Source organism: Gymnoscopelus braueri (assembly GCF_963280865.1).
Source record: "Gymnoscopelus braueri genome assembly, chromosome: 22".
NCBI lineage: Eukaryota > Metazoa > Chordata > Actinopteri > Myctophiformes > Myctophidae > Gymnoscopelus > Gymnoscopelus braueri.
The window spans coordinates 8,863,897-9,008,075 of NC_137624.1; the positions used below are offsets into that span (position 1 = coordinate 8,863,897).

General features: G+C 41.9%; 7 protein-coding genes across 13 annotated transcripts; 3 read left to right on the forward strand and 4 right to left on the reverse strand.

Annotated features, from left to right (window-relative positions):
* Nucleotides 1–3,905: 3,905 nt before the first annotated feature.
* Nucleotides 3,906–21,257, forward strand: LOC308077971 (MAM domain-containing protein 2-like). 2 transcript variants are annotated; one of them, XM_080418995.1, is made up of 16 exons: nt 3,906–4,281; nt 4,491–4,601; nt 7,246–7,406; nt 7,854–7,970; nt 9,188–9,272; nt 10,849–10,986; nt 11,446–11,723; nt 13,169–13,262; nt 13,648–13,794; nt 14,478–14,597; nt 15,701–15,846; nt 17,889–17,985; nt 18,400–18,555; nt 19,364–19,617; nt 19,915–19,999; nt 20,507–21,257. In XM_080418995.1, the coding sequence occupies exons 1-16, from the start codon at nt 4,251–4,253 to the stop codon at nt 20,557–20,559; spliced, it is 2,073 nt and encodes a 690-aa protein (XP_080275121.1). In that variant the 5' UTR covers nt 3,906–4,250; the 3' UTR covers nt 20,560–21,257. The 2 variants fall into 2 exon arrangements, with proteins under 2 accessions (XP_080275121.1, XP_080275122.1); XM_080418996.1 differs by lacking the exons at nt 3,906–4,281; nt 4,491–4,601 and adding an exon at nt 6,952–7,071.
* A 3,508-nt stretch (nt 21,258–24,765) lies between these two features.
* Nucleotides 24,766–29,175, forward strand: LOC308078804 (THO complex subunit 2-like; the record flags this gene model as incomplete). Its single annotated transcript, XM_080420153.1, has 1 exon — nt 24,766–29,175. The coding sequence occupies exon 1, from the start codon at nt 24,769–24,771 to the stop codon at nt 29,173–29,175; it is 4,407 nt and encodes a 1,468-aa protein (XP_080276279.1). The 5' UTR covers nt 24,766–24,768.
* Nucleotides 29,176–38,909: 9,734 nt separating this feature from the next.
* Nucleotides 38,910–52,707, reverse strand: slc30a5 (solute carrier family 30 member 5). The gene is made up of 16 exons (XM_080420088.1): nt 52,132–52,707; nt 50,667–50,789; nt 50,421–50,487; nt 49,784–49,869; nt 49,332–49,419; nt 48,745–48,832; nt 48,006–48,082; nt 47,378–47,548; nt 46,191–46,479; nt 44,801–45,009; nt 43,944–44,101; nt 42,378–42,507; nt 41,596–41,812; nt 40,998–41,224; nt 40,256–40,384; nt 38,910–39,191 (listed from the first exon to the last, which is right to left on the reverse strand). Exons 1-16 carry the CDS (start codon nt 52,200–52,202, stop codon nt 39,021–39,023), a joined length of 2,301 nt encoding a protein of 766 aa, XP_080276214.1. The 5' UTR covers nt 52,203–52,707; the 3' UTR covers nt 38,910–39,020.
* A 1,292-nt stretch (nt 52,708–53,999) lies between these two features.
* LOC308077899 (annexin A1-like) lies at nt 54,000–84,325 on the reverse strand. Of its 5 annotated transcripts, none has more exons than XM_080418887.1 (12): nt 84,172–84,189; nt 75,239–75,320; nt 74,064–74,169; nt 73,747–73,841; nt 73,133–73,246; nt 72,673–72,763; nt 72,023–72,159; nt 71,833–71,926; nt 70,947–71,042; nt 69,821–69,879; nt 69,291–69,413; nt 54,000–54,206 (listed from the first exon to the last, which is right to left on the reverse strand). In XM_080418887.1, exons 2-12 carry the CDS (start codon nt 75,308–75,310, stop codon nt 54,150–54,152), a joined length of 1,044 nt encoding a protein of 347 aa, XP_080275013.1. In that variant the 5' UTR covers nt 75,311–75,320; nt 84,172–84,189; the 3' UTR covers nt 54,000–54,149. The 5 variants fall into 5 exon arrangements, with proteins under 5 accessions (XP_080275013.1, XP_080275010.1, XP_080275012.1 ...); XM_080418884.1 differs by lacking the exon at nt 84,172–84,189 and adding an exon at nt 75,524–75,662 and having other exon boundaries at nt 75,239–75,367; XM_080418886.1 differs by lacking the exon at nt 84,172–84,189 and adding an exon at nt 75,524–75,559.
* A 3,266-nt stretch (nt 84,326–87,591) lies between these two features.
* Nucleotides 87,592–108,028, reverse strand: tmc2a (transmembrane channel-like 2a; the record flags this gene model as incomplete). Its single annotated transcript, XM_080420154.1, has 20 exons — nt 87,592–88,414; nt 89,701–89,821; nt 90,200–90,278; nt 90,916–91,041; nt 91,893–92,132; nt 93,317–93,384; nt 93,848–93,976; nt 94,910–95,068; nt 95,703–95,882; nt 97,165–97,353; nt 98,439–98,586; nt 99,618–99,760; nt 101,389–101,487; nt 102,236–102,342; nt 102,442–102,523; nt 102,621–102,711; nt 104,179–104,334; nt 106,921–107,338; nt 107,711–107,749; nt 108,007–108,028. The coding sequence occupies 20 exons, from the start codon at nt 108,026–108,028 to the stop codon at nt 88,215–88,217; spliced, it is 2,796 nt and encodes a 931-aa protein (XP_080276280.1). The 3' UTR covers nt 87,592–88,214.
* A 6,691-nt stretch (nt 108,029–114,719) lies between these two features.
* On the reverse strand, nt 114,720–125,591 carry zfand5b (zinc finger, AN1-type domain 5b). The gene is made up of 6 exons (XM_080418737.1): nt 125,346–125,591; nt 121,885–122,082; nt 119,261–119,444; nt 117,933–118,018; nt 117,697–117,822; nt 114,720–117,123 (listed from the first exon to the last, which is right to left on the reverse strand). The coding sequence occupies exons 2-6, from the start codon at nt 122,036–122,038 to the stop codon at nt 116,975–116,977; spliced, it is 699 nt and encodes a 232-aa protein (XP_080274863.1). The 5' UTR covers nt 122,039–122,082; nt 125,346–125,591; the 3' UTR covers nt 114,720–116,974.
* A 1,677-nt stretch (nt 125,592–127,268) lies between these two features.
* ccnb1 (cyclin B1) lies at nt 127,269–131,405 on the forward strand. Of its 2 annotated transcripts, none has more exons than XM_080418827.1 (9): nt 127,269–127,385; nt 127,672–127,806; nt 127,900–128,001; nt 128,916–129,116; nt 129,505–129,663; nt 129,907–130,143; nt 130,371–130,511; nt 130,921–131,031; nt 131,134–131,405. In XM_080418827.1, exons 1-9 carry the CDS (start codon nt 127,365–127,367, stop codon nt 131,236–131,238), a joined length of 1,212 nt encoding a protein of 403 aa, XP_080274953.1. In that variant the 5' UTR covers nt 127,269–127,364; the 3' UTR covers nt 131,239–131,405. The 2 variants fall into 2 exon arrangements, with proteins under 2 accessions (XP_080274953.1, XP_080274954.1); XM_080418828.1 differs by having other exon boundaries at nt 127,903–128,001.
* Nucleotides 131,406–144,179: the final 12,774 nt, after the last annotated feature.

Genomic DNA, 144,179 nt, shown 5'->3' on the forward strand with positions numbered 1-144,179 from the left:
TACTTTGTCGCACAACGGTGTCCTGCAAAAATAGTCCAAATGGCAGTTCTACAAGCTCACAATTCATCACATTGCAACATGTTGTGAGCTTGTAGGTCGGCTATTTTGGTCCAGGGTAGCCCATGTATAAATCCAGCTGTGCTCAAGTGTCAAGTAAGGTGGTAGTACAGTATGCCGACTCAGCAGACAACTTGGCTTGGTAGAGGTGAAGATTTATTCACAATGCTCGCCGTTTTACAGGTGCCTCAGCCAAAGTAACAATAATAAAAAAGAACTCAAACTGGACCATCAGCTGCACACAGCTATACGCCAAAGCCAAAAACGAAACAAGACGGCACACAGTGGCACACATCTACACACTGAAGTCCAACTCAACATGTAATAAATTAAACAAACAAAAGGCACATGTGTGTCTCAACATGGTCTCACGGTCACCTCTCCCTCTTAAACTTCTTTTATTTCTTGTTTTACAGCGGTTAAGGTCTTCTTATTCTTTTAGTTAGTTTGGCAGGTTAAAACCATTGAGGAGCATACTGCTACTGCAGTGGCTCTCAAACTTTTTCATGTCAAGGACCCCCAAAATTATATGTATTTGGCCCCCGGACCCCCATGTCAAAATATTTTTCCAGGGAACAGCCCCGAAGCAAAGATTTGAGTTAAAATTTTTCGCTTTAAAAAATTGAAAGATTTGCACACATTTTCAAAAAAATATATATATATAGCAGATCTACAAGCTCATAGTGCGGCACTCGGTGCCGCGCTATGAGCTTGTAGATCTGCTAGGGAACCCTGCGAGGAACCCTGAGGGTCCCTGCACCCCACTTTGAGAACCGCTGATCTAGATCTTCTCTACTTATGTCCACATCAAGAATCTACTGGCTGCATCCAGCACCATCTTAATTCTTTCCGACTTCCGCTCTATTTCCAAACAGTTCCACAGTTTATAACCATACCAATGAATGCCAGAAATCGTCTTGCTTCTATGCAGATTATTTTGCTCAGTTCCATTCCTTTTTAGCTCTATTTTCTGTTGAAGGCCTACTACAACCTTTCATTTTTCCCCCTACAGTCTCTTCAAAGTCCCCTTTCTAATCTAATCCTGTTCATATTCACCTCCTTTATTCTTTCATGACATTGTGCTAATCCTGCATAGTCATTTCCTTCACAATGCAGACATTTTGCTTGGTCTTCCTCTTCTTTACACTCTTGAATCGTGTCAATCCTCTCGCTTCGATGACTCGGCCTCATGCAGCTGACATTGGCAGACCCCTTGTTACTCCCATAACTCCCTTTCTTCTTTTGCTCCAAGTGGGAAGCAAGCAGTGGTGGAAAGTATCTCAGTACATTTACTTAAGTACTGTACTTAAGTACAATTTTGAGGTATTTGTACTTTACTTGAGTATTTCCAATTTCCAATACTTTTACTTCTACTCCACTACATCTCAGAGGCAAATATTGTACTTTTACTCCAGTACAATTATTTGAACACTTTAGTTACTAGTTACTTTGCAGGTATACATTATTACAATATAAAACATAGGGTAACCACTTTAGCCCTATTTTGTACCCAGGCTATTTGAAAATAGCCGATCTACAAGCTCACAACGCGTTGTGAGCTTGTAGATCTGCTATTTTTAAACATTTTAGTACTTTTACTTTTGGTTTACATTTGGATACCAATACTTTTGTACTTTTACTCAAGTACATTTTTAATTCAGGACTTTTTCTTGTAACAGAGTACTTCTACATTGCAGTATTTATACTTTTACTTAAGTGAAACATTTGAGTACTTTTTCCACCACTGGTGATTGATGTCCTCAACATCAGGACAGGATGTCCTGATGTTGAGGACTTTATCCCTCTGAGTCTTGCATTCAATAATGATCACTCCACTCGCAGTAGTCCTAATCGACTATTTATCTCCAACTTTTCTTCCATCAAACTTCCCAAACACATGTGTATCATTAGAAATACTATTTATTTTCCTTATTGACAGAGTGGAATCACTTTTTTCTTCCCTTTCCTTTTATTATCATATCCACTCGCGACCTCCTCAATTAGAATTTCACACTCTTATTATTCCTCCAATGCCATAACGCCCCTTAAGATCAAAACCAAACTGACTCAACTCCATCGAGGACCCCTCGATGGAGTTGGGTCATGCATGTGAGTATATGAACAAATGAGCAAACAATTGAACAGTTCAAGTTGTTGCAAGTTCAAACCTGCAACAAAATAAAAAAAAGCCAACTTAAACAAACGTATGGTTGCGTTTCTGCTTTGACCTACCAATGTGCTTTGATTTACACTGTAACATAAAACTAACACAACGCCAGGATGATAATGAAGCACTGTAATGAACACAGTCAGTATGGTGTAATGTAGTGTGTACGATGATGACCATGTAAGGAGCCAAAGTGGTGAGTACGGAAGATAGTTATCACCCACTTTGTCAAATTATGTCACACAAGACAATTGACTGCATATGTGCACACACACACACACACACACGCACACACATGCACACACACACGCACACCATGCGAGCACTTTTGTACTGTGACACACGCAGTGCACATTTTGGGTGTTTTTAACACATCATTTCTTGAATGTTATTCGGTGCTGATGTTGGATCGGAGTTCTACTGTGGTCAGTATTCCTTTTTGGAGAGTCATGGATATGCCTGCTGCCAAGGTGCTGCTAAAGATTTCAGCCTGGAAGAAAGGCAATTCGCTAATCCATCTAATTCTAATTTATTGAGCAAAATCTTTTTTTTCCTTCTTTTGTTTATGATTTTTGGAGCAGATTTTCCCCCCTCTCCTTTTGCTTTTCATTTAGATAGGATAGTAGCGAGACAGGAAATCAAGGGCAGAGACACACTATCCAGTCTGCCCCCGGCATGTACCAGTGAATCTTCTATTGCACTGCTATATAAAATTGAATTGTACAAAAGCCTCTCTTCACTTCTCCTTTCATTTCTTTTTACCTCTCATCTCCTCTTCTCTCCCCTCCCATCTTTTCAAATAAAGCCTGTCCTGTGTTTTCAAAATACTCTCCTCTCCACTTCCCTCCTCTCTTCAAATCCTCTCCTCTACACTTCTCTCTAGCTGTTTTCAGGCCTCTTTTCTCCTTTTCCACGTTCTCTCTGTCCTTCTCTCCAGCCCCACCTCTCTGTCCCCCCCCCCCCCCTCCCCACACACACACACACACACACACACATCCCTCTACAGTGCCTCTACCCCTGCCGTTCATCCTGTGTTCAGACGCCTGCAGAAGTCTCCATCCTGATCGCCATCTGGTGAAGTCTGGTGAAGTCATTGCTTTTCGTCATTTAGTGTCACTTATTTTCTTTGAACTCTTTTTTTCTATTGTCAGTTGTGTCACATGCATCACATGAATGCATAATTTGCATAGTTGCAAAATATTTTTAAACCAAAACAAATTGTCACTTTTACAGCCTGCCTCAAGAATTGCCCCTCAGGGATAATATTTTTTTTTTGTATTGAATATTTCTCTACTTCCCTATCATGCTCTCCTCCATACAGCTCCTCCTCCTCCTTTCTCTCTCTCTCTCTCTCTCTCTCTCTCTCTCTCTCTCTCTCTCTCTCTCTCTCTCTCTCTCTCTCTCTCCGTCCCTCCTTGCCACATTCACCCAGTCCCTCCTTCCCCATAACTTCCTCCCCATCCCTCACTTGCTCTCTCTTCTCCTTCCTCCCCTTCACTGTGTCCTTTCTCTGATTCCATCTATCAATCCTTTCCTACTCTCCCTGCTCTCCCTCCCACCCTCTCTCCTCCTTACAGCTCTCTGTCGTTCTCTCCTCCTCCTCCTCCTCCTCCTCCTCCTCCTCCTCCCAGCTCTGTAGAGCACACAGTCTCCCATGCAACAATCTTCAGTGTGCTGCCAGTCTGCCTGCTGGAGAGACACTCAGAGACACTGGCACAGAGGGATTTTACTCTGGGATACCACAAACACTGAAAGGTTCTTTTTTCGGGGAGTTTCTTTTTCTGCTGAGGAAGCACGCACGCACGTGCACACACACACACACAAACAAACACGCACACACACATGCATGCATGCACACACACACACACACACACACACACACACACACACACACACACACACACACACACACACACACACACACACACACACACACACACTCACACTCTACCTTGAAGTACAGTAGTACTGTGAGGATCCTGAAAGTCTGTCAAGGTAGGCCTATTTGCTGCACAAAAGCTCTGCAATGCTTCCACTCTACCTCTTGACTTTAGCTGGTGAGTATACTCTGCAAAGATGGAACTGTTACAGTGTACAGTGGCACTGCTTTTAACTTTGGGTGATGTTTATTTGCCACTTGGTATGATTCATACTAACCATTCCCTCTCTCTCTCTCTCTCTCTCTCTCTCTCTCTCTCTCTCTCTCTCTCTCTCTCTCTCTCTCTCTCTCTCTCTCTCTCCCCCCCTCCCCTCTCTCTTTTCTAAGTCACCGTCCAAGCCCACAACCAGCTTTTGCCAGGGTCCTGTAACTTTGAGTCCAGCACCTGTGGATACACGTCAGACCCAGAGTTAACGAGCTGGACCCTGAATGACGATGGTACTGGGAGACTTTATGATGCCACCCACTGTCTTTTGTAACCATAACATAGAAAACACCATATAGCTCCAACACTAGTACAGGCAAAAATCTGATTTAGCATCTGTCCTGGGTGTCTTTATATTAGAACAGTATTTAGGCAGGTACTGTGCAGTGGTGGAAAGTAACTAAGTACATTTACTTAAGTACTGTACTTAAATACATTTTGGAGGTATTTGCACTTTACTTAAGTATTTCCAATTTCCAATACTTTCACTTCTACTCCATTACATCTCAGAGGACAAATATTGTACTTTTACTCCACTACGCTTATTTGAAAACCTTAGTTACAAGTTACTTTGCAGATAAAAATGATTATATTGTAAAACATACATTAGCACTTCAGCCCTATTTTATACCTAGGCTATTTGAAAATAGCAGATCTACAAGCTCACAACGTGTCACATCGCGACGCGTTGTGAGCTTGTAGTTCGGCTATTTTCAAACATTTTAGTACTTTTACTTTTGGAACTTTAAGTACATTTTGATACCAATACTTTTGTACCTTTATTCAAGTACATTTTGAATTCCGGACTTTCACTTGTAACAGAGTATTTCTACAATGCAGTATTGATACTTTTACTTAAGTAAGAAATGTGAGTACTTTTTCCATGTGTATCCGTGTAGTTGCTGTTGTTGAGCGAAACAGAGGCTGTCTTGCGTGGCTATGTTGCAGTTGCACTTTACGTGCTATCACTTGATGTGGTTTTTCACCACACTGCACCATAATAATCCATCTGGACTCCATTGATTCCAGAATCCAGCAACAACATCTGGAGACAGTGAAATAACACATTGAGGCATCTGTGTGCATGCTGTAACTGGGCTGGTACCATGTTATCACAGACAAGACAGCCCTCACTTGTCTGGGGTGATCAAAGCAGATGAGCTGGAAATAGATTTTTGATGTATACCATATTAAACTAATACGTGTTCCCCCCGGAGGTATGATGACAGACGCTGTCGTCGTTGCCATAGCAGTTTTATGGAAGGACTTATGTTGTCACTGTTTAATAGCCCCAATTAACCATATGAACCCTACAGAGGTCTGCCACGGAATTCTGGATCAGTCATTAATTGATGAGGCAAGAGGAGTCGGAGACAGTATTCTAGGTGGTGATGGATACCGTCTCTGTCAGGTGGAAACCTCATTATGTATCCTGAAAACTGTTACTTTTCAGGATCCAAACTCAAAAACAGCAAAAGTGGCAGATCTGCAAGCGTGTTGAGCTTGCAGATCTGCTAGTGTACCTTTGATGCTTTTGTGTGACGCTGCAGTATGATCAAGTAGGGCGTTCATTTACGAAGAAACACAAACAGTTAAAATATGGAGATAGGAGGTTTCTGCCCGACAGCAGCTACTGTATACAGTATGCTTTAATGTACATGATATCATTGGGAGAAGTACTTTAATGCTCATGTCGGTGGTACGGTAGATCTGCTGCCAACAAACACAGGGATCAGACCATAGTTATACCAGCTGCTATAAGGACAAGCTGAACCATAACAAGATAGGCTCTTTTCCAAAACAATGGCTATCAGGCAGCTTAAATTCTTCCTCAAGTCCCTATTCTCACATCATCACATGGCCCGGCCATTAGCATCCCTGTTCTGGGGCTAACATTGGGCAATCTACAAGCTCACAACACGTTGCAACGCATTGAGAGGACATTCGGTGTACAGGGAAAAAAGGAGTGGACCCTGTATAGAGCCCTGGGGGACCCCAGTCATGTAGAATTTATATTTTGAAGGCACAAAAAACCTCCTTGTTTGGATGTTTTTTTTTGTCCTTGTTTTTCGCTGAGGCGACATTCCTACTGACTGTTTTTATTTCCTCTGGAATACGTCAACTGTCCCTGGTTTCCTGTTTCCATCGGTAGTGCTTTGCACACAGGGCTCTTGTTATAAAGGTCAACCTGGTAGGTTAATTGAACGCCCCTTGATTGTGTCTTTCCTCCTCCACGTCTCTCTGGAAACGGCAGAGAGAGAGAGAGTGAAGTCATAATGGTCGAATGCATCGCTAAAGCAGTTAGGCATAGTGGTTTTCTGGGTAATAGTTGATAATAATGCATAAACAGAGAACTGACAATTTGAGTCTAGAGTTGAGTTTGTGCGTGTGTGCGTGTGCGTGTGCGTGTGCGTGTGCGTGTGCGTGTGTGCATGTGTATGTGTGTGTGTGTGTGTGTGTGTGTGTGTGTGTGTGTGTGTGTGTGTGTGTGTGTGTGTGTGTGTGTGTGTGTGTGTGTGTGTGTGTGTGTGTGTGTGTGTGTGTGTGTGTGTGTGTGAATGGATGCCCGCACTTGTGTATGGATGTGCATGAGAGTTTAATAATAGGAACAAATAATACATGAAGGACTAGCAACAGGAGGTCGAAGGAATGAAAGGAATGGTAACTGAGCTGCAGGGACAATAAGCTGCCCATAAATCACAGGTAAAATGCAAGGCTATACGTTTTCTCTTGTAATGGCTGTTATCTCCAGAATTAGACTTTTTTGGGGGGAATACAAGTTCATATTTCTTTTGTCAAATATTTATTTTAATCACAACTTTTCACTTGATTTTTGAACGGGAATTGAAAATGTCTTTCGCATTTCTTTCCATTCAGGCCGTTTTGTTTCACTGGAGCCATCGCTGAATAACCACCAGGAGGGTGAAGTCCAGGCTCAGAGAGACAACAGAGGGATTCTGCAGAGTCCACGTCTGGAGCAGGATGACTGGAGCTGCCTGACGCTGGTCTACCAGATCACTGAGGCAGGATTCCTGCAGGTCCGTGGGGGAAGAAGCGCTCCCATTTGTTACTTTTTAACCCATTTATACCGGGAAAGCATCTGACTGTGTCATTTTTAGATTTCTTTGGCTATTCAAAAATAGCAGATATACAGCTATGAGCTTGTAGATCTACTATTTTTTGATAAATCGTGAAAATGTGTGCAAATCTTTGAATATATATATATTTTCAAGCGAACAAATCTTTGCTTCTGGGGATCCCTGGAACAAAATATCTTACAAATGTTTTAAGAATATATATTCAAAGATTTGCACACATTATCAAAAATATTATTCAAAACAAGCTCATGAGATATCTTAAAATGACAGAGATGCGTTCCCGAATTGAATGGATCAAGTAAAAGTAACAATACCGCAACGTATAGAAAATACTCGAGTAAAGTAAAGGTACCTCAAAAATCATACTTGTAAATGTCACCGCGGCAGGTCCACAGGCGCCTGGAGGCTAAGAGCTTCGACAGGCCCATGTGGAGCAGCCAGACCCCTTCAGACAGCTGGGTAATCGCCACCATGGACCTGAAGAATACCGAGGAGCCTTACAGGGTAGAAAAAGATACATACTGTGTATACTTATTTTCTATGTAGCTTTTATTTAACCCAGGAGGCCCAGATTAAAATACTTTAAACAGTTTCTTTCTTTCTTTCTTTCTTTCTTTCTTTCTTTCTTTCTTTCTTTCTTTCTTTCTTTCTTTCTTTCTTTCTTTCTTTCTTTCTTTCTTTCTTCTGGCTGTCTGTCTGTTTGGCTGTGTGTTCAAGGAACAGAGGGAGGATGTGCACATCCCCACAGTCCTCGAAACAACCGTAGCGCTGCACCAAAAAAAACAAAGTAAACAAAGGAAATGTCCGCACACAGGGTAACACTCTCCCCGTGCTTTATTCAACAAATACACGCAACATTGTGTATCTCTCGAATAAGCACACAGGAGAGCATTATGCCGTGCGCGGACAATTCCAGTCTTAACCGCGTGTGTTTAGGGGACCATGTCTTAACACTGTGTTGGATCCCCATAGTGTTTATACTTCCTTATAGTGCAGTCCAAATGCGGTGTCGAGATTTCTATGATGACAGAGCATGTCTCTGCTATGTGATAGAGGGCCCCTAATAGCATAAACACTGCAGTGCAGGCATGGGCTGACCTCAATAGGCCATAGTTAACAATACTGAGGGCTAAAATAAGCCTGTCATTTAACTCTGTGTTCCTTCAGACTGATCTGGGTCTAAACACGCGTGTACGCATGCACCGTGTAGCTGGGTGCAATGCATGCTGCACACTGCACAGTGCACACATAAGCATACAGTTACAGCACATAATCTCTGACCTCATATCGTATAGCAGTGGTTCTCAAAGTGGGGTCCCCAAGGGCAAGGGGGTCCTTGAGGTTGTTCCAGGGGGGCCCCATTCCAAATGATTGATAGTTAGGAAGCAAATGGAACCTTTAGGGGTCTGTAACTCTGAGAGTTATGGGGGTTCATGGCTCTTAATGCATACCAAACTGAGGCTGGTATGGGTTGGTTCCATTTGAGAACCTCTGACCTACAGAAATATTAGTGACATGTTTGACGTTTGTTGCAAGCGAACCAAAGATATTTTAATTGACTTGATAAATAATGACGTGCAAATACCCATGCCGCTTCAGGCGTGCACTCAGACTGAACTTCCATGCGTCATCATCTCACAGTCCTCTGTACGTGCTTTAATGTTATTCCTCTGTCACTCCACGATATGGATATATATAACTGAACATGTGCTGTTCATTAGCTGGTCATTGAAGGCAGACCTGGTGAAAGACCTGGGAGCAGTGTGGCGGTCTTCCAGATCCACATCAGCCCCGGATACTGCTTGGGTCAGTGGCCTCATAAATGCATCATTCTCACGTATTTTAAGAAGTGAAAATATGTTTTAATATATAGCACATGCATGTCGGCATGCATCTGTTCTCTCTCTCTCTCACTCTGTCCGTCTTTAACTCTAGGTTTTTAACCGCTCTCTCTCTTTCTCACAAACACACACGCACACGCACACGCACACGCACAGGTGCGCACGCACACACACACACACACACACACACACACACAATGAGCTTTAAAACCTAGCTTGTTGAACTCTTTAGGTATTTCAATACTATTTAATTAAGATCGAATTATAATAAATGGACACATAAAATAAGTTTCTTTAACGTATCAATATTACAAGCACCTAAAGGCAAGGAGTACAAGTATCAGACATAATAGTACTTAGGTTCACAAGGTTATTTGTCAATAATCTTGTGTTTCTAGAATATCAGATTAAGGGTAACTGACAGTGTTTGCAAAGTCCATTCTAAACACACATAGCCTAACTGCCAGTTAACAATAGCTAGCTACAGTACATAAACCAGTTACATTTTCTGCCATGAATTAGCATCAGGGCAAAACAATATATAATAAGCCAGAGGTTCTCAAAGTAGGGTCCAGGGACCCTCTGGGTTCTTTGAGGGGGTTCCAAATGGACCCTTACAGGATCTGTAACTCTGAGAGTTAAGGGTCCATTTGGTTCCATTTGTACACTCTCAGAGTTATGGAGGTCCTTGAAGTTAAAAACATTTGCGAACCAATGATATAACATTGTGGATTTTTTTATTTATTTTTTATCCCACAATTTTGTAACCCTATTTTTTACACCCAGTGCCAATTGTCTATGTAATCCTGGGCACTACCTTCCCTCTGCCAACCTAGGGAGGCCAGGGCCGAGCTCATGCCTCCTTCAATGCATGAGAGCCAACTGACCTTCTTGTCACCTGACAGGGGAGAGTTTCCCTGGTTGGACGTAGCGCGTGGAAGGAACACGTTATTCCAACCAGTTCCCTTCCCCTCCATCAGGCGCCCCGGCTGACCAGGGGGAGGCAGTATAGTGACCAGGATTACTGCATGTTTTTGTGAGGGTACCTACCCTAGGAGACACGGGGAGAACATGCAAACTCCACACAGTTTGTTTTTCATTTTGAAATCTAGGCCCTAGGAGACATTTGTCAGGACTGAACGTCCTTGTACGTTTCCAATAAAAACAGGGGTGGAGCTAGCATTTGACCAGATCCGGGGCTTAGCCCAAAGCTCTACAGGGATGCGTTCAGGACGATTAGTTTGGGTGGTTCCTACTGTTTTGCCTAGAACACTTTATGTTCTTAAATGTAATGTAATTGTACTGCATTCATTGTATGCAAGGACACATACAATGCAAACATTACATTTCATTTGAATTTTTATTTCTAAATGCATTTCACAGCAACACTCATATCCACTAATATAAGAGAAGAAATAAATATACAACAAAAAACTAAGATGTAAGGACTCCCAAATTGAGAGTAGCAGGCCAAAGACCACTATTTGAAAAGATCTTGTGCCATGGACATGTTGCTGATTTCTCTTACTCTCTTACTCTAGAATGTGACTTTGAGGCGTCCCACCTGTGTGGATACAGTAACCAGTGGAATACCAATGTTAACTGGTATGTGGGGGGTGGTATGTCCCATGCCCCACGAGGCAATCTGCCAGTTGACCACACATACAACAACAGAACAGGTCTGTCACATTCACGCAATTTCTTGATAAGTTATATGATATCTGACGACCCTGTCTACAAGCCACATTTTCATTATATAAGGCATTACTATCATAAAATCAGTTAATTTGAAAAAGAAAATGGGACATACGTACGTTTTTTTAAATTGTTTGTGAAGTAAGTTTAAATTTGTTTTAGATCTATTTGATTGAATTTCCAATATTTATGTTATCTTTAGTTTTTATCCCGTTCGATGCTTTTAGTTGTTGTGCAGTTTCTGCCATTCAATTCAGTTAATTTAGTTCATGTGTTTCCTTTGATGTAATTTTTTATATATTTTTTTATAAGCCTTTCAAGTTAGTTATGTTGTCTTATATATCAGCTGTGCCATGTTAAATAATTTCATATTTCATATGTCATTGGATTAATATTCCAAAATATCTTTTGGCATAATAACTAATCTTTAAACTGTGCTTCAGGCCACTACATGTACGTGGACTCCACCTACGCCAAGACCTTCAAGGAAGTGGCCAAACTGATGTCTCCAATGACCATAGTGCCAATGTCCGGATGTCTGAGCTTCCAGTACCAGCGAGGAGAGGAGAGAGGGTACCTGTTCTCCATTTTCTCCAGGGACCAGATGGGTCAGTACCAGGAGCTTTGGAAAGCAAGCCCAGAGAATCAGAGCATCTGGACCGTGACCCCGGGCCAGTGGATCCCTGTGCAAGTGGATCTCAAGGCCCCGTATCCCCTACAGGTTAGTGTATGAAAAATGGCCTTGGAGAGTAAAATGCTTACTTAACCAGTTAAATCCTATATCGTTGCTGTCGTGCAGAAACCTCTTATCTCCATATTTTAAGTTTTTTCCATAAATGAATGCCCTACTTGGTCATACTACAGTGTCACTCAAAAGTAGCAGATCTACAAGCTCGAAATGTTGTGCGAAGGGACATGTTTTGAGCTTGTTGAACTGCTACTTTTGCAATTTTTTTATTTTACTCCTGAAAAGTAACAGTTTTGGACATATGAGGTTTCCACCCGACAGAGACGATAAACTTCACCAGAGTCCCTCTCTTATGAGAGATTGCAGGCACTAGGACTTGTCAACCAGTGCCCTTTAGAAAGCATTCCTTCCTGTCTCCTTAAAGAAGTTTTCCATTCTGTTGAGCTAAGTATTTTATTACTGGTTAATACCTGCCTCAGCTCAGGATGTGTTCCAGCTGCTTTTAAACACGCTGCGGTCCAGCCCTTAATCAAAATGAATAATTTTGACCCGTCCATTGTCTCTAATTTTAGGCCCATCTCCCAGCTGCTGTCTTTGTAGAGTAGTCTATCTTCAGCTACAGTCGTTTTTTGGCCAATTATGGCATTCATGAAAAGTTTCAGTCGGGCTTTAAACCAAGCCACAGTACTCTTCTGAGAGTTTTTAATGACCTAACTTTAACTGCCGACTCAAGTAGCTCTGCTGTTCTGGTGCTCCTAGATCTGACAGTTGTGTTTCTATGCGTTGTGAGCTTGTACTCTAGATCGGCAGTTTTTTGCAAAGTACAGAGCCAAACCCAGTTTAATTAGGTTTACAGGGCTTAAGGACAACAGATGTCCAGTACATCAGAAGGCTGCACTGTCCTTCTAGTTTTGTTCTAATGTATCTCTACATTTATAGTTGTTGTGAGGAGTTTGAGAGAGGCCGGCCAACGAAAGAAGGGAAAATAATTTTCCCCTCTTACAGTGGACACATACAGTAGAGAAATCTGGACTTCCAATAAACACTTTCAGGAAGAGTTACATACACTGCAGATTGCAGGAATGCCCAAGCCGAGAGCTAAGGCATTGGCTAAATTCTGTTCAGCGTCTGTGATAATTAGCAGTCGCCACATATGGAGGAGACTATGCTTCCTGTATCCGTGATCTGTACCCTGAAACACTTGTTGTTGAGTTTCCCAAGCTTGTGCGTCTATTATTGTTTTGTGTTCAATAATTTCTTGTTAAATGTGAATGCAAATAATGTTAAATGAGTGTGTGTCTGTGTGTGTCTGTGTGTGTGTGTGTGTGCGTGCGTGCGTGCGTGCGTGCGTGCGTGCGTGCGTGCGTGCGTGCGTGCGTGCGTGCGTGCGTGCGTGCGTGCGTGCGTGCGTGCGTGCGTGCGTGCGTGCGTGTGTGTGCGTGTCAAAAACACACATACGTATGTTTATGTGTCTACAGGTGGTCTTTGAAGTGGCCTTTAACAGTCCCAGAGGCGGTCATGTTGCCATTGATGACATCTCCTTCTCTCCTGAGTTCTGTAGTGAGGACACAGGTGGGCTAATAGGCTGTTCAGTTTGCTCTGGGTGATAAAATGTATACGTCACCAGTGGCACTCTGTCTGCTATTTATTATTATTGTATATCCCTGGAGGGCACAGTATTGTTTTTTTCTGCTGCTGCTCCTCCTGGTTGTGTGTGTGCGTGTGTGCGTGCGTGCGTGCGTGCGTGCGTGCGTGCGTGCGTGCGCAGCTAATCCTGCAAATTACTAGGCCAAACAACGTCATATTTCATGTGCAAAGTGTTAGGGTTACACAAACATTTGTTCTTGCAAAGTAATGTTGTTCTTATTGGTCAAGATTATAAAGATAACACACTGACTCAGTGTGCTGTATTTTTGTAAAACATGCTCTGGCTGATTTTACCCATTTTATTCCACAGAACCGACCTTTGACCCCTCCATTGCCAACTGTGACTTTGAATGGGGTTTCTGCCGCTACACTCAGGACCACATGTTGGGTTCAACATGGAAACGACTCTCTGTCAAACCCAACATATTCAGGAATGGAGATCACACCACAGGGGCAGGTTGGAATTAAACAGTGGTGTAAAGTAACCAAGCACATTTACTCAAGTACTGTACTTAAGTACAATTATGAACTTTAAGAGGTACATTTACTTTAGTGGAGTATTTCAATTAAAGAAAAATACTATATACAGTATAATTCTACTCCACTACATTTCAGAGGTAAATATTCTACTAATTTGAAAACATTAGTTATTATTATTAACTTTGCAGATATTTTTTTCATTAATACAAAACCTATTCTACACTTAAGCTATTCTAAAATAGCCGATCTACAAGCTCACAACGCGCCGTCACATCACAAAGCTTGACGATCTGCTATCTTTGGAAAAAGAATCTTCCAAAAATGTGTACTTCTATACTTTAAGCACACTTTTCCGCCATTACTTTTGTACTTTTACTCCTGTATTCAAACTGTTTGAATACAGGACATTTACTTGTAGCAGGGTATTTCTACAGTGTGGTATTACTTTTACAAAAAAATTAGCAGTCTATGTATCATTTGTAATCTTAAACTGTGTCTCACCAACTGAATAAAAACAAGAGAGATTTCAGTGAAATTCAGATGAAACGGAGATCAAAGCCAGGTGCAGTGTGAGAGAGAGAGAACATTCCGTGACCAGCAGGCTGAGAGGAAGCGACAGTTTTGCAAGAAAATAAGAAAAGGCTCTTCTTTCCCCCCCAGGATCTTTCCTTTTGGCTCACTTGCGCCTGAGCCCGCGCTCCGGCTACGTCAGCCGACTGACCGGGCCAGTTCTCGCTGGCAACATGAAGTACTGTCTGAGATTCCACTTCTCTCTGAGGGGTGAGTGGCAAGCAAAAACTCCACAGGCCTAAAAACACATGCAAATATGTACACCCGATTCACTCAACAGGCAGGCAGGCAGGCAGGCAGGCAGGCAGGCAGGCAGGCAGGCAGGCAGGCAGGCAGGCAGGCAGGCAGGCAGGCAGGCAGGCAGGCAGGCAGGCAGGCAGGCAGGCAGGCAGGCAGACAGACAGACAGACAGACAGACAGACAGACAGACAGACAGACAGACAGACAGACAGACAGACAGACAGACAGACAGACAGACAGACAGACAGACAGACAGACAGACAGACAGACAGACAGACAGACAGACAGACTGACTGACTGACTGGCATACAGGACAGACAGACAGAGACAGACAAACAGACAGACAGACATATTGTACTAATTGATTAAGTCAGACTGATAACGTGGATTCACTCTCACGTTCCTCCCCGGTATCAGTCTGGACTTCGGCCCATCGGGAGCGAGTATGAGAAATCAGACAATGATTTTGATGCTTTTCACTGTACGGACAGCAGTTGAAACGCAGTCACTGATTGGCCCGATCATTTTCTGATTTCTCATACTCGCCCACTATGGGCCGAAGTCCAGATTGATACCGGGTAGGAACGTGAGAGTGAATCCACGTTATCAGTCTGGCCAATGCCAGGCTAGTAGCCTACACTAGTGGTTCTCAAACATTTTCATGTCAAGGACCCCTAAATTGATAAATATTTGGCCGCGGACCCCATCTGAAAATAATGTTGTGCCAGGGACCCCCAGAAGCAAAGATTTGTGCTAAAAATGTTCACTAATGTTCAAGATTTTTGAAAAATAGCAGATATACAAGCTCATAGCGTGGCACCAAGTGCCGCTCTATGATCTTGTATATCTGCTATTTTTGAATAGCCAAAGTATAAAAGGTTAAAGTGGTTAAAATGAAATGATTGTGATGCTACATTAACTACTTTTGCTGGGGACCTCGTAGAACGCACCCCCAAAGGACCCCTGGGGTTCCCCGGACCCCACTTTGAGAACTAATGGCCTACACTGTTTATAGTACACAACACTGTATATTAGAGATGATCTTTTCTCATGTACTCTGACCACAACTCCAGGTTTCAACCAGACGGGCCGGGCCCTGGCCGTGTATCTGCAGCACCACCAGTCCAACAGGCAGGAGAAGATCTGGACTCAGGGGGAAAAGTCCACCGGCATCTGGTTTGCAGGAGACGTCACCTTCCAGACGTCACAGCCAGCCATGGTGAACGGAACTACATTCACAATGTTACAATGTCAGGGACTCAGAAAAAACTGCCTGGCTTTTTCTAGTTAACGATAGATAGACGGACGAATGAGCATTGTTGGATGGATTATCAAAATTAAGACTTAACACTTACTGTAGATATTTTAAAGGGATAGTTCACCCCAAAAATGACTTATTTTCTATCAATTACACAGCCCATGAAGCCTTGAATTCATGGAGATTTGTTTGTTTTTGTCGCATTCTTGAGACAATAATTTGATGACTGGATCATCGGAGAATCATCTTAGACTCTTTGAGTCTCCGCCGGTCATCAAATTATTGGCTTAGAAATGCGGCAAAAACAATCTCCATTAATTCAAGGCTTCATGGGGTGTGTAATTAATTTTTTGGGTGAACTATATACTTTGTTGACTGCGGTCCCCTAGGAGTGTTTTTTCCCACCGAATCTCTTTGCCAAACATAGATCGGTTATTTTAACCGAATGTTCACCCCGGAATAGGGACGTTAGGGTTCAAGTGGTTAAAGGACCACACTGGTGTTTTTTTTTGGTGCATGTTTTGCCTGTGCAAGTCATGTATTCTTTACATTTCTGCCAACCAAATTAATGCAAACCAATGGCTACCTGGAAGTTACTGTAGGAAAAACGCATCTGAAAATCTATGGCAGTGGTTCTCAAACATATTTGGCTCAGGGCACCCCTGTAAATAATGTTTTTTATCCACGGAACCCATGAATTGCATTGATACTTTATAGCACTTTATAACATACGGTACGTAAATATGTAAGTCTTTCCCCCTAAGATACAGTATGTCATGAGAGAAACGTACAGAATATCTGTTTCCATTAGGACAGATTGAAAATAACTGTATACTTGACATTTAACCACTTGAACATTCCTATTCTGGGGGGAACATTCAGCAAAAATGTTGTGAGCTTGTAGATCAGCAATTTTTGGCAAAGAGATTTGGTGTTGATAGAAATTCCAAATATTATCAAAGCATTCTGCGGCACCCCTGCACTTGCGTCACGGCACCGACTTTGAGAAACCCTGATCTATGTGATTTTTATTTTTTTAATTATGGAAAGTATAAATATTAAAGCTCAGACTATAGCAAAAACACATCTATTTAGTCCAGATAAATGCATTGATTACCTCTCCTGCTATGTCTGATGCATTATTTTATATAAGGAGGATCCATCTGTATCTGTGCTAGCATGCACGCCTTTGATCTTATGGAGCACTGATTTCTCACATGCCTCATCTTCTTTGTTCTCTGTAATCTTTGGTTTGAGTCCAGCTTATTAGATAACAGCTGTTGGAGGACACGGTTTCATGTCCACCCACATGCCAAAGTACTCAAAGTTTATCTTCCTCGACAGGCTTTTTTCCCTCCTAGGTAACAATGTCAAACATGGTTTTAATATCTTCCGCCATCGCAAATCATTGTCATCTGAATTATGGCGTATTGGTCCCCACAAGGAGTTTCTATGGTACAAGTATTTAAACAAAAACAAGACAAACATGCACCTAATGAATAATACAACATGGCCCTAACACTATTGATCACTTCAACAACACACATACCTACAATCATGACATAATCAAACTGTTTGAATTAGTCTCACGTAGCCAGACAATCAGACATTTTCACCTATTGATACATCTATTGGGACAATTCATGTAATATTCCCATTCTGTGTGGAGGTGCTCATGACACAAACAGCAGCGTAAATGAATGTGAATTATTCTAATCTCACCAAATAAATCACACTCCCGGTGTGTAAGGATCTTAAGCACTTGAACGCCAGCATGCCTATTCTGGGGAGAACATTCAGCAAAAATATCCGATCTACAAGCCGATATAATCGCGTTTTTTATTTTTGGCGAAGAGATAATGGTATGTAGACGGAAAAAGCGGTTTGAGTATAGTTGTATAACTCAAGTCCGTTTCACAAGATTAGAGGGGTTAAGTGATTAAGTCTGAACTATCAAAGCCAATGAGGTCATGATGTGAGTGTTTCTTGTCCTTTCTGTCCAGGTGGTGTTTGTAAGTACATGTGTAAGCTTCTGGGACTGTGGTTCTGTTGCTCTGGATGACATCAGAGTAAGCCTCGGAGACTGTGAGATGACAGCAGGTAATTATGAGCTCTTTAGAAGCTTTGTGGCTGTGCATAACTGTTGTCCCAGGTTTTCAGAAGGTGGCATACCCATTTCCTGTTCCGGTTCATTTTCCCATATAGCTTCATTTGAGTGATTCACAAACACATATAATACACCCTCATATGATAATCAAACCTTTATTGTATTGCTGCTTATTGTACTGAGTCACAATGCGACGGGTTCTGAGGTTGTAGATTGGCTATTTCGATTTTTTTAAATCGTAGAGAATTGAGACTTTTTTTTTGAAAAAAAAAAAAGTTTGAAAGATTTTCAACGATTATCACATGCCCGAAATAGGGACGCCCGGTTGAAAGTACTTTAAATGAACAATGTTACTGTGTATTGTTCTTCCAGGCTCAGTGTGGCCATCCCTTGTTTTGCATTGACAGGATTGCAGCTGTCTGTCCCAGGACACTGCGACTTTGAGGCAGGTCACTGTGGCTACACTCAGGACAAACACAAGGATGCTGGTGACTGGGAACAGAGGAGAGGACAGACCCCCACCTCGTACACTGGACCCAGAGGGGATCACACCACAGGGCTAGGTGAGGGTTCCGTCCTCATAGTAACGTTTTAGTATCCATGCTTTATCCATGTTTAGAAATCTAGTCCTGATGTTGGAATCTATACCCGACCACTTCTATTGTGAAGCATATTTATGACTTAGTAATGGGATTTAACCAGATGTTTGGTGTTCTAAAAATCAGATGTGCCCTAGTACCATATGGTACTGGGCAAAATGCATAGCATAACATCATTGCCTTTTTCTGTGATGATGTAACTCAGTAATGACATGTTTTCGAACATTCGTAAACTTGAGTTGGACCCGCCTCACGGGTCCAATTGGTTCCATTTGTACATTGTCAAAATAAGTGTTAAATAGCACTGTATTTCTGATAGTAATCATTGCTATAGAGTTTGACAGTTTGTTCAACAACAGGGGTCTTCCAATAAACGGAAAATACCGGAAAAAACGAGAATTTCAGGACGGGAAACCATATTCATCTGATCAGGAGAGAGAACTCATACAGGATGAACAAGTGAAACTGGAAGTGATAAAACAACAAAAATGAACAGACAACATTGGAATTGGAACACTATAACATTTAAGCTCATAAATGGATTCTCTCTCCTGATTGGATCAAATTGGTGACCTGCCTGAAAATGTATTTTGTGTTTACTAAAGAGCTGGAGAGACATGGAGATCACTGTTACTGAACAAACACTCAGTGGCTATACTATATCAGAATATCAGAATATAGAGCTTTTTAACAAACAAACAGAAATTATAATTTAAATTTACATTAACACTGGGGATTTTACTTTTCTGAATGTCAATGCATTGATTGACAGGATACTACATGCACATCGAGGCATCGGCCATGGTATCCGGTCAGAACGCCCGGCTACTCTCCCAGCCACTGAGGGGATCTAAGGGGTCCCAGTGTCTGTCCTTCTACTACCACATGTACGGCTCAGGAATCGGCCAGCTCAGGGTTTACCTGGACAAGGCTGGAGAGGATGTGTTACTATGGCAACGCAGTGGCGAGCAGAGCATCACCTGGCTGAGGGCCACTGTGGAGTACCAGACTGACCAGCAACACCAGGCAAGAACTGCAGGGAAAATAGAATGTGTTAAAAGAAAGTGTACCTTTTTGATAAAAACAAATATTTAGAGTTTCAACTTTAGTTATGAGTTTTACACTTGGGTGAAAGTCTTCACGAAAAGGGCAAAGAACTGAGAAATAATGAAACAAGGAAAATAAGTCAGATATGTCTTATTTTCTGGTCAATGCCAGGTTGAAACTGGTTAGTTGACCACTATGTAAAGAAAATATTTTATGTTACCCCATGTGCCACACCCTGTATTATGCTAATTAGTGCTTATTCCCACCTCTTTCCAGATTGTGTTTGACGCCACCAGAGGTTCATCGGTAAGGAGTGACATCGCCATTGATGACATTATATTTGAGAGTGGACCATGCCCAGGTAAACATACAGATCATATTGTCGCTGTTGGATGGAAACCTTGTATGTCCAAAAGCGTTACCTTTCAGGGAATATTCAAAAGAACCTGTGTTCCAATGGATCCACTAGTTTATTATTTAGTCTATTTAAGCTGTTGTACTTTTCATTGGTTAAATATCTATAAAACCATCAGACACACTTAACCACTTTCACTTTTCACTTAAAAACAATTGCAAAAATAGTTAGATAGTTTAGATTATCGCGACGCGTTGTGAGCTTGTAATTTGGCTACTTTTGTGTGACACTGTCGTATGACAAGGTAGGGCATACATTTTTTGGGGGCGAATGTGTTTAATTTACATTTAAATGTGAAAATGAGGAATAAAGATACAAGGTTTCTGTACAACAGCAACAAATATTTATTGACCATCATACTGACATACATGAGTCTCTGCTGCAGATAAATATTTTGTTACAGTTACTCTTTCCTGATTGACGTACTTTTTTGTTTGTTTGTTTCCGCTACAGAAACTGAGATCAGAGCCACCCCATCCTCTGCAGTCTCAAATGAGATTGAATAGAATGGACGGAGCAGGATGTGGAATCCATCTTTTTTATTTTTTTATACATCAATACAGATGTTACAGTGCTGTTTGTCACATGTCGTTGCTGTCGGGCAGAAACCTCATATCTCCATATTTCAGCTTCCTATGTTCCTTTGTAAATTAATGCCTTACTTCATCATACTTTTGTGTTGCACAAAATGAAAATAGCAGATCTACAAGTGACGCGTTGTGAGCTTGTAGATCGGCTATTTTCACTGTTTTAAATATATATTTTTATATAAATAAAAAAGGAACGGTTTTGGACATACAAGGTTTCCACCCGACAGCAACGATGTACTGTATAACACTTAACCACTTAAACCCTTGATACTTAGTTAAATGGACCTGAGTTGCAACTGTACACGCTCTTTTTGCACTTGCGTTGTGAGCTTGTAGATGTGCAATTCTTTTGGCAAATGTTCACCCCAGAATAGTTGGGGTTCAAGTGGTTAAGTATATGGGTAAAACAAAAGCCATTCATATAAACATTCTAGTACCGTTTCATGAAGTAATACATATCATTGGGGTAATGTTGCTCTTATTGCGTAGTGTTGTAGTCACTATTCAACATCTCTGTCTGTATTGTAAGGGGGTGTTAAAATTGTGTTGTTTCTTCACATGTATATGCATTAGATTAATGCTCATCGCTCAAATAAAGGAAAACGGCTATTCGACATCACTGTTATTATTACTTTATTTTAATGTAGAGTGTACACTAATGAAGCTAGAGATGTCTGACTGAAATGGACGAATACAAGAACGCTTGCCCCAAAGCACGCTAGCCCCGGGACAAATCCGGCGACCTCAGAACGGTGGGACCCATGTAGTTCTGGCCACCAAAGTCCACTCGCCCCAGTCAAATCACCTCGAAAAGGTCGGACCCACAAATCCGGCCACCTCGGAACAGTCGGACCCACAAATCCGGCGACCTCGCAACAGCCGGACCCACGAATCCGACGACCTCAACGAATGGTCGGACCCACCAGGTATCTCTAGCCACCAGAACCTACTCGGCCACGTTTGATGTCTCGGGGGGTACCGAGACTAGGGAGGGGGCGGATGATTAACGATTCTGTCCCTATTGGGAAGTAACTCGAACGGAGCTGAATCGGCTGAAGTGGACTTAACCACGTTCGGCACGGCGACTCGCTCACCTGAGCTCGCTCGGCGGTGCCTGTCGTGGCTCAAGTTTGCTTCAGAATGAACATCATTGTAACAGCTTTTTGCCTTACTAGCCTACTTCCTAATTAGGGGGTGTAGTCTGTTCTCACTAAGCGGGCCAAGTGGTCTTCCTTGCTGGGGGGCGAGTGTTCCGACCCAAATGGGGCGAGTGGTCCCTTGCTAGGGGCGAGTGTTCCGACCCAAACGTGGAGAGTGTTCTGCCGCTGGGGGGCGAGTGGTCCGCAAAAGAAATGGGGGTGAGTGTGTTTTGGGGCAAGCGTTCCGGTTACATAAAGGACAGTCTGTCAGGAAAATCATTAACTTCATGTAGACACACGGCCTGCCCAAATCATCAATGTATCTCCATATTTCAACTTTTTACTTTTTATGTTTTTTCGTAAATCAATGCCCTTTTTTTATAATAGTAAAAAAGGAATGGCTTTTGGAAATAAGGTTTTAAAGGTTTTTAACTGATACAAAATGATGATACAGGAACATGTATGTGTAGTATCTCTGCTTTGTCACAAGATGGGGCACTTTCCCAACATTCCATGTGGTCTCAGTAGTATGTCAGATGAAACATATCAGTGGTTGGGTCAAGGGGGGTCCTCAGCTAAATGTGTTTCATTGACTGCCAGAATTATTTCAGATTTTTTGCAGTTTATTGCCAGGGGTTTTTACATTGAACAAAAAAAAGTACTCAGGAGCCGAAATACAAAATGTTTAAGTTTTAAGTTAACAAGGAAGTGGATAGGAGTCTAAATCTTTGAAAAATCATATCTCCTTGGTCTTTGGGTCAAATTATTATTTTTTTTACTAAAAACGAGTTAACTCGATCTTGGCAATCAAGTGATGGATTCTAAAAACGACTTAACTCGATCTTGGCAATCAATATAGTATCAAAAGCACTTTTAACCACCATAACCCTAAATGTTTTACATTTGAAAACAGCAGATCTGCAAGCTCACAATGCGTCACATTGTGGCGCGTTGTGAGCTTGCAGATCTGCTGTTTTCAAAATATCTTGGGGAAAAAAGTGAAAATGGATAATATTTTTTTTTACATTTTAACAAGATAATCTTGTATGGGGGTCCCTGGAACAAAATATGTTCAGATGGGGGTCGGTGGCTAAATGCCTATTAATTAATTAATTTAGTAGGCACTTAATAGTATTCTGAAATAGCTTTCTGTGTAGTTTGTTCCCAGACATTTTGATACGGCATTATATGTGGTTTCTAATTGCAGCAACTTGGGTGAGATTGGGTGTACAGAGAATAAAGGAGGGGACCAAGTAAAGACATTTGGGGGACCCTGCCTGGGCAACTAAGTATAAGTGAATATTAATTAAGTGAATATTATTTAGTGATGTGCTTTTATTTGATATAGACTTCTTTTTGCAGTGTCACAATTGCCCCATCACGGGGCAATTGTAACACTCTGACTTATTGCATTAAAAGTAATATTTTAGTCTCGTCCTTACTAGTGAAATCTTATACATTATTAATTAGGGCACATATAAATGTTTCTTATATAAAAATATGATTAGTATATTTCAATGAAAATGTAAATTGCGTTACTTTTGACCCCAGTCTCCCTACAAACAAAGTCCAATCAATATTCAGTTCTTTTGAAGTGCCGCACATTAATGCTGCAACAAGAACGTAGGCTACCAGTTAAATAGTCTCTCCTGGATCTTTGTAGCCCAGTTTCCTTTGAATCCCATCACTCTGTCTGTATTTTCTAGTTGCTTTGTCTGTCGTCTGTTTCTCTGTCTGCTACCTGGTAGCAGACAGAGAACAGTGTGCTCCCTTCACCATATGCCCTTCACTCTGTGCCCACAGTGGGCCCCACACTGTGCTTCCTATATGCATGTCAATCAATAAAATGCCCGCCACCCAGTGTCTAGACATAATATAGCAAATTAACCAAAATAACATGCCAACATCAAAACATAAAGAATAGCTCCAACACTTGTATTCCACTAAAATTCAGAATAATAGCCCAATCACAATTTTAAAAACAGTACCTCCAATAAACAACAGAATACAATGTTCTCCCTACTGAAAAAAGCACCTTATATGGTTGCTGGTTTAGCTGGTTTACCAGGCTGGTCAAACTGGCCAGGGTGGTTTTGCTGGTTTGTCAGTATAGTTGGTCAGCTGGTCACCCAGTCAGGCTATGCTGGATTCTGCTGGTCAATGGGCATATCGGTCAGATCAGCGGTTCTGTTCTGGACAACTGACTATCCGACCGACTCGATGCCGGGCACCACACTGCCTCATTGGGCACCGGCCTAGTTGGGAACAATGCAAGTCTGGAACTTTGCAAGTTGGAAATGCATGCCCCAGCCACCCAGTCATGTATCCGTTGTACCCGTCTGTCTGTCTATCTGTCTGTCTGTCTGTCTGTCTGTCTGTCTGTCTATGTCCCTTTTATGTCCATATATGGATATTTCTGTATCTGTCTCTTTTAAGCCTATATATGGGCACAGACCTATGTGTCGTGCATGCCCAAATATGGAGTCCAGGCCAGTCTATGATGACATATTGATTGGGAACCACTGATCTACTGTATGACGTTATGACATATGACTCCATATTTAGGCTGAAACCTCTGACATTATATTGATGATGATGCCCAAATATGGAGAGGCATTGTGTTTCTTCAATTTCTTATTAATCCAAACTGTGCTGCAGCATAAGCACAATGTGATGCGGAGTGCCATTCGCCTGTCACTAACTGTCACTAACTCACAATGCCAGAGCTTCATTTGAGCATGGCTAGGAAGGCTGTATTGTGGTTTGAGCACGGCTGCAGAGCCTATTTAGATCAATCAAAATACTTGGCCGGAACAACTCTGCCAAAACTGCCAAATAAGGAGACACCTGCACAAATTGGCGTTGTTAGGCAACGGCTTGTGTTGTGTATGTGACTTAAGATCTCGACCGCTTCTACTAAGACTCATAGACACATACAGCCATTTGAGTCCTACAACAAAATAGACTTCCTGGCTGTGTGGGGAAGATGGCAACACTTATCCTCCCTGGTGACTCGATCAAAAACTGGGAAACATCAGGAAGGCATGACTTTGTCCAGCTGTGCAAGGGTCTCACAGAGAAGACTAATTATGACAGTACTAATCTCACAGAGAAACAAAGTCATGACAGTACTATCCAAGACATACAATCTGCCTTGTATGAACTCTGCTGGCAAGTTGTACAGGGGAACCTGAAGTTGGATCTTGCTGTCAGTGTCCTTGGTGACGTGAAGGAATTCAGAGATGACATGCCATCCATTTTAGTAGATGTTTTCTGTATACTTGATATAGAAACGAGTGCACTGGAAGAAAGAAACAAACGTGATCATTACACACAGTTGGTGGGAGCATGTTTGTTTTTTGTGCCAGAGTCTATTCTGAAAGAGAGGTTGGATCCAGAAATGCTAGAGTCTCTTGGACTTGTAAAGCAAGCCCATCAGTTCAACCAGAAGCTTGTAAAAATCAAGACAAAACTCTTCTACAAGCAACAGAAGTTTAACATGCTGAGGGAAGAGAATGAAGGCTATGCCAAGCTTATCACTGAGCTGGGTCAAGACCTATCTAATATCACCAGCCACGTTGTCCTCGAAAGCATCAAATCCCTCATAGGTTGTTTCAATTTGGACCCCAATCGTGTTTTGGATATCATCCTGGAGGTCTATAAGGATCGGACGGACCAAGATGAGTTCTTCTTGTCCCTTATCAAGTCTTATATGTGTGAGCCCGTCAGCCTTTGCCACATCCTGGGCTTCAAGTTCAAATTCTACCAGGGGCCCAATGAGGAAACACCTAAATCACTTCATCACATTGCTGCTGCCCTGCTTCACCACAACCTGATAGAGCTGGAAGACCTATATGCGCATCTCATGCCACTGGATACCACCATTGTAGAGGAACACAAACGAGAAATTTCAGAGGCCAAACAGTTCGCTCGCAAGCTAGCTAACCATGTACCTTCTGAGAAGAGTGACGACAAGGAGAAAGAGAAGGAGAAGGAGAAGGAGAAAGAGGAGGAAGAAGAGAACAATAAGCCACCTGATAACCAGAAGCTCGGTTTGTTGGAAGCACTGCTCACAATTGGAAACTGGTGCGATTCCCAGACTATCATGGACCAGATGCCCTCCTTTTATGCCACTTCTCATAAGGCTATTGCCCAGGCTCTCTGCCAGCTGGTGCACCTGACTGTGGAGCCAGTTTACTTTACTGTGGAGCCAGTGTCCCGAAGAGATGGGGTACCCAAAGGGGCGAAGGGATGTAAGCTGTGTCCGCTGAGAAACGAGAGCGTCCCTCTGCCAGCAGAGAGCTTTGAGGACCTGCGGAGGGACACGTTCAGCATGCTGGGATACCTGGGCCCCCACCTTTTCCATGACCCTGACCTCTTTGCCAAGATAGTGCGTCTGGGCAAGGGCTTCATGAAAGAGTACCAAAGTGATGCCAGAGCTGACAAAGACAAAATGGAGATATTGCTTAGTTGCTTCCTAAGCATTGCAGACCAGGTGCTGCTGCCATCTCTGTCTCTGATGGACTGCAATACTGGTATGTCTGAAGAACTTTGGGTGCTGTTCAAACGCTTCCCCTACCAGCACAGGTACCGCTTATATGGGCAGTGGAAGAATGAGACATACTCCTGTCACCCACTGTTGGTCAAGGTCAAAGTTCAGACTTTGGACAGGGCCAGATACATTATGAAGAGATTGACCAAAGATAGTGTGAAACCATCGGGAAAGCAAATTGGCAAACTGAGCCATAGCAACCCCACCATCCTTTTTGACTACATCCTGTCTCAGATCCAATGGTTCGACAACCTCATTGGTCCTGTGGTGGACTCCCTGAAATACCTCACATCGCTCAACTATGACATTTTGGCCTATTGCATCATCGAGGCTGTGGCCAACCAAGAGAAGGAGAAAATGAAGCACAATGATACTTGCATCTCTTCTTGGCTTCAGAACCTGGCAAGTATGTGTGGAGCCGTATTCAGTAGATACACCATCGAATTGGCCGGGCTTCTTCAGTACGTGACCAATCAGCTGAAAGCAGGGAAGAGCTTTGATCTGATCATCCTGAAGGAGGTTGTGCAGAAAATGGCCGGGATTGAGATCGATGATGAGATTACATCAGCGCAGTTGGAGGCAATGACTGGAGGAGAGCAACTCAAAGCTGAGGGTGGCTACTTTGACCAGATTAGGAACACTAAGAAGTCATCTCAGCGTCTTAAGGATGTCCTGTTGGACCATGAACTGGCCTTGCCGCTGTGCCTCCTAATGGCTAAGCAACGTAATGGGGTGGTTTTCAAAGAAGGAGTAGAGAAACACCCCAAACTTGTGGGCAAGCTCTATGACCAGTGTCACAACACACTGGTGCAGTTTTGTGGATTCCTGGCATCCAACTTGAGCACAGAGGATTACATCACACTTGTACCCTGCATTGACATCCTGTGTAACCAGTTCCACACTCCGCACGAGGCCGCCTTCTTCCTGTCTCGGCCCATGTATGCCCACCAGATTCAGTCCAAATATGATGAGCTGCAGAAAGAAGAACACGATGGGCAGCAGCAGATGGTCCACAAGTACGTGGCAGCATGCGAACAGGTGATGGCGCCAGTGCATGGGGCAGTTGTGTCCCTCTATCCGCCCGGTGTCTGGGATGACCTCCGCCCACAGTTTTACGCCACCTTCTGGACCCTGACCATGTATGACCTGGCCGTGCCCCATGCCGCTTATGAGCGCGAGGTCAACAAGTTCAAGGCGCAGATGAAGTCCATCGAGGAGAATTCAGAGATACCCATGCAAAAGAAGAAGAAGGAGAAGGAACATTACACAGCCCTGCAGGACAAGCTGCAGGAGGAGGAGAAGAAGCAAATGGAGCATGTCCAGAGGGTCCTGCACCGACTCAAACAGGAGAAAGACAACTGGCTGTTGGCTAAGTCCACAAAAAACGAGACCATCACCAAGTTCCTGCAGCTCTGCATCTTCCCACGTTGCATCTTCTCTGCCATCGATGCTGTGTACTGTGCTCGCTTTGTGGAGCTTGTGCACCAACAGAAGACACCCAATTTCTGCACTCTCCAGTGTTACGACAGGGTCTTTTCTGTGATCATTTACACGGTCGCCAGCTGTACAGAGAACGAGTCGCAGTGCTATGGACGCTTCCTCTGCTGCATGCTGGAGACAGTGACACGCTGGCGCAACGATTGCGCCCTCTACGAGAAAGAGTGCAGCAATTACCCGGGATTCATGACTATCTTCAGAGCCACGGGCTCCAACGGAGAGAACAAAGCTGACCAGCTGGACTACGAGAACTTCAGGCACGTGGTGCATAAGTGGCATTACATGCTGACTGAAGCTTCAGTCCACTGCCTGGAGACTGGGGAGTACATCCACATGCGGAACATTCTGATTGTTCTCACTAAGCTCTTGCCCTTCTACCCCAAGGTGCTAAACCTCGGCCAGGCACTGGAGTGCCGCATCCACAAGATCTGTCTGGAGGAGAAGGAGAAGAGGCCCGACCTCTATGCCTTGGCCATGGGTTATTCAGGTAAGTTGAAAAGCCAGCGGGTGCACATGGTCCCAGAGAGTGAGTTTCATCACAAGGAGCAGCCTGTGTGTAGCGCCACTTCTGCCGGCCAACAAAATGGCCCTGGCAGCATGGACAAGCCCCTCAAGTCACCAGAGTCTACTGAGTATGAGAGGGATCACAAACGGCGAAAGCTTGACAGCCACTCCTCACCCTCGCACTCCTTTTCTGCAAAGGACAATGGCAGCAAACCCAAGGATTCTGCATCTAAGCACCACACCAACTACAATTCAGTTGTTCGATCCAACAGCAAGGAGAAGGGAGACAGGAACACTGTAGCTGGGTCCCTCAAGTCCCCAGTTCCCAGCTCAGAGTCTGTTGAGTCTGAGAGGGATTACAAGCGGCGAAGGCTTGACAGTCACTCTTCACCATCACACTCATCATCTGGCAATGAACCAAAGGATTCTGCATTCAAGCACCACACCAACTACAGAGCTGCACAATCCAAGAGCAGAGAGAAGGAAATGGACAAGAAAGAATATGAGAACACACGACAAGGCCGATCCAGGGATCGGAACGAGAGGAAAAGATTCCACATTGTCAGTGACCGGGATTCAGTGACCCAAGACCCGAAACGTAGAAAAGGTGAGAATGGCACCAATTCTTCCAAAAGAAGCAAGAGTACCAGTCCTTCCTCAGACTCTGCGCTTTCAGCTGAAAGAGCTAAACCTGAGAGAACCTCCTCTGGAAGTAAAAAAGACTCTCGGTATGATAAAGAGAAGAAATCTGACAAGAAAGACAGGAGGGGCCGTAGTTTTGGGAAAGAAGAGAAGAAACAATGTGTCTCATTCAGGAAACGTCCATACCATCAGATTTGATACTAAAGCACTCATGGAGTGTTTCCAGGAGCACATTCTTCATTCATGTTCTTAGCCGAGTTTGCTTGTTGGTAAACACAAAGCTCACATCAGAATCAGTGTCAGCTTTATTGTCACATCACAGGTTTACAGGGGTAAAGAAGCAGGTGCATTTTTGGAATTATATTTCCAATTATAAGTCACACCCACATTTACATTAGCATATAGACATGTATGTACATGAGGTAAAAAAAATACCAGTATGAGGTTAACATGTGCACATGTTAACCTCATACTGGTATTTTTTTTTTTTTACATGTGCACATGTTAACCTCATGCTAGTTAGGGGAAGGCACTTATGCCTTACTCTTTATGCAAAATAAATTACAGTAATAATGTTTCAATGTGTTTTAAGTAATGATGCATAATTGGGCAGATAGACATGAGGAAAATTCAAACCAATTGTCATTTGTTTTTTAATTGAATCATTGAGCCACGTACCTCAACGTGCCATTTCTTTCCAGTGTGGCCGCAATTTGACTAAGTGTTTGCAATATCATGTCTTAATTTTGCAGGACAGCAGCAGACTTCTTTTTGTAATCCTTTGTTGCATTCCAGCTTCATATCAAACAATTATTTTAATTTTCTTTTTTTTTTAAACCTCAGCAATGGTGCGTTTGTTGGGATATCTTTCTTTCTTTTTCCTTTATTTATTCAGGGGAGCCCACTGAGAGCAAGCTCTCTTTTTCAGGGACGCCCTAATAACAGCATATAACACATATAAAATACATACATAATGAAGAACAATAACAAACATTTGAATGTTACAATCATCACAGATGCAAATAAACAGTGTTACATGAAACAGGTGCAGTTACTATGAAATGAAATATACCGAGCAATCAAACTATGGTCATGACCCACACTTCATCGCGGATACAAGGAGCCGAAATGAGTTTCTGTCTCAGTTGGAACTGTTACCCTGCTACCCGATTCCGGATATTGAAGAAGGATGGATATACATGTCTTTTCATCTCACCATTGAGCGACTGAGCGAGCGAAGCTGACAAGCGCTGTCAGCTTGTAGATCAGTTGTAGATCAGTTTCCCACAATTAAATGAACATGAACGTCCGATTATTGACATTGGTTTGTATTCACTTACTGTAAGTAAGTGAATACAAACTGTATCTTCAAGTCTGCAAATATTTGTTAATTACCACGTTTAGTTCTGGCTCTGGGGACAGAAAGCAGACCAAGTTAATTTAATTGTATTTGCACATTCCATGCAGGTGCATACTGAAAACTCAATGTGCTTCATATTAAAATAGGGTTATTTGTAATAAAGTCTATCCTCTATTGTTAGGTTTTTGTTGCATTCGTTTGTTTCTATCCTAGAAACATTTAGTAGTTCAAGATATAGCATTTTATTTCATAGAATCTATATTTGAAGGTAAAGTTTGTATTCACATACTTAAAGTATGTGAATACAAACCTTAAAGTCTGCAAAGATGTGTTTGCATACTGAAAACTCAATGTTGCTTCATATTAAAATAAGGTTTTAAGACTATCCTCTATATTGTTAGGTTTTTGTTGCATTAATTAATTAATTAATTAGTTAGTTTATTTCTATCCTAGAAATATTTTGTTTTGCTCTTCAAAACTGTATACCCAGCTGACCAAGGCCAGTGGAAATAAATCAGACAGAAATTCTAACCAATAAACAAGCATCCTCACCATCAACAGGAAATGGCATGACGGAACAAGAAAACAGCACAAGCAGTAACAGTGAAGATGCTCGGGATCATCCATTCCACCTTGACTATCTTCCCCCAGTGCAGCTACAGAAGGGAGAGTAATACCTTAGGATGAACATGAGGGAAACCATACCCCCACTTAATTATCCATCTCCTGTTTAACAACCTTGAAGACTTGTTAAACAGGAGATGGATAATTAAGTCCAAATTCCAGTCCCATCGTGTGTTACTTGGACAATAACCCGGCTGATTCAGAGTTAAACTGATGCTGAAAAAATGTGAGATTTTAAAAAACTAGGTGATTCCTGGGAAGGTTTGTTACTAAGGACGATCATACACCATGGATCCTGCAGGCGTTGCCCCAGTCCAGGCTTTAAAACAAAGGAACCCCACCACTATTGGGGAGGTGAGTTGTTAGGATTCATTCCAAAGTATTATTGAAACTGTATATCCAAAACCTTTCATGCATAGCGAAGTCTCTATGACCTCCCCTCTACAGAGAAGGCTGTGAAAAGGAAAGGACAAAGAAAATTTGACAAAAGAACACAAAACAAAGGGGGACAGTTTCCGTCTGAACTCCAATGGCGTATCGGTCAAGGACTAACTGCCCTTGAAAAAAATGTACATTCAGTCACAAAGGTTTGGGTCTCCTGCCCTGAACTGGGCCACCATATGTGAGAAGTTTAGGGACTAGCCCTACTATTCACCCCATTCATAGCCTACAGACAACAATCCACTCACATAACTTATTGCATGCACCCACAGGTGGGTAGTTGAACTCGTTGACTACCACTTCTCCATCAAATATCAACCTGGTAGGGCTAACTGGGATGCTGATGCCCTTGAATATAGAACAGTGCATGCAAAAGTGCAAATTATTCTGATGCTGTCGTGAGGGGTGGGGGGGGGCTTCGTAACAGACACGATTATGTCAGAGGGTGAGCCTGATGCCGGCGTGTAGGGGTTAGGGTGGGTGTTGTAACAGATGATTGAGTCAGAGAATGATTCTGATACCGTTGTGGGGGCCGTATAGAGAGTGAGGTGGGTGTTGTAACTGATGATTGTGTCAGAGGACGATTGTGATGCTGTCGTGGGGGTCGTGTAGGGAGTGCTGAGGATTTTTGTGTCAAAGGATGATTCTGATTCCTTTGCGTATGGGTGGACGATTGTGTCAGAGGATTATTGTGATGCTGTCGTGTGGTGGGAGGAGGAGGTGGTGGGCGATGGTGGAACTGGAGTTGTCTACTCTTTCCAGCCCCTATATCTTTTTCTAGAAGATGTTGTCCAGCTGTGCCCTGTCGCTCCTCATCCCACTTGTTCTGCAACCTGAAGCAAAGATTGTCTTCGATTCTCAGGTCATCCTGGGTCGTGTGTTTTAGATGGTACTCGGGCTTCCCCACCACACCTACTCTGTGGAAAACGTTCACCAGGCGATCCCGCTTATGACGCCACCAACTTTTGCCGAGGTGGTACTGGAGTTGTTGTCTGGTGTGTTCAGCACCCATTTTATGGCCTGTAACGAGGTGTCCAACAAGCTCCTGCCGCTCCTTCTCACGTCGATCCTTTTCCAATTTCTTCTGCAACACGAGGCAAAGATCTTCTTTTGTTCTCAGTTCGTTCTCGGTGCGTTTCAGGTAATAATTGAGTTCTCTGTTCCTCTCAGCCCCTATCTCCCTTTCTTGAGACAGTTGTCCAAGTAGCGCCTGTCGCTCCTCCTCCCAATTGTTCTGCAATATGAAGCAAAGATTCTCTTTGGTTCTCAGTTCTTCCTGGGTGTATTTCAGGTGGTACTGGAGTTGTCTAATCTTCTCAGCCCCTACCTCCTTCTCTTGAACTAGTTGTCCAACTAGATCCTTTCGCTCCTCGTACCATTTCTTCTGCAACATGAAGCAAAGATTCTCTTTGCTTCTCAGTTGCTCCTGGGTGTGTTTCAATTGGAAAGAGAGTTGTTTAATCTTATCACCCTCTCCCCGATTTAGTTGAGCCAGTTGTCCAACTAGCTCCTGTCGCTCCATGTCCCATTTTGTCTCCAACATCAAGCACAGATTCTCTTTTGTTCTCAGTTCATCCTGGGCACGTTTCAGGTGGTACTGGAGTTCTCGAATCTTTTCAGCCCCCGTGTCCTTTTCCTGAACCAGTTGTCCAACTAGGTCCTGCCGCTCCACGTACCATTTCTTCTGCAACAGGAAGCGAAGATTCTCCTTGGCTCTCAATTCGTTCTGGGCGTGTTTGAGGTAGTACTGGAGTTGTCTCTCTCTCTTGGGATTTTCTCTCTTTTCACCCCGTGAATTATTTTCTTGAACAGGTCGTCCAACTGACTCTCGTTGCTCTCTCACTGGATTCTCTCCGCTTTCAACCCATGCATTTTCATGAACCAGTTGTCCAACTGACTCCTGTTGCTCTCTCTCGGGATTCTCTATCTTTTCAGCCCATGAATTATTTTCATAAACCAGTTGTCCAACTGACTGCTGTTGCTGCTCTCTCTCGGGACTCTCTCTGTCTTCAGCCCATGAACTATATTCTTGAACCAGTTGTCCAACTGACTCCTGTTGCTGCTCTCTCTCAGGATTCTCTCCGTCTTCTACCCATGAATATTCTTGAACCAGTTGTCCAACTGACTGCTGTTGCTGCTCTCTCTCTGGATTCTCTCTATCTTCAGCCAATGAACGATCTACTTGAGCCAGCTGTCCAACTGACTCCTGTTGCTCCTCATCACTTTTCATCTCCATCTTAATAGACTGGAGGGAGTCCATTAATTCTAATAAGCAGAAAGCCAAATCTATCAGCCAGAAAGCCAGGTCATTTGACTCTGCGTTCTGCTTCACAGACTTTATAGGCTGACCAGAGCTCTGATCTGACGTCACGCAGAGCACACACCATTGCCCAGATGTACTGTGAAAATGTTGGCCGATGGTTCAAGGCTCCAAAAAGTAACCCGGTCCATCAATGCAGGTTTTTGTATTTTATTTACCTCCAAACGTGCAGGATTATTCACTGTGCAGGCCCCAAACTTAAACTAGAAAAACAGGTCTCCGCCAGGTCAGGTAGGTTATTGTGGCCTCCTGGTGGTGCTATAATAGGCCAATGTGAAAAGGGTGCCATTTCTTCTTAGGCCTTTCAATCGGACTGCATTCACGATTTGAGGCATTTTGTTCCAAAAATGTGTTTTGCTAAATTAGACCTGCTAGTGGCGCTATAACAGGACAATGTGAAAAGGGTGCCATTTCTTCCTCGGCCTAGTGGGAAGGTATGCGCAAAATTTCACGGAAATCGCATGCTGCGTTGATGATGATTCAAATTCATTTTGTTCAAAATGAACCAATCCTGCAAACTTTAGAAGCCAATCTTAGCCAATCAGGATAGAATATGGAAAATCGGACAGATCCGTGTTGATCACATTACTATAGAGATACTGTGTACTGATTTGCGTGAGGTTTGGACAAAATCTGTAGGAGTTATATCCAAAAATGTGTTTTGCACAAATCGGTTTTGCAAAACATACTCTCGCCATGCCTTTCGGCCTGGCGGAGACAATAACACTGGCCAAAATAAAGCTCCGAACAGCTAAGAAAACAACAAACCAAGAACTTAAAGGTTTCATGACGTTCAGTTTTACCACACGTTAAAAGTCTTTGTCATGGTCCTTCAAACGTGTATAGAAAGTTTTAACAAAAAAATCCACTCCATTGATCCATGGCAGGTGTTTTTCTCTCACATTTCTAAAGCCTTTTCAACTGCAATGAAAAAATAAATCTTTGCCTGCGGGTGTCGCTAGTGAGGGATTTTGCCTGTCAATCATCGCCTCAGCTCCGCCCCCCCCAAAGGAAAGGATAGGGGAGGGGAGGGGCAAGGAGGAGAGTGGGCGGGATTAATCGGCTGTGACCTCACTGTCGAAGGGCCAAGCTCAGATTACTTTTCAGCCTAATTATTCAGAAAACCCCAGATCACAGAAAATCCACTGAATGTTCAAAGTTCAGATTTTTTGGGTGTAATTGAGGTCATAAAACCCCCCAAAAAACATTAAAAAAAAAAAAAAGTGAAAATGAATGTCATAGAACCTTTAAGATACTGTGACAGGCTAAAACCTTCCACGAAGGCCCTGGCAGGCTGGCAGCTCTCCCCTGGATTTTATCGCTGGCTAGCCTCAAGCCAATCTGCCTTCACCTATCCTGTAGCATGCTGTAACCCATTGAGACCTGTTGCTACCTATACGTTGTTATACCTTTCAATCCGGATGCCACCTCTTTGTCTCATTAGTTGTTGCTATAATATAGTAACATCATTTTTTATTTTATTTTTAGTAAGAATTTGAACGTTTTCAGAAAACTATGGTTAGGTTTTAGAAGGCGTTTTTAGAATCGGCCTCAGGTCTAAATGAGACAATCCATCACATAATTAGTAATTGGTTACTCTGTTTACTCAAACACCTAACTAATGCCCATGAGTTATCTTACGCAATTACATAATACAGGAATTTACAAACAAGTTCAACAATGTTTCCCAAGCGCCAATTCATTCAAAGATTATTATAATAAGACAAAACATGAACAAACACACCTCCTCCTCTACAGTGCTTTGCACCTTCCCAATCAACAGGGTTGCCAGCACTGCAGAGTGTCAATAGATAAACCTGTTTAAAATTGCAGTCTTTTGCTACAAATGTCAGATATACACATGTAAAGGAAACATGCAACAAAACACTACTAACACATGATTGCTATTGGAAGCAGCTGTGTAGTGTGCTCATGCAAAGTTCCTCATTACCGTGACATGGACGGCCACTCAGCAAAATACCAAAAGTCCAAGGGCCGCAAGCTAAAAATGTCGGTCCTATTTTGGATTTTTTGATTTTGTAACACACTACTACACATTGTTATTGTTATAAGAAAATGTACATTTTGATATCATATTCTTTTCACTGTACCTGTTTATTTTGTGTGTATGTCCAGTGGCGTCAGTTCAGCAAAAGCTAAGGTATGGCAAGGTTAGGGTTGCCAACTCCCAGAGATTGAAATAAGGGACACATATCCTGGGCGTGCGGCACCGAGTACCGGAGGACGTGCCCAGTGTGAAGTCGGTTGGATTGGCAGTTATTAGAAGTATTTATTTTGTACCGGTAAGAAAGTAGTAGTAGTCGGCAAGAAAACTATCAAGTATTTAGTAAAAAGATAAATATAGTCAAATGACAAATGGTACGGAATATGTGTTTGTTTGTATGTTGTATACTTCCAGATATTTGCTATGTTTCCCTTTTTTGGTGTAACATAGGGTTAAAAATGAATTATTTCATTATTTCAGTCTGGTACTTGGCAGAATCTTAAAATACACACTTCAAGGATTAAGAAAAACCAGGTGTCGAAAAAAAAATCACCTTATGCGCATGGACCCCACTTTCCATCTAGACTAACTGTATAGGAGGATTCTCTACTCTACTAATGTAGGCTGTAGTCAGGGCTGCCAATCCTCCTGGTCCCTGCAGGAGTCTCCTGGATTTCGACCACATCTCCTTCTGGACTCCTGGATTGTCATTTTCACCAGAACACAGGAAATTCTATTTTCTGATGGAGATGGAAATCTATGTTAAAAATAATTCGGGGTGAGGAGTGGACCCCCAAACCCCCCGCTTGGGGGGTGTGGTCAGTGTATGCAATCATACAGACATATTCACTTTTAAGTAATAAGGTGAGGCTACAGTTCATTGACTATCAAATGATGGTAACATTGTACCTCTAAGAGAAACTCTAGGGGGTTTGAACTTCAGTGATTTTTAATATTATCCTCTATAAACACATTCTAGAGCGTTGGACTCTGCAAAATGTTGACTAATTACTTGACAAATTACCCCCGGCCATACCCCCCAAAATCTCCAGGATTCTGACAGTCCAATGTTGGCAGCCCTGCCATATATGGAGATTTCTGATAAATCAATATGATGTCATAGTACTGACGTGATAGACTGGCCTTCGAGTACTATGATAATGGATCTGCACTAAGTACTCTGACAGTGCCCATACTGTATATGGAGATCCCTGATGTCATCAATATGACATCATAGTTCTGACGTCAAAGACTGGCCTTCAAGTAGCCTACTTTGATATCATAGTCAGTATCATGGTCAGTTTCATGTCAGTATCATCATGGTCAGTATCATGGTCAGTAGCATAGTTAACATCTTATTAATATCTTCTGATGCATATGTGTGCGGTGAACCACAAACCATGGAACACATCTTGAGATGTATCCTGGCCGAGCCGCTGCACTCGCCAAACACTCGTCAAATAAAATGTACAGTTTTTAAATGTTTATTTGTATTTATTCCTAAAGGGTCAAAGTATTTTAAATGGCCCTGATTGATTTGGTCTGTGTGGTGGAAGCCATGTGCTATATAAGGGCTGAGCTTTTCCGATCCTGTCAGTCTGTTGCTGTCTACTGGGGTGCTCAGGAGCTGGAGGTAAAGTTTTGTTTTGTTATTTTAAGTTAAAATCACCATGGTTAAAATGTATTTAGTTATTTAGAACTTTGTTGCCCAAATCACTGGATCATGTTGGATTTACTTTTTAACAACTATATAGCATATGTCCCACAAAATTATAAAGTTACATTAAGCATTAACAATCATCCTTCCATAAATGTATAGGCTCAGGGGGGTCCCTGCTAGGGGCTTGACTGTATTACTATGTATTGGGGAGATAATGAGTTTCATCCTGGCCTGGCATTTACCAAGGCAGAAGGCAGAACTGCCAGTCAAAGCGAAGACTGGCCAATCACAGCGCGTCCTTGCCGGACATGCTTGCAGAGACTCTTGGGTAATGAAGTCAAAGACGTTTTTGTGTCCAAAGTGGCCTCTGATACCCCAAACTACATACTGTAGTGCTGCTTACACCTGATGTACTTGGTTTGTTTGAATAATTATTTATTTACATTTACAAATGTTGTGATGGTCTCCTTTGTTTTTGCCACTTTTCTGTCGCTTGGGGAAAATAAACATGTTAAACTCTCGCTATCTTTGTCTATATATGTCTCTCTCTCTATATATATCTATATATATAGATATATATATCTATATATCTATTGCCAGCGTGCCAACGTGTCGTCACCAGCAGAAGGGGCAAATCAGGCTGCGGGGGCGAGGCATTGGGCGTGGCATTGGGCAATGTTAAGTCAACCTGGTTTTTACCCCTCAAAGATGTCCGCAGCTACCAAAAGACACTTGTTGACGCCCCCTTCAGGATTTTTGGCACGCTCTATATATCTATATATATACACACATACATACACACATACACACACACACGTGTGTTTTAAATCTTTAACAGATGCTATACGTGTGTATATATGTATATAGGATGTATGTATACAATGCTTTAAATAGGATAGGCTAAACAGTGCATGTTGTAAGCTGGGAGACATACAGAAAAACAAATGGTTCTTTAAAAAGGCTCACCCACTAAAGAAACAAGTTTATCTAGTGAATAGTTCTTCATGTACCTTATATAGTTCTAGAGAACCTTTTTGTCAAAGTTATTCCTTTTTTATGGTGCAACATTAACCACTTAAACCCTATTATCCAAATTTTGAGAATGTCTTATGTTGAAAATAGCAGATCTCCAAGCTTACAATGCACCATGTTTTGTATTTCGGCGCATTGTAAGCTTGTAGATCAGCTACTCTTGACAAAGAGATTTGGTGTAGAGGGGAAAAGGGAACGTAGATGTCTGGCAGACACCTGTCAATGAAGAATATAAGTTTTAAGTGATTATGGGTTCTTTCTAGAACCACTAATATAAAAGGCGGTTTCAGGAAACAAAAATGGTTATTTAATGGCAGTGGTTATTTAATTGCGTCCGCGATCCACAAATAGGTCCCGACTCCCGACCTAGTGTTCTGGAAATACTGTTCTATGCCAAGTTTCGGTTTCGTACCGGTTGGCAACGTAATACTTTTTCTGCATGTACTGTAAAAGAGTTCTTATGACAAGAAGACACAGCTCACAACGTCAGTGTTGTAAAATCAATATATTCCATTTTATTTTACACAACCCACTTTCACACACTAAAAATTTAATAAAAAGAAAGCAATACAGGTTTTATTTGGTCCCAAACAGACATAAGTTACATGATACATGTTCCATCTTTCAGGTATTTCATGGATTCCATTTGCTGCGTCATTGCCAGGACTTCATTGAAACCTGTGCTTAGGCCAGACATGTGCTGGAAATAGGCTTCCTTCTCCACCTGGACTGACAGATTATTCACCCCAGCATCTTTTAAAATGGCAGTCACCTATAAGAGAGGAAAACAACAGTTGGGTGGTTTCCCATGATTTAAGTTAGATCATTACTTTATTGTCAATTAGGGATGAAACAGTTATATAAAAAAATATAAAAATTATCGCTAAGAAAATAATTGACAGTTGCAGCCCTATTGTCAATGTTTGTACACAAGGCAATTGAAATGTGTGCTTTTACATATCCTTCTTTTGTTACACATAAAGTGAATGAAGGAGGAAGGCACTGGAGCAAGCTCGGACAATTAAAGCCTTTTTAACCCATTTAGACCCAAGGCCGATTCTATAAATGCATTCTAAATCCTGAAAAACTTCAAATATTTATTAAAAAATTACAAAAAAAATGATGTTGCTAAACTGTACATAGCAACAACTACCCCAAAAGGGGTTCCCGGATTGAAGGGTATAGTTACGTATAGGAGTTCCAGGTCTAAATGGGTTCATAGTAACAGGGTTCAGGCAAATAACATGACAACGTTTCGATGTCCATACATCTTCATCAGGATGAAGTGAACTGGCTCCAAGCCCCCAGGGACTGCCACTGTCAGAGATATAACACAGCTATACAGTAAGTATATATAGCTGCCTGTATATTCTTCATATTCTATAGGCTCAACATCATCCATATCAGCTTTGACCACTAGGTGAGTCTCCTTCTTTGTGTCAGTGCTGGCATTAATCGTCCATTTTGCAGAGTGCACTGGCTAAAACGTAACATAAATGATGAAATCTTCTGAAAGTTATAGAGGTAAATATGGTTCAGTTGACACCTGGACGACTGGCAGTGATTTTGGTCACTCTGAATCATCGTAGGCTGCTCTGCAGTTTTATACAAATCTACCCTACGTGGTCACATTCACGTCACTTTGTTATTAATTCTCACCCATTTTCCAACCAATTCTCAACCAATTCTCCATAACTTTGTTAGTTATGAGGGTGTTACCAGAAAAATAACGGCGAGAACCTCCGCCACCAACAAACTTCCAAGATCAAGATAAACAACCACCATGTTGGAGATTGAGTCATCCTGTCCTGCCTTAATTCTCCTATTTCTACCCACCTGCTGTATGATCCTCTGCTCCAGTACATCTGACATAATCTGAAGATGAATTGTTCCTGCAATGACACTGGCGGAGTGCCTCCAGAAATGAGGGTCTCTGTATGACAGCACTCCTTCAATCTTCTCAATCTGAATTAAACAAACAAAAACAAACAAAACGAGAACATTAGCAATACTAGTGCAATGCTCGTTTGGAACACGTGTCATGGACGTTTGGAGCAGTCCGGTTCTGGAGAACCGCGCTTATTCGACCGATTTCACACTCGACACACAGTTCCGAAGGTCCTCAGTAATACACCTGTTAAGTGTGATGTCAATCGGATGAGAGGTTCACGGCCAGTTGTGGAGAACTGCTGATCCAATGGACTTGACACTCGACACTGTACTTCCTTGGGTCCTCAGAAATACACCCGGCACCGCCAAGTCAATTGGATGAGCGGATCACCAGATACCGAATGCCTGCTCAGAGCAAGGCTGGCCTAGTTCTGGAGAACCGCTTATCGGATGGACTTCACATTTGACACTGCACTTCCTTGGGTCCTCTGATAGCAATCGGATAAGCGATCAGATATGCAAGATACGTGTGCATGTCTAGAGAGGCCCGGGCCAGTTTAATAGAACCACTCAATTGATCGAATGATTAACAATCATGCAGTTGCTGGGAGTTGAACCCAGGTCTCTGTGGTGGTGGGCGAGGGTTTGACCTCTATGACACTCACTTTAAATAATCATATTTCCTCACCCTTTCCAGTGCAATGTTCAGGTCCTTCTCGTGTTCTGGAGGTGTCCGTAAAAGCAGAACCTCACAGGCATCCTTCAACAGTGGAATGACACTGAGGAAGATGAGGGTAGAGATGAAGAGGGAGCAGATAGGGTCGGCAATCAACCAGCCAAACTGGCGGATTAGGATGGTGGAGATTATTACACCAACACTGCCCAAAGTGTCAGCCAATACGTGCAAGTAAACACCTGGATTTAGTGTGAAAGAAAGAAAAAACATCATTAGAATTATCATTAAGATGAAATCCTTATTATTATCACAAACATAATCATTATGGTTACCATAAACATTATTATCCTTATTATTATCATCACTAGTGCAGTGGCCGTTTGGGGCATGGACATTTGAAGCCCATGCCTGTTCCGAATGGACCGGTTGCTTGGCCGATTGGAGCATTGCTGAGAACCACTCATCCGATGGACTTCCAATGGACCTCAAAACAGCACTTCCTTGGCTTACTCACCAATGCACTTCTCACTGCACCTAATGGCAATTCAAAAATACCAAGCCCTCGTGTACTAAGTCACCCAGTAAGAAAAGATAACTGCTCAGTGCTCACCTCTCATATTGGCATTCATTCCTCCACCCCCTGAGCCATGGGCGTGTCCATGTCCTCCGTGACCGTGTCCTCCGTGGCTGTGCTCACCGTGGCTGTGCCCGTGGTGAGAGTGACCATGGTCATGAGAGGAACAGCTTTTCTGGCTCCCATGGGAGTGTGCATGACTAAAGGCACAGATACCCACCAAGTTGACCAGCAGACCCCCCACGGACACCGGCTGTAAAAGACGCAGATGATCACTGGTTTAGGGCTGGGCAATTAACCGAAAATATGGAAACCGAGATTTAGAACCAATAATCGACTTATTCTTGCACATGTAGGTTAATCTTATAATCGAGAAAGTGTTTTTATTATTTTTCCGACAGCGTCAGGTGGAAACCTCATTTGTCCAAAACTGTTACTTTTCAGGATTCAAATTCGAAAAAGGCAGATCTACAAGCTAAAAACGTGTTGCACTGCGACGCGTTTTGCGTGTCAATGTGGTATGAATGCACTGACACTGTAGTAAAAACATGAGGTTTCTGCCCGATATATTTCTTATATATCAACAAATCGAAACAACAAAATTAGAATATTTTTTTAATAATCTGCTAAATCAATTAGTCTGATTAACCACATAATCCTTCATTATACTTGGTTGTACAATGGTGGCGTACAAAAATTGCCGATCTACAAGGTCACAACACTTTGCGATGGGACGTGTTGTGAGCTTGTAGATTTGCTATTGTCATTGTGTTCACAAGCCTTTGTATTGAGCTGAGAAACGTGCAGGGTTTACTTACAGTCAGCATGTCTGTGTTAATATTAGGAGGATCAAACACTCTGGTGACCGACTCCATAAAGACAAAGAAAGCTATGACCATCAGGAACAGGCCATTGATGAAGCCAGAGAGAATTTCAACACGACCATACCTGTAAAAAAACAACAACAAAGAGCCATAAATCCATCCATCTGAATAGCATCACTCATGGATTAAAGCAATAATAGATTTATTAGGCCAAGTCCCAATGTGCGATTTGTGTAACAGCACGAATGGAGCCTCCCACACTAGCGCTCTGTTTCCTAAACAATCATCAAAATATGTAAAATGGCAATGTTACTGTATTATCATTCTAAATATTTTATCCTGCAGTTCTACATACAGCCAGAAATCGCAGATTGAGGCTTTAACCTTCCCTTTTATGAAATATCAGAGACCATTGTGGTTTTATGGGAGATGCTTCTGAATATGTTTTTGTCGCTAGTTTGACCCATTCAAATACTCTTTAATCTTAAAATTAGGGCCGTCAAAATTAGTTAATTCCTTTAGTTAATTAATTAATGGAATTAACGGATTAAAAGTGAATTAACGCATGCGTAGAATGACCTGCCCCATAAATCCCATAATTCCACCCACTCTGCACTAGTCGTCGCTCTGTTATCTGATATCTGATGGTTCCAAACAATGATGGAAAGAGAACCTGTGCGTGGATGGGAAAAAACACAAGTCGTTATTGACAGAAAAGGCTGTGCAATTGGCGTAGGCAGAGGCTCAAATAACATAGCATGAGAGCGAGAGAGACAGAGAGAGTCTTTTATCTTTCCTTTCCCATAAAACTATTCAGAGAAAATGCTGAAAATGTGTATTTCGGGAATAGTTATGAATGGTGGTGATCAAATTTGAATCGTTTTTGTAGTTTCACGGCTAGAGTTTTATTTATCACTCACAGTGGAAAATCCCCTGTATTGGACGATAAAAAGGCTTTCGGTGATGGGTTACTGACAACTAGCTTCCTACAGAGAATATAGTCTAGGCTTATTTGAAAATAAGTTACGTTGATAACAATCGAACATTTGTATTTTTTTCAGTCTGGTTCTGCATGCCTGTTCAGTAACATTCAGCGGGGAGGCGTGCGGTCACTACACTATGATAGGAGTTGTACAACTATGTGACTGGGGAACGGTCATGGTTTGAGATCAGTAGCCTAGCCAGCTCATCAAGAACTTTATCACTATAGATGGTTTCAAACTGACAACATAAAAAACACTTTGGTTTACTAGATATTTAAAAAAAAACTAAAAGCCTCATTGGTGAGCCGGTCGCTTAGAAAGCTGTCCTGTAGAAAGGAGGAGAAATTATATGATTGACTTCACTCTCGCTCTTCCAATTTATCTTACACTACACTGCTTGATGATCTAATTTAAATATAAAATTATGCTAAATACAAGATCATGTTAACCAAACGATTCAAAGGTTTTGCCTTTAATGCATTTCGATGAAACAGTCTACACATTTATAAAATCTATATATAGTATTTTTTATTTTTTTTTAATTTACAGATCATTTTGGGAGAAGGTATAACGTTACCCATAAGAGTAGATTCTGGTAGCCTTCCAGCGGGTCATGAGTGCAGCAAAAAGACCCAGGACTAGAGCAGAGCAGTCAAAGAGCATGTGGAAGCCATCAGAGATCAGACCCAAGCTGTTGGTCCACACACCATAGAACAGCTCCACAAATGTGAAGGCCTGAAACGAGATGGAGAAACACAGATTCTATGTATAAGTTATTTCCACTAGACTAGACCATACCCGGTGAAGGGCGCAGGCGAAAGTACAGACCTTGCTGCTTGTTTCTCGCGCGAAACCTGGCAACGTTATCTCCCATTGTTTGACACATAATGGCTAATAAAAAGCTGAGATTTGATGAAATTGAGAAACGGGCTTCGCAGTTAAGTTCAGATGGTAATGGGCAATGGCTGTGTGCAAAATCAGATGAAGTGCTCCAGCCAGTGAGGAGAAACGGGCACACAGTTTTGCTGACACCAAGACACCAAGACACCATGGCCACAGAGGTTTGTCAAATTATAGGAGGATACTGTAAAGTTGCAGTAAAGAAAAGACTGGGTGTTGGTGTCGTTCAGGTCAACAGCCCCTGCCATCATAGGCCAACTTGAGAGTAACACCAATCAGCCACAAAGCTGAGTCTAATTCAAATTGAACTTGGACTATGAAAACTGTACTGTACTGTACTCTAATGTATTTTTCTTTCCCAATGCAAGAGCTCTACAGAACAGTTCAAGTTCAGTAGTGTTAAGTTTTAGATGTTTTTTAACGCAACCGTTCTCTTATGGGGGCCCATGGTACAAAATAGTTTCAGGTGGGGGCAAACACAAAAACAAGTGAACGTGTTACATGTATCTTTCTATTGCCTGAGGGTGTCCATACCAGGTTTAGACAGAGGAAGTAGAAGATCTGCCTGGAGTCGTACTCTTCCAGGATCTGCTTGAGGGAATCTTTGATGAAGCGAGGAAGAGACTGAGAGGTGTGCTGGAGAGCATCCCCCATGAAGTTGTACAGAGGAGTTCCCTCAGGAGAGTAACCTACCAGGGTCCCCTTCTGACCTTTCAATGATGGGGAGGACAGAATGCTGGCAGCTGTGTGTGAGAGAATACAATGGTTGATGGTTGAACTTGCACCGTATTATCAGTGCAGCACAATATTGCTTTTTATGATTTATGCAATAGTTGTTCAATAATGTTCACCTTCTGAATGGTCAAGGTGTGCTTACACTAACCATGTAAATATTGCCAAATCTAACGCAATATTTACCCCCCGCCCCCCCCAAAAAAGGATGATGTAATACATGAATAGATTTTTATACATGGACCACTTTCGTAGAAGTGGTGACATGCATGCCCATAATACCAGAGCCATCATTGCAGCTCTGTACCTGCCCGAGGTCAGAACGAATATGGGTAAATGCTCCTTTAGTTACAGTGGGGCAGTTTATTGGAGCATGTCTGTCAGTGTTTGTACAAAACAAAAGGACCACAATGGAAATAAGTCTTTGACTTTATTGTGTCTTCTTATCCTTGAAGTGTTATTTTGATGAATGCTTTGTATTCTACCTGTATTTCTCTTTTTTGACATAATGTTCAAATCAAATCAATCAATCACACATTCGGTGAAAATAGCCGATTTACAAGCTCACGACGCGACACAGAGATTTGGTGTAGGAGGGAAAAAGGAGTGGACCAAGTAAATATCCCTGGGGGACCCTGGTCAATGAAGTACAGTATACATAATAGGGTTTAACAGTGGTGTAAAGTAACTAAGTACATTTACTCAAGTACTGTACTTAAGTACAATTTTGGGGTATTTTTACATTACTGGAGTAATTCTAATTTTCAGTACTTTTACTTCTACTCCACTACATCTCAGAGGCAAATATTGTACTTTTACTCCACTACAATTATATGAAAACTTTAGTTACTAGTTACTTTGCAGATATTTAATTATTACATTATAAAACATACATTTACCACTTTAGCCCTATTTTATACATAGGCTATTTGAAAATAGCCTATCTTCAAGCTCAGCTGACAACGCGTTTTGTACTTTTACTTTTGGTACTTTAAGTACATTTTTATACCAACCTTTTGTACTTTTACTCAAGTAAATTTTTAATTCCGGACTTTTACTTGTAACAGAGTACTTCTACATTGCAGTATTGATAGTTTTACTTAATTAAAACATTTGAGTACTTTTTCCACCACTGGGGTTTAAGTGGTGAAAGCCATTCCCTGCCAATAAAAAGGCCAACGCTGCTACTTACACAGGATGAAGAAGACGGCACTGACCAGCACCCCTCCAGAGAGGACATGCTCCGTGCTGCCCTGCTGGGGAGGCTTGCTCATCGAGCGCAGCTGGTCGGTCAACGGGTGCGTCCAGAAGTTAGCCAGCAGCAGGGCGCTGAGGAAGAGGGCCAGCGTGCCGTAGCGGGCACACCTGGGCGTCTCCATTTTGGCCGTGCAGACGGCCTCCACGTAGAACTCCAGGATCATCACGGAGAAGATGATCATCCCAAGCGGCAGGATGAGGCTGGACCATGACTCTACCTTGCTCTGTGGGGGTTCAGAAGTATACGGCCTGTAGTTAACCCATTAAGACCTGGAACGCATCTATGTCACTTCTTGATTTGAGCTAAAAAAGCATTATTTTACACTTTGGCTATTCAAAAATAGCAGATATACAAGCTCATAGCGCGGCACCGAGTGCCGCGCTATGAACTTGTAGATTTGCTATTTTTGAAAAATCGTGAAAATGTGTGCAAATCTTTGAACATATATATTCTTTTAAAGCGAACATGAACTCAAATCTTTGCTTCTGGGGGTCCCTGGAACAAATATTTCGAAATGTGGGTCCGCGGCCAAATTCATATCATTTTGGGGGTCCTTGACATGAAAAAGTTTGAAAACCACTGATATAGAAACATACGTTTTTCAGAAAACCGTTTTTGAAGACATTTTGCAGAATCAGAACTTCAGGCCTCAATGGGTTAAGCGTGGTACACTTGGCAGTGCACCTGATGGGTTCAAAACGTTTGACACGGCAGTGGAATCGGCACAGGTGGCATGAGCCACATGAACCCTAGCGTCCTATTTTGAGCATGTCGTCATTGGCAAACATTCTGTGAAAATCGGCAAACATTGGCTGAAAAAAGTAGATAGAGAACCCATTTATCAGCTTACAATTTATAGCACTAATTTTGTCTGATATTTTTTATTTGTTTCATCAATTCCAGTTTCACTCGTTTCCTGTACGAGTTCTCTCTCCTGATTGGATGAAATGGTTTCCTGAGCTGAACATTTATTTGCCTGGAAAGACAGGGAGAGCCCCCATTACTGAAACATGTACAACTCTATAGCAATGATTACAGTGCAGAGCTTTTAAACGCTCATTCTAACAAAACAATATCACTTACACTACAGCACCTTTGGTTACATGCACTTTTTGCCTTACCTCTGTGGTTACTGAGAGAACTATGACCCAGGGGAGCAAAACAATGGCAGAGACCAGGTTGTCAAGAGCATAGAGGCGTTTGGCTCCGCCTAGCTCCACTGACAGTTTCCTTGAAGCTGTGTGGAAGCCCACCTTCAGGCAGAGGGACGTCACTAGCAACACAACTCCACCCTGATGGACATATGGCAGAAAATGAGCCCATTGAAACAGTAACGCATCGTTTCTAACTTAATGTAAATCAGTTATTTTCAGCAATCGACACCGTTGGTCTACATAGTATAAATCAGGCTTAATATATATTGCAGTGGCAAGTGGAAGGAGATGCAATATTTAAAATGTTCAAAGTTTTTTTTAAGGTCACGCCTTGTATAGGCACATAAGAGTAAAATTATTCTCAAGACATTTTCTCAACATTAACAACAATAATAATAATAAAGATATATACAAGGGGGGGAAAGGAATAATCAAGACGGAAGAGTTTGAAGCTGTGCTTAGGGTTCTTACACCTAGGAAACATATCAATATAAACATCAATTATAAACCTATGTGTGCATGTAAAAGCTGTAAAGTTCAAGTGCAGTCGGAAAGTCAAATTCATGTTTAAATTGTTTAAAAGTAATATGCTTGCCTTGTGATCTGCAACGCCCAGAAAGGCAATGGCAGTGTAGAGGAAATGAGTGAGGGCGCTGTCATGATGTCCCTCAGCTGGATGAATTCAGTTTTAAGGCATATATGGAGAAGAATGAATTATTCCAATATATCAGTGACTTGGTGAATGACTTGCCACTGTGAGGTTGACAACAGTGACAACTTCTAAAGGCCTATACTTGCTGCATCCATGGTAATAATCACATGGTTGTGATTACATTGGCTGCCCTCAATACAAAGCACAATCTAATGACTTTATTCCAGACAAATGAAGGACTTGTGCCATGACAAGAGGCCATTGTGAGAAGAGGTCGGTCTACTGTCCTAGTTTACACCATCTTGCGTCTATTATTACTGTGCATTCTTGTTATACTCTGAAGACATCAGATTCTAATCATTTCCTTGAGCAAAAACTTTGAGAAGTATTTTTTATTCTGTTCTGCTTGTATTAAAATTGGCTAATGGATGAATATCACTTCAACTCCTTTATTGTCACTACATAGGACTCGAGAACAATGCAGAGGATCTCCTTTCAACCTCTACTCATACAGAGCAACGCATGTGCAGTCAGTGTACTTGTCCGCGTTCAAAGCATGTTCGTTCATAAAATCTGGGGATGTCCCTGCGCACATGAGCTGCTGACGAAATGTACAATATACTAAATGGACGCGGAAGGTATAATTTGGCCTTAAATGTCTTTCACAACACTGAAAGGATACGGTGCTCTGCCATCTTTGCCATGAGGTCATCGTTGTCAAAGAGGAGGAGGCAGATCACTGCGATGATGAAGAATGCAGCACCTCTCGTCTGTGTAAACAAAAATAATGTGATGTAAAAAAATGTAAAATATGTATGCATGCCTGTTCATAGAGTAATGTATTACATAATTGTCTGCCAAGACAAATTCCTGTACAGGTAATGCTACTTTAATTTAATGCTTGATTTATACTTCATTGCACGGCGGTGTCGTGTGCCGAAAATAGCCCATGTACAAGCTCACAACGCATTGCTGCGCAAGCTTGTCATCCATTTATGACACGCGACACCGCCATGCAACAAAGTATACATCAGGCTTAAGTTGCTATACACTTTTGGCAAGTGTTGCGCGACAAAAACAACATTCTCAACTGTTGAATGTGTGTGTCAGAAAGCTATGAACAGAACACTCAAAATTGAACATTTTCTTCATTTCTATTCTACATTTGAGTTACTCTCTTTCTCTGTTTTGGCCAATGAAACCAATTTCATTGGCCAAAACTAAAGTTTGAAATCAGTAAATGTTTGAACATTTGTATTTTTGTTTTACCTTGGAAGGCCCCCCTCCTGAGCTTGTGAATAGCACACTAAGGAGAGCGATAACCACTACATCACTGTGCTCAAAAAGCAACAACGTCCTGGAAAAAGTAAGAAAATGCAAATGTATGAAATGCAAATCATAAAATCTTGAAGACAGACGGTGGTGCATGCGCGCACACAAACACAGGATGAAAACGTTAAGAGCCTTGGGCTCACAACCTCCTATAGATGCTATGGTTTATATATGTTATTATTTAATACAGAAATTGGTACAATTATTCTGACATGTTACTGTAGCATAGGAGTAGCTCAACACACACACACACACCTGTGTTTAATACAGAAATGGGTAAAATTATTCTGACATGTTACCGTAGAATAGGAGTAGCTCAACACACACACACACACACACACACACACACACACACACCTCTGTTTAATGAAGAAAACAGCACACTGTACCTTAACGGGCCACAGAGGGTGAGACCGAAAAACCCCAACAGGGATATGACGCAGCTGATGACAGCATGTTTGAGCAGCTTGATCCACTGCAACGAAAACGAGAAAGAGAGACACATTGCAACACGATATAATGTAGCATCAACGTCAGGATCAATTATTATACAGTACAATCCTCAACTATTACGGATGTGTCTCCACACTGACCATGTGTGTTGTGGATCATTAGCCTGGGAAACCAGTCAAATCCACCACGGCTAAAAAATATATCCCTGCGCAGCTTGGTTTGGCACTCCTCGGTTTGAATTACATTTCACTCACCCCAGAGAGTTGTGGGTGACCGATCAGAGCCCACTATTCAAAGTGGGACATTTTTTGCTGTGACGTTTGAATGTGCTTGTTACTGCCCCTTTCAAACTTCCATAACAAAGTTAAAGACTAATATCTAAGTATATGCAGTGATATTAGTCTGGCCATGCCAAGCTAGTGGATCATCACATGGCAAGAGAAATATAAATGATAAGAGTGACAGAGTCAGGGAGAATAGGAAAAACTGATAATTTTGTGTGTTGTGAATGTTCTGCCCAAATTAACAGCAGCATGATCAGGTGAAAGGCGATGAGGAAGAATTTCAACACACCTGTCGTTTGGAGACGGTTTTCCCCGAAGAGAATGGTTTTTGAAAGAAAAGCAAAATAACAGCACTCCTGGTAAAAGAGGAAGCATCACCATCAAATATATCATCATCTGCATGTAGTTAATACAGCAATAAAAACAGGCTATATCTGTGTGTGCACAGTAGGGGTGTATATGTGTGTGTGTGTGTGTGTGTGTGTGTGTGTGTGTGTGTGTGTGTGTGTGTGTGTGTGTGTGTGCGCGCACATACCCTAATTTTAGTATGAAGATGAACTGGACGATGTGAACGACTTTGAGAATGTCATATGATTCAAAGATCCCAAGAGCCTTCAGGACCTTTGAGATCACAAGTAGAACTATGTACCTGGTTAACCTGAAATTCAAAAGAAAAGACACAAAAGTTGTGGATTCTATTGAAAACAAAACAATTATACATAGACAGCTGGTTAGGAAATTACGTTCACTTGTATCATTTCACCTCTGTCAGATGATACGTGATGATACACGTACCTATGTACGTAAATGCATGCATTCCTCTGTGTGCGTCTGTGTGTGTGTGTGTGTGTGTGTGTGTGTGTGTGTGTGTGTGTGTGTGTGTGTGTACATTGAAGGGAAACAACAGTGGGACAAAATGACTCTTTTGCTCTGTTGTTCTTTGTGACTGGGGCACAGAGATGGCAACCAGAGGGAAGGAGGTCAAATTCCTGGTCCATGGGGTGCTGCTGGCATGGGACCTTAGTTATTACTTCAGTGAAAGCTAGTCATCTAGCGAGTGTGTCATAACATGGTTTCCCCTTATCGTATAGCTTGTGTATGCCTAATCTATGGTTTGCGTCCACAGATTAGGCAAGTATTTAGGCAAGTGTTGTTGCTCTGTCTTAGTATGACGTGGACCCCAGGGCCAGGAAGATAGTATGCATCAGCTAAATGGGGATATTAATAAACTCACGACTTTGTATGAAGTACAAGGCTTGTTGTGTCCATTGAAGACAACATATACACGTTAGGAACACCTTTGAAACATAGGTAATTTCTAAGGAATCCAGGGGTCATCAATATATCCGTACACGCTACACGGACAAATGTGTCCGTGCCTCCCTGGCAAAGACTTGGTCTTGTCCGTGGCAAATTTACACACCATTATGATGTTCTTATTTTGATAATAAGACCCAATTACTGAATGTCACGTCTCCAGGTATTCTTCAGAATGTGTATGACACTGATTTACTACGACACTATGGCACATTAGGAGTCCAACTAGTACCATTTCTGAAATGTTTTATTTGTAAGGACCCCCTTAACTCTGAGTGTGCAAATGGAACCAAATGGACCCTTACTGGTTCCATTTGTACAATATCAGAGTTACAGACCTGTTATGGTCATTCAGGGCTAGCTCTTTGTTTCTGGTAATATTATTGTCCGCTCATTTTGTAAGTCTGGGGCAAAAAAAATATTTTGACAAAATAAATCATTATTTTTGACAAAAAAAACAGCATATGGCGATGAACCCTGAAGGAATCTACACCATCCAATCTTTAACAGTAAGAACAGTCCATTGTCAAATACAATCAGAGGTAGGTAAAAGAAAAAAGAAATCAAAAACAGATGTTGAAATAAGAAAACGTGTCAGGACAAGAAAAGAAGGGGGTAAAACAATGCAAGCATATGTCTCTCTCAACATCATTAGGTTTGAGGTTGCTGCTGTCATAACATACCTGGCATTGGGCACTTCCACCATGCCCAGTTTGGAACTGGAGAGCACGTTGCTGCTATATTTCTCATCCATTTTCACAACAAAACAAAATAAAACGACGTTCACAGTCCAAACGTTACTATATTAACGCTATGCTGCCATACCTACCACAGTGGTGTCAACCATAGTGTTCTAATCTCGGAATGTGGGGTGGGGGAAACGTCCAAATGACGTCCCGCCTACGTTGTACACATAAATATCACTGAAATCAATGTAAACATAAAAGTTGTACACATCTAACCATAAAGTAGTGAGAGAGGGTATAGCAAGTAGCCTTGCTAGCCTGGCTGCTAGCCACCAGGCATCAGTGAACTTAACTCCCCGAAAAACATTCAAGCCCGGAGATATCCTTGAAGTACAACGCACGTCATGTTCTTACTAGTATACCACTGTTACGAGCCAAAAACAGATAGATGTTCTATAAGGTCGCATCATGGTTGACAGTAAACAACAACCATAGTACTTTATGCTAGCAGTTGATCTCTGCAACACTTCCGGACATGGGGAAAATCCACGTCGGTGACGCATGCGCACGCCCGCTTTCAAGGCTATGTAAATTAGGAACGGTCAGTTACGTCATGGATACGTCACGTTCTAAAGCATTGGTTCTCAAAGTGGGGTGGGGGGGGTACCAGGGGGTCCCCAGCTAAATGTGTTAACAATCATTTTAACCACTTTAACCTTAAATACTAATTTTTCGTGAACATGTGTAAATCTTTGAATATATATATTTTTAAGGTGAACATTTGTAACTCAAATCTTTGCTTCTGTGGGTCCCTGGACCCTGGAACTAGATATTTTGAGATGGGGTCCGCGGCCAAATACATAATACATTTTGGGGGTCCTTGACATGAAAAAGTTTGAACTGGGGACTCCCCACCCTGACATGCACGTGGAATTGTAAGCATTACATTTAAGTTTGACTCGGTTCCACAGATAAATATTGTGAAAATAGCTGATCTACAAGCTCACAACGATCTGTCATTTCTTTTTTTAGAGCTTTCGCCGTCAGATATTTCATTGCCTTTGACCCCACAGTGCCCAGGAGGTACATGCACACCCGCATGGCAGCCCATTCTCTCTATCCTGTAGGGCGTAGGCCTACATACAACACATAATCTCCCAGATCAAGTCAGAGCGGGCCTTTGATTCCCCACCTCTCAAAGCCACCAGAGCAGCCGCAGAATCTGAGCATATTATACTTTTTGCAGGTTTGACCTCCTCTATCCACCACATGCACATGGCCCATAACATAGTTCAGCTGAAAAGACAGACATGTTGTCAGTACACGCCAAACCCAGTTTTCCCAGAGACTGGGTCCTTAGACCGTCAGTAAATATCTGCACATATTCTTTCTTGAACTGACCCAGGTACCTATGCACATGATCACTTGAAAGCTCTCCTTTCCAGCCCAACAGGGACAGATCCACTAATGGCTCTGGGAGAAACCAAAAAGGAACAGGAGACCAAATAATATTGTCCTGCTTTAGCCCAATGTTAACTGCAAGCCGTTTTGTGTGGTGAAAAAAGGTTGCTTTTTCCTCCTTGCCTATAACCTCCCAACACTCCTCCAATATGCATTTTGCTGCAGAGCTGTATTGAAAACCACTTAATTTAACCCAGTAGCGTTGTAGTCAGTAGTCCAGTAACGTAATTTAACCCAGTAGTCCCTGCTTGTTTCTCCTGTTGCTTAATGGTGCCTTCGACAGCCTCCCCCATTTCAACCAGCAAGGCCGGAATAGGAATCGTTTTTGATTGCTAAATACACAATATAGTTTGTGATAATTATAGGATCGTAAAAATCTGTAAATATAATAGTCATTAGAAAAAAAGTGTTTGGAACAGCTTTATTATAAGATCCAATCTGTAGGACAACATTATTAAGAATAGGATTCCTAACATTCGAGGAACACCAACAGATATTTCAGCAGCACCTCACAGCTTGTATTAATGTGAAAAAGACAAAGTTAATCAAACATTTTAAACAGGTCCACACAATCCCAGCAGGATTGTTTCATAGTGTCCCTTGGTATCCGCCTGTCAAACCAAAGGAAACAAGTAATCAGTGAGAATACAACAAAGGTATCTTTAAAAAAAACAGAGAATGTAGCAACACAGCAACACATCTATTGCTTAACCATGACAGCCATAGAATGAGGCAGATAGTAGTAATTCATCTTGAAATTACATACATACTGTACATACTGTGCATACATACATACTGTACATAGCATGCATGCATAGACAGACAGACAGACAGACAGACAGACAGACAGACAGACAGACTGACTGACTGACTGACTGACTGACTGACTGACTGCTGACTATGAGATTCAATTCAAAGAGGCCTCACAGGTAGTTTGTGGTACTATCTGTGTAGGCCCTATAAAGAGAAGGTGCATTCGCCATCTGTTTTGAATAAGAGGTGTCATGTTTTGCAATTAATTAAACTTACATAAACTATTTATGTTATTAAGGCTTTGTGAGTTCCATTTAAAATAAAGTTTGACCATGACAGAGGCGCGCCGACTCAGCAGACCTTGAGGCCGAGGAGTCGCGCCCGAGCGCCTCGAGGCGCGAGTGCCCGCGACGACCGGCCGATGGTCTGCTAGTCGACTCAGCGCCGTCCGAGTTATGTACCGATAAGCACAGAATCGTAAATAATATTGGTGGGGACTGCGTTTGCCCCACTGACTGTGTAATTAAACTTACATAGACTATTTCTGTTTTAAAGGTTTGTGATTTCTGTTTGACTGTGCAGGGCAGAGGCGTCAATTCTCTGAGTCATGGTAACCGCAGACCCTCGGATTTAAAATTATTTCCACTCTTTCTTAATTCCAGTTAAAGATGTGTTTACATTATATTTTATAACTAAGGGATAGGTGCTAAAAGGTTACAAGCTTGGAATCCAGTTAGCATATCTACAGTTCTGCTGTTCACACCTCCATTTTGGAAGACAATGAGCTCCCTGTTGATGGCCCAATTGCTGATGGCTCTTGGTATCAATGTGTCTTCATTAATATTCTCACTAACTCAACAATGAGATCTCCCACTCAACTATGTGGTTTGATGTAGGTGATCAACTCCATTGTTTAGTTTAGTGAGAATTTGTGAAGGGTTTCAGTTCTGTTGGGCAGTTTAAAAGTTTAAACCACCTGGATATTTTGTGCTAAGTCTTGTGATCCATTCTTTTTCATGGAATCTTCTCTGTCCAATTGTCCAGCGGTCATTGTATTCCAAGCCACATACCTTTATAGCCTCAATTCCATGTGTCATAAAGTGTTGAACAATTAACAAATGGGTATCCTTTTCATTATTAATGGTATATTTATGTTGGCTTATTCTAATTGCTATGGAGTTGCTCGTCTCTCCTACATATTGTAATCCACATACTTGGCAAGTAATCAGATAAACACAATTTCTGGTGTTGTATGTGATGTTCTGTCTTAGGATAATTATATTTTTGTTTGTCCTGTTTTTAACAGTTTGTTTTGGGCTAAAGTAGTTAGGCCTTGTCCTAATTACCTGGTTCCATGGTTTCAATTTGCTGTGGACCAAGTGGTCTTTTAAGTTTTTGTTTCTCCTGTAGGCCGAGATTATGTTGAAGTTCTGTAAGAGGTCCCCTCCCCTGTTTTCAAAATTTCTTTTGATGGCTCTGTTTGCCAGTAAACTTTGGCTAGAAAATGTGGTTACTAAAGCTAGTGTGGGTTTCTCATTCCTTATTTTCACTTCCTGGAACGTGTTGTATGCTTTCCTGAGAAATGTTCTTGTATATCCACGTTTCCTTAATGCTGTGAACAGAGTCTTGTAGGCTTTTTCAAAATCTGCTGCTTGTGTGCAGATTCTCTTGAAACGTAGGAGCTGTGACTTGACTATTCCTGCAAAACAATGGGTTGGGTGGAAGGAAGTTTTGTGGAGCAATGCATGTGTATCAGTCTCCTTAAAAAATACCCTTAAATCCAGTTTGCCGGTGGTATTGAAGTCTTTTCCTTTGAAGACTGTCACATCCAGGAAGTCAATATGTTCTTTGTTAGTGACATATTTCACTGTTATTGAGGCATGATGTGTGTTTAGGATTTGGATGAACTGCTCAAATTCCTCTGTGGAGTGCTCAAAAACTCCAAAAATATCATCTAGAAACCTGAAATAATGTGTGGGTTTGAATCTGCACTTTTTGAGTGCGGTTTCTTCCCACAAAGCCAAATAAATGTTGGCATAAGATGGTGCAAATTTCTTTCCCATGGCTGTTCCACTGATCTGAAGGAAGGTTTTCCCATCAAATGTGAAATCGTTTTTGGTCAAATTTAATTCTAGCAATTTTAATAGTTCTGCGTCTGGTCTTTGCCTGTCAGGGTACTTTATAAAGATATCTCTGATTGCCTTCAGCCCCGCCACTGTGTTTATATTGGTGTACAAACTGTCAACATCTATTGAAAACAAAATGGCCCCCTGAGGCACTGTGATGTTTTTTATTTTATCAATAAAGTCATATGTATCCTTAATGTAGCTTGGATGTTTTACAGATAGTGGGTTTAAGTAGAATTCAATAAATTCTGCTGTGGCATATGTTTCTGAGTTACAATCCGAAACAATTGGGCGACCAGGTGGAATTTCATAAGGAATAGTCCATGTACTAGGATCCTTGTGGATTTTGGGTAAAAGGTAGAGAATTCTAGCTCTTGGGGAATTTTCGCCCCGTAGGTACTTTTCTTGTTTCTGATCTATAAATTTTTTCTTTCTTAATTCGGTGATGACACCCCCAACTTCTATTGCTGTTTGTTTAAAAATGGGTGCCTCCAACTCCACATAGTGATTTGAGTTATTCAACTGTCTTAAACCCTCAAAAACATATTGTTGTCTGTCCAAAATGACTATACGGCTCCCTTTGTCTGCAGGCTTAATCACAATGTCCTGGTTGTTAGCTAATGATCTTAGAGCTCTCACCTGATCTGTTGTGATGTTATTTTTTTCTCTCAGGTGTCCTGGTACATTTTGTACTGTGGCTCTGTCCATCTGGATCAATTGTTTTAGGTTGTCCGGTATTTTGTCCTCCTCTGGTTCCCAGTATGATGGAAGGTGGAAGCGCGGAATTTCCGTGTTGTTTCCAACTCCAAAATGTGTAGCTAATTTGAGTCTGCGATGGTATTTTGACACATCTATTCTCAAGCTTTGTGATTGTTGTTTGTAGATGTCCAGGGTGGGGACGAATGACAAACCTTTTTCCAAAAGTGTTTTCTGGTGTTCGTTTGGTCGGAAAAAATGAGACAGATTAATTATATCCGACTCCATAAGGCCCTGCCGGTTTGAGCTGTCGGGCCGTATTAGTTTAAAGAGTTGAGCCAGTGCTGTAGCATCAGTTTGGCTGTGTCTTCTTCCCAGTGGACGTTGTCTGATCCTGTTTTGAAGTGGGTTGCGGGCAATTTTGGGAGGTGGGGCTCTTTCTTTATTTCTTCATTTAGGCTTATCAGAATATTCTTCGGGTCAGTTCCTAGGCTTTCTGAGTAGTTGATTAGTGCTATGCGTCTGTCTGCGCAGGGGAATTGTTTTTTGGCTGTTGTGCGGAGTTTCTTCAAGGCTGTGTGGCTTGTTTTTCTAGTTCTTTGGTTCTTGTTGTTAATTCCCACCGAGATGATGAGGTGTGTGGCCGTCTCATTTTTCTCAGCCTTGCTCAGGACTGTTTCGGCCCATTCCAGGTTCATTCCAGAGTAGGATTCTATCTGGACTCTGTCATCTGTGATTGTCGGGATCCGAGACAGGTTGGAGTCTCCAATTATGATGATGTCTCGGTTTGGTACTAATCTCCATTTGTGTTTGGTTTCCTTATTTAAGCCTCTCCAGTGGCGTGGTTTTCTTGGTTCTGTCTCGTTGGTTTCTTCTCGTGCTGGGGCCTCCCTCTGTGTATTAGTGTCTTCGGTAGGTCCCTCTGGTATTGTCTGGTTCCCTTCACTGTTCCTCCTCTCCTGGGTTGTCCTCTGGGGTGTGTCTCTGGGTGGTGTAGTTTGCCCCCTGGTGGGATTATCCCTCTGTGGTTTGGGTGTGTTTCTTGGGTTCTGTTCTGTTCTGTTAGTGACCTTCTGTTTCCTTTGGTTTCCATTCGGTCCAATCTCTGCCCATGGCTCCTCGGGTGTTCTGCTGCTTGTTGTAGGCAGGTCTGGGAACTCTTCCTGTGTTAGTTCTACTGGGCCCTGTGTTGTTGCTGCTACGGTCCCCATTCCTCCAGTTGGGTCTTCTCTTGTTTCTACCGTGCCTGGGTTGCCTGTAGAGGGAAAGGAAGGAGGGGAGGACGGGGATGGGGGAGGACGGGGGACCTGTGGTGTGGGGTGTGTTGTGGTGTGTGCTTTTGTGCTATATAATTCTGTTACTGCTGTACGGGCTAAGCCCAGTGTCTTCTCTGTTAGGCGCCTTCCTAGATTTTTTCTTGCCCATTTAGTGGCAATGGAGAAGGCCCTGTCGTATTCCCGTGTTAAGCACTGGGATAGGTCCTTTTTTGTGTTTTCAATCAATGTGTTAAAGTGTTCTATTAATATTAACAAAGTGGTGTAAGACCAATTCTTTGCACTTCCTTGTAGTAGCAGTAAGGTTCTCTCTGTTGGTTTTGCTGGTTTTATAAAATCCATCAGTTCTTGTTCTTTTCTAGCAATACTCTCTGGGTATTTGTCTATGTTTACATTCTGTGAATGGTGTAGTGCAACAATCAAGTTGTTTATCCCTCTAATTGATTTGTGAAAATCATTGTTTCTCTCTCCATGTGGTGTGTGTATGTAGGTTTGTCTGTGCCTACCTACCTGGCTTACCTGGTTTGGTTCCATATCCCTCCTGGGATTGTGGTTGTTCCTGGTTTCTCCATCTGGTCTGGCTCTTTCCCGCCAGGCCTGTCCTTGTCCATGGGTCCGTCGGTTCATTCTCAAATGCATAAACGTTTTCGTACTGTTTATTGTACTTCATCAGATGCGATTCTCCGGGTGAGAATGAATTCCTGTGTCTTCTTTCCTGTATTTATGTGTTTCTGTTGTGGGCGTGGCTTCTCTGTGGCCACTGTCCTCATTGGTTGGTGCTGTTGATGGCCCATCCTGCTGGGGCCCTTTGATGACTCATGTGCCTGTTTTAGGCCTGTTCATGTTCAGGCATGTTTCTCTGTTCCATATGTATGGTCTATTCTTTGTGTTGAATCTTTGTTTATATATATGTATAAACATGGTTAGGTTTTTAGGAAATGTTATAAACATTTTGCAAGCATGAATATACCTCCATGCTTGCAAATGTGCATAACTAAAGTTTGCTTTAGATGACTCCCCTCACAAAATCAGAGGTACTAGCTTGACTGACTGCTGACTATGAGATTCAATTCAAAGAGGCCTCACAGGTAGTTTGTGGTACTATCTGTGTAGGCCCTATAAAGAGAAGGTGCATTCGCCATCTGTTTTGAATAAGAGGTGTCATGTTTTGCAATTAATTAAACTTACATAAACTATTTATGTTATTAAGGCTTTGTGAGTTCCATTTAAAATAAAGTTTGACCATGACAGAGGCGCGCCGACTCAGCAGACCTTGAGGCCGAGGAGTCGCGCCCGAGCGCCTCGAGGCGCGAGTGCCCGCGACGACCGGCCGATGGTCTGCTAGTCGACTCAGCGCCGTCCGAGTTATGTACCGATAAGCACAGAATCGTAAATAATATTGGTGGGGACTGCGTTTGCCCCACTGACTGTGTAATTAAACTTACATAGACTATTTCTGTTTTAAAGGTTTGTGATTTCTGTTTGACTGTGCAGGGCAGAGGCGTCAATTCTCTGAGTCATGGTAACCGCAGACCCTCGGATTTAAAATTATTTCCACTCTTTCTTAATTCCAGTTAAAGATGTGTTTACATTATATTTTATAACTAAGGGATAGGTGCTAAAAGGTTACAAGCTTGGAATCCAGTTAGCATATCTACAGTTCTGCTGTTCACACCTCCATTTTGGAAGACAATGAGCTCCCTGTTGATGGCCCAATTGCTGATGGCTCTTGGTATCAATGTGTCTTCATTAATATTCTCACTAACTCAACAATGAGATCTCCCACTCAACTATGTGGTTTGATGTAGGTGATCAACTCCATTGTTTAGTTTAGTGAGAATTTGTGAAGGGTTTCAGTTCTGTTGGGCAGTTTAAAAGTTTAAACCACCTGGATATTTTGTGCTAAGTCTTGTGATCCATTCTTTTTCATGGAATCTTCTCTGTCCAATTGTCCAGCGGTCATTGTATTCCAAGCCACATACCTTTATAGCCTCAATTCCATGTGTCATAAAGTGTTGAACAATTAACAAATGGGTATCCTTTTCATTATTAATGGTATATTTATGTTGGCTTATTCTAATTGCTATGGAGTTGCTCGTCTCTCCTACATATTGTAATCCACATACTTGGCAAGTAATCAGATAAACACAATTTCTGGTGTTGTATGTGATGTTCTGTCTTAGGATAATTATATTTTTGTTTGTCCTGTTTTTAACAGTTTGTTTTGGGCTAAAGTAGTTAGGCCTTGTCCTAATTACCTGGTTCCATGGTTTCAATTTGCTGTGGACCAAGTGGTCTTTTAAGTTTTTGTTTCTCCTGTAGGCCGAGATTATGTTGAAGTTCTGTAAGAGGTCCCCTCCCCTGTTTTCAAAATTTCTTTTGATGGCTCTGTTTGCCAGTAAACTTTGGCTAGAAAATGTGGTTACTAAAGCTAGTGTGGGTTTCTCATTCCTTATTTTCACTTCCTGGAACGTGTTGTATGCTTTCCTGAGAAATGTTCTTGTATATCCACGTTTCCTTAATGCTGTGAACAGAGTCTTGTAGGCTTTTTCAAAATCTGCTGCTTGTGTGCAGATTCTCTTGAAACGTAGGAGCTGTGACTTGACTATTCCTGCAAAACAATGGGTTGGGTGGAAGGAAGTTTTGTGGAGCAATGCATGTGTATCAGTCTCCTTAAAAAATACCCTTAAATCCAGTTTGCCGGTGGTATTGAAGTCTTTTCCTTTGAAGACTGTCACATCCAGGAAGTCAATATGTTCTTTGTTAGTGACATATTTCACTGTTATTGAGGCATGATGTGTGTTTAGGATTTGGATGAACTGCTCAAATTCCTCTGTGGAGTGCTCAAAAACTCCAAAAATATCATCTAGAAACCTGAAATAATGTGTGGGTTTGAATCTGCACTTTTTGAGTGCGGTTTCTTCCCACAAAGCCAAATAAATGTTGGCATAAGATGGTGCAAATTTCTTTCCCATGGCTGTTCCACTGATCTGAAGGAAGGTTTTCCCATCAAATGTGAAATCGTTTTTGGTCAAATTTAATTCTAGCAATTTTAATAGTTCTGCGTCTGGTCTTTGCCTGTCAGGGTACTTTATAAAGATATCTCTGATTGCCTTCAGCCCCGCCACTGTGTTTATATTGGTGTACAAACTGTCAACATCTATTGAAAACAAAATGGCCCCCTGAGGCACTGTGATGTTTTTTATTTTATCAATAAAGTCATATGTATCCTTAATGTAGCTTGGATGTTTTACAGATAGTGGGTTTAAGTAGAATTCAATAAATTCTGCTGTGGCATATGTTTCTGAGTTACAATCCGAAACAATTGGGCGACCAGGTGGAATTTCATAAGGAATAGTCCATGTACTAGGATCCTTGTGGATTTTGGGTAAAAGGTAGAGAATTCTAGCTCTTGGGGAATTTTCGCCCCGTAGGTACTTTTCTTGTTTCTGATCTATAAATTTTTTCTTTCTTAATTCGGTGATGACACCCCCAACTTCTATTGCTGTTTGTTTAAAAATGGGTGCCTCCAACTCCACATAGTGATTTGAGTTATTCAACTGTCTTAAACCCTCAAAAACATATTGTTGTCTGTCCAAAATGACTATACGGCTCCCTTTGTCTGCAGGCTTAATCACAATGTCCTGGTTGTTAGCTAATGATCTTAGAGCTCTCACCTGATCTGTTGTGATGTTATTTTTTTCTCTCAGGTGTCCTGGTACATTTTGTACTGTGGCTCTGTCCATCTGGATCAATTGTTTTAGGTTGTCCGGTATTTTGTCCTCCTCTGGTTCCCAGTATGATGGAAGGTGGAAGCGCGGAATTTCCGTGTTGTTTCCAACTCCAAAATGTGTAGCTAATTTGAGTCTGCGATGGTATTTTGACACATCTATTCTCAAGCTTTGTGATTGTTGTTTGTAGATGTCCAGGGTGGGGACGAATGACAAACCTTTTTCCAAAAGTGTTTTCTGGTGTTCGTTTGGTCGGAAAAAATGAGACAGATTAATTATATCCGACTCCATAAGGCCCTGCCGGTTTGAGCTGTCGGGCCGTATTAGTTTAAAGAGTTGAGCCAGTGCTGTAGCATCAGTTTGGCTGTGTCTTCTTCCCAGTGGACGTTGTCTGATCCTGTTTTGAAGTGGGTTGCGGGCAATTTTGGGAGGTGGGGCTCTTTCTTTATTTCTTCATTTAGGCTTATCAGAATATTCTTCGGGTCAGTTCCTAGGCTTTCTGAGTAGTTGATTAGTGCTATGCGTCTGTCTGCGCAGGGGAATTGTTTTTTGGCTGTTGTGCGGAGTTTCTTCAAGGCTGTGTGGCTTGTTTTTCTAGTTCTTTGGTTCTTGTTGTTAATTCCCACCGAGATGATGAGGTGTGTGGCCGTCTCATTTTTCTCAGCCTTGCTCAGGACTGTTTCGGCCCATTCCAGGTTCATTCCAGAGTAGGATTCTATCTGGACTCTGTCATCTGTGATTGTCGGGATCCGAGACAGGTTGGAGTCTCCAATTATGATGATGTCTCGGTTTGGTACTAATCTCCATTTGTGTTTGGTTTCCTTATTTAAGCCTCTCCAGTGGCGTGGTTTTCTTGGTTCTGTCTCGTTGGTTTCTTCTCGTGCTGGGGCCTCCCTCTGTGTATTAGTGTCTTCGGTAGGTCCCTCTGGTATTGTCTGGTTCCCTTCACTGTTCCTCCTCTCCTGGGTTGTCCTCTGGGGTGTGTCTCTGGGTGGTGTAGTTTGCCCCCTGGTGGGATTATCCCTCTGTGGTTTGGGTGTGTTTCTTGGGTTCTGTTCTGTTCTGTTAGTGACCTTCTGTTTCCTTTGGTTTCCATTCGGTCCAATCTCTGCCCATGGCTCCTCGGGTGTTCTGCTGCTTGTTGTAGGCAGGTCTGGGAACTCTTCCTGTGTTAGTTCTACTGGGCCCTGTGTTGTTGCTGCTACGGTCCCCATTCCTCCAGTTGGGTCTTCTCTTGTTTCTACCGTGCCTGGGTTGCCTGTAGAGGGAAAGGAAGGAGGGGAGGACGGGGATGGGGGAGGACGGGGGACCTGTGGTGTGGGGTGTGTTGTGGTGTGTGCTTTTGTGCTATATAATTCTGTTACTGCTGTACGGGCTAAGCCCAGTGTCTTCTCTGTTAGGCGCCTTCCTAGATTTTTTCTTGCCCATTTAGTGGCAATGGAGAAGGCCCTGTCGTATTCCCGTGTTAAGCACTGGGATAGGTCCTTTTTTGTGTTTTCAATCAATGTGTTAAAGTGTTCTATTAATATTAACAAAGTGGTGTAAGACCAATTCTTTGCACTTCCTTGTAGTAGCAGTAAGGTTCTCTCTGTTGGTTTTGCTGGTTTTATAAAATCCATCAGTTCTTGTTCTTTTCTAGCAATACTCTCTGGGTATTTGTCTATGTTTACATTCTGTGAATGGTGTAGTGCAACAATCAAGTTGTTTATCCCTCTAATTGATTTGTGAAAATCATTGTTTCTCTCTCCATGTGGTGTGTGTATGTAGGTTTGTCTGTGCCTACCTACCTGGCTTACCTGGTTTGGTTCCATATCCCTCCTGGGATTGTGGTTGTTCCTGGTTTCTCCATCTGGTCTGGCTCTTTCCCGCCAGGCCTGTCCTTGTCCATGGGTCCGTCGGTTCATTCTCAAATGCATAAACGTTTTCGTACTGTTTATTGTACTTCATCAGATGCGATTCTCCGGGTGAGAATGAATTCCTGTGTCTTCTTTCCTGTATTTATGTGTTTCTGTTGTGGGCGTGGCTTCTCTGTGGCCACTGTCCTCATTGGTTGGTGCTGTTGATGGCCCATCCTGCTGGGGCCCTTTGATGACTCATGTGCCTGTTTTAGGCCTGTTCATGTTCAGGCATGTTTCTCTGTTCCATATGTATGGTCTATTCTTTGTGTTGAATCTTTGTTTATATATATGTATAAACATGGTTAGGTTTTTAGGAAATGTTATAAACATTTTGCAAGCATGAATATACCTCCATGCTTGCAAATGTGCATAACTAAAGTTTGCTTTAGATGACTCCCCTCACAAAATCAGAGGTACTAGCTTGACTGACTGCTGACTATGAGATTCAATTCAAAGAGGCCTCACAGGTAGTTTGTGGTACTATCTGTGTAGGCCCTATAAAGAGAAGGTGCATTCGCCATCTGTTTTGAATAAGAGGTGTCATGTTTTGCAATTAATTAAACTTACATAAACTATTTATGTTATTAAGGCTTTGTGAGTTCCATTTAAAATAAAGTTTGACCATGACAGAGGCGCGCCGACTCAGCAGACCTTGAGGCCGAGGAGTCGCGCCCGAGCGCCTCGAGGCGCGAGTGCCCGCGACGACCGGCCGATGGTCTGCTAGTCGACTCAGCGCCGTCCGAGTTATGTACCGATAAGCACAGAATCGTAAATAATATTGGTGGGGACTGCGTTTGCCCCACTGACTGTGTAATTAAACTTACATAGACTATTTCTGTTTTAAAGGTTTGTGATTTCTGTTTGACTGTGCAGGGCAGAGGCGTCAATTCTCTGAGTCATGGTAACCGCAGACCCTCGGATTTAAAATTATTTCCACTCTTTCTTAATTCCAGTTAAAGATGTGTTTACATTATATTTTATAACTAAGGGATAGGTGCTAAAAGGTTACAAGCTTGGAATCCAGTTAGCATATCTACAGTTCTGCTGTTCACACCTCCATTTTGGAAGACAATGAGCTCCCTGTTGATGGCCCAATTGCTGATGGCTCTTGGTATCAATGTGTCTTCATTAATATTCTCACTAACTCAACAATGAGATCTCCCACTCAACTATGTGGTTTGATGTAGGTGATCAACTCCATTGTTTAGTTTAGTGAGAATTTGTGAAGGGTTTCAGTTCTGTTGGGCAGTTTAAAAGTTTAAACCACCTGGATATTTTGTGCTAAGTCTTGTGATCCATTCTTTTTCATGGAATCTTCTCTGTCCAATTGTCCAGCGGTCATTGTATTCCAAGCCACATACCTTTATAGCCTCAATTCCATGTGTCATAAAGTGTTGAACAATTAACAAATGGGTATCCTTTTCATTATTAATGGTATATTTATGTTGGCTTATTCTAATTGCTATGGAGTTGCTCGTCTCTCCTACATATTGTAATCCACATACTTGGCAAGTAATCAGATAAACACAATTTCTGGTGTTGTATGTGATGTTCTGTCTTAGGATAATTATATTTTTGTTTGTCCTGTTTTTAACAGTTTGTTTTGGGCTAAAGTAGTTAGGCCTTGTCCTAATTACCTGGTTCCATGGTTTCAATTTGCTGTGGACCAAGTGGTCTTTTAAGTTTTTGTTTCTCCTGTAGGCCGAGATTATGTTGAAGTTCTGTAAGAGGTCCCCTCCCCTGTTTTCAAAATTTCTTTTGATGGCTCTGTTTGCCAGTAAACTTTGGCTAGAAAATGTGGTTACTAAAGCTAGTGTGGGTTTCTCATTCCTTATTTTCACTTCCTGGAACGTGTTGTATGCTTTCCTGAGAAATGTTCTTGTATATCCACGTTTCCTTAATGCTGTGAACAGAGTCTTGTAGGCTTTTTCAAAATCTGCTGCTTGTGTGCAGATTCTCTTGAAACGTAGGAGCTGTGACTTGACTATTCCTGCAAAACAATGGGTTGGGTGGAAGGAAGTTTTGTGGAGCAATGCATGTGTATCAGTCTCCTTAAAAAATACCCTTAAATCCAGTTTGCCGGTGGTATTGAAGTCTTTTCCTTTGAAGACTGTCACATCCAGGAAGTCAATATGTTCTTTGTTAGTGACATATTTCACTGTTATTGAGGCATGATGTGTGTTTAGGATTTGGATGAACTGCTCAAATTCCTCTGTGGAGTGCTCAAAAACTCCAAAAATATCATCTAGAAACCTGAAATAATGTGTGGGTTTGAATCTGCACTTTTTGAGTGCGGTTTCTTCCCACAAAGCCAAATAAATGTTGGCATAAGATGGTGCAAATTTCTTTCCCATGGCTGTTCCACTGATCTGAAGGAAGGTTTTCCCATCAAATGTGAAATCGTTTTTGGTCAAATTTAATTCTAGCAATTTTAATAGTTCTGCGTCTGGTCTTTGCCTGTCAGGGTACTTTATAAAGATATCTCTGATTGCCTTCAGCCCCGCCACTGTGTTTATATTGGTGTACAAACTGTCAACATCTATTGAAAACAAAATGGCCCCCTGAGGCACTGTGATGTTTTTTATTTTATCAATAAAGTCATATGTATCCTTAATGTAGCTTGGATGTTTTACAGATAGTGGGTTTAAGTAGAATTCAATAAATTCTGCTGTGGCATATGTTTCTGAGTTACAATCCGAAACAATTGGGCGACCAGGTGGAATTTCATAAGGAATAGTCCATGTACTAGGATCCTTGTGGATTTTGGGTAAAAGGTAGAGAATTCTAGCTCTTGGGGAATTTTCGCCCCGTAGGTACTTTTCTTGTTTCTGATCTATAAATTTTTTCTTTCTTAATTCGGTGATGACACCCCCAACTTCTATTGCTGTTTGTTTAAAAATGGGTGCCTCCAACTCCACATAGTGATTTGAGTTATTCAACTGTCTTAAACCCTCAAAAACATATTGTTGTCTGTCCAAAATGACTATACGGCTCCCTTTGTCTGCAGGCTTAATCACAATGTCCTGGTTGTTAGCTAATGATCTTAGAGCTCTCACCTGATCTGTTGTGATGTTATTTTTTTCTCTCAGGTGTCCTGGTACATTTTGTACTGTGGCTCTGTCCATCTGGATCAATTGTTTTAGGTTGTCCGGTATTTTGTCCTCCTCTGGTTCCCAGTATGATGGAAGGTGGAAGCGCGGAATTTCCGTGTTGTTTCCAACTCCAAAATGTGTAGCTAATTTGAGTCTGCGATGGTATTTTGACACATCTATTCTCAAGCTTTGTGATTGTTGTTTGTAGATGTCCAGGGTGGGGACGAATGACAAACCTTTTTCCAAAAGTGTTTTCTGGTGTTCGTTTGGTCGGAAAAAATGAGACAGATTAATTATATCCGACTCCATAAGGCCCTGCCGGTTTGAGCTGTCGGGCCGTATTAGTTTAAAGAGTTGAGCCAGTGCTGTAGCATCAGTTTGGCTGTGTCTTCTTCCCAGTGGACGTTGTCTGATCCTGTTTTGAAGTGGGTTGCGGGCAATTTTGGGAGGTGGGGCTCTTTCTTTATTTCTTCATTTAGGCTTATCAGAATATTCTTCGGGTCAGTTCCTAGGCTTTCTGAGTAGTTGATTAGTGCTATGCGTCTGTCTGCGCAGGGGAATTGTTTTTTGGCTGTTGTGCGGAGTTTCTTCAAGGCTGTGTGGCTTGTTTTTCTAGTTCTTTGGTTCTTGTTGTTAATTCCCACCGAGATGATGAGGTGTGTGGCCGTCTCATTTTTCTCAGCCTTGCTCAGGACTGTTTCGGCCCATTCCAGGTTCATTCCAGAGTAGGATTCTATCTGGACTCTGTCATCTGTGATTGTCGGGATCCGAGACAGGTTGGAGTCTCCAATTATGATGATGTCTCGGTTTGGTACTAATCTCCATTTGTGTTTGGTTTCCTTATTTAAGCCTCTCCAGTGGCGTGGTTTTCTTGGTTCTGTCTCGTTGGTTTCTTCTCGTGCTGGGGCCTCCCTCTGTGTATTAGTGTCTTCGGTAGGTCCCTCTGGTATTGTCTGGTTCCCTTCACTGTTCCTCCTCTCCTGGGTTGTCCTCTGGGGTGTGTCTCTGGGTGGTGTAGTTTGCCCCCTGGTGGGATTATCCCTCTGTGGTTTGGGTGTGTTTCTTGGGTTCTGTTCTGTTCTGTTAGTGACCTTCTGTTTCCTTTGGTTTCCATTCGGTCCAATCTCTGCCCATGGCTCCTCGGGTGTTCTGCTGCTTGTTGTAGGCAGGTCTGGGAACTCTTCCTGTGTTAGTTCTACTGGGCCCTGTGTTGTTGCTGCTACGGTCCCCATTCCTCCAGTTGGGTCTTCTCTTGTTTCTACCGTGCCTGGGTTGCCTGTAGAGGGAAAGGAAGGAGGGGAGGACGGGGATGGGGGAGGACGGGGGACCTGTGGTGTGGGGTGTGTTGTGGTGTGTGCTTTTGTGCTATATAATTCTGTTACTGCTGTACGGGCTAAGCCCAGTGTCTTCTCTGTTAGGCGCCTTCCTAGATTTTTTCTTGCCCATTTAGTGGCAATGGAGAAGGCCCTGTCGTATTCCCGTGTTAAGCACTGGGATAGGTCCTTTTTTGTGTTTTCAATCAATGTGTTAAAGTGTTCTATTAATATTAACAAAGTGGTGTAAGACCAATTCTTTGCACTTCCTTGTAGTAGCAGTAAGGTTCTCTCTGTTGGTTTTGCTGGTTTTATAAAATCCATCAGTTCTTGTTCTTTTCTAGCAATACTCTCTGGGTATTTGTCTATGTTTACATTCTGTGAATGGTGTAGTGCAACAATCAAGTTGTTTATCCCTCTAATTGATTTGTGAAAATCATTGTTTCTCTCTCCATGTGGTGTGTGTATGTAGGTTTGTCTGTGCCTACCTACCTGGCTTACCTGGTTTGGTTCCATATCCCTCCTGGGATTGTGGTTGTTCCTGGTTTCTCCATCTGGTCTGGCTCTTTCCCGCCAGGCCTGTCCTTGTCCATGGGTCCGTCGGTTCATTCTCAAATGCATAAACGTTTTCGTACTGTTTATTGTACTTCATCAGATGCGATTCTCCGGGTGAGAATGAATTCCTGTGTTCCAGACTGACTGACTGACTGACTGACTGACTGACTGACTGACTGACTGACTGACTGACTGACAAGACAGACTGACAGACAGACAGACAGACAGACATGTAAAATAGTGTTGTTTCACATTACCAATATGTCCTCCTGTAGAGTTCTTCCATACATGGTCTTGTACTCTTCCATGACCTTCTTCAAGTCCTTCTCCGAGCGGCTCACCACCACCCTGATTAGAGTCTCATCACATGTACCATGTCCCTGTGAATAGACAGCCCTGGTAAACTACACAGCAAAGAGTATAAAATGGAACCAGAAGGACCCTTTACAGGTAGGCCTCCAAATTGATACATAATATGCCACAGACCCAATTTGAGAAGATTCTGTGCCAGGGATCTCAATAAGAGAATATTTGTTGTCATTAGATTTTAATTATTAGAGAATTCTTCAACTGTCTCTATACTGTAGGAGGTGGAGAGATAGTGGAGAGAATGAAACCAACACATTCTCTCATTGCGTTAATTGAAGCCGGTGAACAGACAGAGACAGTGACAGACAGACAGACAGACAGACAGACAGACAGACAGACAGACAGACAGACAGACAGACAGACAGACAGACAGACAGACAGACAGACAGACAGACAGACAGACAGACAGACATCATACCTTCATGGACAAATGGAGCTTCTCCGCAAAGAAAGCAGGCTTACTCCAGGCACACTTCACTGAACATCAAAGAAACACAGTTTAGAAGAGCAGCCCGATGGATCACAGAGTAAGAGCACATAGCACAGTGACATAAATTATAGTCATTTCCACAGCTGACAGCAGTTCAAATCGACAGAAGCGCTACAGCATGTCAGGGTTTGAGATGTAAAATAATAATAACTAGAAAAAGTGCTCCTCGGAGCACAGGTCTCCGCCAGGTCAGGTAGGTTATTGTGGCCTCCTGGTGGCACTATAATAGGCCATTGTGAAAAGGGTGCCCTTTTCTTCTTAGGCCTTTCACGACAATCGGACACTGTATTCATGATTTGAGGCATTTTGTTCCAAAAATGTGTTTTGCTAGATTAGACCTGCTGGTGGCGCTATAACAGGCCAATGTTAAAAGGGTGGCATTTCTTCCTCAGCTTAGTGGGAATGTGCGTGTAAAATTTCACGGAAATCGCAAGCTGAGTGCATAATTTGAGGCATTTCGTTCAAAACGGACCAATCCTGCAAACTTTGGAAGCCAGCCTTAGCCAATGAGGATCGAATATGGGAAATTGGACAGATCCGTGTTCATCACATGGCTATAGAGATACTGTATACCGATTTGCATGACGTTTGGATAAAATCTGTAGGAGTAATATAAAGAAATTGGTTTTGCACAAATCGGCCTCCTGGTGGCGCTATAAATGGCCCATGTGAAAAATTTGGGGCAGAGGTTCTGAATTGGCATCCAGGGAGTGTGTGTGCACAGTTTCGCAGCGACCGGGCCAACGGTGCCAGAGATTAGCTGCGGACAGACGGACACACGGACGGACGGACGGACAGGGGGTAAAACATACTCTCTCGCCATGCCTTTCGGCCTTGGTGGAGACAATAATAATAATAATACAGAGGGGTAACTAAATTGTTAAGCTAAATTGTGATATTATTATCAAAATTAAATATCAAACAGACAGTGTACATTTCCCAAAAGGAAATTGGTGTCTTTAATTCAGATAAGAAATATCCCCTCTGGCCATAATGAAAATCCCTTGTACTTAGTAATTAATATGATTCTGATTTCAGGAAGATTGCTCCTCACCAATGTCAATGAGACAGTCTTCAATGTCTCCTCTCAGCTCCATGTCCAAGGCTTTTGGTAAGGTGACATCACTGAGGCCAGCGTATTTCTGGAACGCTATATCGGTCAATTGAAACATATATTTAGAGCAAATTTACAAATGAGATTATCATTATTATTTTGTACAAGAAATAAGAGCACAATAAGAGAAATAAGGGCATCGAAGATTACAGGGGGGGCGTGAGGCCTTGACTGTTTAGAGGTAGTACAACATTTTAAACATATTGCACAAAATCATAATTTTTTATTTCGTTATAAAAGTAATAGAGAAAATAGCCTATCTACAAGCTCACAGAACGTGTTGCATCGTGACATGTTGTGAGCTACAGTATTCGTTACAGTATTCGCTACAGTATTCGCAAGAAGTTTGTGTGTGTGTGTGTGTGTGTGTGTGTGTGTGTGTGTGTGTGTGTGTGTGTGTGTGTGTGTGTGTGTGTGTGTGTGTGTGTGTGTGTGTGTGTGTGTGTGTGCGTACACGTGTGGGGGTGTCTCATTGTGTGGGGCTGGGGGGTCTCAAGAAGGGGAGGCTCCAAGGAAAAGAAGTTGGGAACCACTGTCCTGGGGCATTGTACACCAGGAGTCAGGTACTTACTCTCTTACTAGATATGAAAATGGTTAATAGGATGTATGTTGCCATGGTCCATTTTTACCATGCCTTTGAGCCAGACCCTGACAAATATAGGCTATAGCTTGTATTATATGAAAGCTTCGCAACGCATTGTAAACTTGTAGATCTACTTTTTTCTAACATTTTTTTCTAAATGTTGGAAGCTTTAGGCCAATTTTCGCAAATAATGACATGCCCAAAATAGATACGCCTTCGTTAAAGTGGATAAAGGAACCTTACTTTTAGAGAGCTGAGGACCATTTCGACTTGTCAGGATGTCAATGAAGGCGTAGATATCAGTTCCTTTGGCATTCTCACCAGCCTCGAACAGAGCCTGTCATAAAATTCATTACAAATTCAGTGAAAGGTCCAAGTACCATGTTCATTAGAAATATTACATGTAAATCATAGTGTTACTACAGTACAGTACCTTTGCATCCCTTTTGGCGAGGTCCAAGTCCACTTCACTGTCCTCATCTTTGTTGGCTTTCAGCAGGGCCTGAAGGGCCAATGTAAAGTCTCCACCGGTTTCAGATTTAATGATGTCCTCCAGCTCCACCTGGTACTCTGATGGAGAGAGAACGCTTCATAGTTTGGAATCATATCTTTACTCATAAATACAACCATTTTACTGTGCAATATGCTGTAGGAACTAAGGTGATTTTTAAGATTATACAGTATAAGGTTAATGCTTAATTAACACTCGTAATGCATTGTGAGGTTGACAGTGATTGACAAAGTATAGCCAGTTTAGCCACACTATGCATGATGCAAATATGATGCATTCATTTATTGTCATCTTGGGTTTTAATGTAAAACGTGGTATAAGTTAATAGAAATGGGTTCTAAAGGTAAAATATAAAAAATAGTGCCCAATCCCCCCCACCCCCCAAATCCACAAAGAATTCTGTCAAGTGCCCAGTCCTCTGACTGAAGTGAACAATTAATTCTCCGGTTACCCATCCTAAGTCCCAGAGGATTTGGAGCATCAGTTAAATGCCAAAAATGTATTGCAGTGGTAATTAAATTGGGGGCATCAAATATTACAATGTTTAGCATACTATATAGACTGTAGGGTACCTTCTTTAAAAACCCTCTTGATCTCACGGATCTCATGGTTTGGCCTTGATGCAAGAATTTCTACCAAGACATCTTCATGTGTGCCCAGTCCCTGTTGGATAGACAATTATTAGTGTTAAAAAGAAAAAAGATTGAAAAGTAATAGCTATACATAAACAACAAAATACCAGTTGTGAGATAGAACTAAGAATTAAATAATTATTCAAATGCATTCTAAACACTGGTTCAAAAGATGGCGCTGATTTCTGTAACCCCAGTTCCTCATTCAGGGCGCACTAATAATGTTGCTCAATTTTTTTAATAAGAAACCATTTACAAAACTCTAATGAACAGCTTGGTGCTTAAAATGATAGGACACAGACTGTATCCGTGGCTTCTAGAGTGAATATTGAACTTGAGATGACGATTTCAGTGAAGTGGATACAAAATATGTACATTAATAAAATTATACAAAATGTACCTTTGTGGCTTCTCTGAGAGTGTGGGCATCAAAATGAGCAGGTGTCATGAGCAGAGCCAGAACAACATCCTCAAGGTCTGACCTTAGAGCTGACTTCAGGGCATCAGCCAGAGCCTGAAAGAGAATGAAGAGCACACAGTGACTCACACTGAAGGCATTCAAGCATTTATGCTTTGTCATATGACAGCGTCACTTGCCGAAAAGAACATATTTTCAAGCTATCAATGCAACAGATTGTTAGCTTGAAAATTATATATAGTTATACGTATTTAGTTCTATTCAGCCTTTTTCTTTATTTTTTAAAGAAGAGTGGGCGTTCAATCACTTATTGCTGTCTCCTCAAATGTATCAGGAAAGCTAAGAAAGAGCCAGCAGAGTTCTGTCCGAAAGCAAATCATCTGAAAAGATGAACAAATATATGTTTTCAACTGAAAAACCTAGTAGTATGTTTATACAAAATATAAAGTAAGCTACATTCTCCAAGGCCTTTTCCATTTTTAAGACCCATATGTAAAGACTATAATTAATCGGACAACCCTTTAGTTCAACAATAATCTGGTATTTTGGGAATGACATACTGTATGTGGGGACAGGTTTTGATGACCATGACTCACCTCCCCAGTGGATTCCTCATAGACTGCTTTGATCCTCTGCCTTTGTTCATTGCTTCTCTTCACCAGAACGGAAACAATCACATTCTCATCTACTCCTGTGAATGGGAAAATAGGTTGTGTGATGTTGTAGGCTACAACTACACTAAAAGCATTTCCCCAACTTTCTCAAGTGGGGTACAGAGATAAGAAAATCCAATCCCAACATCATGTTCGATAGACCACCCGGTAATACCCAATCTTGCGGATATTAAGTCATTTTGCGATTAGTGTAGAAGTGTAGGCCTATAATGTGCAGTGCATCACTAAGTTCTTCATACCCTTGGTTTCAATGGCTTTCTGCAGGGCTGAGGCATCACTGCTGGCAGAGAATTGAGGATACGGAGGAACAGTTCCATAGAACTTAGGCTTCGGCTTACTCTTGCGCTGCGAATACATTCAATCAGAAATACCCTTTAACACAAAGCTTTTTGCTTAATACAAGTCCAGCTGTTTTATTTTCTGTGCTGTAGTTTATGATTTTAACCACTGGAGCCCTATTTTATTATTTGTCGTATGATGGTGTCATGCTGCAAGAAACAGCTGATCTACAGTACAAGCTCGTAACGCATTGCGTCTCAACGCGAGCTTGTAGATCTGCAATTTCTCGCCATTTGAAAATCTTTGAAAGTTATTGAAAATGTTTGCCTGTAATACCCAAAATTGGGAAATTAAGATTATTGAGAATTACAGACAGTACATAGGTGAGACAGAGAAGAAGTGGCACAAAGGCCATAGGTCCGGTTCAAATACATGGTAACCACCGTGACCCTGTTGACCCGCTAGGATCCACATTGGTAACTGACAAGGGGAGTAAATTCTCGGAGGCCATGAAGGACATTGCCGCCGTGTCCCAGAGTTCACAGTGGCCTTGATGCCCCGCCTCGGGCTGCCCCAGTGACCCAGCTGATTTCACAGATTTCTTCTCTGCCTCTTTCCTGTCAATCCAGTTTTTAGACACCAGTGTCTTTTTTCTTGAGATTCTGAATTGAGATGATTGACTGATTGAACGAGTCCAATGACTCTGATTAGTCCAGGGGTGAGCTTGTATTAACATTTGACTCAAGATGTTGTACATATGGGCAATTAGTAAATACCAATACATTATTGTTGTACTATGTATTATTATATCATTATTTTGTTTGGCATTTATGCCCTCAAATAATTGACAACACCAAAGGCCAAGTGGCCTTGCAACTGAACCGGTGAAACTCAAATTGACACTGAATATCACTGCTGCCAATCTAATTGATTGATATTGATCATATCACTGTAATCATAGAAAGGGGTTTCCAACAGGTTTCATAGATGTTTGAAACAACAACACAGAGTGACCATGTTCAATTTTAGCTCAAGAAGACACCAGAGAAAACACCATAATTATAAACACCAAAACTGGACTTTTTAACAAATTAACTGTGATGAACTGTTTTGTCACTGGTGAACTGGTACTCACCGAGTCCACAATGTCCTCATCAGGGTCCCTGTCATGGATAACATTTTGGAAGAATTTCTTGAAGAAAGACATCTTTGCTTTGCTATGAATTGAAAACACTGAATAAAGACCGCTGAATAAACACCCAAACTGCGAATGAAAGAGATAACGTGTCACACACAGTTCTTGTTCAACAAGAATCCAGCAGAATAAAATTAATATAATTACACCTACTGAAACACTTAATTTCCCCCCCCCAAAAATATGGCAAAACTATTCATTCACAAATATGAAAACAAAACTCACCCGTTCTGTGAAAGAGAGCAATCTTGTGAATTCTGGTGTCAGTACAGTAGCCTACTATTTAACACACCTTGCAGTGGCTCCACCCATGAGGTTTCCATGGTTGTTTTCAAACGTATTCAAGGCTGGCCAACCCCAGCATTCTCTCAATGCCAGCATTCCATCAAGGTGAGATTCCTTTTTCACTACAGGTTGGGCGACTCGTAACTGTAGACACGTTTGGCTAAAATATAGTTTACTAAACACCGATATCTTTGTGTATACCTTAGGCTTTTTCTCAATTCAACGGGTTGCGTGACAGTCCTAAGTTTATGCTTTGCATTGCAAATTCCCACTTGCTTCATACACTCATAAACAATGCCTTCTATTACAAATAACTTTTAAAACAGTGATCTTCTCCTAAAACAGTGATCTTCTCCCCAGCAAACGCTGTAACGCCGCCCCCAAGCCTTTTATCTTTGTATCACCTTGTGAATTCATTCCATCACCCCAATATACCCTGAGAACAATCAGCACTGTGTGGCCGGGCCTCAAGCCCTGTTGACACAATGACACCATCCCAGTGTATAACACCTTGTTGCCAAGTCAATTAAGTTTTACCATGTTCTTGTAAATAACCTTTAGCCTATACTGCAGGCCCAGTCAGAAAATATCATTGTGCTACAGTTGGGTTCAGCTCAGCTGATAGTGGTTACTAGGGTGTTATAAAATTCATATTCCACTTACTAGGGTGTTATAAAATACATATTCCACTTTACTATTTTGCTCCTGCAAGAATACATAAGAATGATGCAATTGCTAAATACACAATATGGTTTGTGATAATATAGGATCACAATTTGCTACCATTATAAAATCTGTAAAGATGAGTATTGTTTTTGTCAAATGAGGAAACTTGGCAAGTGTTTGGAACAGCTTTATTATAACATCCAATCTGTAGGACAACATTATGAATAGGATTCCTAATATTCAAGGAAAACCCAACAGATATTTCATCAGCACCTCACAGCTTGCATTAAAGTGAAAAAGACAAAGTTAATAAAACTATTTATTCAGGTCCAGATCCACACAATCCCAGCAGGATCGTTTCATAATGTCCCTTGGTATCCGCCTGTCAAACCAAAGGAAACAAGTAATCAGTGAGAATACAACAAAGATAACGTCACAAAACCACAGAATGTAGCAACACGGCAACAAATCTATTGCTTAACCATGACAGCCATAGAATGAGGCAGATAGTAGTAATTCATCTTGAAATTACATACATACATACATACATACATACATACATATACATACATACTGTGCATACATACATACTGTACATAGCATGCATGCACAGACAGACAGGCAGACAGACAGAGAATGAGACAGATTGTAATTAATCTTGCAAATAGAGACAGACATGTAAAATAGTGTTGTTTCACATTACCAATATGTCCTCCTGTAGAGTTCTTCCATACATGGTCTTGTACTCATCCATGACCTTCTTCAAGTCCACCTCAGAGCGGCTCACCACCACCCTGATGAGAGTCTCATCACATGTACCATGTCCCTGTGAGGAATAGACAGCCCTGGTAAACTACACAGCTAAATCCTCAGTGTTCATTTAACTTAGAAGAGTATAAAATGGAACCAAAAGGACCCTTACAGGCCCCCAAATTGATACATAATAGGCCACAGACCCAATGTGAGAAGATTCTGGGCCAGGGATCCCAAAATGAGAATATTTGTCATGAGAATATCATTTATAGAGAAGTTTTCAACTGTCTCTATACTGTAGGTGGAGAGATAGTGGAGAGAGTGAAACCAACACAGTCTCTCATTGGGTTGATTCTAGCCGGTGAAATAAAACTGTTCCCAATAACTGGGGAACCCCCCCCCCCCAGGACTCCTGGGGTCCACGGACCCCACTTTGAGAGATGCACATGATGCATTGTGGGATCAGAGGATATACTTATAGGATATACTGTAGGCCCTATAGGGCAGTGGTTCTCACCTTTTAAGTCCGCGACCCCCCAAAATAATCATATTTGAACTGGGGACCCTAGCTTCCCCACCCTGACAAGCAGTTCCACAGATATATTGTGAAAATAGCCGATCTACACTGCTCACAACGCGTTGTGATCTTGTAGATCATCTATTTTCACAATTTTTGCCTCATATTTGAAATTGTCACTTTGCTGTCATCAGGGGACCCCCCCAAAATCACATGGGGACCCCCCTGGGGGTCCCGACCCACAGGTTGAGAACCACTGCTATAGGGTATAATAATTGTATCACTATACATTCATCACATCACTACAAAGTGGTATAATCACTACATTGTGCACTGTAGTGAGTAGGAAGTTAAATTGGAGAGTTTGTAAGATTGAACATGACAAGAGCATCAACTCCATTACATCCCACACAAAGAAACAGACAGACATACCTTCATAGACAAATGGAGCTTCTCCGCAAAGAAAGAAGGCTTACTCCAGGCACACTTCACTGTACATCAAAGAAACACAGTTTAGGGGATGGATCACAGAGTAAGAGCGCATAGCACAGTGATATAAATAAGGCTATAGTCATTTCCACAGCTGACCCAGTTCAAATTGAACCAAAGCACTACAGCATGTCAGGGTTTGAGTTGTAATGTTTTTTAAAGATTAATGATGCGAAGCTGGTTCAGGCAGACAACTCAAGGAGTGCCAATTCTTGATCAGCTGATTAGTCACATGCCCACTCCATCTGATTGGGGCAGGCTATTTAAACCTCCCTGCTCACAGCTCATTGTTCTTCCTGCTGCTCTGTCATGCTGCTGCAGCTGCTTTCTTGTGCTCTGCGCTAGGAAGTTTTTTTTGTGCTCCCACCACAGCATCCACCTGTGGGCGCTGTTTCTATTATGGGTGTCTATTCCATTCCCTGTCAAATCTAATGACAAATCATTTATTATAATTCATGCTTACAGGGCATTAATTAAACTAGACCATACCCGTGGGGTGATATGCGCACATGATCTGGCAACCCGGGAGCCAGCGAACACAAAAACGCTAATAAACAGATTTTGTGTAATCGGAAAACGGGCTTCGCTGTTAGGTGCACATGGTAATGGTCAATGGCTGTGTGCAAATTCAGATCAATTGCTCCAGCCACTGAGGAGAAACGGGCAGAACCAATTTTGGCCTCACCACTACACCACGCACTACACCACTACAGAGGTTTGTCAAATTATAGGAGGACGAAACAGCCGTGATGCCAAATATGCTTATAAATATATGCTCAATAAATATATTTATTCAGTCCAAGAGTTGTCGGACTGAAGTGCATAAATAATACAGAGGGGTGACTCTTAGTTAAATTGTGATATCAAACATAAATATCAAACTAACATACAGTGTACAATTCCCAAAAGGAAATGTGTCTCTTTTATTCAAAATCCCTTGTACTTATAATTAACATGATTGGAATCATTTCAGGAAGAACCTCACCAATGTCAATGAGACAGTCTTCAATGTCTCCTCTCAGCTCCATATCCAAGGCTTTGGGTAAGCTGACATCACTGAGGCCAGCGTATTTCTGGAATGCTATGAGGTCAAACAGTGCACATTAAGAGCAAATTTACTTTTATTTTAGAGGGACTTTTACTCTTTTCAGGGTGTTGAAACAGATTTCAAGAAAAAAATCTGTTAAGTACCAACAGAAATGTTCAAATTGTCTCTCTTGTATGCTTAGTCACAACACAATTTGCACAGCCGTCCCAACACAAATGACATCATGCTCAACACACAGGATACAAATATGCATTTTTCCTTTGTCTCAACATTCCAGAATACCTCAGAGGAACATTGTTCTGTGAGAAAGTACAGTGAGTTTCATGAGGATTTTGGTCATGAAACTCACTGAATACAGAAAAATGTTGTCGATTCATAACTACAAGCTTGCAATCTGTAATAAGCTGTAACCAGCTCTCGGTTTGCACTTGAACATTTTGGACAGACTTCGCAGGCTTTATACTAACAGTGTGGTCGTAGCTACAAAGGAAAATGCCAGTGATTGCAGTATGGCAGTGATGTAGTCAGACTAACATCCTGTTACAGGTTTCTCCTGTGGCAGTGTACACCAGGAGTCAGGTACATACTCTTACCTGAAATTAAAATGGTTAATATGTTGTATGCAATATATGTGCATGTTGCCATGGTCCATTTTTACAATGCCTTTGAGCCAGACCATGAAAAATATAGGCTAGCGTGTAAGTTTCGCGACGCATCCGTTTTTCCCCCTCAAAATGTTGGAAACTTCAGGACAATTTTCACCAATGATGACATGCCCAAAATAGGGATGCCAGGGTTAAAGGAACCTTACTTTTAGAGAGCTGAGGACCACTTCTACTCGTGAGGATGTCAATGAAGGCTTGGACATCGGTTCCTTTGGTGTTCTCACCTGCCTCGAACAGAGCCTGTCATAAACAGATAAAGATAATACCTTCATTGATCCTGGAAGGGAAATTCAGTTAAGGACCACTCAGTCAATTAAGCATCATTCTCACCTGCCTCGAACAGAGCCTGTCATAAACAGATAAAGATAATACCTTCATTGATCCTGGAAGGGAAATTCAGTTAAGGACCACTCAGTCAATTAAGCATCATCAAACACAATTTGCCAACAGTCTTTTTTAAATAAATGTTCTGTCCTGAAGCCACACACAAAGTGGGCTCCAGGGACCCTCAGGGTTCCTTTGGTGTTTCTAGACCCTGAGGTCTGTAACTGTAGTTATGGGGGTCCTTGAAATTAAATCGTTTGAGAACCACTGCATTAGATGCAAATCATAGTGCCATTACAGTACCTTTGCATCCCTTTTGGCGAGGTCCAAGTCCACTTCATTATCCTCATCTTTGTTAGCTTTCAGCAGGGCCTGAAGGGCCATTGTGAAGTCTCCACTGGTGTCCGCTTTAATGACGTCCTCCAGCTCCTCCTGGTACACTGATGGAGAGAGAGAGAGAGAACGCTTCATAGGTTGGAAAGCATACCTTCACTCAGAAATGTAACCATTTTACTGTGAAATATACTGTAGGAACCATAACAAGGTGATTTTTGTAGTATGGTAAATTGGGAGCATCAAATATTACAATGTTTAGCATACTATATACATAGGCCGTACCTTCTTTAAAAACCCTCTTGATCTCATGGATGTCATGGTTTGGCCTTGATGCAAGAATTTCTACCAAGACATCTTCATGTGTGCCCAGTCCCTGTTGGATAGACAATTATTAGTGTTAAAAAGAAAAAAATTATATGGCATTTGTATTTTTCAAAAACAAATGTAAAGAAGAATTCAAATGGTAAAATCAAACATTAAATGCATTCTAAACACTGGTTCAAAAGATGGTGCCGATTTCTGTAACCCAAGTTCCTCATTTAGGGCGCACTAATAATTTTGCTCAAAGATTTGATAAGAAACCCATTTACAAAACTCTATTTAACGGCTTGGTTCTTAAAATGATAGGACTCAGACTGGATACGTGGCTATCGTAGAGAGGGAATATTGAACTTGAGACAACGATTTCTGTGAATTGGATACGAAATATTTACATTAATTAAATTACACAAAATGTACCTTTGTGGCTTTCCTGAGACAGTGGGCATCAAAATGAGCAGGTGTCATGAGCAGAGCCAGAACAACATCCTCGAGGTCTGACCTTAGGGCTGACTTCAGGTCATCAGCCAGAGCCTGAAACAGAAACAAGAGCATTTCGGACTAATTAAGTATTCAAAGCACTCAGCGAAGGTATGCAAGAATCATTTATATGTCGTTTAGCATATCTAAGCATACATCTTAAGATATGTCAAAATAGGATTTCGATTGGATTCTATTGGTTAGGTATTAGACTTATAGTAGGTATTTATGTTGTTAGTAGGGCTTAAATTAGGTATGGTATTCTTTTTTATTTATTTTTAGGTATCGTATGTTGTTTTTATCATGTGGTATACGGATGGAGCTTCTTGCTAAATCGGCATGTTTACATGAGATCATGTCCAATTGATTTAATTCTTGTATTGAACGTTCATTAATGTACACTAAAGTTGTCGTATGATATGTCACTTGCCGTAAATAACAGATTTTTAACAATGCAACAGATTTATTGCGGGTTTTTCTTTGTATAAGAAGAGTAGGCAGGCAGTCAATCACTTATTGCCGTCTCTTCAAATGTATTAGGAAAACTAAGTAAGAGCCAGCAGAGTTCTGTCCAAAACCAAATCATCTGAAACCCTAAAAACCCTAAAAGCTAAAATCCTAATCGGACAACCCACACAAATCCGGTATTTTGTCGAATGACTATGTGGGGACAGGTTTTGATGACCATGACTCACCTTCCCAGTGGATTCCTCATAGACTGCTTTGATCCTCTGCCTTTGTTCATTGCTTCTCTTCACCAGAACGGAAATGATCACATCCTCATCCACTCCTGTGAATGGGAAAATGGGTTGAGTGATGTTGTAGGCTACACGTAGTACGGCTACCAATAGACACCAAAAGACAATATAGTATTTTCCCCAACTTTCTCAAGTGGGGTACAGACTACAGAGATATGAAAATCCAATCCCAAGAACATTTTCACAGCCAAAATAGTGAGGAGCAGCTTGACTCAAGAATGATGCGTCTTTGTTGTCGTTGTCCCCCATAGAGTAAACACCAACATTAACACACTAAGTTCTTCATACCTTTGGTTTCAATGGCTTTCTGCAGGTCTGAGGCATCACTGCTTGCGGAGAAGTGAGGATGCGGAGGAACAGTTCCATAGAACTTAGGCTTCGGCTTACCCTTGCACTGCGAATACATTCAGAAATACACTTGAACACAAAGCTTTTTGCTTTATTATTCTCTGTACTGTAGTTTATTTTAACCACTGGAGCCCCAATTTAAAGTTTCTCGTTTGAGGGTGTCGCGCTGCTAAAAAAAAAACAGCTCATCTACAATGCATTGCGATGTGTTGTGACCTAGAAGATCTGCTATTTTTCGTCATTTCATATATTTCTAAAATCTTTGAAAGTTTTAGAAAACGTGTGCCTAGATAATACACAGAATGGGATATTAAGATTATTGAGAATTAAAGACCGTACAAATAGATGAGACAGAAAAAGAAGTGGCACAAAGGCCACAGGTCCGATTCAAATACATGGTCAGCACCCCGTTACGTACACTGACCCCACTATAAGATGCACACTGGTAATTGACAAGGGCAGTAACTTCACAGAGGCCATGGCCGCCGTGTCCTCTGAGTTTGGCCTTATAAATTATATTGTTACCGTCAGGGCAGAAACCTCCAATCTCCATATTCTAACGTTTTTTTCGTAAATGAACGCTCTACTTTCGTACTACCCTGTCACACAAAAGCATCAAAAGTAGCAGAACTTGGCCCGGACGGCTGGCGTAGCGGTCCGGGCACCTAGGCTCTAATGTAGCCTGACTGCGCATCGAGGGTTCGAGTCCCGTTCCCGACGATCTTTGCTGCATGTATCTCCCCATCTCTCTCTCTCCCCCGTTTCCTGTCTGCCTCTACTGAAAACTAAAATAAGGCCAAAAATCCCCCCCCATTTTTTTTCTTTTAAAGTAGTAGAACTACAAACTCGGGCTTGTCGATCTACTACTTTTGCCATTTTCATTTGAACAGTTGGACATATGAGGTTCCCACACGGCGGAGAATATGCACTGAGGCCATAGTGGCCTTGATGCCCCGGCCGGGCTGCCCCAGTGACCCAGCTGACTTTAGTTTCTCTCTGCCTCTTTTTAGACACCAGTGTCTTTTTTCTTGAGATTCTGAATTCTTAAACTCCCCATCTTCAAACAAGTCCAGTGACTCTGATTAGTCCAGGGGTGAACTTGTATGAACGTTTGACTCAAGAATTTGTATGTATGGTAATTAGTAAATACCAATACATTATTTTGCAAATTTAAATATTTCTATATTTATTTCACTGTTGCATGTGTTATTATATCATTTTATTTGGCAAAAGAATTGGCAACACAAAGGCCAGGTGGCCTTGCCACTAAAATGGTGAAACTCCAGGCCTGATTGACACTGACTAACTGCTGCCAGACACAGACCACTATCTCTAATTTGATTGATATTGATCATACTGTAATCATAGAAAGGGGTTTCCTAGATGTTTGAAACTCATTATAAAACACACTATAAGAAGAAAACAAATGTACTGTGATGAAATGTGTTCTGTCACTGGTGAACTACTCACCGAGTCCACTCCACATGAGTCCTTATCAGGGTCCCTGTCATGGATAACATTTTTGAAGAATTTCTTGAAGAAAGTCATCTTTGCTTTGCTGTGAATTGAAAACACAGCTGAATAAAGACCCAAACTGTGTGTGTGTGTGTGTGTGTGTGTGTGTGTGTGTGTGTGTGTGTGTGTGTGTGTGTGTGTGTGTGTGTGTGTGTGTGTGTGTGTGTGTGTGTGTGTGTGTGTGTGTGTGTGTGTGTGTGTGTGTGTGTGTGTGTGTGTGTGTGTGTGTGTGTGTGTGTGTGTGTGTGAGAGAGAGTGAGAGTGAGAGTGAGAGAGACACACACACACAGACACACACACACACACACACACACACACACACACACAATTTCCCCCTAAACTATTAATTCAAATATTAAAACAAAACTCACCTGTTCTGTGAAAGAGAGCAATCTTGTGAATTCTGGTGTCAGTAGCCTACTATTTAACACACCTTGCAGTGGCTCCACCCTTTCTCCAACCAGGGGTTTCTATGGTTGTTTTCAAATGTATTCAAGGCTGGCCAACCCCCTAGCTTGCATTCTCACGATGCCAGCATTCCATCAAGGTGAGATTTCTGCTCCACTTACAGGTTGGGCAACTCGTAACTGTAGACCTGTTTGGCAAAATTGTAGTTTACTAAACACTGATATCTTATTGTGTATACCTTGGGATTTCTCTCCATGCAACAGGTTGTATGGCAGTCCTATAAGTTTATGCTTTGCAAATTCCAATTGCTTCATACACAAATCAAACAATGCCTTCTACTTGTACTATTTTTGTCTTTTGTGTCTTAATGTACAGAATGTCCCTCTTTTAAAGGTCTTGTTCGAAAAAGATGATTGATCTCAAGCGACTACTAAGTGTATGTATAATACATTTTCCTATTATTGTTGTTCATTTTACTATGCTGCTGCAATGTCTGAGAAGCCGAACAAAAGAAAATGAATGCATCTGTACACAGTATGCAACAGTAAAGAACCTGATAAAATAAATGTATAATAAAAAAAGAATTGAAACGATAAAACAAATACCATGGTCTTTCAGTTAAAAAGGTAAAGTTGTTTCTGGGTTCTGTGGCACAAGCTACATGTTCTTTACATCAACACCTCATTCTGTGGTCTGCAATGATGAGGTCATCACAATTGTGTAATAATTACATGCCAGAACCTGACAATCAACATTTTTTCCCTATCCAAACACATGTTTAAAACACCCGACAAACAAACCATCATGCACGAAATTCAAGCAGAGACCGACATCTCACCTATAAAGAATTTCAGGTTGGTGTTTTCCATCTTTTGACGTTTTTAAAGATCTTGGGCATTTCTTTGTTATGCTTGCACAAAAAGTAATATGCTCTCTAAATAACCTAAATGGTTTCGTTCGCTGGTTCTCAAAGTGGGGCCCGGGGATACCCAGGCGTCCTTGAGGTTCCAGGGGGTCCCCAGCAAATGAAAAACACTAGCATGTAACTTTGCCATGTGTTAACATAAAAGACATACATTTCTTTTTTACCCATCGTTTCCGGTTTACCTGTCGCTGTATTTTGGTGTTTTCACAGTTTGTTTTGGTAGCCCAAAAACATCCCTTCTACCAAAACAAACATAACACCAAAACACAGTGAGAGGGCAGTGCGTTTCTGCAGGTAAACACCACAACACTACTCCAGTGGCTTATAACTGCCAGTATTAGTAAAGGACCTGGCTAAGATATGTATGCACTTACAGTGCCACAGGACGTCTAAGACGTCCGACGTCTAAATAGCCCTGGGTGCCACAGGACGTCTAAGACGTCCAATAAAAAAATAAAAAAAATACATATATGTATATATTATTATTATTTTTTTGGGAAAAAAAGGTTCAGAACCCAAGATATGATAATTTGAAGATTTGCTGCTCCATTCACTCTTTGTTTAACTACTTACTAAAAAAGGCTGTATCTCGGCTCCTAAGCACTTTTTTTTACAATGAATTTTGGTTGTGGCACTCACTCACACTCACCTCACAGGGAACAACTTAGGAACTGTGACTAATTTTCTATCCGGGACAAAATACCCGAAAAATTACCACGCCCTTTTTTTAATGACCATAACCGGTGCACTACTTCCAACATGGCTCTATATGCTAAACTGTTGGAGCGGTTTACCTAAACATAAGTATTCTGAACATTTTGAGCACCTCAGTAAATCTGTAGCTTCAATTAGTCAGTTCCTAAATTGTTCCCTGGGGTCATATTAGCCAAGAACAGTTGAGATATTCTCTCCTAAATTAAGTGCATACATATCTTAGCCAGGTCCTAGACTATATAGAGGGAAAGTGTGAAAAAAATGGCCAATAGTTCAAGGCTCCAACAAGTCCACAAATGCAGGTTTTTGCATTTTATTCACCTCCAAAACGTGCAGGTTTATGGACAGTGCAGGCCCGGGCAAAAATAATTCAAAATGAAATAACACTGGCCAAAACAAAGCTCCAAATAAAGGAAATGAGGAATAAACACTTGACAGCTAAAGAAATTAGACAAACCAGGAACTTAAGAAACTATAACAGGATAAATCCTTCTACAAAGGCCCTGGTAGCTCGCTCCTGGATGTTGTTATGGCTAGCCTCAAGTCAAACTCAACCATACCTCTTGTTCTTCTATATGGTGGTTGGCATCCTTAACTAAACTTTGCCTTCACCTGTAGCATGCCTTTTAACCAGGTGAGGCAAACCATCACATAATTAGCAATTGGTAACTCTGTAAACTCAAAAACGGCTAACTAAGGCCCATGAGTTATTTTAAACAATTACATAATGAAGTAAGTTACAAGTTCAACAATGTTTCCCAGGCGCCAATTCATTTACAGATTTTTATAATAAAGACAAAACCTGATACCAACATAAACAAACACCCCTCCTCCACTACAGTGCTTGGCCTCTTCCAAACAACAGGCCATCACTGCAGAGGAGAGACAGGTGACCCCACAAACAATTCAACTTCCCCAATTCCAACTTTTGAGAATGTCTTCAGATATACACCTGTATGGAAAACATGCAACACCACACTACTAAACACCTTTCCAAGACGGCTTGCTGGTGAATGCTATGGGAAGCAGCTGTGCAGTGTGTATGCATGCAAAGTTCCTCATTACTGTCTTAGGGCACGGGTTGTCCCGTGACAGAAATAATTCGTAAAAAATGATTTCTATTTGTTTTGTTATGTAAACCCAGGGCAAAGTTGCACACTATGCCTTTAAGCCCTATTTAGTTTATCAGCTATTCTAAAATAGCCGATCTACAAGCTCACAACGCATTGCAATGCAATGCATTGTGAGCTTGTGGATCGATTTGTTTTTAATGGTGACACATTTTGACAAATCCCTGGCAAGGGTCCCTGGCACAAAATCTTTCCAAATAGGCTACATATCGATTTGGCGGTCCTTGCCATGAAATTGTATGAGAAGAACCACTGATTTAGTTGGTTCAGTTAGCTGCAGACTCATAAAAAAAAACTTAGATTAATGAAGATGTTATTAAAATATGTTGAACTTTATTGCAAAGTCTAATTCAAATCAAATAACTATAGTTATCTGGGATCATATCACCATTTTGATTCTGAATCATGCAACATGCACAATTCAATCTATTTTGACAGAAATGGACAGAAAGTCAACATGTTGCCCTCTGGTGGATGTTTTAAAAATACTAAATACATAATCAGGAATTGCTTTATTTCTCCATAGGCAGATTGATATAAAACTTTACAGATTAAATTGACAGATTATTTCATTTTATTTCAAACCTTTATTTCAACTCGAAAATCACTGAGCTTACCCTAATTTCAAGCAACGTCGAGTGTACATAATCAAATAACCTACACAAGAGCAAAGCTCAAATGCACATGAAACACAAATAAAAACAAAAATGAGCATCACAATAGATCGCAGAGCAAGTAAATTAGCATTAAACACAAGATAAAACAAATATATAAAACAAACAAAATGAAATCACTCAAAGCAGTTACATACCGACACACATTGGCTAGTGACACATATGGTCCAAAGTTACATTCTAATCACAGATTCCATTTTTCATTTCAGTTTAATAGGTAATAGCCTATTGCATTATCTTATAGTAGTTACTACCAACTTCAATACAAACAAACTATGGTACTTTTTTTGAAGTCTGTTAAAGATATATTTTGGTACATCTAAAAGTGATGCATTTAGATTTTTTTTTTGTTGTCTTGTTGACAATCATATCCCATGTCCTGTTTTTAATACCACAGTATATGGAATAGTTTGCACTGCAGTGTAGAATAGTTTATTTTTCATCAATATTATGAATTAATAACATGCATTACTAGTTTTCATGAATAGAATATAAGAAGAAGTTATTCCAGGAATGAAAAAAAACCTGTATGTAGGGATGCAAGTTACCAATTCCTCCCTCCGTTATACAGGAGGAGGGCCACCTCTGGGCCTCGGCCCTGGAGGAGGGCCACCTCTGGGCCTCATCGGCCCTGGTTGCCGGTCCACTGGCCTTCGGACATTGGGATTGGGCGATTGAAGCTCCACGTCTTCCTCTACCACAACCTTTTTCTTCTTCTTCTTCTTCGGCTTTTCTTCTTCTGGCTCTGGCTCTGGCTCGGGTTCTGGGCAGAGAGGGACCGTGGGGAGTTTAAGGCCTGATTTACTCTGAGGTGCACACAGTGGTGGAAAAAAGTACTGACATCTTTTACTTAAGTAAAAGTATCAATACCGCAATGTAGAAATACTCTGTTACAAGTAAAAGTTTGGAATTCAAAATGTACTTGAGTAAAAGTACAAAAGTATTGGTATCAAAATATACAAAAGTAAAAGTACTCACTATGCAAGTTTTCAAAAGTATAACATTTATAAGGATCTTTTGAAAATAGCAGATCTACAAGCTCACAATGCGTCGTATTGTGACGCATTGTGAGCTTGTAGATCGGCTATTTTCAAATGGCCAAAATGTATATAGGGCTGAAGTGGTTAATATATGTTTTGTGATAATAATCAAAATCTACAAAGTAACTAGTAACTAAAGTTTTCAAATAATTGTAGTGGAGTAAAAGTACAATATTTGTCTCTGAGATGTAGTGGAGTAGAAGTAAAATTACAGAAATACTACCAGTAAAGTAAGAATACCTCAAAATTGTACTTAAGTATAGTACTTGAGTACTTAGATACTTTACACCACTGTGCACATGCAGTCACGCACCAAAAATAACAGATCTACAAGCTCACAATGCGTCGCAGCGACACACAAGTACAGCATAGCCAGAAAGATATTGAGTCGACAGCAACACTCCATTTTCTGGGAAGGTCATCATGCTCGCGGCTTTGATAAAAAATGGCACGTTCATTAGAGCTGAGAAGAGGAAATAGTTTCAGGAATGTCATTGTATGTTTAGTTATGGCATGTTATCTTTGCCTCCACTTATTACACTTCGTCTTGCGCTGAATAGCAAAATGCAGTAGCCGATTTTGTAGGGGGGGGGGGGGGGTCTTGGAAAATTTGCCCAAAATAGGAACAGCAGGGATTATCTTATCTGGTTAATTGAGCATAGTATAATTTGCTAGGGCCCCATTATGAATGAATGTCAGTGTTGGGTACTGTAGATTAAAAAAAAAAGTAGTCCTGCACACTGCCTTCACTAAAACCTTATTTAATAAAGAACAACGTTTCGGTCAACTGACCGGTATCAGGTATCTCTGATTCTTCTCTACGCAGGCTATACTCTCCTACACACATGTCCTTGTAAGTATAGGTATGCAAAATAACTTTATCTACTAGTGTTGGTACTATACCATGCCCTAGCAGGGCAACTTCATTTACCAGGCTCCAGGGGAGCAAGTCCTCTAGTCCAGATCCTGTATGACCTGTACCATGCACTTGCAGGAGATTACAACTTACCAGGCTCAGACTCAGGCTCCGGAACACCACCGATTGGCTTGGGGAGGAGGTCCTCTAAGTCCTTCATGACCTCGTTGGTGCTGTCCATGTTGTTCCTCCTGTTCTTCTCCTCATCCCGAGCCTGAAGACACAAAAAGAGAGGTTTGGGTGCATAGATAAAGACAGTAAGACACAGAGACAAGGAGAGATAGAAAGAAAAAGGAGTGGGGCGTCAAGTATTTAAAGAGTGAAGAACTTTTCCCTTGCAATTATGACTTTTAGTGGGAGGGAGAGAGAAGGGGACGGAGAGAGAAGGAGAGGGGGAGAGAAGGAGTGGGAGAGCCTATGTAACCCGACTAATGCTGGGTAATGAAACAAGAACACGCTGGGCCAAGCTGATTGCCACTTACTGGTGATTCTAGGTTTTCATAGGTCTTTCAAACTTGGAAAACTATTATCGCATTTTTCAAATATATCGGTTTGTACTGTATGAATAGGGTTCTCTGCCTGTTCCACTCACCAATTGCATCTTCTTCTTCAGATCTACGTTGGCTTGCTGGTAAGCCTTGGAAGTTACGTTCAGATAATAAATGGCCAGTCTGTTAAGAGACAAAGTTATTGGAATCAGTTCTATGAATGAAAGCTATTGGAATCAGTTATTACTGTGAATGGAATCAGTTAACTTATTTCTGAGAAAGCTATTGGAATCAGCATCACTTTATGTAGAAGGCAAATCAGATTCACTTTCTGTCAAATGTATCGGAATCAGAATCACTTTTTTTAAGGCATTAGAATCAGAATCACTCTCTGTAAGAGAAATCACTTCCCAAAAGAAACTTTGGAAAGAAACATTCATTCGACCTTTATATAAAATGATCTGAGAGATCATTGAGTGAGACCCTCATTTACAATGATGCCGAGATTACACATGAATTAAGAAATAACACAAGAACAACAAAAATCCAATACATTGAAAACAATTGGGTAAAACAGTTGCATACAGGGACATGAGAAACAAAATTGCTTTCACTTCATATTCACCCTCGAATATGATGTAAAAGCAAGATGGCCACCGTGTGAACAGACAAGAAACTGAGTAGACTAACGGAACCATAATTTAACACTTGTACTCAACAAAAGAGCTAAACTGTAAAAGGTTTTGTGTTTTGAGTGCACACACGTGTGTGTGTGTGTATATCTACTGCATGTGTGAGGCAGTATGACAAGCATACTCACACCATGAGTAGCACAGCAGGTATGATGAGGCCAGGGTTGGCTGCGTAGCTCATCAGTGTTCCTATAAAGGATGGCAGGTCCAGTTCAATAAATTCCAGGACCACATGAAACATCCTTTCCTTCCCACTGTGGAGAGTTCATTCATGTAATCACCATTTAATACTACTGGAACAATTAGTAGAACCATTTACTGACAAAAAGCATGTTAGTAGTGTATGTCCACTATACATGTGGCAGACAGAGTCAGTGGTGGAAAAAGTACTCAAATGTTTTACTTAAGTATAATACTGTTTTTATAATAATGTTTTACTTAAGTATGCAGATCTACAAGCTCACAACACGTCGCAATGCGACACGTTGTGAGCTTTTAGATCGGCTATTTTCAAATAGCCTATGTATAAAATAGGACTAAAGTGGTTAATGTACAGTATGTTTTATAACGGAATAATGTATATCTGCAAAGTAGCTAGTAACTAAAGTTTTCAAATAATTGTATTGGAGTAAAAGTACAATATTTGCCTCTGAGATGTAATGGACAGAAGTAAAAGTATTAAAAATTGGAAATACTCAAGTAAAGTACAATACCTCAAAATTGTACTTAAGTATAGTACTTGAGTACATTTACTTAGTTACTTTCCACCACTGGACAGAGTATAATAATAATAATCACACCCAGTATGAAGTAAGCGGCGCCTTTGATGAGTAACGTTACTACACTATTTGAGTGTGTGCTGGTATTCAGATGGTCCTAATCTATTTGAGTATGTGCTGGTCAAAAGTACAACATTTGTCTTTGAAATGTACTGGACTGGAGGTATCCAAAATACACAAATGCTCAAGTAAAGTACAGATACTCAAACAAACGTATTTGGTACACTTCTCAAGTAAATGTACCTTGTTACTGTCCACCACTGATTAACAGTAGCAGTACTGGTTGCGGTGTGTAGTCGTTTTCGTAGTAATACTAGAGGTCTAACCTGAACGGTCCACAATCGAATGAAGGAGGCAGCGTCATGATGGTGAAGACGACGGGCAGGAGACTGAGGAACAGGATGAGGAGCAGTAGGCCCATGTAGAAGTTGTTGGATTTGGAGGCCTTGAAGACTCTCTCGTGCGGAACGTTAGTGGCCATCACAGCCCAGCACTGGTAGTACATGGAGGTGAGGAGGCGAAGCACGTTGATACCGACCAGCCCTGGGGCATAGAAGGCACCCATCCTGCAGCACACACACACACATAAAAAAAAAATCACACCCAGTGTGAAGTGAGCGGTGCTATTTATGAGTTATTAATTTCATCATGCATCTCGGTAGCCAATCACAGCACGTCCTGCGAAGTGACGTGCTTACATTTTTTACATTATTATTCATTTCATCATGCGTCTCGCTAGCCAATCACAGCACGTCTGCGAAGTTTGAAGTTAATTTCATCATGTGTCTCGCTAGCCAATCACAGCACGTCCTGCAAAGCTTAGCCTATGGGCGTGTTTTCCACAGCATGGCGTCACAGCGAAAGACACATTTTCACGACGGAAAGAAAAACTTTCACCACGGATGGGTCCTAAACCCTCTTATAGGAGCGGTTGCACCGCTCAAAAACAGGCAAGCCTATTATGACATGCCCAGAATCAGTGGTGTAAAGTAACTAAGTACATTTACTCAAGTACTGTACTTAAGTACTATTTTGAGGTATTTGCACTTTACTTGAGTATTTCCAATTTTCAGTACTTTTACTTCTACTCCACTACATCTCAGAGGCCACGATGCGATGCATTGTGAGCTTGTAGATCTGCTATTTTCAAAATATTTTATTTTGGAAAACTTGTGAAATGGGGCAGCATGTTCTATTAAAGATGTCCTGAAAAACCTGACATCATAAAAAGATTTGTTTGCCTGTTTTTGGTTAAAACATGTTGCTTGTTGGTCCAAACTGTACTGTTTGTTCAGCTGCATAAAATGCTAAATCCTATTGCCAATATACAGTATTCTGCAAACTTGTTTTTTACCTCTTGTTTTTGTCTTGACAACTCTTATGACCTCTGTCCCATTGACATCCCATTGATGAGGAATTATTTCACATACTTTTTGTGATTTTCTGCTGATTTCAGTATTTTCATCCTTTTCCATAGCTTTTAAAAACACTGTTGTACATTATCACACAGCATGAAGGTGCTCAGCAAGTTGGTTGCCTTGCGTGGTTCCCTTTGCCTTCAGTGTGTGAATGTGTGTGTGAATGGGTGAATGTAATGCACACTGTAAAGAGCTTTGGATAAAGGCGCTATATGAAAATGCACCATTTACCATTTTATATCTAATGGACATTTGCTGAAAACATAGCATACATTTTACACATGTCCTGTCTCACTCTACAACATCTTCTTGGTAGAGAGAAAATATCATACCAGATCATTCCTTGATTGAAGACCAGCCCAAGAACATTGCCGCTGATATCAAATTCACCATATGAAGGCTGTATACAGTAGACAGAGACAATGGTTTTAAACACAGTAGAGTCACCAAATAATATGACTTTTACACACCAAGGCAAAACAACATTCCTTCCACAATATCATGACCAGTGGTGGACTCAACCCCAGTACAGTATTGCAAAGTACATGTTATTTTTAATGTCAATGCATTGCTGTATTGACATTTAGAAAATGTACCAAGAAAGTATTATTATTATTTCTCATAATCTCATATCTTCAAAAATAGTTTTAAAAAAATAAAAGAAAAAAGCCGATTTACCTAATGGCAGCTTGATGTACAAGTGCACCCCCTGGCCATGATACTAGTACCCCCCAATCCAAACATTGAGTGCCAAGCATGCAGGCTTTGGGTGCCATTGTTATAGACACTACTAACCACATGGAGCCCATAGGCAGAGATCTATACCCTGCAAAGTCGCTATGAAGGAAACCAAACACACTTACGAATCCAGCCTCCAGGTCCCAGCACCAGCAGTAGTTGAGGAAGCGTACAATGACAGCCCTGGCAAAGTCACCTATAAGGATGGTGAGATAGGTGACCTGGATATCTGACACAGTCAGCTTGACAAACTCCTGTCAAATGAACAATACCAAGGCAGGACATGTCCATGAGCACAGAAAAACAAGATACACATAGACGGACGGATGGACCGACCGACCGACCGACCGACCGACCGACCGACCGACCGACCGACCGACCGACCGACCGACCGACCGACCGACCGACCGACACAGACGGACAAGACAGACAGACAGACAGACAGACAGACAGACAGACAGACAGACAGACAGACAGACAGACAGACAGACAGACAGACAGACAGACAGACAGACAGACAGACAGACAGACAGACAGACGGCCAGACAGACAGACAGACAGACAGACAGACAGACAGATTACACCACAGATGAAGTATGTGAGTGAGTAGGTCGGAATGGCTTCTAATAACCAAAATGTAAATCCAATATAAATTATGTACTGTACTGTAAGTGTAAATTGTAAATCAATATGTAATTCAGTGTTAATTTCGTCGACTAAAACTATGACGAAAAAAGCTGGTCGACTACCCTTTTTCATTGACGAAAACTAAATAAAAACTAAATAAAAACTAAGCTATGGTGACTAAAACTATGACTAAATATACTGTCAATTTTGTCAACAAATAAAAACTAGACTAAAATGTTACGGAGGGACTAGTGGATAAGAGATCCAGTAAAGTAATTTTATGCTTGGTTTGTGGGCTCCAAAAATAGCCGATCTACAGGCTTGTAGATCTGCTATTTTCGGCACAAGGCCAAGTATAAATCAGGCATCACGACGCCACCAAGGCCCGCCAAAAATACATTTTAGTCGACTAAATCAACTGTAGATTTAGTCGACTAAAATCGTATGATATTTTGTCAACTAAAACTAGACTAAAACTAAATGGAATTTTACTCAAAAGACTATGACTAAAAACGTTGCTGTCAAATTCAACACAATTCAATGTTTTTGTGAATGATTACAATGCCAACAGCAGTCTCCCAGCAGGGTCCTCTGATGACATCACCAGGGTCCATGGGGGGAGGTGTGGCCTCGGAGTCATTGGACATGAGAGTGAAGTTGGCGTAGTACTCCTTCATGTTCCAGATAGAGGCGTTCTTTATGGACTCCTCTTCTTCCAGCTAAAAAGACAAGAGATTACGCTTAATCCCTCATTGTTCACTAGTGTGTTCATTAACAATCAACTGTCAAAGCTAGTCAGGAGACCCAGACCAGACAGATATACACATAAAAAAGTTGAAATAGGGAGATACGTTTCCACAACTGGCCATATACTTGTACGATCTACAAGTAGGCCTACACAACGCGTCACATCGCTTTACATTGTGAAATTGTAGATCTAATATTTTTGTTGGAAATGACATAATAATAATAATAAACCTTATTTGTATAGCACCTTTCATGACATCAAATGCAGACGAAAGTACAAAGAAAAAAAAAGAAAGCTAAATAAAATTGAACACAACATAAAATAAATTTAAAAACTGATGGCAATATGACAGATGAATGTAGTGACAGGCGTATACCTTGGTGTTGACCTCGTCGAACAGGGTGAACAGGAAGGTGTAGACTAGGTTTCCCAGGAAGAGGGCGAAGATGTGCGTACCTTGGTGTTGACCGCGTCGAACAGGGCGAAGAAGAAGGTGTGGAGGTTTCCCAGGAAGAGGGCGAAGAGGAAGGTGTAGAGGTTTCCCAGGAAGAGGGCGAAGAGGAAGGTGTAGAGGTTTCCCAGGAAGAGAGCGAAGATGTACGTACCTTGGTGTTGACCTCGTCGAACAGTGCGAACAGGAAGGTGTAGAGGTTTCCCAGGAAGAGAGCGAAGATGCGTCCCAGCTGCCACTTGAGGGCGATGCGAGGATGATACTCCTCCAGCTCAGCGATGGTCTCAAACAGAGGAGGACACACCAGGCCCAGGAGGGACATGATGAGCTCCAACTGGACAAAATAATATGTAAGTTGTCAGCGGTGGAAAGTGTAACTACCTACACGTACTCAAGTACTGTACTTAAGTACAATTTTGAGGTACTTTACTGGAGTATTTCCAATTTTCTATACTTTTACTTCTACTCCACTACATCTCAGAGGCAACTATTGTACTTTTTACTCCACTACAATTATTTGAAATCTTGAGTTACTAGTTACTTTGTAGATTTGGATTATTAGAAAACATGCATTAACCACTTCAGCCCTATATATACTTCGGCTATATGAAAATAGCAGATCTACAAGCTCACAACGTGTTGCATCGCGATGCGTTGTGAGAATACTTTTATACTTTTACTCAAGTACATTTTTAATACCGAACTTTTACTTGTAAGGGCACGGCCCCACCGCACTTTTATTTTACCTCTGGGGCAGAATCTGCCAATGCTTTGTCAATGCAAATGGGTGGATTCTTGGAAAAAATCCGCAAGATCAGGAATCCACGCATTTGCATTGACAAAGCATTGGCAGATTCCACCCCAGAGGTAAAATAAAAGTGCGGTGGGGCCGTGCCCTGAGGGCGCGCTCCCACCGCACTTTTATTTTACCTCTGGGGCGGAATCTGCCAATGCTTTGTCAATGTAAATGCGTGGATTCACACAAGAGCGGATCTTTCCGCATGTCGCGCAGACTGTGCGTTTATCTGCTATACACGACTTGTCCATTTGAAGCATAAAACTGCTGGAGGCAGGAGCTGCTTTTCCTCCTCTGCCCAATCGGGTGAGTCGAAGGCGGACGGAAGCACCATGGTGCTCAAGGCAGAAGGCGATGCGGGCTACGGGGAGGGTCCTGAAAGTGAGTGACAGGTGCGTCACTCCCGTTTTTTAGAATCCGCTGGCTGCAAAAAAACTGTGGCCGCGCACAACCTGCGTTTAACAGCAGCCAACCATGTTTTGGTGGGAGCACGCCCTAACAGAGTATTTCTACACTGTGGTATTGATACTTTTACTTAAGTAAAAAATTTGAATACTTCTTCCACCACGGAAAGTTGTCAATCTATCGATCGACAAGCTCACAACGAGTCGCATCGTGCTGCATTTGAGCTTGTAGATCTGCTATTTTCGGTAGCCTAAAAAATCAAATAGGGCTTTAGTGTTTAAGCTGTTCCTCATTTTACTGGGGACCCCCTGGAACCCCCTCAAGGACCCCTGGCGGTCGCGGGACCCCACTTTGAGAAACGAAACCACTCTAGCGGAATTTGCAATTCTTATAGGCCCGACTTTGTCAGTATTACCTCATTCTTCTCATACCAGCTGAGGTCATCCCTGTTGGCGAACTCCTGAGACCTTTTCACCACAAAGTAGATGAGGTAGCCGCTGCCGCCCAGGCTGCACGTGATCATGAAGTTGGCCAGAACCCTCAGAAATCTCCTCAGGTGGATGTTCTCGTCTTTCTGGTTCTCCTGCTCGTCCACTATGGACTCCTGTGCTCATCACAACAGGCACGCAATTGTAAAGAAAAATTCTCATCCTTTTCAACTCCAGCGCAGTGGTTTTCAACCTTTCCTGGATCAGGGCCCACTTTAGCCCTAGAATGTCTAAGATCTTACGTATTCCAAATACACGGCCATAGATCGGTCCTATCCCCGCCCGGTTAGCAGACTGACCTCCCCGGCATAAAAGTTCTTGGTGCTGCGTGTGTACTTACCCAATAATTAATTCCTAAGACTTGGAGTCAGATATTGTCTTCTAGTTTCATATCCATTCCAAAGTTCTGGCAGAAAACGTGTGTTTAGTCAAATATCTCCACTTTTCCACGAACTGCACACGGAAGACATTCTCTCCGGGCCAGGGGCCAGAAATGAGTGCAGGACTGAACATTTCAAAACTTCCTTTGGGAAGCACAAATGTATGGGGCACACAATGGGCAGGTGAGGTGATTAATTACCCCACACCAATCGCAACGCACCTGTCAATTGTGTGCCCCATACGTTTGTGCTTCCCAAACATTGACTGTTCCCAAAGGATGTTTTCATATGTTCAGTCCAGCAGTCATTTCAGGTCCGGCCTCGTCGCTGACAGAGAACGTGGGAATGTGCGTGCAAAATTTCACAGAAGTCGCACGCTGTGTTCATGATTTGAGGCATTTTGTTCAAAACGGAACACTCCTGCAAACTTTGGAAGCCAATCTTAGCCAATCAGGGTGGAATATGAAACATCTGAAAGACACGTTTCGTTTAATGACTATAGAGATACTGTGTACCGATTTGCGTGATGTTTGGACAACATCTGTAGGAGTACTGTCAAAACATTTGTTTTGCAAAAATCGGCCTCCTGGTGGCGCTATAACAAGCCCATGTGAAAAATGTGGGGCAGAGGTTCTGCTCTGGCATCCAGGGAGTGTGTGTGCACAGTTTCGCTGCCACCATGCCAACGGTGCCAGATATTAGCTTTTCACAGACGGACACACGGACGGACGGACAGGGTGCAAAACATAGTCTCCGCCATGCCTTTGGCCTGGCGGAGACAAAAATTGTGAAATGGAAACCTTAACGGTCTCCATGTTTACCTTGAAGCTGGTGGTGACGGAGGCGTATTTGTTGTCAGCGGTCTCAGGGTTGCCAATGAGGTAATCCCAGCTGGTGAACATCTTCCATGAAAAGGTAAACTGTGAGTCATCTCCATCTCCGCCCCCGACGTCTGAATTGTTAGCCATTCTGAACACAACAGAGTTGTAGAGTTGCAAGAGTTAATCAAACTAAATCATTGATAATCGATTTATTTAATCAATTATAAAAACGATTAGAATTTGTTCACGTCGATTCATTAATAAACTAGAAAAAGTGCTCCTCGGAGCACAGGCCAGGTGGGTTATTGTGACCTCCTGGTGGCGCTATAATAGGCCAATGTGAAAAGGGTTCTTTCTAGGCCTTTCACAGCAATCAGACACGTTCATGATTTGAGGCATTTTGTTCCAAAAATGTGTTTTACAAAAATCGACCTGCTGGTGGCGCTATAATAGGGCCAATGTGAAAAGGGTGGCATTTCTTCCTCGGCCTAATGGGAATGCGGACACACGGACAGACACACGGACGGACGGACAGGGTGCAAAACAAAGGGCTCTATCTTGCCTTACCCCTTATCCCTAAACATTTTTGGCTTTTTTTACTATTATGAAAAACATTTCAAGATAGTCCAAATAGCCGATCTACGAGCTCACAATGTGTCGATGTAGATCGGCTAGTTGGACTATTTTAAAATGTTTTTCAAAATGGTAAAATATGGCTAGTGAGTTTAGGGATAAGGGGTAAGGCAGCGCACAAGAGAGGGCCCAGAGTCTCTGCCACGCCTTCGGCCTGGCGGAGACAATAAATAAAAAGTAACAACAGAATTATCACTGAGAAGATAATGGATAGTTGCAGAGTCAGACCTACACAGAGTTATTCATCACCCGAATGCGGACCCACAAGAAAACACTCATTTTCAACTGAAACATTCAGTGGATAATTTGTTATCTTTGTTGAGCAACAAGATCATGTGACAAAGTACAAATTAGCCTTAACATTAGATCAAAGTTGTGGTTACAAACACATGCCTGTACACAAGTATCCTTTTATCGTATGTTTGTCAAAATGGGGACTTTAACTTTCACTTCAATTGAACAAAAACTTTTTTTTAAATATAATCTTTCACTGGTATTATAACCAGGTATTTTTGACAACTTCTCTAAAAGTCAAGTTCTACTCACGTGCGGATCACCATCATCAGGCTGTAGCCAAAGGAGCCGATCCCCACCAACAGGTAAGACAGAGGCAGCCGGAAACTCAGCAGACCGATTTGTCTCAGGCTGTTGTAATATCCATAGAACAGGATGGAGTACTTGCAATATCCCTGAGACAAGAAGAGATGAGGTGGAGGTCAACTTGGGATAGGTGCAGAGGGTATACCTTTTCTTAACAACTTCTCAATTCTGAAACCTTTTAATTTAAAGGACCCCCATAACTGAGTGGTCTGTAACTCAGAGAGTGTACATATGGAACCAAATGGACCCCGTAATTACGGACCTGTAAGGGTCTAGTCGGTTTGGAACCCCCTCAAGGAACCCTGAGGGTTCCTAGACCCCACTTTCAGAACCACTGACGTAAACAATACAGTTATATAACTCAAAAACATAAGACCTGTAGCGTCCATTTGGAAGCTTAAAGGGTCCCTGGGCCACACTTTGTGAACAGTTCTCAAAGTGTGGCCCAGGACCCTTTAAGCTTCCTTGGGTTCCTCAGAGAACCACTGACTTTTTAGGCCCTATAAACTTTATTGTATGACAAATACTGAAAATAGCCGATTTACAAGCTCATGCGCTGTAGAAATAACATTTGCCCAAAATAGGGACGTCGGTGGTTACATTTTGTATCTATTATTAAACTGTTAAATTATTATATTATCAAAAATAAATACTAAACATATCAGACATATCATTCCCAAAAGTATATGCACATATTTAATTCAGTCTGACCAGAAGCAGGATTAAAACCTATCCCTAGAATTAATGACAAGAGGGGGGTGGGTGGAACCATGGGCGCAGATCGATTGATTTTGGAGAGCTGAGCAGCTCACTTCATGTTTCACCCAAGGGCCCAGCTTCCTGCTTTGCAATTGAGTCTATATAGGAAGTAAAAGTTCATATGAATGGCCTGTAGGTTCGCTGATGTAGCCTTAACCCATTAAAACTGGGAAAAGCATCAGAGTCATTTTAGATTTCTTTGGCTATTAAAAAATAGCAGATATACAAGCTCTGTGCCACGCTACGAGCTTGTAGATCTGCTATTTTTTAAACATTGTGAAAATGTGTGCAAATCTTTGAATATATGTATTTTTTCAAGCAAACATCTTTGCGTATGGGGGTCCCTGGAACAACATATTTTGAGATGGGGGGGTCGGCGGCCAAATACATATCATTTTGGGTGGTCCTTGACATGAAAAAGGTTGAGCACCACTGATATTAAAGCAACATAGTTTTTTTTTCAGAAAACTGTTTATTTCAAAGACATTTGTAGAATCCCCAGAAGCAAACATTTGAGTTACAAATGTTCGCTTTCAAAAGTCGACACGACAAGTTCATATGAATGGCCTGTAGGTTCGCTGTTTTACCCCTGCTGGTGTCAGAAAGATCTTTTCTCCATTCAAGTGGGTGGGCTTTTGACGAACTTTAGACTTGATTTTATTACCTTAATAAACATATTATTATATTATAGTATATCATTATAGTCATAAATACTATATGCTTCCAGTCGCTAGTTTAATGTCTTCTTTCAATCATCATGATATGCGCTTTGGTAAATTATGGTCCCATTTATTTTAAAATTGACGATAAAGTAAGGTATGCTCTAGGAGGGGCGGGATGATTTGATTGACAAGCTACACAACCAATAGCATTCATTCCCCGTCCCCGCTCTTGATTGACAAGCTACCCAACCAATAGCATATAGGCTTCATTTTACACAGTCTGTGGTTTCACCTACGTTGAAGTCCATGAGGGTAGAGTAATCCTGAGCAGTGGGCTGCTCCGCCGTGGGCACCGTCTTTCTGGGAATGGAGCCATATGGGAGGCCCATCATCAACTGGACATTAATACATGAACGTAAGAGAGAAAGACAGATGAGTCAAGCTTTCAATACACAGTAAAAAAAAAACAAATGGAAGCAAATGGACCTTAATAAGGATATTGAATGTAGCCTTAACCCATTAAAACCGGGAAAAGCATCAGTGTCATTTTAGATTTCTTTGGCTATTAAAAAATAGCAGATATACAAGCTCTGTGCCACGATACGAGCTTTCTATTTACTGCTATTTTTTAAACATTGTGAAAATGTGTGCAAATCTTTGAATATATTTATTTTCAAACATCTTTACCTCAAATCTTTGCTTATGGGGGTCCCTGGAACAACATATTTTGAGATGGGGGGGTCGGCGACCAAATACATATCATTTTGGGTGGTCCTTGACATGAAAACCACTGATATTAAAGCAACATAGGTTTTTTTCAGAAAACTGTTAGGATTTCGAAGACATTTGTAGAATCCCCAGAAGCAAACATTTGAGTTACAAATGTTCGCTTTCAAAAATCGATTCAAAGATTTGCAAAGATGTTCACGATAAAAAATAAAAAAAGCAGATCTACAAGCTCATAGCGCAGCACTCTGTGACGCGCTATGAGCTTGTATATCTGCTATTTTTCAATAGCCCAAATAAATCTCAAAAGGACACAGATGCTTTCCTGGTCTTAATGGATTATGGGTCCATTTACTTCCATTTACGCACTTTTCAGGGTAAATTTTTGATTGAGGATTTGACAGTAGGCTATTTCACCTCTGGGAGGACCACCAGTCCGAACATGAGGCCAAACAGAACCAGGTTCATGCCATACATCCAGCGCAGGAAGATAAAATAAGACGCCACAGATGACCCAAAGTGACCTGAGAGGGGCGCCAGAGGTTGAACATCATATCATGTAAGGTACACATTATTTTCAAGCAGGGGAATCTGTTCAGAGGTTGAACCAGGAAGTAACTCACTTTCCACCTCCTTTATCTTGCTTTCCCATGGTATACACGATGTAGCGAAATTATCAAAATCCCGTTGGAACTTAATCCATTTCTGTCACGACACAAAGAAAAAAGAAAGAGGTTCCAAAATGAAGACAGCACAAAGCAAAAAGCAATTAAATGATGCAGTGTTTCCCTTTGGTTCTGACCTTCATCATCTTAATTTTGTAGGCAAACCACTTCTTGCCTTTGCCTTTGCCCAGCGCTCCTTCAAACTTGTCCACAAACGCTTGAGCTGTCCTGCAGCAAAGAGATGGGGAGCAAGAGGACAGCCGCTGTTCACATTTGAGAACAGCGAGGAACATTTTAAAGCTGCGGTCCGTAAGATTAATGTCCTGCCCGTGTTTCTAACCCTTGTCTCCCGCACGAGGGCCGTCATTTTTACTGAGAAGGGGAGATATTGCATTTTGAGCTTCAGGCAATAAATCTACCTTTCTAGTAAACGGAACACTCGCCCCAAAACACACTCGCCCCATCTTTTGTGCGGCTCGCCCCCAGTGGCGGACCACTCGCCCCGCTTGGCGTGGAACGCTCGCCCCCAGTGGTGGACCACTCGCCCCGCTTGGCGCGGAACGCTCGCCCCCCAGTGGCGGACCACTCGCCCCGCTTGGCGCGGACCACTCGCCCCGCTTGGCGCGTAACGCTCGCCCCCAACAAGGCGGACCACTCGGCCCGCTTGGTTAGAACGGACTACATTATTAAGTAGACTGTTCACTATTAAGTTCGGAAGTAGTTACCACGACAGAGGCGCGTCATCTGAAGCGGACTTGAGCACGAGAGGCACCGCCGAGGGAGCTGTAAGCCGTGCCACTGCCGAACGTGGTGAAGTGCGCATTTTGAGTTACGTTCCGATAGGGACAGAATCGTAAATCATCGCCCTCCCCCTAGTCTCGGTACCCCCGAGATGTCAAGGTTGGTCACGTTTGACGTGGCCAGAAATACCTGGTGGGTCCGACCGTTCCGAGGTCGCCGGATTTGTGGGTCCGACTGTTCCGAGGTCGCCAGATTTGACCCGGAACGAGTGTGTTTTGGGGCGAGAGTTCTTGTATTCACATTTCTTAGTGGAAGAAGTCATAGGGAGACCACCTCCAACCACTGCAGGTGTGCCAGTTATATTGTATTAATTAAAGGGATAGTTCACCCCCACAAAATCTTTTTTTCTATCGATTAGTCACCCCATGGAGACTTGAATTCATGGATTATTATTCTTTTGTCGCATTCCCAAGACAATAATTTGATGACCAGTAGGCAGCGGTTCCGGTAGGAGACACAAAAGGAGACTCTTTGTGTCTCCTACTGGAACCGCTGCCGGTCATCAAATTATTGGCTTAGGAATGCGACAAAAACAAAAAGATATCCATGAACTCAAGTCTCCATGGGGTGACTAATCGATAGAAAAAAAGTCATTTTGGGGGTGAACTATCCCTTTAACATATACTCTACCATACAGATTGGTTCAAATGTGTTATTCATTGTGCCGGATTGTGCCGGATTGTACCTTTAGAGCCCCTCAAACCCTATACTTAGTTGACTGGAGTCCTGCAGGTCTCGCTACTAGGCCTCCTCCTGTTTTTGCTCTACACTAAATATCTTTGGCAAAAATAGCCAATCTACAAGCTCACAACGCGACGTGGAATGTTTTCCCCCAGAATAGGGATGATGGGGTTCATGTGGTTAAATCAGTTACTATAAGAGGTGAAAGTTTACTTGAGGTTTTCGAGTCTCTTTCTCATCCTCCATGGTTTGGTCTTCATGACGGCAACCAGGAGCTTCTTCTCCTCCACCTCCTCCTTTAGCCGGGCAATCTCTCCATCTGACATGGAGTCCTCGTCTTCATCAGAGCCTTTCTTAGAGCCATCGTCGCTGCAGCACAGAGAGATGGACGCAAGAGGAGAAGGGAGGAACTCAGAGATACAGTATATACAGTATATACATTGAGACAAAGTTTAAAATAGGGGTTAAGTATTTAATCAGACTAATTGATTTAGTTGATTATAAAAAGTTCATTAGACATTTTTTACAAAAAAAAAAAAGAAATACTAGAAAAATGTGCTCCTCGGAGCACAGGTCTCCGCCAGGCCATGTAGGTTATGGACCTGGTGGGCCAGCATTGTATGAATTTATTGCACAGACACAATTATGTTGAAATGTGCAATTTGCAAAAATCGGCCTCCTGGTGGCGCTATAACAGGTCAATGTTTCACGGCAATCGGACGCTGCGTTCACGATTTGAGGCATTTTGTTCAAAACAAGCCACTCCAGCAAACTTTTAGATGCCAATCTTAGCCAATCAGGATGGAATATGAAAGATCGGACAGATACGTCTTGATCACAAACACACACACACACACACACACACACACACACACACACACACACACACACACACACACACACACACACACACACACACAGACGGACAGGGGCGAAAACATAGTAAAAAAAAAGAAAATGTGCTTCTCAATTATTTGATTAATCGAAAAAGTGATTGATTGAATTATGCAGACCTAGTATCCAAACAAACGCAGAAAGACACCTCTCAGTGTACTTTTAATGTTCGAACTATTAGTTCCATTCAAAAGAAACACGAGTTAGCTTTCCTCGCTCACCATCACAGTATTGATGTCATATGCGTTCAAGAGCACAGAGTGCACCATCCAGGTGTTCAAGAGAAGATTAACTCCTACATGCTCATCACAGCCTCAGCTGAGAAGAACAGTACAAATTCTACCATCAGAGGTGTTGGTTTTCTTCTGTCCCCAAGAGCACTGAAAGCTTGCCACAACATCATTAAACACACCGAACGGATAATAGCTATGACACTCGTTGGCAACCCAGAGACAACTGTCATTGGTTGCTGCAGTCCAACCAACGAGGACAGGAATGAGCCAGATGTTGTCAATTTCTACAAGGATCTGTCCTCTGTTGTCTCAGCCGTCCCAGCACACAACCTGCTAATCATTGGAGGAGATTTCAATGCACAGCTCGGACCTGAAAAGGCACCCTTCACCTTCCATAAAGCAAGCAACAAGAACGGCAGACATCTGTCCGACTTTCTGGATCAATTCAATCTCATAGGCGCTAACACCAAGTTTCAGAACCGCCCAGGCAGGTTGTTGACGCATCGATATCCAACTGGACATCTTGCACAACTCGACTATGTACTGTTCAGAAAGAAGTGGCAAAACAGTCTGAAGAACTGCAGAGCTTACACATCATTTGACACCGCCTTCTCCATATCTAGCCTCATACCTTTACCCAAGAAAGGCGACCTCCAGCAGCCTGGGAACTACAGAGGTATATGCTTGTCAGCCATTGCTTCCAAAATCTACAATTCTCTTCTGCTTAACCGAATAACACCTCATATTGACCCAGTTCTCCGTAGGAACCAAAATGGTTTCCGTAGGAAAAGATCAACTCTACCACAGATCCTTGCTCTAAGGAGAATCATCGAAGAACTTCGGGTATCAAAGAAGAAAGCTTTTTTGTACATTTTTGTAAAGCCTTCGATAGCGTGAACAGGAAAACTATGATGCATATTATACTGCTCAACTATGGAATACCAGAAGTTCAGGGGGTTCAGGAGGGGGATGGAAAGCGAAGGTTCCCAAAGTGGGATCCAGTGTCCCGCAGGTGTAGAGGTCCTTGAGGGGGTCCCCAGCAAAATGAGGAACAATTTTAAACACTTAAGCCTATATCAAATTTCGGGTATTCGAAAATAGCATATCTACAACCTGGAACATAAGATGATTTTCTTTTTCATCGTTGGGAAGAGGGCCTGAATAAACATAGATATTATATCTATGTTGATATTTTACACTGTTGATAAATCTTGTCTAGTCGACCCTGGCACAAAGTATTTTCAAATGATGGTCCGCAGCCAAATGATGCGCGGCTCGCGGAGCTAGTTCAGGCAGGCAACTCAAGGCAGAGCGCCAACCTGATCAGGTGACCAGTCGCATGCGGTCTTCTCCTGATCCGGGGCGGTTATTTAAACTTCTCTGCCTACCTGTTCATTCTGGCTTCTCTCTCTGGCTGTGCTGTCGTGCTGCTGGCTGTTGCTCCTCTGCTGTCATCGCTGTCTCCTGGCGTATCATCTGCTGTCTGTCGCTTACCTCGCTGTATGCTGCTGCCCATGAATATTCTTAATCCCACCGCCTCCCCGCCATGATCCACCTGTAGGCTCTGTTTCTAGATTCCCATGGGGGTCTTAATGCATTCCCTGTAAATTCTATTTGGCATGTAACATTTATTAAAATGTTCATGCTTACAGGGAATGAATAGATTCAGAGCCCTGACGCCAATCTATGCTTCATATATCTATGCTCAATTATGCTCAACAAAAATATATTCTAAATTTAATCCAAGAGTTGTCTGACTGAAATGCATATCAATGTGTGGGTCCTTCAGATAGAAAATGATGTAGAAACACTGATGTAGGATACCTACCCTTTCTTCTTATCGTCCTTCTTCCCTTTGTCCTTCTTTCCTTTCTTGTCGTCCTTCCCCTTCTTTCCACCTTTCTTCCTTCCCCTGCCTCCCTTTCCCTGCTGCTCCTCCTCGCCTTCCTCCCCCTCCCCTTCCCCCTCCCCCTCCTCCTCTCCCTTTCCCTTCTTTCCTTTCTTTCCTCCTCTCCTCGCCGCCGCTCCTCCGCGCCTCCTCCCTCCTTTCGGAGCTTCGTCTTCGTCTTCGGCCTCGTCCTCGCCGTCGCCTTTCTTCTTCTTCCTGCTCCGGCGGCCCCTGGGAGCCGCCTCGTCTCCCTCATCCTCGTCTTCGGCGTCCTCGTCCTCGCTGCCTTTCTTTTTGCCCCGGCCTTTTCTTGCAGACGCCGCCTTCTTGTTCCTTTTCTTCTGAGCGGCACCGCCGTCTGTGTGCCAACACATTCAAACACACACACACAAACAAATGTATGCACAGACACAGACACACACACAGACACACACAGACAGACACACACACACACACACACACACACACACACACACACACACACACACACACACACACACACACACACACACACACACACACACACACACACACACACACACACACACACACACACACACACACACACACACACACACACACATTTAGTAGAATATAAACACCCTCATGTATTCAGAAAGTTAGAATAGATGGTGTCAACAATTATTCATCTGATCAAAATCAACCACATTGATTATTTTCAGAGTCTGTCCGTATTAATGGCAAAACACTGACACTCATATCGCCTTACCGTCAGTGTCTGACACGTCCCCGTCTATCTCGATCCCAACTGAGAGAGATCAGTGAAACAAAACAACACAACACACGCATCAGCGGTTTAACATGATCATCTCAAGTTCCGTCCCTTAGAAAATCAACTCAATGCTGTTTTAGATCAGGAAAAAAAATAAACCCACTGTTTAATTTATGCTTTGGTGAAAAAGTGTCACTCAGCAAAAAATGTCCTATTTTCAACATTAAATATTTGCATGTGTTGACACTTTTCTATGCCTAAACATGGATCACTCAGCACAATATTAAACTCACCGTCGTCCATTTGAGCCTCCATGTCACTTTTCCGAGGCATAATGGAAATGAAATGTCAAACCTTGGCTAAACTTTCTGTCGGAGCTCAGTTGCAGTGGCTGGTAAGAACAACCAGGTCCTCCCCACGTTTGTTCAGCTCTACCAGGGCTCTCTGTGAGAGCCCAGGTACGTCACTATGACAACTACTGCACTTGACCTGCCCTCCGCAGGTGTGAGTATTGGACTGCGCCAAAAAGCATCGGGCACAGTTCACTGCCAAGTGTGAAACATACTTTGTCAGTCCCCTCCCGCAAAATGCGAGGTTCTATCTTAGATCAAACACGCAGAGGCCATGTCATATGAGAAAAGCCCTTATCATGACCAAAAGAAGTTTCATTGATGACCACAACGCTAAACAAAGAGGGTCTTGTCTAATCACAATGAAATACCATTTGCTTCTTGGTTTTTCCTAATAGCCCAAAACACCAAGACACCATGTCATTTAAAACAGACACTCTCACTCGTCTGGTTATAGGAGACCTTGTTACAGTCACCCACAGTAAAAGACGATACACACTAAAGTTTTAATGAAGGCTTAGGTTCCCTTTTCCAAGACCCATTAGGCAAACAGCAAATGTATTATCCTTATCTCGCGCAATGTTTTGATAAGTCAAATGAAAATACTTTAGACAAGAGAAAGTGACAATTGCAAATACAAAAGGTGGCAGAGAACACTTAAGGTGTGCTGTGTTAGGAAATGAACAGAGGCGGGCAGCACACCTTGGAGCCCATTTAAATAATGGAGTACAGATCATCTTCCACAGTGAGAATTATTCCATTACACGGTCATCAACTCCGCCAAATGCAATGAATTTATCACACCCTTCAGGGCTCATGTTGGCATGACTGTCTCTTGGGGTTGGCTCTCAACTCTGTGAAGAAAATGACACAGTGCAGATACATTGTGCTACATTGCATTATTGCACTGCATGTCCTATACACATAACGTGGAAATGTATCCATCTATAAACCCAAAAGTGGGGAGTCGATTTTAACATTTTGTAGGGCCGCTATCAAGCCATTTGGCCACACCCGTGTCCAAGGGCCATAAAATATGTAATTTTTCCAACACTTATGATTCGTGTGCAAGGTTTTACAGCTTTTTGAGCACATTTAGCCATTTAACCAACAATAGTAATTCCGTACATTACAATAGGTCCTTCGTACCACCATAGTAGTAGATAGGTAGTCAGACCTACTGTAAATATCAAGTCCTTTCAGTTGATATTGTCAGCATAGTACAGTAGGCTATTCCGCCATATTATTCAGTTGCCTGAATTAAAGGTAATTTGATCTATATCATTACATTTAGGCATTTATCCAGAGTGACTTACAAAATGCAAGATCAGCGTAAACAGCATGAACTCTACGGTTAAGTAAATAGAGTGCTAAGAAAGGATAAGCAGCTAAACATCACACCTAGCATCTAGTGGGGACGGCTGTAGCTTTGTGGGTACAGAGGCCATCTGATAATCAACATGTCACCGGTTTGTCCCAGCCCATCCGGTATATGTGTCAAAGTGTCCCTGACACTTACAGTCCGTCTACGCGAAACTTCAGTTACTAGTTACTTTTAACCATACATTAACCAGTGTAGCCCTATTTTATACCTAGGCTATTTGAAAATAGCCGATCTACAAGCTCACAACGCGTCGCGTCACGTCACGTCTACGAGCTTGTAGATTGCTACTGCTATTTTCAAATATTTTAGTACTTTTACTTTTGGTACTTTAAGTACATTTTGATGCCAATACTTTTGTACTTTTACTCAAGTCAATTTTGAATTCTGGACTTTTACTTGTAACTGAGTTATTGCAGTATTGGTACTTTTACTTAAGTAAAGAATTTAAGTACCTTTTCCACCACTGCTTGTTGGATATTCAGATAAGTACCTTTACAGATACAAATAAATAAGGAGGGCTATGGGGTCTGAAGAGATTAGTTTCAGGCTGCAGTGGAAGACGGGGAGTGTGTCTGCAGTCCTGACTGAGGGTCGAGGTCAGAGGTCATTCCATAGCTTGAGAGCCAAGAGGAGTCTGGCATGATCATTTTGGGAGGTTGAAGAGCAGACATTACATTTCTGGATCAAATAGGGTTTAAAGATTCCAGGAATATTCAAGCTGGAAACTTAGCATGGGAATTAATAGACAGGGCAAAAGCTATAGCAACCTGATAAACGGGTGTACCCAACTTTTCTCAGTTGATCCTGAGGTAATTCTTTGACATTTCAGATTTTTGTATTGTGCATATTATTATTTTTTAAATATATTTTCTTTTCTGCCTTTATTCAGATGAAGTACAGTGAAGTGTGACAGGAAACAGGGAGAGAGACAGGGAGTGACACAACAATAGCAGATGTACAAGCTCACAACGAGCTTATAGAGCAGCTATTTTTCTGTGCATGACACTGGTACGCAACTACGTATAAATTATGTTTAACTCTAATTCCAACCCCTAAATGTCTAAACCTAAAACTAAGCCCAAACTGAATGTTTTTGAAATTGTATCTTTAAAAGTCTTTTGTGACCCTAAACACACACACACACACATACTGTACGCGCGCACACACGCACACCGCACACACGCACACGCACACACACACACACACACACACACACACACACACACACACACACACACACACACACACACTTTAGTTGTTATTTCTATGGGAAATGTCATGGAGGGGATTCTCTAGGAAGAGGCAGAGAGAGAGAGAGAGCTGGATGCCAGTGAGCAGAGGTGGGTGGCGGTACCAGATTACACCTCAGAAGCTGCCACCCTCTCCTACTGGCCAGAAGGCGCCAGTGCAGCCAAAGAGTGCGGGCAGCAATGACTCTGCATTGGGAATCGCACAGCAGACCGCAGAGTTTTAAGTCTTGGTGCATGGGGAAACACTAAGTATTCCTTAACACTGGCGGTTAGGTATCTTTGCCGCCGCAGCACCAGGGGTCCCTCACAGTCACCACTGCCTGCTGCTGATCCCACTGCTAGCGCACCACCTAGAGGAGGTGCCATGTTACCTTGCTACAACGGAAATGGGCCTATCAACATCTGCTGCCTCCAGGTTGAAATAGGGGCTCAACTCAATGGCTGGTCTGACAATGAGACAAGTTGCCCACCTTTCCTTGGCATTGGAAGGAGAGACGCTACATGCACTGACAAGCCTCGACCAGAGGAGCCTTTGACCAGTCAGTCTGCCTTCGAGGATGGAAAAAAACACTGTCCTGCAGACGGAGAGGAGAAAGTAGAGCAAAGGAGCCTATGCCACCAAGCTGCATGGACTAATCCAATACAGCTATCACACTTTCCTGCATCATATCCATGAACAATTGGTGCCACAAGCCTTTGTTTAAAGGGATATTTCACTTTCAAAAAAACTTTTTGTCATTTTATCATCTACTCAGGCCTTTGTGAGCCCCCCAGACAGTTTTTAAGTTGCTTGATTCAGTATTTAGATATTTGATATTCATTTTATCAGACACGCCCCCTTCCTATACAAACCCATTGTAACTTCAAACTACATTTTAACCATGTTAGATTCATCGAAAACACCCGTCCTTGGTTCTGGTGACTCACCCTGCCCTCCTAATGCGTGAGGGGGCCGTGTTTTTCCGATAATTCTTTTCATTTATTTTATTACATTTTTTGATTGCATTTTAATTTTTTAATTTTCCTAAAAAAATATTAAAAATAAATGAAAAAAGTAATTGAAAAAACACGGCCCCCTCGCGTATTAGGGGGGCGGTATGAGTCACCAGAACAAAGGACGGGTGTTTTTGATGAATCTAACATGGTTAAAATGGAGTTTGAAGTTACAATGGGTTTGTATAGGAAGGGGGCGTGTCTGATAAAATTAATATCAAATATCTAAATACTGAATCGAGCAACTTAAAAACTGTCTGGGGGGCTCACAAAGGCCTGAGCAGACGATGAAATGACAAAAAGTTAGTTTGAAAGTGAAATATCCCTTTAAGGACTCCTGGCCGTTTTAGAGAGCATATCCATGCACCAATGCCCTCAAAGAAGCAGAATGCTTAGAGTCCATACAAAATGTTACCATCCGTGCTTCGACTGACCCTGCCTACATCAGACAAGCCAAGAACTGGCGCGGACAATGATGGGGACAGTGAGGAGCCATTACAGCAGGTGTCTCCAGTCCAGTCTCGACACCCATCAGTCACAAGAGACACTGGAAAGACAGACGAAAGACCTATGCTCTGGCTGCTACCAATGTGGAGAACCGGGGCACAACGAAAGTCACTGGTCAGTCTCTGTGCAGGAATTAGCAGTCAACACCAGCCCCTTGCACAGGCTGACACATAAGGACAGGGCAGGCATTATTTTAGGACGAGGCATGCCACACTGACGCCTCACATCAGCTATGGAAGGCACTCATTAGAACCTCAGTCAGGGCATGTCCTGACCCAAATAAGCCGTTCATCATGGCAACAGATGCCAGGGATGAGGGCCTGGGCACCGTGCGTACTACAGCTGTTCCCTGAACTGTGCCAAGAGAAAGTTGAGGGACTTCTGCCTGACTCGACCAGAGCTGTTGGTGGTGGTGTAGGCTGTGACGCATTTCCACCCGTACACATATGGTTTCTTTTCAACCACATACATCTCTGACCTGACTCCTAAATTATAGAAGGACAGATGACCCGGTGGCTTGAAACAATTTCGAGGGGCACCATCAAACAGGCCATCTCCATAGAAACGCGGTTGCAGTGACCACAACAGTCCCGTTGCCCCTTAACCCTTTCGTCCACACAACCTGCAGTGAGTGCAGGACAGTGATGTGGTCCACAGCCACATTCAGAGTTGGATCAAAGCTGGACAGTGCCCCCGTGTGATCTACAGTGGCACTTTTGGACAAAGACAACAATGTATCCTACTCGCAGTGGACCAGCCTCTCTGGGACACTACAATATGTATGGCTAATTTAGTAAAATCATTTGCTTTACTATGATATTCTTATAAAAAAAGAACTCATGCATTAACAATGAATGTAAAGATTTACCCAATTTGCATAAGAAATCTGCCTTATAGCATCTAAAAAAAACATTTTATATAAACATGTTATATTTAATAACAATTTGAATATGTTGTGGCCTAAATACTTATATGGTCTACCTACACCCAAATTATCAATACAATCATTTATTATACAGTATGCTTACTTCCACTAATTTGTTCAAATGTGCAAATTATCTAATTATTACGCACAATACAAAAATTTAATGGAATCTACAGGACAAATTACCTTGGGATCAACTGTGAAGAGTTTGGTATGTGACCAAGTATGGTCTAGAAGTCAAAATAATTGTTATACAGAAATGTATTTTATGGCCATATTAGCTTATAACATGAACAAATAGCAGTTTATTGGGTTATTTACTGCTTCCGTAGTGGTCAGATGTACAGGAATAATAATATTGGTAAAAGTACTTGGTATGCAATTAGCTACCATAAACATATATCCTTACACCTGAATAATAATCTTTATTTATATAGCACCTTTCGAAAAACAGTTACAAAGTGCTTTACAGAGACTCAAAAACACACCATACAACAAGGTATGGTGAATGAGAGCACATGTTCATTCTCTTACCAGAGAACTACCAAAACACAAGTTGGATGACCTCTACTCGTTATCTCTGCTAGTTTATTCAAATATGCAAATGTATCATTAACTATGCACGATAAAAAAAAGAAATGACCTTAGGATCAACTGAGAAAAGTTTGCCACATCACGTTTATCATAGCTTTTACCCTGTCTAGCTTTTATCCTGTCTAACAGAATTGTCTGGGAATTAAGATTTCAATATTTATTTTTATTGCTACATCCTATATGCTGTACGAGTGAAGTCAAATTATTTGGTTTTGGTTCCTCGCCATTGTAGCAGAAAGCATAACAAGAAATAATTAAGGATACTGGTACGGTAAAGAATAATCAACCAACAAATGTGGGCTGCACCTGTGATGGGAGAATGCACTTTTGTATACAGAGGGTTTTACAGAATTCCTGTTTAGCCACTTAAACCCTCTATACTTGGTGAAACAGACCAGAGTTGCAACTGTACATGATAAACACACAGCTGGGCCACATGTACCAGTATCACTGCACCGTCAATCTTCACCTCCTGAATGTTATAAAATCCACTGTAAACCATGACCTCTTGTGGCTCATTTCTTTATTAGATGGGTAAATGTCCTAGTATTACTTTTTTTATCCACAAGTTTCTTAGGGCGTTGAGTGCATCACTTCCTGTCGATTTGATCCCCGATAGCTGATCAAATCGACAGGAAGTGATGCCCTCAACGCCCTAGGAAACTTGTGGATATGAGTCCACTATTGAAGGTATATTTATACTGAAATTGTGCACGTTTCCAAAATTACTGAGCATAATATTCCCTTGGAAAATCTGCCCTTTGCACCCCTAGTTGTAGGGGTTTGAGTGAGCATGCCAGCAGCCTAGCAAGGCGGTGAGTTGAGTTGTAATAGTCAAACCTGGAGATGACTGAGACTTGACCGAGAAGCTTGGTAGACTCTTTGGTGAAGGATCTGATCCTCTGGGAGTTATAAGGTGCAAACCTACAGGAATGAATAATTGTTGCAATGTATACATCTCCTAAATTCCTGAGAGTTACCAATGAAAAACACATGCCCTTGGTTCTCATTTTACAGTATATCTTCTGAACATTTTATTTTGTTATTTACATCACACATTTTTGCTGAAATATTGGTAAATTATACACGCAGTAAATAAATAAGGTATTAACAAACTTGCACAACTAAAGGAACAAAGGAAAATAAAAACATAACGCAGCCATATCAAAAGTGAACATACAGTAGACACTAAACTTATGATGACTTGTTCAGATGTCAATGGGTGCTGCAGCACCCAACCACTTACAATATTCTGCCCACCCACATCCACTCAGAAATAGACACTCATGTATGGAACACATCCAATAATCAAACAAACAGTTCAAAACATTAAAAATTCATTTAAAAAAAAGAAAAGAAAAACTAAAAGGAAGTAAGATATCAAACCATGGAGCCAATGTGTAAATCCTGTTGTTGGAAAAAAGAAAATACAAATATAGAGTGTCTTCAAAATTCCAACCTGAGTGGATGAATCCTTTGACATTATTGGTAGGAACATTGATACGGTATGCTTAGCTTCTGCCGTCATGGTTGCAACACGCATCACAAACCCATTCAGACCTAGATGCATGGGGACCAAACAAAACAATAAAGTAAGCGTCCCCCCTACATTGCATCGCTCGCTGTGTACACAGGAGGAACAAACCATACGAACACTATGGAGCAGTGGTTCTCAACCTGTGGGTAAGGACCCCCAGGGGGGTCCCCACGTGATTTTGGGAGGGTCCCCAGATGATAGTGAAGTGACAATTTAAGGACTTTTTAATACCTTAAAAAAAATAACGAAAAAAAAGAAAAAGACCATTACTGCAACTAAGTAATCAACAAACTATACATTAAAACATTGGCCAAATTGTCAAATACAAATAATATAAGAAAGAGACAAAAAAAATGAAATTAGCCGATCTACAAGCTCACAACGCCTTGCGTTGCGAGACGTTGTGAGCTTGTAGATCTGCTATTTTCACAATATTTATCTGTGGAACGGAGTCAAACAAAATGGGGGGTCCCAAGTTCAAATATGATTATTTTGGGGGGGTTGAGAAAAGGTTGAGAACCACCGCTATAGAGTACCGAAGTTCTGACGTCACTCCCACTACCCCAGAACTGTGTTCCAAAAATAAACAGTTTTGTCAGGTATGTTACTCATACCCATATGAGTAAAATCACCAGGGTGGTTTGTTTATTTTTGGAACACAGTTCTGAACTTATACGAATATGGGAATTCCAATACAAAAAAGTAACGGCGTGACTCAGGGGGATAGCGCCCTCTAGCGGCAGTGATGTCAGATTTCGGTGTTCTATTGGCCGTGTTCGCGGGAGAGAGATCTGTCACTGCACTAACAACTCCTACATGTTGGCCAGGGCAGCCTGTTCAGTGGCGTGTGGAACCAGGAGGAATAGCGTGTGTACCTCACAGTCATGTGAAAATAAGCATCCTTGTAGTCATGTGTATCAGAGGGGACACGTGATTGTCTGTGCTCTACCCGGTACCAGCTGTAGCAGCTACTGTAGCAGTGACAGTGGACTACACAATACATGGGGAATTGGCATAACTACTAAGGGGAGGGGGGAAAAGGAAGAACAAAACAAAAGATGACATGAAAAAAAAAAAACGGTCTCTTCAAAGTAACCTCATGACAATAAGCGTTGTGATGATTGTGGCAGGCACATCGTCTCACCTGAAACTAGGCCTCAGCAGCACTCCAGTCAGAAACACCGAATTGGTAGAACATGCAGACTCCATGAGGACACCAGGACAGACGGTCAGGCAAGTCAATCCAGCTCTGACAGTTGCTCCATTAGCTACACAAGCAAGCAGAAAAAAACAACCGACTGCAAGGTGGATAACTCCATGGCCATAGGCTACAGTGTCCAACATCTCTTCGCAACGGAGCGAGACACAAAGACGCACAGGGTGATCACAAACATCTTCTCACTGGACAAGTGGACAGCAGTCAAGCCCAAAGACAGGGACATGATTTTCGTGATTTTCTCTCACCCACAGTCCAGTTGGATACAAGATCTAAATCTGTAGACAATGCTCTCCTCACATTCAACCTATCTTCCACACCCCAAGATTTGCGCAAACTGAAACAAAGAAGCAAGTTTAAAATAAACTTGGATCTTTCACGCAAATCAAAATCCTCCCATTTCAGTAACAACAAGTTCCGTTTACATCACATGTTGGGCACATGTCTTTATTGGGCCAGTCGCTCCCAAGTATTATCAATGTCAACACCCAATGTGCGAGTCCATTCATATTCTCTGGATCTTGTCAGCAACCACCACAGGGTTCTCTTTGCGAATCTTCTCTGCAGCCTCCGTTTTGTAATCATACGGACAGTTGTGTTTGTCTGAGTAACGGTGAATTCCACAGAAAATGTTACCACAACGGCAGTCAAAACCTGTAACACAGCAAAAGACAGACCGAGTCATACCCTCACCCACTGCACAGGCCACAAATCTAACCATAGATGACCCTGCTTTTTGTAAAGCACAAAGTACATCATTCATATCAAGAACGCACACTTGACTTAACCCATTAAAACCGGGAACGCATCTGTGTAACCACGTAACCATTATTTTATTATACTTTGGCTGTTCAAAAATATCAGATATACAAGTCATAGCGTGGCACAGAGTGCCTTTTACTCTGAGATTTTTTTACTCAAATCTTTGTTACTAGGGGTTTCAGAAGCTTGAGAACCACTGATTATAGCAACATACGTTTAAAAAAACTGTTAGGATTTAGAAGATATTTGTAGAATCCCCAGAAGCAAAGATTTGAGTTGAAAATGTTCGCTTTGAAAAATATATATTAAAAAATGTGCTAAACTTTTTCTGATTTTTCAAAAAATAGCAGATCTACAAGCTCATATTTTGAATAGCCAAAGAAATCTAAAAATGACACGGATGCGTTCCCGGTCTTAATGGGTTAATATTAAGTTAATGGTAACAGGTTAACAGTTGATGCTTACCTATAAGGCCAACCTTTTTGCGACACATAAAGCAACGATTCTTCTTGGGCTTGGTGGGATTGGAGGAGCTGGACTCGTCACTGCTGGTGGTGGGTTGGGTGGACGAGGCTGAGGGCTGAGTGACCACTGGGTAAATGGAATAACAAGTCAGTCCAGTGACCACTTCACTCAAAAGCACATCCTTAACTTAAACTGTGATCCTACCACTCGGGAGAACATGTACTTTTGATGCTTACCTGGCTCATCGATCTCCACCTTTGCCGATGGTTCCTTCTCACAAATGAGGCTCATCTCAGTCATTTGTTGGGAAAGAGTGGTCTCACTAGAGAGGAGACAAAATATATATTTGTATGCCTGGTAAAATCACTGGCTTTCAAAAAGCTTTAAATCTATTTGTCGGTCAGTCTGAAAGAATTACTTGTATTTACACAATCAAACAAGCGGTCGTTGATCTGCCATGCCATCGGCGAGTGCTCGGATCATTTCCGGGTTGCGTCTTTGAACAGTTTACTCATAGCGATCCAGACCTTGGGGAGTGAACGCCGATTAGCCTCCGATCTGGGGCTTTGTTCGGCGAGCTCCAACAAATGTCTGCATGTGAATAAGGGCTGAAATCGTGTATTGTGAACTTGGCACAAATGGGTTTATATTTTTGGGTTGTTGCTTGATGCTGATTTGGAGTACCGTTTTATAACTCATTTGTCTGTCTATTCCTACTGGAAACATTCTTTCAGACATATACTTTTCGAACAACGAAAATGGCCGATCTGTAAGCTCACAGCGCGTCGTAACCTAACGCGTCGTGAGCTTGTAGATCTGCCATTTTTTAAAACTATTTGGAGAAAGAAGATCTGTATGACAAGTAGCACTGATATGACATCGAAAACAGACAGGCACACAGTGGATGGAAGCAAGTCATGATTTTGTGCAAAATGTTTTAGATGTTGGACTACCTCCAAACAGACATTTATTTTGACTTTGAAATATTGTGAAAATAGCAGATCTACAAGCTCACAACGCCTCACAACGCGGGTGATGCAGTGCCGGTCTTTTTCTTTTCGAGGTATTAAAAAGGTCTTAAAAGTCCTTAAATTGTCACTTCACTGTCATCTGCCCCCCCCCCCCCCCAAACAATCATCACAGTTTGGGAACCACTAGTCTCGCGTGGCCAGACTGTTGCCTCCCACAATTTTCAAATGTTTCCGGTCATACTGTCTGGGACTCGGAAGCTCTGATCATGATTAGAATATAAACCGGACGTGAAGCTTCCTCCCCACTTCCGTTTCGTCTTTACAGTCGCGCAAATTTATCCGACTATAAATCAAAATCATTTTAGTATATTTAGCTTGCTGCTTAGCAGAAATGGAAATTAATAAAGAAAATGTAAAGATATTTTAAAATATATTTTCGTTAACGGAAGTGCCAGTTTCCTCAATCGGATTTCGGGAGTTGTAGTTCCAGACTCTATATAGCATTCGGAGATTGTGGAATAGTTGTCTGGCTACGCGAGACTAGGGAACCACTGACCTACAGAATAACAGAATAGAGTTACAGAGAGCCTTACCCAATAACTTTAGCGGCGACAGCCTCAGCAGTGGCAGCGGCCTCGGCCATGGCCACCTCAGAGGCAGCGACGGCAGCGGCTGCAGCAGCAGCGTTGTTCAGGGTGGCCTCCAGCCGCAGGGTGGCCTCCAGCCGCTGGATGGCCGATGCCTCCGCCGCCGAGACGAGGGAGACGCCACTGCCACCTGCAGGGGAACAATTAGATTCAAGAGCAAATCATGGTTGTGGAAAAGACAATGGCCGGGTTTCCCAAACGAATTTGAGCTCGTGCGCAGCCTAGAAGCTGCGTAAGAGCCTCCACGCACCTGCGCAGTAGCAACCCCGCCACGCACTGTCTTCGTTAGTAGCAGCTGTGTGTGCCCAACGTGCCATCTAAACTGGCTTCAGGAGGCACCATCGTCGTAGGTTCTCATTACGTGTGTGCTAAAACTACATTCGCGAGACAGCATGCACGTGAACACCTCCTGGACGAAGTCTACGTAAAGCCTACGTAAACTACGTAGTGCTGTCCTACGCTACACAGCAGTTTAAACACCCTTTGCGAAAGTGAAATGGATCATAAAAATACTAGAGCCAACTGTCAGATGTCCTGAAGCAGTCCACTCCAAATACAACTTTTGAATAATATATTTATGAATTAAATTAGGTGAATTTTAAATTTAGTGAGGTGATATCTGCAAGGTAAATAAAACACTAAAGTGTCCCCATTATGCAAGTAAATTAAATATACTTAAAATACCAAAAGTAAAAGGCAGAATGTCCCATTTCCCAAATTTAATATGTATTAAAATCTTTTGAAAATAGCAGATCTACAAGCTTGTGAAGCGTTGTGAGCTTGTAGATCTGCTAGTTTCAAAAGATTTTTTAACCATTCATAAACATGGCGAGCGCAACAGCTGTCACTTTGTGAGAGGAACTGGGGACTTTCATCATAACGTTTAACTATAAAACTTCGAAATTAAGGAAACATGTTTAGCTCAGCATCATTTATATACCTTTAGTTAACTTGGCATATGCTTAATATTTTTATCAGACCATCGGATCATCCGTGAGAGTACAATTTGTAAACTTCGGGTTCATGCATAGAGGACAAAGCAGCGTAGCCCTGGTTCAGAGCGTTAGTGAACTCTCTGGGTACAGCCACACATGTCCGTAAAGCGTCCGTCAAGTTGCCGTACGGATGCCGGAAGTCCCATCCACTCCCATGTTAAAAAAAAAAACGGAACGGTACTTCCGGTTTTAAATTTAACATGGGAGTGGATGGGACTTCCGGCGTCCGTACGGCAACTTGACGGACGCTTTACGGACATGTGTGGCTGTACCCACTAACGCTCTGAACCAGGGCTAGAAGCAGCGCACCGCAGCCGCCCTGTGTGTGTGTGTGTGTGTGTGTGTGTGTGTGTGTGTGTGTGTGTGTGTGTGTGTGTGTGTGTGTGTGTGTGTGTGTGTGTGTGTGTGTGTGTGTGTGTGTGTGTGTGTGTGTGTGTGTGTGTATATATATATATACATACATATACATATACATATATAAATTAAGTGTGTGTGTGTGTGTGTGTGTGTGTGGTCGGTCGGTCTTTTCATAGATCTATTTCGCTACGATGGGTGTTACTAGCGCCCCAGGGCCCTCGTAACAAACTGCTTCGTAGGACAGCACTGCAGGGCTACGCCTCTCCCAGGAGTGGGAGGAGAGTAGGATACGCCATTCTGTCTCCCGAATGTAGTTTTAGCAGACACGTAACCCTGTGGACGTGGGAACCGATAGCACGTTGGGCACAACCAGCTGCTACTAATGAGGGTAGAGCGTAGGTTTCGCCGGGTCCCAGGCTCTTACGCAAGCTGCGTAGGCTACGCATGACCTGAAATCTACGTGCCTGCTATGGTACTGCGCAGATTGTGTGGACGCACGTAAGACCCGTCGTACAACCTGCGCAGGATCTCAACGCAGCATCTCTACGAATCTCTTTGGGAAACGCGGCCAATGAAGTCTAATAATAAAGTTCTAATCAATTTGGGAAAAGGTTTTCCAAGTACATATATAAAATACACAAACTGAACATTTTCTTTTACCAGTTTAAGACCTGTTCAAAAATAGCAGATCTACAAGCTCACAGCGCGTTGCAGCACTATGCGTTGTGAGCTTTTAGATCTATTTTTGGGGGGGTAAAAAAATATATATTTGAAAACTACACATAATTGCAGATACCCTCAAAAAGTAAAATAATTACCGATATATTGGCCAAACCGATGGATATATCGGTTGGGGAGGTGATGATGACATTTTGAGCAGTAAAGTAAAGAAAGAGCAATGTGGACTTCACGTCTGCTATACAATAACAATACCAGTGGTTCTCACACTTTTTAATTTCAAGGACCACCATAACTCTGAGAGTGTACAAATGGAACCAAATTTGGTTCAATTTGCACACTCTCAGAGTTAAAGACCTGTAAGTCTTTGTTGATCAAAAATGATAATGAAGGCCAAAATTTGAAATGGATCTTTTTTAAATATAGGAATTATTAAAGGGGCCCGTTAAGAGGGAATCATTAAGAAACCGGAATGGTTACAATCCTAAAAGGAATCCCAACCCTACAAGTGGCGACAGTGAGGGAAGAGCAGCCTCTTACCCATTGGGCTCATGGGAGCAAGTCCATTGTTCTGTCTTGACAGGTGCTCCTTGTGGCAGACCGAGCACATGCCACTGGTCCTGGGGTTGCCGTAGAAACCACAGCCGTTAGCACAGAGCACGGGCACCGGGCTCTGATTGGTCTCCTGGGCCATGATTATGATGATGATGCTGCGACTCGACTGCCTGGTAAGGTGACCTGTTGTGGACACATAAAACACCTTGGGGTGAGTGTAGTGGATACCCAGACGAGGTCAATGAACGTAAATGGTTGACCGGCGAAGCCATTACACAACCCACTCAAGATGTAACCTAAAGCCACAAAAGGAGCGCGTTAATGAGACCACACCAGTTTGCATGTCTGGGTCAGTGGTTCTCACAAACTTTTTCATGTCAAGGACCCCCAAATTGACACTTTTTAGCCCGCAGACCCCCATTTGAAAAGATATGCCAAGGACCCCCATAAGAGAAATTGTTACGGACGGCTCTCTAACAGTGATTCTCAACTATTTTAATTTCAAGGACCCCCAGTTTGACATGCATTAGGCTACGGATCCACACTTAAAGACATTTCTATCTCTGGGACCCCAATTTCTATTGTAAAATCAATGTTAATTTAACTCTGAGTGTACAAATGGAACCAAATGGACCCGTTAGTTACAGACCCATAAGGGTCCATTTGGTTCCTAACTACCGGTATCCATCATTTAGCTGGGGAGCCCCTGGAACTCCTTCAAGGACCCCTGGGGGTCCCACTTTGAGAACCAATGGTCTAGGTAGAACAGCATTCGCCGGAGCAGTTTTATTAAATATAAGTAGTGTCCATCGGGGAGCCTTGATCCTTCAACCACTCACCTCGCATAAGCATCGACAATTTATGGATGCATCGATCAACATACAGTATTATGGCTGCCTTTTAGTTCACCATCACCTAAACCGCGGTTCAGTTTATCCGTTAACTGACTGAATCAAGTAAACGTGAGCGCAACAAAAAGAGTGACGCAATCATTGCACAAGCACTGTTCTCCTCAACAAGGTCAAACAGAACAGGCATCTTCAAAGAGCTTAGGGTCAATATGCAAACAGTTTCAAATCACTTATCTCTAGAACTGAGAACTTTCTAGAACTTTCTTGTTACCGTTCAATCCTCATCATGAAAACCAAGAAGCCTTTTGACATGCATTGCTGCCCAGCAGTACATTGAAATTAAATTGATTATTGCGTCAAGGAGGCACAAGGAACAACCCAGCATTAGAGCCCGACCAACGCCAGATTTTAGAGATCAAGAAGTCCTTGAAATTCAAATAGTTGAGAATCACCGTGTGATACCACACTTACTGCTCATCAAGTACCTCTGGGGTTTCCCCAGAAACTAAGCAACAACTGCAATCTGCATTGTGTGACCCCCCTGACTGCACTGTGTTCTGCACTGACAAGACTGGCACGACCCGCCTCACATGGCAAGGGCTGGAATTAGCTTTCACTCTTGTCACAAGAGTGCAATGTGACACGCCGGCCGGGTCTCAAAACATGCACGCAAGCTCTCCAGCCATTACTGTGTCAGTGGATGGCTGTGAGGGCAGATGACTATTTATAGGCAATCCTGGAAGCCCCAGGCTAGTAAGGTTGGGCAACGTTACAAAAACACCCCGTGCTGAAACGCAAACAAACACAACCAACGTGGTCCTGTTTACAGACATTATAGAATGCAAGTGTTGCCAGCAGTAACAAGCAGTGGTGGAAAACATTTTTTACTTAAGTAAGAGTATCAATACTGCAGTGTAGAAATACTGTTACAAGTAAAAGTCCGGTAATCAAAATTGACTTGCATAAAAGTACAAAAGTATTGGCATCAAAATATACTTAAAGTACCAAAAGTAAAAGTACTCATAGTGCAGAAAGTCCCATTTCACTAGTTCAACATGTATTAACATCTTTTTAAAATAGCCGATCTACAAGCTATTGTCGGATCGCGACACATTGTGAGCTTGTAGATTGGCTATTTTCAAATGGCCGAAATGTATATAGGGCTGAAGTGGTAAATGTATGTTTTGTGATAATAGAAATCTGCAAAGCAACTAGTAACTAAAGCTGTCAAATAATTGTAGTGGAGTAAAAGTACAATATTTGCCTCTGAGATGTAGTGGAGTAGCAGTATAATTGAAAAGGGGAAATACTCAAGTAAAGTAAAGATTCCTCAAAAGTGTACTTAAGTACAGTACTTGAGTAAATGTACTTAGTTACTTTACACCACTGGTGACAAGCCGGTGACAAGCTCAACAGAAACTTCTAAAATGATATGGTGTGTAAGTGTTGCCTCGTTCATGATAGGTTAGCAGTGTTTCTCAAACTTTTTCATGTCAAGGACCACCAATTTAATATGTATTTTGGCCACGGACCATTTGAGCATATTTTGTGTCAGGGACCCCATACAACATTTGTGTTGTTACAACGTTTCAAAAATACTCCAAGATGTGTCAATTTTTGTCAAGATCGTTTTGAAAATAGCCGATCTACAAGCTCACTCACAGTCACAACCATTTGTGAGCTGGTAGATCTGCAATTTTCAAACAGCCGATGTTTATAGGGTTAAAGGGATTTTGAATTTGCTGGGGACCCCCTGGTACCCCACTTTGAGAACTACTGGATTAAAGTACACAATGAATGTAATAGCAAATACATCTGTGTTAATGTAAAAGTAAAAGCATTAACACTTAGAAAGCAACCAACCAACCAACCAAAAATACAATGTATTTGTATTTATGATTTCGCGGGGGGGGGGGGTCTAACAGCTTGCTGCTTAGCTCTTTAAATACACTGAGTCATGCTAGCTGCTGCTAAGAGGCTAACTCAACTTTACCTCATAAAGCAGGGGACAGCGATCCGTTTAATATCTGGCTGCTGGGGGGCGATCAGGACTCAGGAGGAGGTTTTGCTGGGTGTAATAAGTGGTCGTTACTGGGGTGTAGTAGGCCTGCCGGTGGCGCTAGGGTGTTGTTAGGAAACAACCAGTTTACTAGCTTAGCTAAGACACTAAAAGACAGTGTGATGCTTGGTGGGGGGCAGGCTCACACTAGCCAGTAGCCAGCTAAATGTTAGCTGCAAGAATGCCCACTGTTTGTGTCCGTTTATATACATTAATGTTTAATACAGTATAGCATTTGGAGCTGCGTTTTGTGAACGATCTTTAAAGCAGAGAAAAACAACATCGGGCGATGTGGCGAGAACGTGTGAGAGCGATTCTATTCGCCAACATAAAAATGCATTAAAGATATGAGAAGATAGGGAGATAGAGAGAGAGGACACGTGTTAACAGGAAAACAAGCTACAACTATCATCTTCCTAAGCGTGCTTTGATGCATCGTACTTTTAATTACAACATTGTTTCTTGTTTTTGTTTACAATTCAACTGTGTGTGTGTGTGTGTGGTGGTGGTAGTAGTAGAAACTTCCGATGGCTGACCTGTATAACCAAATTTGGTTATAGTGTGAGGAGGCTGTGACTTCACTCCGCCGTGTCTTCTTCTTCTTGTTGTTCTTAATTATTGTCAGAACTTAAAGTCCCGTGCCACGTCCGTGTATCACATATACAACTTTAAGTCCACAACTCCACATATAACTGCCGCTCAGCTTCTTTTAATGTATTTTCGGGCTGTTTTTACTTTGTTCCTTCGCCTGCTGCTCTTTGACTAGTTTTGTTCTGCTTTGTTGCCCACCCTCACGTTGGACTGACGTCATGACGTCGTGACGTCACGAGTGACGTTGATTGGAACACATGGGCGTCGGGGAGGAGCTTGCTCACGTGCTATTTTCTCAGAATATCTGTAAAACGTGTTATAAATAGACAATAAATGATGATCACATTGATTTCAATAGTAATATTTTATGTGTGTGTGTGTGTGTGTGTGTGTGTGTGTGTGTGTGTGTGTGTGTGTGTGTGTGTGTGTGTGTGTGTGTGTGTGTGTGTGTGTGTGTGTGTGTGTGTGTGTGTGTACATTACAGAAAATACATTTACAGCTAGGTTGCCAATTTCTTCCAGTCAGGAAAGAGTAGGCCTACCCATTTATCAGGTTACATTTGATAGTGTTCCAGACTCCAGTTCTATCCTGTAGAAGAGTTCTCTCTCCTGATTTGATACAGTTGGTATCCCATCCTGAAAATGCATTTTCTGATTACCAAAGAGACCTCTATATACCCCTAGACAGGTCTTCTGGTGATCAGAAGGTCACTGGTTCGCAAAGTGTCCCTGAGCAAGACACTTGACTTGACTTAACCTATTACTGCTCCCCTGCCCTGAGCCCTCATCATAACCATCTGAGCAGCCATCAGCTGGGTGAAGCTGAAACTGAATTTCCTCCATGGTACTAACAAAGGTACGGAGCCCCGGTGTGGCCATTGACAAAAAAAAATTAAACAACTTGTGGCCTCAAAATTATTATTTTGTGGCTTCGAATTCGAGGCCACATAATTTTTTTTTCGGGTCAATGGCCACTCTGGGGCTCCGCACAAAGGTCTTCCAGTCTTGAAAATATACAAATGGAGACAATGAGAGGATAAGTTAGAGGTCTACCAAAACAGTGAACCCCTGGCACAAAATATGTCACAAAATATTTTCCGGTCGTGGTCTGCGGCCAAATACATTTGGGGGTCCTTGACATGACAATGTTTGAGAACCACTGCTTTAAACAATTTCAAACCGTTTAAGGATTTCTAAAACAGTTCACCATTAAACAAAGTAAGACCAAATGATGTGTCAGACTCTTTTAAACTTATCATAAACAACAAGTAGCCTATACATAATGTGCAGAGAGCTGTTGGCCTGGGGAGGGTCACAACAGCATGGTTACCCTCAAAGGGGCAGTTGTAAATGTGAGATTATAATACATGTATCTACTTATCATATTAGTATATCATTTGACAAACAGCACCATCTGCTGGATGACTGGAAGAAATACAAATACAAATATGTACTCAAAGATATAACCTTTTATCAATCAAATCAAAATAAATGTATTTTAAATATACCTGATATTATATCTATATTCTATCTATATTATTATATTCTATCTATATTATTAATGGGATATTATTGATTTAGCTGCATAGAGTTAAAAACATAGAGTTAAAAATAAGATTAGCTGCCGTCCGCTTGGTTTCCGCATACGGGTCTTGCCAAGGGAAACCCTGCGTCCGGATTGGGTCACAGCCACTACACGTGATCAGAGCCTTAAACCAGAGCTCTGCACACGTGATTAACGGTTGTCACGGTAACGCATTCAGGACCAGCCCGTTCGGACCAATCAGACGCAAGCTGTTTAGAAAGCAGCCAATGAGATTGGAGGGACCGAGGGTTTAAATCCAAACTCGCCTCTCTCAGTTGTTCAGCGTCTCCTCTTGCATTCAGTACAGTTGATTACCGCATACCGACCGTCTTCCAACTAAGCAGCTGAGAACCAGAACAAACAACACTACAACAGACGCCATGGCTCTTCGCGTGTCCAGAGTGAGTACGATTTCTCCTACATTATAATATGAATACTATTGACGTTGTTCTTAATGTGGATTTCAAAGCTGTCGTCTAGCTGTTTCCATGTTAGTCTGTGGTGGTTTTCGCTGCTTTTTACGCTGATTAGTTATCGTCGTGCAAACGGTGTAGTCGTTGATCAAAGGCATAAGCCTAACGGGAATTCTCGCTGACTTCCCCTCAGCTCTGGCTTTATGTGTGCTTGTTTTCAACCATGTGAATTGTATATAACTGAGAAATAAAACGTCTTTTATATTATCCGTAGAACCGTCAGGCTGAGAATATTGCCGTTGGCAAGAAAATGGACGCCACCAAGCCTACGCTTAGGCCCCGAGCAGCCCTGGCTGAGATAAAGAACGTCGCGCCTGGTAAAATCGTTACCCGACAGGATGCGAAAAAGGTAAGTAAAATAAAACTTGGACGTCACGCCAGCCTAGCAACATTAATTTGTATTTTCCAACTTCATGCCTATAACCAAGCCTCTTTTCACCAGCAGGCCGCTAAACCGGAGCCTAAAAACACAGTCCAGGTCAAGGTTGGCCCAACGGTTCCAAAGCCTGATGCTATCGTTCACCCCACTGAGCCCGAAGTGCAGGTAATGGCACCCCCTTTTTTTGTCGTTGGAACACTTCTGAATAGTAACTGAGTGGTTCTCAAACTATTGCATGTCCAGGACCCCCAAAATGATATGCATTTGGCTGCGGACCCCCATTTCAAAATTATTTTGTGGCAGGGATTTTTCAAAAATGGCAGATCTACAAGCTCATAGTGCGGCATTTGGTGCCGCGTTATGAGCTTTTGCATCTGCTATTTTTGAATAGCCAAGTATAAATGATTGTGATGCTAATTTTGATGGGTACCCCCTCAAGGACCCCTGGGGGTCCCCGGACCCCACTTTGAGAACCAATGATTTAAGCTATTATATCATGCTATTGGCAACAGTACTGTGTGGACCATACCACACTTGCAAGTTACATTTTGCAGCCTTGTACCGTGTGAGTAGTGTCAATTTAACATCATTTTTCACCAGTGGTGGAAAGTAATGAAGTAAATTTACTTAAGTACTGTACTTGAGTACCCTTTTGCTGCATTTTTACTTAACTGGAGTGTTTTCAATACTTTTTTACTTCACTACATCTCAGTGGCAAATATTGTACTTTTACACGGAAATGTTGTTGGCCCTTAGAGATTATTGTTACTAACCACTTTGGCTATTTGAAAATAGCCGCTGTGCAGGCTCACAACGCGTTACGTTAGCTTGTAGATCAGCTATTTTCAAAGTGTTTAATATATTAGCAAACGCAACAAAACAAGCAATGAGTACTTAAACTTTTGGTACTCTAAAGTTTTAGTAAGTAACATTTTAATACCGTACTTGTAATGGTGTCTTTCTACATGGTGGTATTGATGCAGTACTTCAACCACTGGTTTTCACAGGGGTACAAATGGACCCATGTTCTCTTTGTACACAACACTCCATGGTAATTCTTTGGCTTTCCTCTACTGCAGGTTGTTGAGTCCCCACCTCCCTCTCCTACACCCGCCTCTCCCATGGAGACATCGGGCTGTGAACCAGCAGACCTTTGCCAAGCCTTCTCAGATGTTCTCCTGGACCTAAACATCAAAGACGTAGACGCTGATGACTATGACAACCCTATGCTGTGCAGTGAATATGTCAAGGACATCTACAAGTACCTTCAGCAACTTGAGGTATGCTGGGCAGGGATTTTGTTCATTCTCTTTCAGGGCTGGGCGATATGGACCAAACCAATGTTGTAATCTACTTGATTTCAAAAGACTTCAACAAATATCCATTATACAAGTTGACAACACGTCATGATGTATTGTCTGCTTGTAGCTTGGCTTTCCTTTAGCATAAAATGATTCTTAAAATATTATATCCAAAATACAAGACTATCTAGTCTTTTATCAAGATGTCTGTTTTTCTCATGCTCTCAATCGGTTGCCTGCATAGGTTAAATGCTTCACTGTTGATGTATGGTATATTTCTGGTACTGGGCTGGCACAACACAAGGTTTCTTAACAATCCTTGATGTACTGACTTAAAATTGCTGTATATTTTTGGTTTTCTTTTCAGGCTGAGCAGTCTGTCAATGCAAGGTATATGGAGGGACAGGAGGTGACGGGAAACATGCGTGCGGTCCTCATTGATTGGCTTGTGCTGGTCCAAGTCAAATTCCGTCTGCTCCAGGAGACTATGTACATGACGGTGGCCATCATTGATCGCTTCCTTCAGGTAAATTTTGTTTTACTACTGAAGAGTAGTGATATTCATGAGTAAAAGTACAAAACCTCAGATCTACAAGGTCACAACACATCATGATCTGGGCTGGCATGTTCTGAGCTTGTAGATATGCTATTTGTATAAAATGTTTATTTAATGGATCTTTTGTATTAATCTGCATGTCTGTCAGATTTAAAGTACATGTACTTGGTTACTTTACACCACTGACTCTTGGAAATTAATTCTGCTCTATAGGACAACCCAGTGCCAAAGACGAAACTTCAACTGGTTGGCGTGACGGCCATGTTCATCGCTTCAAAGTACGAGGAGATGTACCCTCCAGAAATAACCGATTTCACCCATGTGACCGACCAAGCGTACACCACTGCCCAGGTCAGGGCTATGGAGAGGCAGATACTCACTGCGCTGAACTTCACCTTTGGGCGTCCTCTCCCACTCCAGTTCCTCAGGAGGGCCTCCAAAATCTGCCAGGTATGTTTCTACAAAGTAAAACAGGCTGGCTGGCTGAAGTCAAAATTAAATGTATTATGCATGTCCTTACAATATAGAGCCAGACTATATTTAACATCTTAAAAGTTCACTTCATGCATATTGTAAATGTTCTGAAATAGAAACTCTGTCAAAACAATTGGTGGTCTACGACTCAAAAATCAGCATCAAACCCGTCATGCTCTACTGTTCTTTTCTCTTGCTTGAAGGTAACTGCTCAACAGCACACCCTGGCAAAGTACTTCATGGAGCTCACTATGGTAGACTATGATATGGTCCACATCCCTCCTTCCCAGCTAGCCAGTGCTGCCATGGCCCTCACACTCAAGGTCTTCAAATGTGGTCACTGGGTAAGATGCACATTTATGCCTACATATGTTTGACACACTAATGTAACAAATGGTCTAAGACTGGCTGGGGGGGAAGCAACACAGAACCAATGCAAAGACATCAGGGCATTTCATTTGGGCTTGGTTTTCAAAGCAGCGGGCTTGTTGCCTCTGGTGTCCAAGCCTGTACAAGACTTTAGGTTCTCCAGAGGTATCAGTAGCTGGAGATCTGATTGTCTGGCTACTTGCAGTAGGCAGATTCTTCAATGTAGCACTGATGTCACAACATATGTAAATGATGCACATGGCACTTTTAGGAGTGCAATCAACTGATTATAAAATATTTAATTAAGGAAATAATGGCTAGTTTCATCCCAACCCTGTGCTTTGGAGAGGGTTATGTTTGAGCAGTATTTCTCTTTACCTTTAGGACGAGACACTGCAGCATTACATGAACTACAAAGAGGACAGTCTGGTACCGGTGATGCAACACATTGCCAAGAATGTCATCTTGGTGTCTGAAGGCCGGACCAAGCATTTGGTAAGATGACTACTGAACTATGAGCATTATTTGAAGTAGAGGTCCACAAGTGACCTTGTATAAAGCCACATTGATCCTCACATCTCATATTTTTTTCCCCAGTCTGTTTACCGCAAATACGGCAGTCAGAAGCAGATGAAGATTGCCACCATCCCACAGCTCAAGACGTCACTGATCAAAGACCTTGCAAAGCAAGCCACTAAGTGAGCTGTTTTGTCGTCTTTATTTTTGTTTTTAGCACAATGTGCAATTGTTTATAAAGTTCAAAATGTTTGATGCCTATACAATGTTATATTTTAGCACAATCTTGTCTCAGAGATTTCTCTTTTTATGTGCAAGACAATTTTTTTTAAAATAAATCTTTTACCTTAAAATGTATCTTTACCGTGTGTTTATCTACCACTAGAGGATGCTATAACAAAACAAGTCTGTCTGTTGCCCAAGCTCTCTGTTCAAAGGTTTTACTAATTTGACCATCTGCAAGACACTCGGGTTAGGGTTCATATCCATTCCACTGTTGTAGGCCAGACTCTCTCTCTAATTTCTGGGTTCCAGGACAGATGTGCTGTTAATCATGTCCATGTTGTCAGCCAAGCTTATTTTGGTTAACTTGCTGGACAGTGACTAAACTGATCCCTGAGCTTCAAAGTGAACACAAGGTGGCAACATTGCACTGACATATAAACAAGTTTACCTAGCTTTTTTTGAAATTGTGGTCAAGGTTTCCAGTTCCCTGCTGAGTTCAGGACTATTTGTGCTTTTTGGTGTCTTAACAGTTGTCAAAATTAACACAGGTCCCAAGAATATGGCATGTAAGGCTACTCAAGCTTTAGCTCAATAAGCCAGGTTATTTAAGCCTAATGGCCAAACTAGAGGGAGAGCTGTTATCACTTTAGCCAATCCACAGCTGAGGTCCTTGAGGGCTTTAGCACTACATGACCACCTGCCATGTCCCTAGAGACACTGCTCACCAGATCGTCACTGTAGTAGGCCATCACTCATTCATGACGGCTTGTTGTCCACAGCTTGACTGATGTATATATTCATGCATTTTAAAATCTAGTAATGGTAGTTGTTGGGCTCTTAAGTAGGCCATCAATCTTGACTTTGTTTCAATGTATTTTTTTTGGGGAATCTGGGTATGAGAGCAGCTATGGTTTCCATGTACTGTATCTACGATGCATGTCTTCTCTGCAATCTCGTCAATAAACACATTTTGCACTGTTTATCCCGTGGCAACTCTTTCCTGACATGTTTTCTGCTAAAATAACAGTGGTTCCAAATAGACACTCACAGGTCTGAAGAGTTTGGTACACTTGAGTTATAGGGGTCCTTGAAATTAAAAAGTTGAACCACTAGTCTATATCAAAGTTATTACAGGGACACAATACAAAAGCTGATAACATAAGAGCATGCTGGATCTTTCCAGTCCTATGCCCTCTGTTGTTGGAGACATTTGATAATTAGTCTTACTCTGGAAAGTAGGCTTTAAACTCATGGATCATGCTGTGTATTCATGCTTGAAAGCTGAGGTCATGACTGGGCAGCCATATCCGTTTACAAGGCAGCTTCCTCCTGTGTGGAGCTCCAAACTGTACTCACAGCTGTCTGGGACAAAGCTTCAGGGGTGTCAGAAGAGTCGCTCCTAGCAGATCTACAATGCATTGCGTTGTGAGCTTGTAGCTCTGCTACTTTCGTTGATATTTGGTGTAGAGCGGTTTAACTAAGCATACAAGGTTTAAGTGGTTAAAGATTTACAATACTGTATCTGTTCAGTCCAGTAAAGGGGCACCCATAATTACATTTAACCCACATAGTAAAATCCTCAGTGTCAGAGTGAAAAAACAATCCATATTAGAAGATTTTTACACTCTGGATTTTACTGTGCACTTTGACTATTTGTTATACTTTTAAAGATGTTCAAGGGGAAAATCATTGTCGTAGATATTCCAACTCCAAACGCTCAAATACCTCTGTCCTATTATATGTTTATCCAAGCTATCCCCATTAAGTGAATTCAAGTCAGCTCTGAGGTTAGAGAAAGAATGCAAGGCATGGCCTCAAACCTCTCAGAATTTCAGAAACACAGAGCTCGCCCAGAAGTGAATTGTCCCAGACCAGAGTCAAAAGTTTGGAGCTCCTTGTCAGTCTAAATATCACCCAAGATGGACACGGATTTAACAAGTGCACCTTTCACCAGATAATGCCCTTTCTCACCTCCCATCCACTCTGCCTGCATGTTTCAATTCAGTAACAATTAATAGGGCTTAATTTGTTAAATAAAATGAATATGCTTGTCTTTATTTTTTATCTATTTTTATTTTATCTATTATTCAAATTGATTTTATGTTTTCGCACTTTCTTACAAAATATGGGTCAAAACTGAGGTAATCGGAGGTCTAGGACTCTCCAAAATCGGGATCGGCATTGGACCCAAAAAGTTGGCATAGGCCTTAACAATGCAGTCAAACAGCCAGCCCAACAGTGTGGCAATGTTATGGTTTCTGTGCTTGGCAGCTGGCAAGTGGGAATGAACCGAGTCAAGTACAAATAAACAGGGGCATTCACTTTCACAATTTATAGATTTTCAAATAAAATCGTGTGCTTCCTGAACTTTACTGACCTTTAACACTCAATGTCAGAAAGGCTCCTATTGTGCCTTTAACAGTGGTGCGTTTAAGCCAGGTGTGAATCGGCACCACTTCTTGGTTTATATTTTAGTTCGCCGAGCAGACCTCATCTCTCCATGCAAAGACTGAATGAATGGCAAGCAACTAACCAAGCCATCATCTAGGGCTGTCACGGTCAAGAAATTACACTCGAAGATGAATTGTCATCAGATAGTTGTGATTAATCATTTAATTGTGTTTTTGAACAAAAAGAAATGTAGGCTTCATAAACAAGCATTGCACAGGGCATATATGATAAATCTTATATTAAAATTGCCTAGAGGGTGGGTCAGCGATGGATGTCACATACATAACATCCAGACTTGCGAGGCACACCGTTGCTCCGATCCGCACCAAACTGCAAAAACACTGTTCAGGGGTCTGGCATGAGAGTAGTCACACCAGGGGCCCCCAGGTGCCCAGTCAGGGGCCCCAAGGGGCTTACAGGCGCTCTGTTTCTCCAATCTGTACCAAACCTGGCTGGCACAAACACTGTTCAGGGGTCTGGCATGAGAATAGTCCCACAAAAATAACTACATTGCACACATGGTGCACTACAGTAGTGTTACAGCAGTGTTTAACACTTCAAATGGCCATCAACTCGGTGACAGAGCATCATCATCAATACGGGACTAGATTTGAAGCCTGAAAATCTAGTAACTTAAATATACAAAGAAATAACTGGCAATGACACGTACCAATAATCAAAATAAATAATGTACAATGGCCTGTTTTGACCATATAGAGGAGCTTGTAGATATGATATTTCTGCTATTTTGTTTGAAAATGTATTAAAAAAAATCTACAGATGAATGGAATCGATTCTGACAATTATGGAAAAATAATTGCGATCAGGCGATTATGTAATAATTGTGACAGGCCTGACGGTCATCTTCTCTTTCCAACCAAGGTCACATCTAAATGCGTATTGAATAATACTGCAGAGCAATGTGCTGTACTTCACATCTCAGATTCTCACACTGTGAACCCTGATTCATGCTCCATCAATATGACTGCGTTGCTAGGCATATTAAAGGACGACTTCACCCATTTTCAACCTATCTCCATATAATTGGTCCTCACTAATGCTCATGATAAAATGGACAATGGTACAATTCTTTTCTACTCTTTCTGTGTCTCAGAGGAGGGCTGTGGACTGTTCAGAATCTCGTCTACCAGTGACATCATCGATGGGTCATAACTGGAAAATAATTTCACAAAAGGGTTGTAGCTATAGCTCTTTTTGTGATAACTGACAGATCAGTCAGAAAAGCTCCAGTGATGGGGAAAATAGAGAATTTCGGCTCTGAATGACATATAAACTGTATGCTATTGTATCAGTCATTCATTCACACCAAAAAGCAACAAGCAATGCTGAGAACATTCTCTAGGTCACTTTGGATTGTTGATCAGGGTGTCAGGGAAGTGACAGAGTGTATTGGCTGATCTAAGTGAGCGGGTAAGGGGTGGATCCTCTCCTGAACATAAGGGGGTGCCATGCCCTTGATTGCTTTGTAGTTAATCACAGTGGTGTGAAGTAATTAAGTACATTTACTTAAGTACTGTACTGAAGTACAATTTTGAGGTATTTTGACTTAACTTGAGTATTTCCAATTTTCAGTACTTTTACTTCTACTCCACTACATCTCAGAGGCAAATATTATACTTTTACTCCACTACAATTATTTGAAAACGCTAGTTACTAGTTACTTTTTAGATTTTGATTAGTATTACAAAATATAAACCACTTATATACATAACCCCATATACATTTCGGGCCATTTGAAAATAGCCGATCAAGCGATGCGACGCATTGATTGCTTGTAGATCTGCTATTTTCAAAAGTCTTTATACATTTGAAAGCTTGTGAAATGGGACATTCTGCATAACGAGTACTTTCTACTTTTGGTATACTTTAAGTACATTTTGATACCAATACTTTTGTACTTTTAGTCAAGTACATTTTTAATTCCGGACTTTTACTTGTAAGTTACAAGTAAAAGTCCGGAATTAAAAATGTACTTGACTAAAAGTACAAAAGTATTGGTATCAAAATGTACTTAAAGTATACTAACAGAGTATTTGCAGTGTTGATACTTTTAACGTAGGTAAAAATGTAATACTTTTTCCACCACTTAATCACTTCTGTTTTGAATAGGATGCAGGCAGCAGCAACTGGAAGCCAGTGAAGGGAACGCAAAAGGGGGAGACATGAACATCTAGGGAGGCTGAGGGCCAGGCTTGCCGTGGCACTCTGGAACAGTTTTTAGGTGTTAAGAAGAGTGAGCATACAGGCAGACCAGTCAGGAGGAGCTGCAATAGTCCAGTCTGGTGATGACTGAGGCTTAGATAAGGAGCTGAACAGATATCTGCCTTCTTTAGAGAGAGTCCTGTTCACCCTCTACACCTCCAACCTTCCCTTCAACTCGGGCATGTACTGCCTGCAGTGGAGAGAGTCAGTGATTTCAAGTTCCTCATTGTACACGTCGCTGAGGACCTCAAATGGGCCACACACCACCTGAAGTCGTTCTACAACTGCACAATAGGCTCTATGCACAGCAGCCGTATTGGAAAAAAAATGGGCCTCCTCCTTACTCAGTTCCATGTAGTGTAGCACAGTGGTTCTCAAACGTTTTAATTTCAACGACCCCCATAACTCTGAGGGTGTACAAATGAACCTGTTCCATTCGTACACTCTCAGAGAACTCTCAAGGGGCCATGAGTGTCCCTGGACCACACTTTGAGACCCACTGGTGTAGCAGAGTGTTTCCAGTGAGCCAACATGCACAATATCAGCAGCATCCTGACTCTGTTTGACCTGAATTGAACAGAGCCCTAATTAGTATAATTGGTAAGACCTGTGAAAGAAGTAAGGACGAGGCCCAATTTCTTTCCAATATGGCTGCTGTGCATAGAGCCTATTGAGAGCATCCTGACAAGCTGCATTCTCGCCATATGAGAGCTCCACCACCCACGAACGGAAAGCACTCCAGAGACTGGTGGGGTCAGCCCAAGCGCATCGTCAGAGGTGAGCTTCCCTTCTTCCTCCAGGGAATATACTGTTCTTTTTGGCTACCAGAACTAAGTGAACCGTGCAGTGCCGTTTAACATATTTCACGGGTTCCGGATTTGTTTCCATACGCTACAGCTCAGCTTCAGATAAGGTTCTCAGGACATAATTTCGGCCCTGCTCAGGAGGTGGTACTGCTAACCCTGAGATCTGAGAAACCAGAACATTCTTTTTCTAAAATAGTGAAAACAACAGATCTACAAGCTTGCAAAGTGTGACAACACGACACGTTGTGTGCTTGTAGATTAGATTTTTTGTAGATTAGCTTTTTTTTTAGGGATTTATTTTTATTTTTAAGTACCTTCTTCAGGGGTGGTTGTGGTTATAATGGAAAAGTGAACAAAAAAAAACTATCGCAGAACTTCACAGGTTCTGTAAAGTTTCAGGTTCTGGGAGGTTTACCCTTCGTATATAGTAAAAAAGAGACGTACAAGAAGTGGTGTTTAACCAAGGCTGAACAGATCATCAAGGCCTCTCACCAAGATCCAGCCACACTCTATTCAGACCTACAAGCTTGTAGAGTAGATCTGCTATTTTCACAATACTTATTTATTATTATTATAGGCAGTGGTTAATTCATATGATAATGCAATTTTCCCCCTTCCTAGAAAGGTAGTTGAGTCAAAAGTACAATATTTGTCCTTGAAATGTAGTGAAGTAAAAGTGCTAAGTATCCAAAAATACAAATACTCAAATCCAAATACTTTTATCCAGCAATGCACTGGTATTTAAGGCTAGACAAGTGTTTTTCTTGCCTGTGTTTTTCCTGTGTTTCAACCTTGCTGCTGTCGCTGCTACAGTAGGACACCTGAACTCCCTCCGTGGATCACTAAAGGCTTATCTTATGAAGGGGAGTGAGTCTGCGGTCCTCAGGGGGCACGTCAAGATGTGACATGACGTGACAAGACATGTCATGTGGTAATTACAGTAAGTTGGCTATGAATTAAGTATTAGCAAACCAACACTGTTGACTGCAGGGTATTAACAATGATAATAGGCTAATTGGTACTTAAGACACCTTCGCTAACACAAACGCTGTTGTCTCTCTATAGCCAGAGGATTACATCTGGGGCACAATTATTAAAAGGTGTTTAAGGACCACCCAGTAAAATAGAAATACAAAAGTGTGACAGGCCGATACATATTTCTATCTCCACCAGCGTTGGTACTGGCAATGTCAGTCGGTTGGTTGTCTGATATATCAGAATCAAATGGGCAGATTGCCATGCACCCAAGCAAGGATGAACCCTACTGCTTTTGGTGACCCCATGGCCTTTGTTCTAGGGCCACCCTTAGGCTAAACATTCCATTATGCTCACAAGGTATGTCAAAATCCAACGGGCACATTGCCATGGAACCTGCTGCACTTATTCTCCCTGGAGGAAGAACCCTCACTACTGAGTGACCCCATGACCTTTCCTCTAGCTTCACGCTCGGGCCAAAATGTCACCTCTGCACGCAAGATATATAATCTAAGAGGCAGATTAAGGATTATGGTGACCCATGGCCTTTCCGGTAGCGCCAATCGTTGGCCAACATTTTCGGTTCGGTGTAAGGAGCAGCACGGACTCTAGGGGCTGCTAGCGAGGCTTTAGATTTGTCTTGTTTCTTCTTCTATTTTTTTATCAGGTCCAACAGAAAAACTGATGCATACATTAAATACAATTTGGTTTAAAATGTAGATTTCTTATTTATTTTATTAATCAAACTTTATATATTTTGATATCAGACTATATATATATATATATATATATATATATATATATATATATATATATATATATATATATATATATATATATATATATATGCTATTTGTGTAGAAAGAAATCTACCATTTTCTATAGATCAAAGATGAAGATGAGTCAGTTTAAACTAATCTTGACTTAAATATCCCTTCCCTTAAATCTAAGTAGCACTAGTCGTAGAATAGTGTGCTTGGTTATATGCCTGAGCAATCATAAACAATATGATCCCATACAATATGTCTATCACATTGCATCTTCCTACTGGTGTGTGTTGTAATTTGATCCGGTCAGTGAGTCAGGCAGGCTCCCAGGCCAACATTTCTTCATGTCGTTATAAATCCTGGGGGCATTAGGAAGTGGAGGAGGGGAGGGGAGGGGAGGGGAGGCCTGCTGACACGTTGTAAATCTACCTCTGGGGTCACTTGGCCATCTCCTTTGTTGTCTGGATGTGACAGACAGGGGACTGAAGCATATTTTATGAAACCGATAGTTTCCGGTCCTTCATTATGATTGGCCGAGCTGCACTAAAAGCTACCTGTAATCAGTATAGGGCGCGAAACAAATTGTTTCACAATATCCGATTTTTATAAAATGTACAAAGAAAAAAGAACCTGTGTTCCAATGGATCCAGTGAAGTAATTATTTAGTCACAAGCTCTTGTTAATACTTTCCATTGGTAAAATATGTATAAAACCTGCAGACGGAATTAACCACTTTCAAATACACTTTGAAAAAATGTCGAAAATAACAAAAATAGTAGATCTACAAGGTCACAACGTATTGTCAAACATTGAATTAGGCTTCACTGAGAAGGCCACTCCATTATGTGCTTCTGCTCTGCTGCCAACCCAAATCCTTGAATGTGACTCAGAAAATCATTTCTGTACACTGCTGGTAAGCACTCAGCTAAATTAGAATAGGAGAGTGAATCATTTTGGTTCCTTCAGTTTTCACCTCAAAAGGTACTCTCCTCCTCAAACTAAATGATAACAGTGAAGACCTTTTCATCATGATGATCATAAAAAAAGCTTTGGCAATTTCTCTGATTTGTCACATCTTTTCATGTAGAAACATCACTGAACTCGGATGTGGGAGCCTTTTCTAATTAAATATCTGAACGAATAAGTAAGTAACTAGTAAGTAGGTTGCAGTAGCTTATTGTCGGTATCGAGCCAGAATGATGGTGTCTGTCCGCTTTTCAATACGCTAGACACCTTGGAGATGGATTGCTGAGGTGGAGTGCAACAGCTACCATTAGCTCCCAGTGTTTACCGCACACCTTGTAGTTCCCCAAGCTCTGCTACCGATACCTTTCGGGCCAAAGTCGAGTGCTCTACTGACTGAGTGGTAACCGGAAAGCTCTCACTCGATCACACTCGCCCCCGTTTTTTTCGGGGACCCCTCGCACCCAGCGGCGGAGCACTTGCCCCGCTTGAGCGGAATTCTCGCCCCGCCAGTGCAGAACGCTCGCCCTGCTTTGTGAGAACAGACTACAGCCCAAAACATTAAATTAGGAAGTAGTCAGGCAAAAAACAGTTACAACGCCGGAGGCACGCCAATTGCCATCTGAAGTGGACTTGAGCCATGAGAGGCACCGCTGAGCGAGCTGTAATGCGAGTGAGTCGCCGTGCCGAGTGTGGCGAAGTCCACTTCAGCCGACTCAGTGCCATTCGAGTTATGTCCCGATAGGGACAGAATCGTAAATCATCGCCCACCCCTAGTCTTGGTACCCCCCGAGACATCAAACGTGGCTGAGTAGTTTCTGGTGGCCAGAAATGCCAGGTGGGTCCGACCGTTCCGAGGCCGCCGGATTTGCGGGGACGACCATTCCGACATCGCCGGATTTGACCCAGGGAGACCGTGATTTGGGGCGACCGTTCCTGTATTCGACTGAGCTACCAGGACACAAATTACTAATCATTATTCATCTACACATTTTTAAGGATTCCCTTTTAGCCAACTCAGTCATCCAATTTGGCATATTATTTACATATTTGTTTCTTTCTGTTTTGGTCCGTTGTAGCTATTCCATCATCCTGTACACACACGCTACCTCCGGAGACCCGCGGACAGAAGCACAGCTATTGATTAGAACAGTCAATAAGGGCTAGTTTCCTCCCCGACTATTATACTAATGCACTTAGGGAGAACGTCCCGGCTAGCCTTGCAGCAGGCCAGGTTATAAAGTGCACCAGAGCTCCTAAATTATTCACGAGGCCCCCTCCACACCAGCTTTATCCCTCCATTAGAGTCAGCAGGGAGGGCGGGAGAGGGGGGGGGGGGGGGGGCGAGACGGGGGTGACGATGATGTCACCCAGTCCGATGGAGCCAGACAAGGGCACCTGGGACTGAATGATGGAGTCAACTGTGGAGGCCGCGGTCGCGGACCACAATTCTACTGGAACTGTCAGTCTGAGAGAAAGATGAACACACTGCCTCCACAGGTCAGTTCACCAACAGACCCTGTTGGTCGGCATGCTGTCCTGTGATATAGTGTGCGTGCGTGTCTGTGTGTGCACTTGTATTACTATACTTGTGACGGCCAAATGCAGTATCCCTGCAAGTATAGTAGAGAGAGTGTGTGTGTGTGTGTGTGTGTGTGTGTGTGTGTGTGTGTGTGTGTGTGTGTGTGTGTGTGTGTGTGTGTGTGTGTGTGTGTGTGTGTGTGTGTGTGTGTGTGTGTGTGTGTGTGTGTGTGTGTGTGTGTGTGTGTGTGTGTGTGACACTGCTTTTTGTAGAGTCTGATCACTACAACAGGAAAAGGGAAAGTTCCTGAAAATGATATTGATCTCCTCTTTGTCTCCGCCTAACTCAAAGCAAATCTCCCTTTGTGCTTTTAGTCTCAGCTTAATGTTTTTAGCCTTTTAACTTTTTCGCTCCTTATAAAGTTGTTTAAGAAAAGCGTTATATATGTCTGATGTATAGTAATTATTATTTGTAGCAATACTGCAGTTCCATGCGAGACTTACAAATTGATTTGACAAGAGGGTTGTTAGGCTTAGATGTAGCAAATCAATCGTCGTTATTGGGATTCGAGAAACGAAAAGGCAATGTCGCCACTTACTGGGAGGACATTGTTTTGAGAGACAGGCTTTAAGATTGCAGGAGACATCTAACGACTTCCTTCTAACCACCGTTTTTCATCAGTTGGTGAAGCACAAGTGCACGGTGGCAATCAATTTGGATGAAAGTGATCACCCATAAAATTGTTGCCATTCCGTCATCACTCACACTTGAAAAACACCTCTGTTTGAGATTAGTACGATGCTGAAGTGGAGGACAGAGGCCTGTCAGTGTTGCCTGATTTTGTGAGAGAAATAAGCAACCAGGCCTAGGAAAACAAGCCCAAAAGAAGCGACTAGGCCACATGAGCCCTTTAAACCTGTAGGCTATTTGAAAATAGCCGATCTACAAGCTCATCATGGTACAGGGGCTCTCTGGCACAAAACATTTTCAGATGGTGCAAATACATATTAATATTGTCCATGACATGAAAATATTTGAGAACCACAGGTTAAAATAATAATAATAATAAAAACTGTCAGCAAACCCAAATAAGCAACTACACTAGAAACAAGCCCCAAAAAAACGCAAACTGCAACAACCAATATTTACAAGCGACTTCACAGAAAAAGAAGCCCAAAGTTGCTTATAATAAGCTGACATGGCAACACTGAGGCCTGTTGGAATTATCTTACCTTCTGTCATGCACACACAGAACCACTCTCACTGCTTTCTTCAGAAATGTGTGTGCGTGCATGCTTGTGTGCGTGCGTGTGTGCGTGCGTGTGTGCGTGCGTGCGTGTGTGCGTGTGTGTGTGTGTGTGTGTGTGCATGTACTTTTATTACTATACTTGTGTCAGCCAGATGTCCCCACAAGAATAGCGGAAGCTGGGAAATAGACATTGTGAGGACCTGGTTTCCTGGTCCACACAAGAGAAATGGTTATTTTGTGGTTTAGGCTTACAATTAGGAAAAGATTTGGGTTGGAGTTAGGATTTGGGTTAAAAATGGGGGCGCAAAATGACAAATGGCATTCCTAAATTCAATTGCCGTCCTAATACGCTGATGTCCTCACAAACAAAGTAATACAAATACGTGTGTGTGTGTGTGTGTGTGTGTGTGTGTGTGTGTGTGTGTGTGTGTGTGTGTGTGTGTGTGTGTGTGTGTGTGTGTGTGTGTGTGTGTGTGTGTGTGTGTGTGTGTGTGTGTGTGTGTGTGTGTGTGTGTGTGTGTGTGTGTTTGTGTATAGTGTCATCTCTCACTAGTGCAGCTAACAGTTTCATAACATCAATAATATTGTATTCAACAATAAAACTCTAGGCAACACCAAAGCTTTTACAGTTCCATTGTGCTCCCATGCCTCATCGTGAACTTTGTGAACCCTGGAAAAGGGCTGTGCAAAGAAAGAAAGAAAGAAAGAAAGAAAGAAAGAAAGAAAGAAAGAAAGAAAGAAAGAAAGAAAGAAAGAAAGAAAGAAAGAGTCATCTTCAAAAAGTCATCATCATCAAAATGCAGACCATAACCCACCTTTTGAATGACGTTTAATGTCACATGAAGCAAACCATGCAGGCTTTTATTTATTTCATTAATTTATTTATTTCTAACACAGAGTGTGAGGTAGATTTCCGCTCTCCTGCTGGTCTGCCTCTCTCTCATTTCTGGGAAGCCTTGCTCAAAGTATACAGAGCAAAACACAGTGGAAAATCAACATGTTCAGCAACAATGCCAAGAAAGAAGAAACTCAACTGGCCAACAGTTCAACAGTTCTCTCTCTCTCTCTCTCTCTCTCTCTCTCTCTCTCTCTCTCTCTCTCTCCCCCATATTTGAACACTCCCAGAGAGCTGCAAATGGATAAATTCACAATGATGGTTTTACTGTGTACATTTATTTGATGCCGTCAGTCTCTTGGTGACTATTAGCACGTCATGCTAGAACATGTTTAGCCGCTACACACTGATTATTTCAACTAACATCAGTTAAATTCAATTACCAAAAAGCCTCAATGGACATCAGAGAACCCTTGAGCGCCAGATGCCCTGTAACCATTTGACCAACTATCACGCTTATTGTATTAGTTGGTGATGGATTGAGATAAACTAAATTTTTTGATTGCTATATCTGGTTTCAGTCACTCACAAAAAAAGAAGAAAAATAAATCAGTCATTGTCCATGATTCAATAATGTTGATGATAATAATGATAAACCACTTGAGCATTATTTTATTTACTTGGTCGCACAAAAATAGTGAAAATAGCCAATCTCCTTTTTAGGGGAATAACATAAAAAAAACTAAACAAATAACTGAAAGTTTAACTGTAGCACATTAACCCGAGTGTCCCTATTCTGAGGCAAACATTCAGTGAAAATGTAGCAGATCTACAAGCTCACATCGCGTTGCACCAGCAGAGATAGTTGTTGTAGATGGGAAAAAGGAGTGGACAATAACAAACTGTATTTATGTAGTGCTTTTTGAAACGAGGTTGCAAAGTGTTTTTACAAAACACAATAGCATCTCACATAGAGCAGCCCACAGAAAGGAACCATTGTTAAGCGACTTTGGTAAGTGCGGGTTGCATTTTTTTGGTATTGTTTCTAAAGTGTAGTGTCTTATTTGGGCTTATTCCTAATGTTTAAATCAGTGGTTCACAAACATTTTCA

Excerpts from the sequence above, each read along its gene's own strand:
- ccnb1 (XM_080418827.1), top strand. The coding sequence starts at position 127,365 with ATGGCTCTTCGCGTGTCCAGA. Across the intron at positions 127,807-127,899 it reads CCCGACAGGATGCGAAAAAG|CAGGCCGCTAAACCGGAGCC; the intron begins GTAAGTAAAATA and ends TCTTTTCACCAG. Across the intron at positions 130,144-130,370 it reads GGGCCTCCAAAATCTGCCAG|GTAACTGCTCAACAGCACAC; the intron begins GTATGTTTCTAC and ends TCTTGCTTGAAG.
- zfand5b (XM_080418737.1), bottom strand. The coding sequence starts at position 122,038 with ATGGCCCAGGAGACCAATCAGAGCCCGGTGCCCGTGCTCTGTGCTAAC. Across the intron at positions 117,823-117,932 it reads GGTGGAGATCGATGAGCCAG|TGGTCACTCAGCCCTCAGCC; the intron begins GTAAGCATCAAA and ends CCATTTACCCAG. Across the intron at positions 117,124-117,696 it reads CAAAAAGGTTGGCCTTATAG|GTTTTGACTGCCGTTGTGGT; the intron begins GTAAGCATCAAC and ends GCTGTGTTACAG.
- LOC308077899 (XM_080418883.1), bottom strand. The coding sequence starts at position 83,833 with ATGACTTTCTTCAAGAAATTCTTCAAAAATGTTATCCATGACAGGGAC. Across the intron at positions 79,090-79,867 it reads TGGTCCTCAGCTCTCTAAAA|CATTCCAGAAATACGCTGGC; the intron begins GTAAGGTTCCTT and ends TTGACCTCATAG. Across the intron at positions 77,076-77,951 it reads AGCTCCATTTGTCTATGAAG|GGACATGGTACATGTGATGA; the intron begins GTATGTCTGTCT and ends TATTCCTCACAG.
- LOC308077971 (XM_080418995.1), top strand. The coding sequence starts at position 4,251 with ATGCTTCCACTCTACCTCTTGACTTTAGCTG. Across the intron at positions 11,724-13,168 it reads AGGCCCCGTATCCCCTACAG|GTGGTCTTTGAAGTGGCCTT; the intron begins GTTAGTGTATGA and ends ATGTGTCTACAG. Across the intron at positions 17,986-18,399 it reads AGACTGTGAGATGACAGCAG|GATTGCAGCTGTCTGTCCCA; the intron begins GTAATTATGAGC and ends TTGCATTGACAG.
- slc30a5 (XM_080420088.1), bottom strand. The coding sequence starts at position 52,202 with ATGGATGAGAAATATAGCAGCAACGTGCTCTCCAGTTCCAAACTGGGC. Across the intron at positions 44,102-44,800 it reads ACTTCCTCTGTCTAAACCTG|GCCTTCACATTTGTGGAGCT; the intron begins GTATGGACACCC and ends ATCTCGTTTCAG. Across the intron at positions 41,225-41,595 it reads AATGAATGCCAATATGAGAG|GTGTTTACTTGCACGTATTG; the intron begins GTGAGCACTGAG and ends CACTAAATCCAG.